This window comes from Lampris incognitus, chromosome 4 (genome assembly GCF_029633865.1).
Source record: "Lampris incognitus isolate fLamInc1 chromosome 4, fLamInc1.hap2, whole genome shotgun sequence".
Classification (NCBI taxonomy): domain Eukaryota; kingdom Metazoa; phylum Chordata; class Actinopteri; order Lampriformes; family Lampridae; genus Lampris; species Lampris incognitus.
The window spans coordinates 66,332,162-66,476,340 of NC_079214.1; the positions used below are offsets into that span (position 1 = coordinate 66,332,162).

A 144,179-nucleotide genomic window follows, 5' to 3' on the forward strand; every position below is an offset into this window, starting at 1 on the left:
GTTCAATGGGAGACAGGTCTGGACTGCAGGCAGGCCAGTCCAGTACCCGGACTCTTTTACTATGAAGCCCCGCTGGTGCAACACGTGCAGAACGTGGCTTGGCATTGTCTTGCTGAAATAAGCAGGGACGTCCCTGAAAAGGACGTCGCTTGGATGGCAGCATATGTTGCTCCAAAACCCGTATGGACCTTCCAGCATTAATGGTGCCTTCACAAATGTGCAAGTTACCCATGATGCCATGGGCACTAACACCCCCCATACCATCACAGATGCTGGCTTTTGGACTCTGTGCTGATAACAATCTGGATGGTCCTCTTCCTCTTTAGACCGGAGGACACGACGTCCATGATTTCCAAAAACAATGTGAAATGTGGACTCGTCAGACCACAGCACACTTGTCCACTTTGCGTCAGTCCATCTCAGATGAGCTCGGGCCCAGAGAAGCCGGCGGCGTTTCTGGGTGGTGTGGATATCTGGCTTTCGCTTTGCATGGTAGAGTTTGGATGACCAAGGGGCCCCCTCCTGCGAGGCGACCGCACCAACGACCGCGCCACCCAGTTCTCATCAAAGATGTCCATTTGAGATCTTAGTTTAAATGTAATTCTCTCCATTGTGACTATCTTGTAAACTAAGTCAATCCACTCATTTATGGTTGGTGCGTCTTTCCTCGAAGAAAGGCTGGCTAGCTGAAGGTCCTGTGGACGCGCATTGGCAAACCACTTTCACATTTTCTGGACTTGTCCCTCTGTGGCTCCATTTTGGAGAAATATCCACGATGTCCTGGAGGCAGTTTTTAAGATGAAGATCTATTTTAATTTTAAAACCATGTACCTTGGTGATCTGGAAGAGCTCCACTGTACAGAGTGATAGATACTTGTTGGGGTGTTGTTAGATACTTGTTGAGGTGTTGTTAGATACTTGCTGAGGTGTTGTTAGATACTTGTTAATGTGTTGTTAGATACTTGTTGAGGTGTTGTTAGATACTTGTTGAGGTGTTGTTAGATACTTGTTGAGGTGTTGTTAGATACTTGTTGAGGTGTTGTTAGATACTTGTTGAGGTGTTGTTAGATACTTGTTGGGGTGTTGTTAGATACTTGTTGAGGTGTTGTTAGATACTTGCTGAGGTGTTGTTAGATACTTGTTAATGTGTTATTAGATACTTGTTGAGGTGTTGTTAGATACTTGTTGAGGTGTTGTTAGATACTTGTTAATGTGTTGTTAGATACTTGTTGAGGTGTTGTTAGATACTTGTTGAGGTGTTGTTAGATACTTGTTGAGGTGTTGTTAGATACTTGTTGAGGTGTTGTTAGATACTTGTTGAGGTGTTGTTAGATACTTGTTAAGGTGTTGTTAGATACTTGTTAAGGTGTTGTTAGATACTTGTTGAGGTGTTGTTAGATACTTGTTGAGGTGTTGTTAGATACTTGTTGAGGTGTTGTTAGATACTTGTTAAGGTGTTGTTAGATACTTGTTGAGGTGTTGTTAGATACTTGTTGAGGTGTTGTTAGATACTTGTTGAGGTGTTGTTAGATACTTGTTAATGTGTTGTTAGATACTTGTTGAGGTGTTGTTAGATACTTGTTGAGGTGTTGTTAGATACTTGTTGAGGTGTTGTTAGATACTTGTTGAGGTGTTGTTAGATACTTGTTGAGGTGTTGTTAGATACTTGTTGAGGTGTTGTTAGATACTTGTCGGGGTGTTGTTAGATACTTGTTGAGGTGTTGTTAGATACTTGTTAAGGTGTTGTTAGATAATGGTCGAGGTGTTGTTAGATACTTGTTGAGGTGTTGTTAGATACTTGTAAATGTGTTGTTAGATACTTGTTGAGGTGTTGTTAGATACTTGTTGAGGTTTTGTTAGATACTTGTTGAGGTGTTGTTAGATACCTACTGAGGTGTTGTTAGATACTTACTGAGGTGTTATTACATACGAGTTGAGGTGTTGTTAGATACTTGTTGAGGTGTTAGATACTTGTCGAGGTGTTGTTAGATACTTGTTGAGGTGTTGTTAGATACTTGTTGAGGTGTTGTTAGATACTTGTTGAGGTGTTGTTAGATACTTGTTGAGGTGTTGTTAGATACTTGTTGAGGTGTTGTTAGATACTTGTTGAGGTGTTGTTAGATACTTGTTGAGGTGTTGTTAGATACTTGTTGAGGTGTTGTTAGATACTTGTCGGGGTGTTGTTAGATACTTGTTGAGGTGTTGTTAGATACTTGTTAAGGTGTTGTTAGATAATGGTCGAGGTGTTGTTAGATACTTGTTGAGGTGTTGTTAGATACTTGTAAATGTGTTGTTAGATACTTGTTGAGGTGTTGTTAGATACTTGTTGAGGTTTTGTTAGATACTTGTTGAGGTGTTGTTAGATACCTACTGAGGTGTTGTTAGATACTTACTGAGGTGTTATTACATACGAGTTGAGGTGTTGTTAGATACTTGTTGAGGTGTTAGATACTTGTCGAGGTGTTGTTAGATACTTGTTGAGGTGTTGTTAGATACTTGTTGAGGTGTTGTTAGATACTTGTCGAGGTGTTGTTAGAAACTTGTCGAGGTGTTGTTAGATACTTGTTGAGGTGTTGTTAGTGGCTTGCAAAAAGGCCACGACTGAGGAAAGACACTATTTCTATAATGGGAGAAAAACTGTACTTGAGTTGTTTGGCAATTAGGTTTACTTTTAAATCTGGCCCACTTCTCGCGAGATCTGGACAGGGTTCTATGCCTCTTCATGAACCAAAACGTGAACACAATGTAGTTAATCTAAGCCTAGTGTCAGTGATGACTAACTAAAGCCGCACCTTAGTCAAATATTCTAACGCCCAATGTGGGGCTCGAACCCACGACCCTGAGATTAAGAGTCTCATGCTCTACCGACTGAGCTAACCGGGCTTATGTAACATGCTAAAAATGTGAAATCTGAACATTTTACAATTAATATAAAAGAAAGAAAATGGCACAAGATGAGAGGTGAAGATACGTCACTGCTGATTTGGATAAAAGAAGCTGAACAACAATAAAGCTACACAAAACTATACAAATAACCCTGGTGGTTTCTTGTTCTCCAACAAAAAGGAAAACACGAGAAAAAAAACAAGAAAATATTTTTTTTAAAAAGACAGTGAGAAAACAAAAAAGACAACACAAAAGTATTTAGTTCAAATCACAAAATTTTTAAGAAAAAACTATTAAGAAAACACAAAAAACTGAGAAAGCAAATCCATTGAGAAAACTCAAAAAACACAAATAAACTCAATATAATAAAATGAAAAACGCAAAAACATCGACAACAAAACTTTCATGAGTTACTCTGCTGTCTGTTTCTGCAGTACTATGCTGTCTGTCTCTACAGTACTCTGCTGTCTGTCTCTGCAGTACTATGCTGTCTGTCAATACAGTACTCTGCTGTCTGTCTCTGCAGTACTATGCTGTCTGTCACTACAGTACTCTGCTGTCTGTCTCTGCAGTACTATGCTGTCTGTCAATACAGTACTCTGCTGTCTGTCTCTGCAGTACTATGCTGTCTGTCACTACAGTACTCTGCTGTCTGTCTCTGCAGTACTATGCTGTCTGTCATTACAGTACTCTGCTGTCTGTCTCTGCAGTACTATGCTGTCTGTCACTACAGTACTCTGCTGCCTGTCTCTGCAGTACTATGCTGTCTGTCTCTGCAGTACTATGCTGTCTGTCATTACAGTACTCTGCTGTCTGTCTCTGCAGTACTCTGCTGTCTGTCTCTGCAGTACTATGCTGTCTGTCACTACAGTACTCTGCTGTCTGTCTCTACTGTACTATGCTGTCTGTCTCTACAGTACTCTGCTGTCTGTCTCTGCAGTACTATGCTGTCTGTCTCTACAGTACTCTGCTGTCTGTCTCTACTGTACTTTGCTGTCTGTCTCTACAGTACTCTGCTGTCTGTCTCTGCAGTACTCTGCTGTCTGTCTCTACTGTACTATGCTGTCTGTCACTACAGTACTCTGCTGTCTGTCTCTACTGTACTATGCTGTCTGTCTCTACTGTACTATGCTGTCTTTCATTACAGTACTCTGCTGTCTGTCTCTACAGTACTATGCTGTCTGTCTCTACAGTACTATGCTGTTTATCTCTACAGTACTCTGCTGTCTGTCTCTACAGTACTATGGTGTCTGTCACTACAGTATTATGCTGTCTGTCTCTACAATACTCTGCTGTCTATCTCTACAGTACTATGCTGTCTGTCTCTACAGTACTCTGTTATCTTTCTCTACAGTACTCTGCTGTCTGTCTCTACAGTATTATGCTGTCTGTCTCTACAGTATTATGCTGTCTGTCTCTACAGTACTTTGCTGTCTGTCTCTACAGTACTATGCTGTCTGTCTCCACAGTACTCTGCTGTCTGTCTCTACAGTACTCTGCTGTCTGTCTCTACAGTACTATGCTGTCTGTCTCTACAGTACTTTGCTGTCTGTCTCTACAGTACTCTGCTGTCTGTCTCTACAATACGATGCTGTCTGTCTCTACAGTACTATGCTGTCTGTCTCTACAGCACTATGCTGTCTGTCTCTACAGTACTATGCTGTTTATCTCTACAGTACTATGCTGTCTGTCTCTACAGTAAAGTCGGATCCTCTTGATGTGGACCAGTACAACCTTATCTATGAAAATTTGAATAGAAAACTTAGTGAACCGAGAAAGTCCCTCTAATATACTCGTTCCTAATCCTGTCCTCCTTCGTCACTCCCAGTGAAAATATTAACATCTTCAGCTCTGCCATCTCCAGCTCCACCTCCTGTCTTTTCATCACTGCCACCGTCTCCAAACCATGTAACACCGCCAGACCTCCCTCGGTGTGATTGGAACTGCTGGTCTCCATGGACCGCCCCTGGTGTTACCTCCTCGGTCGCAGCTCCAGGCAGGGCCGTGGTCCCTGGGCCCACAAGATGCAGCAGACCAAGCTCTCCCAGCCAATCCAGCGCCAGCTCCCTCAGCCATCAAACGAAGACAAAACTTAAATGTAGACGTGGACAAAGGCACTGCATGGAAAGTACTGCGTGAGGCCGCCGCAAACGTGAATTCGCGCTGCCATCTTCCCACACCAGAAGCGGAAAAGGTAGTATGCTGTTTGTGCGCTTCTGACTTCCTAATACAATACCACACCTCCCCCCTGACCTCCTCTATATTTCTCCATCAACATTCTCAAAGCAAACATCACATCTGTGGTGCTCTTTCGTGGCATGAAACCATACTACTGCTCACTAATCATCACCTCTCCTCTTAACCTAGCTTCTATTACTCTTTCCCATATCTTCACGCTGTGGCTGATCAACTTTATACCTCTGTAGTTGTTACAGTTCTGCACATCGCCCTTGTTCCTGAAAATCGGTACCAGTATGCTTCTTCTCCACTCCTCAGGCATCCTCTCACTTCCCAAGATTGTGTTAATTAATCTAGTTAAAAACTCCACTGCCATCTCTCCTAAACACCTCCATGCCTCCACACGTATGTCATCAGGACCAACTGCCTTTCCACTCTTCATCCTCTTCATAGCTGCCCTCACTTCCTCCTTCCTCCTGATCTACTGCACTTCCTGAGTCAATAACCCACGTCACCCAACCCTGTCCCTCTCTCTCTTGTTTTCTTCATTCATCTGCCCCTCAAAGTATTCGTTCCACCTTCTCAGCACACTCTCCTCGCTTGTCAGCACATTTCCATCTCTATCCGTCATCACCCTAACCTGCTGCACATCCTTCCCAGCTTGGCCCCTGTCTAGCCAATCGGTACAAGTCCCTTTCTCCTTCCTAAGTGTCCAACCTCATACAACTCACCACACACCTTTTCACTTTCCTTCGTCACCCTTCTCTTCACTTTACGCTGCATCTCCTTGTACTCTTGTCTACTTTCTTCATCTTTCTGACTATCCCACTTCTCCTTTGACAACCTCTTCCTCTGTATAATTTGCTGTACTTCCTCATTCCACCACCAAGTCTCCTTGTCTTCCTTCCTCTGTCCTGATGACACACCAAGTACCTTCCTTGATGTCTACCTCACTATTTCTGCAGTGGTTGTCCAGCCATCTGGCAACTCTTCACTACCACCCAGTGCCTGTCTTACCTCCTTCCTGAAATCCACACAACAGTCTTCCTTCTTTAACTTCCAACATTTGATCCTTGGCTCTGCCTTCACTCTCTTCTTCATCTTGGTCTCAAAGTCATCCTATAGACCACCATCCGATGCTGTCTAGCTACGTTCTCTCTTGTCACCACCTTGCAGTGTCCAATCCTTTTCAGATAGCGCCTTCTACATAAGATATAGTCCACCTGTGTGCACTTTCGTCCACTCTTATACATCACCCTGTGTTCCTCGCTCTTCTTGAAATATGTAAACTGTTCTCTTCTCTCATGTCTTCCCTCTCTCTTCCTGAATGATGTCTTCTCCTTTCTCCTCTTCTGTGTATGTGAATGGTGTGATGTGAGTCTCCCCTATGTGTACGTGTAGTCTGTCCTTCTCTGATTGTGGTCGCCAACTGGACACTGCTTGGCATCTTTCTCATCATTAAATATACATCATAAATCCGTATCCTGTTTAAAAGTTATATTCTTCTCTCACTCCGTTTTGTGAATAATGTTTTTTTCTTGTCTTCTCCCATGTATGTGAATGGTATGATGTGAGTCTCCCCTGTGGCTCAGGTCCTAGACGGTTCCGGTGGCATCCAGGCACTGCTTGGCATCCTCCTCATCATATTCTTCACACATTTTATAATTCCATTGTGATTCATTATCCTGTTTTGGTGTTGTATTCTGTAAATTGCTTTTTATTCTGTACACACAACATCCATTGCACGCTTGTCCATCTTGGGAGAGAGAACCCTCCTCTGTTGCTCTCCCTGGGGTTTCGTCCTTTTTTCCCTTCCTGTTATAGGGTTTTTCAGGGACTTGTCCCTTATCCAACATGAGGGTCTAAGGACAGGATGTTGTGCTGCTGTAAAGCACACTGAGGCAAATTTGTGATTTGTGTTATTGAGCTATACAAATAAAATTGATTTGACAGCTCAGCTCAATAGCCAGGCATAGGAAGCCAGCCCAGCAGCAGCAGCGGTAGCGGTAGTGGTAGGTACTGCAGCAGCAGCAGCAGCAGCAGCAGCATGCGTTCGATGAGACAAACTTAATTTTCTACATCAACTCTGTTAAACACATTCAGTTCAGATTACAATTGTTTTGCTAGGAAGTCACAATTTGAAAAAAGATGAATTTAGAATTTCCGCCACAAAGTAGCACTCACAATCTAAGAAGGCTAGGCCCAAAGTAGCACTCACAATCTAAGAAGGCTAGGCCATCAGTACATGCTACATGCTAGCGCACTCACAGCAGATGAGAATCAAGTGAGTCTTGTAAAAGCTTTTTAAAATCCGATTTAAATATATCCATCCATCATCCAAACCGCTTATCCTGCTCTCAGGGTCGCGGGGATGCTGGAGCCTATCCCAGCAGTCACTGAGTGGCAGGCGGGGAGACACCCTGGACAGGCCGCCAGGCCATATGGCACAGGGCCTCTTAAGTCAAGTCAAGTCAATTGTAGTATAGCATAATATCACAAATTACAAGTCTGCCTCAGGGGGCTTTACAGCAACACAACAACCTGTCCTTAGACCCTTGCCTCAGATACAAACAAACAAACAAAAAGAACCTTTAACAGGGAGAAAAAATAGGAAAAACCTCAAGTTTCATCTACTCCTCAGGACAAAACTCAGCAGTCTATCTACACCTAAAGGAGAAGACACACTCCTTCGAGGACAGCAACGTACACATTTTGGACAGGGAAGATAGATGGTTTGAAAGAGGGGTGAAGGAAGCCATCTATGCGAAACTGGAAAAACCATCCCTCAACAGAGGAGGAGGTCTGCGACACCACCTACCTCCCACTTACAATGCCGTCCTTTCATCTCTACCCAGGAGACTCAAGAAGCCTAGCCTCCAAGAACAACAGTCGCTCACTAACGGCTCCAACGACTCTCATGACCACTGAATGGAGCACTAATGAAGTTGAAACTAACACCCCCAACGACCGTCGCTGCTTAACATCGGAACGCAAAGAGCCATGCACATCAATAGCTCTGATAACGACGGGCGTTGCTAAAAATCGGAACACAAAAGAGCCACGCATATCAATACTTTTGGAGAGGACAATTACATGAAATTTTCTCAAGCGCAATTCCTGCGGGGGGCACCGAAAGTAGTGCTGTAACACATAGCCTACGTTGTAGTATGTTAAATGTATATTGAGGAACCATAATTACTACTACTGGATAATTGATAGGTAGTTAACTAAAGGGTTGTCCCAACTTGTTCGAAGGTTCCAATGAGAAAATTACATTTTTGTGATTAAATGTGCAGACATTGCCATAAATATTATTTGTAAGTCATAATTTTACCTTCATTATTCACAGTGTCATTTATAAAAATAATGCCTTTATCAAACATATTTTCCCAAAAAGACAAGCTTTATATATATCAATATATTAGAGTTTAACCATATGATTTGATGTAATTGTAACCGGTTATTTTCTTGCCCGGTGCGGGATTCGATACGGGGTGTACTGCACCACAGGGCGACATCACTAGCCGCTCGGCTAAAGGATCAGACCCGTTAGCTAGGGACTAATGAGTCTTATTAGTAGTTTACAGTCGTCACCCTCCCCGGAAGTGTGCCCTCGCGCTTTGCTATTCCCGCGCTCCGAAGAGACTTCTGAGGATCTGCACACTTCCGGATCCCACCGCTGCCACCAATGAAACCGGTTATTTTCTTGCCCGATGCGGGATTCGATACGAGGTGTATTGCACCACAAGGCGACATCACTAACCGCTCGGCTAAAGGATCAGACCCGTTAGCTAGGGACTAACGTGTATTATTAGTAGTTTACACTACTGTAACTTAGCTAAGTTAGCTAGTTAGCCACTAGCTAACATAAAGACTTACCTGTAATTCAGTGCAGCGGAAATGAAGACTGGTCAGATTATACATGTGTTTTATTGTACTGAGTGGTAGAAGTAAAGAAATGTCTAACATATCATTTGTTTGAACTACTTACTGGACTGGAGGCTAACGTTAGCCACCAACGAAAGACTGTCAGAGTTCCCACACGCACTGTAGTACTCGGCAGGAGGGGGAGGGGCAGTGGCAGTGGATCAAACCATTGTGATGTAAAGGGCGGGGGATCGCGATCTTTTGAAACTTAAATATGCACTGTTAAGTGTCTATAATCAGCACAGATGCTTTAGATGTGTATTATTCGTGTTTTTGAAATTACATAGTTATGTTTATAGTGATATATTGGGGGGACATATCATATTTTTCCCAGGATGGGGGGTCGTGTCCCCCCAGGATTTCCGCCTATGAACAACCACAACCAAAACCACAGAAAGCACAGGCTGCATTATTGTGGCTAAGTCCTAATTCTACCACAGTGTTAACTAACGCTAGCTGAGCCTGTGACTGTTCTACCCAGTTTGCCCTCCATCTGAATATCATAGTCCAATCAGTGTCAAGTCGGGTTCCGTGGAGTACTGCCCCTTTGGGGTGATTTCAGTCTGGTTGAAAGTCGCCCGAAGGTACGGTGGCCCAGTGGTTAGCGTGGTCGCTTCACAGCAAGAAGGTTCTGGGTTCGAGCCCCGGAGTAGTCCAACGTTGGGGGTCGTCCCGGATCGTCCTCTGTGGGGAGTTCGCATGTTGTCTGCGTGGGTTTCCGCTGGGGGCTCCGGTTTCCTCCCACAGTCCAAAGACATGTAGGTCAGGTGACTCGGCCGTACTACACTGCTCAAAAAAATAAAGGGAACACCTAAAAACACAATATAGACCTCGATGAATGAAATATTTCAGCTGAAAATCTTTATTTATTAGACAGAGGAATGTGTTTAGAGCAAAATAACCTAAGAATGATCAATGGAAATCAAAATCATTAGCCCATTAAGGTCTGGATTCAGAATCATACTCAAAATCAAAGTGGAAAATGAGAACATAGGCTGATCCAACTTCTGTGGAAATTCTTCAAGACGATTCAAAATGAGGCTCAGTAGTGTGTGTGGCCTCCACGTGCCTGTATGCACTCTCTACAACGTCTGGGCATGCTCCTGATGAGACGACGGATGGTCTCCTGAGGGATCTCCTCCCAGACCTGGATCAGGGCATCGGTCAACTCCTGGACAGTCTGTGGTGCGACATCGCGTTGGCGGATGGTACGAGACATGATGTCCCAGAGGTGCTCGATTGGATTCAGGTCTGGGGAACGTGCAGGCCAGTCCATAGCATCAATGCCCTCGACATACAGGAACTGCTGACACACTCTGGCCACATGAGGACGAGCATTGTCATGCATGAGCAGGAACCCAGGGCCCACTGCACCAGCATATGGTCTGACAATGGGTCTGAGGATCTCATCCCGGTACCTAATGGCAGTCATGGTACCTCTGGCTAGCACGTAGAGGTCTGTGCGGCCCTCCAAGGATATGTCTCCCCAGACCATCACTGACCCACCGCCAAACCGGTCATGCTGGAGGATGTTGCAGGCAGCAGAACGTTCTCCACAGCGTCTCCAGACTCTCTCACGTCTGTCACATGTGTTCAATGTGAACCTGCTCTCATCTGTGAAGAGCACAGGGCGCCAATGGCGAATCTGCCAACCAAGATGTTCTCTGGCAAAGGTCAATCGGGCTGCACGGTGTTGGGCTGTGAGCACAGGCCCCAATTGTGGACGTCAGGTCCTCATACCATCCTCATGCATTCTGTTTCTCACTGTTTGAGCAGAAACCTGCACATTAGTGGCCTGTTGAAGGTCGTTTTGTAGGGCTCCGGCAGTGCTCCTCCTGTTCCTCCTTGCACAAAGGACCAGATAGCGGTCCTGCTGCGGGGTTGTTGTCCTCCTGCGGCCCCCTCCACGTCTCCTGGTGTACTGGCCTGTCTCCTGGTACCTCCTCCATGCTCTGGACACTGTGCTGGGAGACACATCAAATCTTCTTGCCACAGCACGCATTGATGTGCCATCCTGGATGAGCTGCACTACCTGAGCAACTTCTGTAGGTTGCAGATACCGCCTCATGCCACCTCTAGTGGTGAGGGCACTAGCAAAATGAAAAACTAACCAAAGATCGGCCAGAAAAGATGAGGACAGGCAAATGGTCTGTGGCCACCACCTGCAAATCCGTTCCTTTTATAGGGGTTGTCTTGCAAATTGTCTAATTTCCACCTGGTGGAAATTAGACAATTTACCAACAGGTGAAATTGATTCACAAATCAGTGTTGCTTCCTAACTGGACAGGTTGATATATCAAAAGTGTGATTGACTTGGAGCTACATTGCATTGCTTATGTGTTCCCTTTATTTTTTTGAGCAGTGTACATTGTCCCTAGATGCGAAGCTGTGAGCTCTGTGATGGTCTGGCGGCCTGTCCGGGGTGTCTCCCCGCCTGCCGCCCAGTGACTGCTGGGATAGGCTCCAACATCTCGCGACCCTACATGGGATAAGCGGCTTGGATAACGGATGGACGGTCTAGTACCTCATTCACATAGCAACTCCGTTCTAACGTGTCAGCGTGCAGGAGGTGTCCACATGTATTGTGGTTTTTCAGGTTTGACATCCTTTTTAAAAGAGAATCACCCTCTAAACTCCCCGGGCAGATATTGTTGAAGAATTAGCGCCTATATAAACAAAGCTATGTGGAAACTTACTCTGGTAACGCAAGTCCTACTTGTATTAGAAGATGTTCAAACAGTCATAATTGGGGAGTAAATATTGATTCCTAAAAAAAAAAACACAATTTGCTTTTTGTGCTGTAACTGCCACCGTTCATTTGTCCGCGGGCAGTTGTGTGATGCTGATGGTAAGGCAAACATGGAACCACGTTTAAAGGGTGTGGGTGGAGCAGGCAATGCTCTACCCACAACTCTACCAGCAACACCTCCCTGCTCATACACTGACTCTGGCTCTGCTGCAGCGTCGCTGATGCCTTGCTCAGGGGCACCTTGCATAATGGCAGGGTAACCATGATCCACCCTCCTGTCGGTCAGTGTGCCTGACAAGGCGCGAAGAACCACTGACCGAATACATTTTCAATCAGTCAGCAATCAGACGACAGCTCAGCGACCGACAGGACTAGAAACACCTCCTGGCCTGGGACCCAGCCGGGCGACGCGCGTGCAGGTGGACAGCTGAAGGGTAGAACTAAGAGACTTCCAATGGACACAAAGTGAAGACCCTTCCTTCCTGTTTGCTGACAGACAGCAGCCGTGGGTTCTGCCGAGCCCAGCGTCAGTTCTCCCCACCGTCGAGAGGTGAGGTCTCCTTCATGTCAGCTCCTTCAAGTAGTTTCCCGTCGTTTAAACCGTCTCGTTCGGAGCAGCTCCGCTGGACCTTGCAGGAGGTAAGTCAGCACCTTTTTTACAGTTTGCTGCAGAACATCGTTGCTGTGCCTCATTTATTCCGATCAAGTAGTGACTGAAAAGCCCACTCGTCTGTTCGCCACTCCCATGTCTGGCGCGCGCGCCCGGTGGTGGCGGCGCTGGAGGTTTCAAGACCCATACTTGCAAAAGACCAGGATTTCACTCCTGCCTACAACGACCGCCGGGTTTAAACTCTTTATTGTCTTAAGATAAACACCCAGTAGAGTTATTAATGCATCACACATGCTAGTGTGTCTGTTATGAAACTAACTGACGCCACAATTAACAACTGTAACACTATTTCTAAACTATGTAAACTTCAGAGAGACATGGTCCAACTGGAGCAGCAAAACTGGAAAGGTGCAAATATTACCTGACAAGCAAAACGGAAAACACATGTTGCTCATCTAACAAACTCAGCAACGCCTATAAAACCTGACATTTAAACAAAAGGGTAACACTTTAGTATGGGGAACGTAGTCACCATTAATTAGGTGCTTATTAGCATGCAAATTAGCAACATATTGGCTCTTAATTGGTCTTTATTACGTACTCATTAATGCCTTATTCTGCATGGCCTTATTGTACAACCAGTAAGCCATTAACTATGAGTTTTCCCTCTATAACCTCAGAAGTATTGCTTATTAGTAGTACCATCTCAATATGCTTTGCTTAGTATGGCCTTTATAAGGTGGTAGTACCACAAGAAGAGTTATTCTCCCTTACTAACACTTAATGAATATGCTCTGTTCTTACATAACACACAAAACTACAAGTGTTCATAGTGTTAAATTACTGTAAATTAAGTTTTTGTTACTTAGAATATGTTCCCCATACTAAAGTGTTACCAAAAAAAGAACTGAAAATTAATATTGAGACAGGCCCCAAACAACGACCGGAACTGGGAAAAAACCACGACTAGGACCATGGCGGAAACGGTTTTTAAACTCTATATTCTGTCAAGATCAGTGTTGTAGTCGAGTCACTAAACCTGGAGTCCGCGTCGAGTCTCGAGTCCCCGGTGTTCGAGTCCGAGTCCCCAAAGAAGAGCCCTAGTCGAGTCCGAGTCAAGTCCCCATTACCTGAGTCCGAGTCAAGGTTGAGTCCGAGTCGAGCTCCAAGATGGGCTCCAGTGCTCCACTCCGGCACCGTAAAAAAGCTATTGATCACCACGGTGATCAATGTTACGGTATTAATACAGCTATCGATATCGTATGCCAAATTATTGGTGCCGATTACAATAAAACTAACAAAAAAGCCTTTATCAATCAACAAGTCCGAGTCCTCATCTCCACATTCCGAGTCCGAATGCAGTCAATGCTGGAGTCCGAGTCCAAGTCCGAGTCATCAGTGCTCAAGTCAAAGTCGAGTCACGAGTCCTGAAAATCAGGACACGAGTCGGATTCGAGTCCCGAGTCCTGGACTCGAGTACTACAACACTAGTCAAGATAAATACCCAATTGAGATATTGATTCATTACATAGTATGTTGGTATGTCTGTTATGAAACTAACTGACACCAAAATTAACATTTTAACAACTTTTAATTTTTCAAACAATTTAAGATGGCGGCCGTCCAACGCCTGCAAACACTGCAGCGCCTCGGTGGTAGTCATGGTGCGTCTGTAACCAGACACGTTGGACATAATCACACACCAAGTTTAGACTATTTCTCTCCACTGGAGGGCGCTAGCGTGTTTCTAGGACAGAGCAACGAACTTCACGAAGGAAATTACGCCACCAAATACTGACATGACGCACACCATCACGCGCAAAGTACAAAGAGGTCATATTGACCGCTCATGGTCGTTTATATATATCTTATAACTTTTTGTGCAATTGATTAAAACTGATTTTAAATGCAAATATATACAATTTTAGGGGAATTCAGGGAGCGGCGGGTCTGTATCTTTTTTCCTCCACAAAGTTATTAAACTCTGAAAACCCAAAACGGTCATACTGGCCGTCTTGGTCGTTCTGGTGTTCCCTCCGTTATTTGGCAGACCCACACACTCCATGCTGAAACCACCCTGCACTGTTTCTCTCCATCACCAACAGACTGAATGATCCCCACTGACCAGATGCTCTCGACCTGCGGTTGGTAAACTGGTCAGCTCTGACTGATCACCGGTCAGAGGTCATTTCCCACGTGCCTGCCGAAACAGGGAGGACAGCTGATGAAACTCGGGTTTCCTGTCTTGAACACAAGTCAAAATGAAGACCATCTCTCCAGATGAGAAGAACAGCATTCGAGGAATCTCCTTTGTAAGTAGGGGCCGAAGTGAGCCTCCACCAGAACTTTCTTCTCCTCCTTTCATGCTCTTCTCCCAACCTCGCCTCGTCTCCTGCTTCCTGTTCCCTTTGCTGCTGTTTGGGGGCCAGGTTTAATGACTGTGTGTGGGATGGAAAAGGGGAAAGCTACAAACAAAGATTACGTTCTCTTTCATTAACCCCCCATATAAGCATCATCCACCCATCCACCCATCCGTCCGTCTGTCTCTCTACATATTTGGTGACTGCACTCTTATTTTTTTCCTCATTTTTATTTTGTCTGTCTCCATCCAGCTCTCATTCTCCCTCCTCTCCTTTTTTTGTTGTGTTGGATCCCCCCCCCCTTTTCCTTCCCAATTGTATCCGGCCAATTACCCCACTCTTCCGAGCCGTCCCGGTCGCTGCTCCACCCCCTCTCCTGATCCGGGGAGGGCTGCAGACTACCACATGCCTCCTCCCATACATGTGGAGTCACCAGCCGCTCCTTTTCACCTGACAGTGAGGAGTTTCACCAGGGGGACGTAGCGCGTGGGAGGATCACGCTATTCTCCCCTCAAACAGGCGCCCCGACCGACCAGAGGAGGCGCTAGTGCAGCGACCAGGGCACATACCCACATCCGGCTTCCCACCCGCGGACACGGCCAACTGTGTCTGTAAAGACGCCCGACCAAGCCGGAGGTAACACGGGGATTCGAACCGGCGATGCCCGTGTTGGTAGGCAACGGAATAGACCGCTACGCTACCTGGACGCCTCTCTCCTCTCCTTGACTGTCTTTTTCTCTCTCTCAGATGAAGCTAGAGGGCAGATTCAGATGGAAGCGTGGGTCCATTGTCAACGATCCAGAAGCTCTCCCAGAATTAGATGACATAGAAGACCAACCCTCACCTGCAACCAGCATACCTCACCAGAACCAGCAGGACCTCGAACCCTCACAGTCAGTCACATTCATAGATCCTTCCTTTTATATTGTCATATTGGGCCCAACAGAACTATCATTGCCAGAGGCACAGTACCAGTACCATTCTGTGCCTGTACTAGGCCCGTCTCTGGGTTCTAGAAAGTGACTTATTGTATTTGTTGGAGTTGATGTTCAACATGAAAACTATTGTGACGGGCGTGAGCGACAGACCGATCTTTCTGTTGTGTCACTGTGGGGGTGTTCATGCTTCCTTCTGTTTCGCTGGGTCATGTTTGCATGTCTAGGTCCAATCCTCTGGATGATGCAGGATTCTTGTCCTTCAGCACGTTTTGCTGGATGTTGCCCATCATGTGGGGCCTGTTTAGGAACAAGCTGGACATGGGCTCGCTCACCATATCTCCCCTCGACGAGGCCGGAACCAATGGACAAAGGTCTGAGACACTTGCTGGCTGACAGGGCTCCTGCTCTGGGGGGAGAGGCTGAGCTCTGCAAAATAAAAACAAATTCCAGGTTATGAAAAATTCGGGAATTGGATTAAAATATAGTTGTGAAAATTGTGGTCATTTAGCCTTCACAGACATATAATGATTTGTTTTACACTGCTTTAGACACTTTCACTCACATGGCATTTGTAGAATTATGCTCAGCTATAGAGTGATAGGGTCTAGTTGTCCGCCGTATTGTCCAGTCACAGTCTGCATACTGTAACGATCACAGATGTGTAGACCCGCTTGCCCTTGGCTAACGGGTCAGACCCTTTATTCGACTGGTTAACGTAGTCGCCCGTGGCGCGGGTTATCTGGGTTCGTGTCCCGGCTGCGGCGGTTTCCGGCTGCCCCCCGAATTCGCTACATTGGCGTCAGAAGTGGGACGGCGAGGCCGTGAGGCCCTCGGAAGTGCGTGCGCCCAGAGGCGTGAGGGAGCTGGTATGCTGAAGCGTGGGGCCACGCATCCCGAAGGAGGGGGGGTAGTGTAACGTCCACAGATGCGTAGACTCGCTAGCCCTTGGCTAATGGGTCAGACCTTGTAGTCGCAGGCGACCCGGGTTCCCGTCCCGGCTGCTCCCTGAATTCGCTACAATACATTGTATTGAAAGTCAGCCAAAATCTTAAATCTTCAGTCTTGAATTCTGAAAACTAGCAGGAAGAAGACATTACTGTGTCACTTTTGGCGAGCCACCCTGTGTGGATAGTCTTTCCACGTCTCAGGTGTTTTTTACTGTGGTGTTTCAGTGATGGTTTAATGGGGCAAAACCTTCTGGCTTAAACCAATTAGAATGTCAACATGATTGCGTTTTGATTTGAATGTCTCAAATGTCTTGTGAAGGTTACAGAGTCTATGGGATGAGGAGGTGGAGAAGGTCGGGCTGGAGAAAGCTTCTTTCCTCCGAGTAGCTCTTCGCTTCCAGGGAACCACACTGGTGCCGTCTTGCTTTGTTGGTCTTCTTTTGATGTTCACTTCATTCTTGGGGCCGGTAAGTAATTTTATTTTCCTAACTACCCATATAGTTAGCAGTGGTATTTGTTCTTTATTGTTCACTCAAAGCCCGCTGGTCTTGACCCCGACTCTTCTGTACCGACCATGGCCATTTTTGAAGATGTTTGTTGCCATTTGCAGTAAGGATGCGCGATGTTGACACTTTGCTTGTATGTGCGGTGGCGCAGTGGTTAGCACGGTCGCCTCACAGCAAGAAGGTCCTGGATTCGAGCCCCGGGGTAGTCCAACATTGGGGGTCGTCCCGGGTCGTCCTCTGTGTGTAGGTTGCATGTTCTCCCCGTGTCTGTGTGGGTTTCCTCCGGGGGCTCTGGTTTCCTCCCACAGTCCAAAGACATGTAGGTCAGGTGACTCGGCCGTACTGAATTGTCCCTAGTGTGTGTGTGTGTGGGCCCTGTGATGGCCTGGTGGCCTGTCCAGGGCGTCTCCCCGCCTGCCGCCCAGTGACTGCTGGGATAGGCTGCTGAGAGCAGGATAAGCGGTTTGGATAATGGATGGATGGATGCTTATATATAATATAATATAATATAACATAATATAATATAATAAGCAGTGGTTTCAGCCGATACAGTACTGACACTGATGTATTTTGTTTCAGTCTGTGCCTTAGCTTTCACCAGTGAAGATGACCTTTTATCACACTGTAACTGTGGTACTTGGTGCAGATGTAGACTCCTAAACCCCCCCGGTAGCGTTATCATAAACCCTGCCCTGATTTATCCCTGGACACCGCTGCTTCCAAATGTTTGACTTTACTGAGACGAGACGAGACGAGACGAGATGAGCACAAACTCCTCCAACTGAAGGAGAACACATGTACAACTCACTCGGGCAACACGTTGTCTCACGTCTCCGCTCTGCATCTGTTCCGCCACACATCTTCACAGCTGCTCTCTAACTGACGACTGAATTCGTCACACGGGTGTCAGAAGTGGGATGGCGAGGCCGTGAGGCCAGCAGAAGCACGTGCGCCCAGAGGCGTGAGGGAGCTGGTATGCTGAAGTGCGGGGACGCGCTTCCTGAAGGAGGGGGGTAGTGTAACGACTTCGCATGAGTAGACTCGCTAGCCCTTGGCTAACGGGTCGGACCCTTCAGTCGACTGGTTAACGTAGTCGTCTGTGGTGCAGGCGACCAGGGTTCACGTCCCGGCTGCCCCCCGAAGTCACTACATCGGTGTCAGAAGGGGGATTCGAACCCACTATCCAAACTAAATACATATATACAAATTAAATACATATATCCAAACTAAGCAACAAAAAATCACAGTCCAAGAGGACGAATGCCAGCCAGGATGATTGTCGGAACTGCCGGTCTGCCGTGGTACTTGGACCCACCGGACACAGCACACCAGGCTCCCTCAGCCAATCCAACGCCAGCTGTCCCAGCCAGACACCCTTGACACACCTCTCCGCATGCCACACGAGGACACCAAAAACACAGCAAATGCTAGGCAAGGCCGCCGCCAGGCCGTCCTCGGAGTTATCGGAACTGCTGGTCTGCATCGGCTAGGGCTAGCAGTTAGCTTAGCCTTCCCCGCTTCCACGTCCTGTAAGACCACCTTTGGTGTTTCCTCTTTGGGCGCAGCGCCGGGTACGGCCCTGGGCCCACAGGACGCATCAGACCAAGCTCTCCCAGCCGATCCAGCACCAGCTCTCCCAGCCATCAAATGAAGACAAACTTAGATGTCTAAGTTTGCCGTCATCTTCCCACACCGGGGGCAGAACTGTGTTGCCAGATATTGGGCATAATTTTCACATCTGTCACAATAGTGATGACACATTTTTAAACAATTACCAGTAAGCTGATATATTGTGCACTCCTAATCTCTAGCCTTTATTTGACGGGACAGTAGAGACAGACAAGGAACACAGGGTGAAGAGAGAAGGGAACGACTTGCAGCAAAGGTTCTGTGGCCGGAATTAAAGCCGAAACCCTATGAACACGTGTGCCTATGTGGTACAGCATGGATGCTAAACCACAGGTTGCTTTTGGGATTTAAATAATCACTTCTGGGCAATAAAATTCTCAGAGTTGCAACTTGTGAATCAGCGCCAAGGTGGAAACTAACCTCAGCAGCACTGAAGATGTAGATACAACCAAACAGTCACTGCTACCACAGTAACCTGAGACACAGCTGTACTTTCATGAATGGTCATGAAGATTCATCATCAAAAATAGAGATATGCTATCTTCATGATCACAGGTCACAGCAGGTGTGTTAGCATGTATCTTTGAAGATGTGCTAATACTACGCTCGTAGCTACTCCTTGGCAACAGTCTGGTATTGAGCGGAAATATATTTCTTCCATTTACTGTCAAATGTTATACTGTCATTTGAACATTTATGTCAGTGATAAGAGTAACCTATGAGATATATATTAAGACTAATCAATGATCCTCCTCACTTCCTTGCTAGCTAAGTGATTAAAGTTCATTGGCTATTTGAGGCCTCATATTTTGGTAACGGTAAACAGGCTCATCTGTGTTTCCTTACAGGCAGTCCTGGTCCATGAGATCTTGACATATGTAGAACAGCCAGGGAGCTCAACTTTGATCTACGGAGTGGGTATGTGTGTTGCACTGTTCACCTCAGAGTTCTGCAAGAGCTTCTTCTTTTCTCTCTTGTGGGCGTTGAACCTGCGGACAGCTGTCAGGGTGAAGGGAGCCTTCTCCATGGTGGCGTTCCACAAGATTGTCTCTCTCCGCAGGAGCCGCTACATCTCTACAGGAGAGGTCAGGCTGCTTTGAATCCTCACTATCAAAACATGTAACACTTCTTTCTAGATAGCTGAACCTCGATTTTGTCACGAGAAGTTTATTGAACACCAGGCTTTTTTTTAAACCCTTGGTGCAAAAGGGTAAAACATTCATTTTACTATCACATGCTGCTGTTACAAGATGTATTTGCTTTTAGACAATCTGTCAGTGTACATGTTTAAGTTGATCATTTTTAAGAGGGCTCAGTGGATTGGCTCCAAGGCTTCAATGAAGGACCGAGGCCCTAGTGGACTTCAGTAGAAGACTTTTTTTTTTTTACCGAGCAACTCCCAAATATGAAAATGTGGAATAAGGGGCATCCGGATAGCATAGCGGTCTATTCCGTTGCCTACCAACGCGGGGATTGCCGGTTCGAATCCCTGTGTTACCTCCGGGTTGGTCGGGCGTCCCTACAAACACATTTGGCCGTGTCTGCAGGTGGGAAGCCCGATGTGGGTATGTGTCCTGATGGCTGCACTAGCGCCTCCTCTGGTCGGTCGGTCGGAGCGCCTGTTCAGGGGGCGGAGGGGGGAACTGGGGAGAATAGCGTGATCCTACCATGCGCTACATCCCGCTGGTGAAACTCCTCACTGTCAGGTGAAAAGAAGCAGCTGGCAACTCCACATGTATCGGAGGAGGCATGTGGTGGTCTGCAGCCCTCCCCAGATTGGCAGAGGGGATGGAGCAGCGACCGGGGCGGCTCGGAAGAGTGGGGTAATTGGCCAAGTACAATTGGGGAGGAAAATGGGGGGGGAAATTAATACGTCAGATGCTGATTTGTCTTCTTTCTACAGTAAACACATACCACTGCTGGATTATCTTCTCAATGCACTCCTACTGCTACAGTGCACAGCCAAGCACACCTGCAAGCGTCAGAAACCGTGACTGGCACGTGTATGCGTTCTTTAGGATCCTGTTCATTTCTAAAGAAAATGAATTTGCAGCATGAAAGTTAACTTTTGTGACCATCGGGCGTCATCAAATTCACCAAAACTAAAGAAAATAAGGCTAAATACTTTAAGGCAGGGCAGGAAAGGCTTTCAGTACACATGTGTGATGACTTTTAGCAGCTCCACGTTCATACACAAGAACACAACAAATCGACATTTGTCTGTCTTGTCCCTCTGTCCAGATGATCAATATTCTGGTCAGTGACGGCTACAGGCTGTTTGAGGCTTTCATCTTTTCAAGCCTCCTGGTGACGATGCCTATGATGCTAATAATTTGCATAATCTATTCCTGCTACATCCTTGGAGCCACCAGCCTCATAGGATTTGTGGTCTACTTCATCTCCATCCCCATACAGGTCTTTATTTTTTTTTCTCCCCAATCCTTTCATTTCTTATTTTAGAGATGTGACACATAACAGTATATCAGTGGTTGTTGGGATATAGCTTGAAGGGCAAAAGGAGGGAGGGCGGGAAGGGCAAAAGCATGGGTGGTAAAACTGTTTGACAGTACAAAAATAAAAGGTTGAAAATGGGTACAAGATATCAGAAATTGGTAAGTGGGGTGGTTGGGGGCATTGAGAAGTAGGTATGGGGGATGTTTGAGATGGGCTTGGTAAATATATGGACACAGGGAGAGTGTGTGGGATTTACATTTCATCATTTGAACAGGACTAGGAATTAGGACTGGAGAGGAGAGAGAGATAGCAATAGGCGTGGTGGTTGTTGAGGGCATGGGAGAGAGAAGACTAGAGAAGGAGATGGATGAGATTTGTAAGAGAATGAATAAAGAGATAAAGACATTAAACAAATAAACAGCATTGTAATGTACATACATACATACACTATATGGCCAAATGTATATGGACATCCCTTCTAATTGGTCGGTTTGGCTGTTTGAGTCACACCTACTGCTAACAGGTGCATCAAATCAAGCATACAGCCATGAAAACTGCTACAGACAAACACTGGCAGTAAAATGTGCCAAACTGAATTACGCAATTTTCCCTCAGGGATGAATAAAGTATTCTGATTCTGATTCTGAAGAGCTCAGTGACTTTCACCACGGTATTGTCATAGGATGCCAACTTCCAACAAGTCAGGTCACCAAATTTCTGCCCTGCTAGATCTGTCCTGGTCAACCGTGAGTCTGTTATTGCGAGGCATAAACGTATCAGAGCAACAACAGCTAAGCCATGTAGCGGTAGAACACACAACTTCACAGAACAGGACCGCCAAGGGATGAAGCGGGTAAAAATCGTTGGTCTTTAGTTCAGCCCCTCGCTTGCGAGCTCCAAACTACTTCTGGGAGCAACGTCAGCACAAGAGCTGTTCATCAGGAGCTTCATGAAATGGGTTTCCATTGCCAAGCAGTCGCACAAAAGCCTATCACCATGCACAATGCCAAGCATCGGCTGGAGTGGTGTAAAGCACAACACCGTTGGACTCTGAAGTTGTGGAAACACGTTCTCTGGAGTCACGAATCACACTTCACTATCTGGCAGTCTGACTAACCAATCTGGGTTTGGCGGATGTCAGCAAATGCTACCTGCCCGAATGCATAGTGTGAACAGTAAAGTTTGGCGGAGGAGGAATAATGGTCTAGGCCTATTTTTCATGGTTTGGGTTTGGCCCCTTAGGTCTGGTGAAGGGAACACTTAATACTACAGCATACAATGACATTCTAGAGAATTGTGTGCTTCTATTTGTGGCAACAGTTTGGGGAAGGCCCTTTCCTGTTTCAGCATGACAATGCCGCTGTGCACAAAGCAAGTCCATAAAGACATGGTTTGCCAAGTTTAGTGTGGAAGAACTTGACTGGCCCGCACAGAGCCCTGACCCCAACGCCATCCAACACCTTTGGGATGAATTGAATGCTGACTGTGAGCCGGGCCTTCTCTCCAAAATCAGTGCCCAGCCTCGCTAATGCTCTTGTAGCTGAATGGGAGTGAACCCCTGCAGCCATATTTCAAAAATCTAGTAGAAAGCCTTCCCAGAAGAGCGGAGGCTGTTAAGGCAGCAAAGGGGACCAACACCATTTATGCCCATGGTTTTGGAATGAGATGTTCAACAAGCGCATATGAATGTTCATGTCTCCACATACTTTTGGCCATGTAGAATACATACATACAATATACCATACCATATACATATAATGCAATATACAACAAACATAGACATGCAACGCAATATACAGCACATATAAAAATACACAGATATACTTAAAGACCATGTAAAACAATAATAAATATGCATACACACACACACAGACACACACAAAATGCACAACTGGTTCTGCCCCATTGAAACAATTATAATTGTCTACGCTAAAATACTGTCCTGATTTACAGCATCCTAAACTACAGCATATTTACTAAAGGTGATCTTTCTGCTATCAGCTGGCTGTGGCCAAGCTGATTTCTGTGTTCAGGCAGAGAACCATACTAGTAACAGACAGACGTGTCTGTATCATGAATGAGGTGCTCACCTGCATTAAACTAATCAAGATGTATGCCTGGGAGGACGCCTTTGAGAGGATGATTACAGGTATGAAGCTAGATGGAAATTTTCAATGTTTCTTATTATTTTATCAGAATATTGTACCAATCATGACTGAGTAGACTCACTAGCCGGTTGCCTAACGAGTCGGACCCTTTAGTCGGCTGGTTAGCGTAGTCACCCGTCGTGCGGGACAACTGGGTTCGCGTCCCGGCTGCGGCAGTTCCCAACTCCCAGTGGCCACTAGTAGGAAACTGTGTAACACTTTAGTAGGGGGAACATAAAAAAACTTAATTACTAGTGAATTAGTAATGATCAAGATGTCACTTAAGTATGGGGAACATTTTCTAAGTAACAAAAACTTAATTTACAGTAATTTAACACTATGAACACTTGTAGTTTTGTGTGTTGTTATGTAAGAACAGACCATATTCATTAAGTGCCAGTAAGGGAGAATAACTCTTCTTGTGGTACTCCCACCTTATAAAGGCCATACTAAGCAAAGCATATCGAGATGGTACTACTAATAAGCAATACTTCTGAGGTTATAGAGGGAAAACTCATAGTTCATGGCTTACTGGTTGTATAATAAGGCAATGCAGAATAAGGCATTCATGAGTATGTAATAATGACCAATTAAGAGCCAATACGTTGCTAATTTGCATGCTAATAAGCACCTAATTAACAGTGACTACGTTCCCCATACTAAAGTGTTACTGAAAAGTGGGGTTGTACTGAGCATACGAATGTGTGCGTCTGTGCGAATACACGGGACAAGACAAACGGTTTTATGTGAAGTCAAATTTCCCTGAAGAAATAAAGGATCAAAACAAACTTTTTCCTCAACTCAGAGATCAGGAAAATCGAGGGCAACCTGTTGGAGAAAGTCAGCTACATCCAGAATGCCAACCTTTCCCTTTCCCTCGTCCTCCCCGTCCTCGCAACCACCGTCACCTTCATAACCCACACCTTACTGGGTTTACCACTCAGCTCCACTGCGGTGAGTACCAACACACTCTGGCCACAAAGCCACATTTGTACTTTTTTAAAATCAGAAGATCTGGGCCTTCATTCAAATTCCCTGGAGCTGTCTGTCCTCTGTCACAACATCACAACGAAATCTGGCAAAGGAATATTGATATTTTTTCTGCACTTGGCTGATTCATCAAGCTCTGAACTGGTGAAAGCTCCTTACCAAACTTGACAGGTAGGAACAGATCCCTCGCAAGAACTGGACCACAAAGCTTTATTTGGACAGTAGATGGAGTTGGTCCAGAAAGTTGGATTTAAAAATTGCAGCCCTGGTATTCCCTTTGACCCAGAGCCACCAAACTTGGTGTAGAGAATTTTTTTTTTTACACTAAAGGAATTTTTTTTTTCAAGAACCTATAACTGCCATGATGGATTTTCCACCATCTTGGATTTTGTGTAAAACACAAAATAAAAAAACCTCAGGAAGTTATTGAAAGATCGACAGTAAAACTGACATGCAGGCAATATGGGCCAAGCTCTTTAAAACTTTAATTTTTGGTACTAAAAAAAGATGGCTGCTGCGTACCAACACGGGGATCGCCGGTTCGAATCCCCGTGTTACCTCGGGCGTAACTACGGCACAATTGGCCGTGTCTGCGGGTGGAAAGCCGGATGTGGGTGTGTGTCCTGGTCGCTGCACTAGCGCCTCCTCTGGTCGGTCGGGACGCCTGTTCGGGGGGGGGGAACTGGGGGGAATAGCGTGATCTCCCACGCGCTACGTCCCCCTGGCGAAACTCCTCACTGTCGGGTGAAAAGAAGTGGCTGGCGACTCCACATGTATCAGAGGAGACATGTGGTAGTCTGCAGCCCTCCCCGGAACAGCATAGGGGCTGGAGCAGCGACAGGGACCGCTCTAGTGGGGTACACTAGCCTGATACAACTGGGGAGAAAAATGGGGGAAAATCCCCCCGAAAAAAAAAAGGCTGCTGTCAAACGATGAACTTGATTGTGGTGGTGGTTTCTGTATCTGAAAGAGGCTTACAACTTTTGACCGGTAAAAGTAAATTTACCAATTTTGGGGGGATATGCAGATATGGGTCAAAAGTAAGCCCGTGCAATATTTTGCTGAGGGGGTGCAAAGTGGCGCTGGTACAGCCAGTTGAATTCAAAGGCCAGCAATTCAAAAGGCCTTCTAAACTTATTTTTTTTGGGGGGGGGGGGTGGATTTTGGACGTCTTAAAAAAACGTGACCACAACTTGATTGGGAATGTGGTGTCCTGCATTCATAATTCAGAGGCTTATTGCATTTCATTTGTAAAAGGCAATGAAAACTGGCAAATTTTTCATATATGTTTACAAATCATGAGAGGAGAGAACTGGTAAAACATATCTAATGTGCCTGATGAATTAATCTTATCGAAAAATATTGCATCTTAAAATAACTTGCAACACATTTCACTACACACCTAAGGATCAGCCCATTGCTCATTAATCTATCCTGGTAGTTAACGGTGCTGGTGTGTAACAATGAATATGAAAAAAGGATCACAATACAACAAATACACTGATCATTCTAATAATCGAAATGACAGCACTGATTCTCAATCATCTCAACGAGAGACCGAGGGAGAGAGAAGCAGACAGACAGACCAGGCATGCAACAGGCGGGCTTATATGCTTATGGCAGTCATGAAGATATACAGACAGACAGAAATGGAAGAGTTCAGATGACATCCAATTTTGACTGCAGACAAGCGTGCCTCAAATTTTCTAAATTGGCAGTTATTATGACTTTAAAACTACCGAATGTCGTCCGTGTAGCAGTGATGGTTAATTCTAAAAATGTGGATTTTATGGTCAAAGAGGTGAGATATATACAAAAAAAGCAAAAGACCAAGAACTGAGCTCAGGGGTACACCAAAGTTCAACGCAGAACATCCCGATGTAGCATTTCCCTAACAATAGGCTCAAATAGGTGCCAACACACAATGCGTAGGTGAAGAACCACCCTCCAAGATCCTCTTGCAGAAGTTATGGAGCAAAAACACCTTTTCAGGCTTAGATCTTTTCATTGCCATTTACAAATTTCATTATACCTTGTTTAACTACTGTGTATGACATAGGCTATATTGTTTGCTGGAAAACCATTCTTAATAATAACAATAATAACTTATTATGTTGAACATGTGTGCTCTTATCATATGAATGGTATATAATATAGAAGCTGTTAGCTAAAGGAGTTGAATCAAGTGCAACTGGACTTGGTATACATCTGTGAAGACGTTTCGCCTCTCATCCAAGAGGCTTTCTCAGTTCATGCCTTTCTGACTAGACCTGTCACGTATCTGGAAAGACCTAAAAGCAGACAGGACAACCAGGTAAGGAAGAAATCAAGTCTTTATAGAAGTGGCAGGTCCCAGGAGTAGAGCAGGAGTTGGCTCAGTGGCAGGCTGAAGTCCCGGAGAGCAAAAAATCAGACAGGCAGGCAAAAATGCAAAAACTATGAACATCAGAGAATGCAGGCTAGGACTGGACATGGAATAACCTTTAGGCAACAACCCATGAATGGCTACGGTCCAGCAAAGGCTGGTCCACAGTGGAGGCTTCTTAAAGGTGAGGGTGATTGCTTGATGGCCAGCAGGTGTGTTGATTGAAACCATGGAGAGGTGTGCCAGAGTGAAGGAGGAGGAGTGAGCAGGCGTCAAGGGAGAAGGGTTGTGACAGTACTCCCTCTCCGAGGGGTGCCACCGGGCGACCCACCAGGCCTGTCAGGGTGTGTCCTGTGGAAGTCCCGGACGAGGGTTGCATCCAGGACAAGGCGACGAGGGACCCAACACCTTTCCTCCGGGCCATATCCCTCCCAGTCAACGAGATACTTGCTTAGACGAACAGTCTAAGCAAGATGATCGTCGATCATGCGATGAGGTGGGGGCCGGAGGAAGTAGAGGGCTGGTAGAGACAGGTCACATGGAAGGAAGGATGAACCCGGAGAGTGCAGGGCAGCTTCAGATGGACCACAGAGGGGTTAATGACTTTGACAATGGAAAAGGGACCAATATACCTGGAGGACAGTTTTTTAGCATCCGATTTCAAAGGTAGGTCCTTGGTAGAGAGCCATACCTGGTCACCGGGGGAGTAGTCCAGAGCAGGGGTGCGATGACGATCAGCCAAGCGCTGGTAACGGCCGGAGGCCCTGAGCAGTGCAGCAAGGGCTCGCCACCAGGTCCTACGGCACCGACGGACATGGGCCTGGACAGATGGAACCGGAATGTCCTCCTCCAGAGAAGGAAAAAGGGGAGGCTGATAGCTGTAAAGGCATTCAAAAGGGGACAACCCAGTAACAGACGATGGCAAGGTGTTATGGGCGTATTCTACCCAGGGAAGTTGAGAGGACCAAGAGGATGGGTTGGCAGACACCAGTCTCTAATACCTGGTTGGCCCTCTCGGCCTGGCCATTGGTCTGAGGATGGAACCCCGATGACAGACTGACGGTGGCACCGATGGCAGAGCAGAAAGCAGAAGTGAACTGGGGACCACGGTTAGACACTATATCACAGGGAAGACCGTGGACCCGGAAAACCTCCCTGACCAGCAGATCCGCAGTCTCTCGGGCCAAAGGCAGTTTAGACAAGGGCAAAAAAATGAACAAATTTACTGAAGCGATCAACAAGTCAGTACAACGGTATTACCATCGGAGGCGGGCAGACCAGAGACGAAATCCAAGGCCAGATGCGACCAGGGACGGTGTGGAACAGGCAGGGGGCACAGCAGACTGGCACTGACCCGAGTGGAGGGCTTATTCTGGGCACAAACAGGACAGGCAGACACAAAAGACCTAGTATCCTCCTTCATGGAAGGCCACCAGAACCGCCTATACGGAGGAAGGCTAGGGTACGGGTTACTCCAGGATGGCAAGTAAGTTTGGAAGAGTGAGCCCACTGCAACACACTAGATTTAACCGCATCTGGAACAAACAAGCGCCCAGGGGGACCGTTACCTGGGTCGAGCTGAGTCTGTTGTGCTGCTATGACCTCCCCTTAAATGTTCCAGGTGACAGCCGCAGCAGGTAGAGGGAACGATGGTGTCAGGTTGGAGCTTGGGCTCAGACTCCTTCCCATGCACACGAGACAGAGCACCGGGCTTGGCATTCCTGGAGCCAGGTCTGTAAGTCAAAGAAAAATTAAAACAACCAAAAAAGAGCCCCCACCTGGCTTGGCGTGCATTGCTGACTGGATGTATTCCAGGTTCTTATGGTCAGTCCACACTATAAAAGGAAGCTCAGACCCCTCCAGAAAATGTCGCCATTCCTCTAGTGCCAATTTCACTGCCAGGAGCTCATGATTCCCCACATCGTAGTGCCTTTCAGCTGGGGAGAGACAGGAAGGCACAGGGGTGTGTCTTGCCATCCTCATTGGATCGCTGAGAAAGGCCCGCCCCCACCCCAATCTCAGAGGCGTCCACTTCCACAACGAACTGCTTGGTTGGGTCTGGCTGTATGAGGATAGGAGCTGTGGTGAAGCGGTGCTTGAGGGCTTGGAACGCTGCCTCTGCTACAGGGGTCCACAGGAACTGTCTGGAGGTAAGAGCAGTTAGTGGGGCCGCAACACGGCTGTAATTGGGGATGAACCGTCTGTAGAAGTTGGCAAAACCGAGAAACCTCTGAAGCTGCTTACGGCTGGTCGGGCTTGGCCACTCAAGAACCGCTCTTACCTTGGCGGGGTCCATTCTCACCTGCCCATCGACTACGATGTAGCCCAGAAAGGTGACTGAAGGAGCATGGAATTCGCACTTCTCTGCTTTTACGAAAAGGCGGTTCTCCAGAAGACGTTGAAGGACGTGCATGACATGCTCGGACAGGTCTCTGGAAAAAAAAAAACAGGATATCATCCAGGTAAACAAAACGATCCAACATGTCACGTAGGATGTCGTTGACCAGACTCTGGAAGACAGCTGGGGCATTAGTGAGACCAAACGGCATCACCAGATATTCAAAATGCCCCAAGGGGGTGTTGAAGGCAGTCTTCCATTCATTTCCGTCTCGAACCCAGACCAGGTGGTAAGCATTGCGGAGGTCTAGTTTAGTGAACATTGTTGCTCCCTGGAGAGAATCAAAAGCAGAAGTCATGAGGGGCAGAAGGTACTTATTTTTGACGGTGATGTTATTGAGGCCTCTATAGTCAATACATGGCCGGGGGGTCTTGTCTTTCTTGGCCACAAAAATGAACCCCGCACCAAGGGGTGACGATGAAGGGCGAATAAGACCAGCAGCCAAGGAGTCCTTGATGTACTTCTCCGTGGACTCCTGCTCAGGCTTGGAGAGGCTATATAGGCGGCTGCTGGGGAGGGGAGTGCCCGGCAGCAGGTCAATAGCGCAATCATAGGGGCGATGAGGAGGCAGGGAGAGAGCTTGCTGCTTGTTGAACACGGCTTGGAGGTCATGGTACTCAGGAGGCACCAGTGACAGGTCAGAGGTCTCAGGGCTTGACACCTGACAGGGGACAGACTGAGGCAGAGCAGACTGGAGGCATGTGGCATGACAGACGGGACTCCAACTTGAAATTCTGGCCGATGACTAATCAATATGGGGACTATGCTTAACAAGCCAGGGATGACCAAGTATAATGGGAACAAATGGAGAATTGATAACCAAAAAAACGTAACTCCTCTTGATGGTTTCCCGACAGCAGGAGGCGCACAGGCTTAGTCTTAGAGGTTATCCGGGCCAGGAGACGTCCACCCAGGGCATTAGCTTCAAGAGGCTGGTCCAGATTCACAGTGGCAAGACCTAACTGCTTCACAACCATGCATCCAAAAAAACTTTCATCAGCTCCAGAGTCAATTAAAGCCAAAAGTTTAGTGGACTGACCTTTAAAACTGATGGTAGCTTGCAATTGGGTATGTGGACGAGGAGACAGAGGGCAGACAGTTGGGCTCGCGAGGATCCTCCCCCTCCCTCGTGAGCCTGCTAGTATTGACGGACGGTGAGGGCAGGAGGCGAGAAAGTGACCAGGCTGACCACAATATAAGCAGCTGTTCTTGGTGATGCGATGTTGACACTCCTCCGGGTCGAGCCGGAAGCGGCCGAGTTGCATCGGCTCCGAAGCTGGGGAAGAATCACGCCTCGGGCTTTCTTGGAGGACGTCAGCCTCAGTCGAGCGAGCTCGGCCCCCAGCATTTGGAGGTGTGGCCCGTGGAAAGTTGTTGTGACCAGGAAAGCGGCGCGTCCTCTCTCTCCTCCACACGAATGGCCAGGGTAACCAATTCCTCCGACCCTCCAGGCTCGGGGTAGGAAACCAATTCGTCCTTTATGGATTCGCTTAGACCGTTGGCAAACCCGGCCTGGAGGGACTCGTTGTTCCATCCGCTCTCCGCTGATAGCGTACGGAACTCAACTGAGTAGTCAGCGACGCTGCGGGAACCCTGGCAGAGAGAGATCAGTCTTTTTGAAGCATCCTTTCCCCGCACGGGATGATCAAAAACCTGGCGAAAAGCAGTGGTGAACTCAGCGTAGGATGAGGAAGTGGAGGCCCGCATCTCCCACACCGCTGTAGCCCAAGCCAGAGCGCTTCCCCGGAGAAGACCCATGATGTAAGCGACTTTGGCTCCATCCGTGGAATATGACTGGGGCTGCTGGTTAAACACAATCTCACACTGCATCAAAAAAGGGCGACAAAGTCCAAAATCTCCATCATACTTATCGGGCGGGGCAACCCATGGTTCCTTAGCCGAAGTTGATGGCGCTGAGGGTGGCGGAGCTGGAGGGGTGGGACCCGGGCGAGCGGAGGCACCAAGCTGGGTCTGGATTCTGGAGATCCTTGAGCTGAGCTCACGGAGGGCGTCAATCATCCCCTGTAGCCCCTGGCTGTGCTGGCTGAGGACCGATTCCTGGTTGGCTACAGCCTGGCAGACCGTGGCCAGGTCTGTGGTGGAATGGTCTGCTGGGTCTATAGTGGCTGGAACGTACCGTCACGTATCTGGAAAGACCCAAAAGCAGACGGGACAACCAGGTAAGGAAGAAATCAAGTCTTTATAGAAGTGGCAGATCCCAGGAGAAGAGCAGGAGTTGGCTCAGTGGCCGGGAGACTGGCAGGCTGAAGTCCCGGAGAGCAAAGAGCAAAAAATCAGACAGCCAGGCAAAAATGCAAAAACTATGAACATCAGAGAATGCAGGCTAGGACTGGACGTGCAATAACCTTTAAGCAACAACCCATGAATGGCTCCGTTCCAGCAAAGACTGGTCCACATTGGAGGCTTCTTAAAGGTGAGGGTGATTGCTTGATGACCAGCAGGTGTGTTGATTGAAACCATGGACAGGTGTGCTAGAGTGAAGGAGGAGGACGAGTGAGCAGGCGTCAAGGGAGAGGGGTTGTGACAAGACCAAGCTAGTCTGACTGGCTGGTGATGAGACTCAGAATTAGTCCTCTAGGAGTCGTTGTCAGAGCTATAGATGTCCATGGCTCTTTGTGATCCGATGTTTACCAACGCCCGTCGCTAACAGAGCCATAGATATGCGTGGCTCTTTTGTGTACCGATGTTTGATCGCGCCCGTCGTTATCGGAGCTATTGATATGCGTGGCTCTCCTGTGCTCCGATGTCCAGCCGCGCCCGTCGCCATCGGAGCTATTGATTTGCATTTGTTTAGCAGCGACGGTCGTTGGGGGTGTTAGTTTCGACTTCATTATTCAGTGGTCATGAGAGTTGTTGGAGCCGTTAGGGACCGACTGTTGTTCTTGGAGGCAAGGCTTCTCGAGTCTCGTGGGTAGAGATGAAAGGACGTCATTGTAAGTGGGAGATAGGTGGTGTCACGGACCTCCTCCTCTGTTGAGGGATGGTTTTTCCAGTTTCACATAGATGGCTTCCTTCACCCCTCTTTCAAACCATCTATCTTCTCAGTCCAAAATGTGTACGTTGCTGTCCTCGAAGGAGTGTGTCTTCTCCTTTAGGTGTAGATAGACTGCTGAGTCTTGTCCTGAGGAGTTTGGCCTTCTGTGTTGGGCCATCCGTTTGTGTAGTGGTTGTTTGGTTTCTCCTATGTATATGTCAGTGCAATCCTCATTGCATTGTACAGCATAGACCAGATTGCTTTTTTGGGTGTGTGGTACATGGTCTTTGGGATGAACCAGTCTTTGTCGGAGTGTGTTGCTGGGTTTGAAGTATACCGGGATGCGGTGTTTCTTGAAAATTCTCCTGAGTTTGTCGGAGACCCCAGAAACATACGGGATGACTGTGCTATTCCTTCTGTTCCTTTTCTCCTTGTTGCTCACCTAGTTGGTCTTTTTGGAACGTGTTGCAGTTTTCACAAAGGTCCAACTGGGGTAGCTGCAGGTTTTTAAAGCTCCCCTCAGGTGTTTGTGTTCTTCCCGTTGGGCCTGAGTGCTGCTGGGCACATTATCAGCTCTGTGTTGCAGAGTTCTGACGACGCTCAGTTTGTGTTCCAGAGGGTGGTGTGAGTCGAAAAGTAGATATTGGTCTGTGTGTGTAGGTTTCCTGTAAACCCCAATGTGGAGGCTCCTGTCTTTCCCAATGTGGATGTCGCAGTCCAAGAAGGGCAAACTGTTTTTCTTTACGTCTTCCCTTGTGAACTTAATGTTCTTGTCCACTGAGTTGATGTGTTTGGTAAACGCTTGCACCTCTTGTGTTTGGATTTTGACCCATGTGTCATCCACATACCTGAACCAGTGGCTCGGAGGTGTTCCTCTGAAGGAGTTCAGGGCCCTGTGTTCAACCTCTTCCATATATAAGTTGGCCACAATGGGAGATTCTGGTGAGCCCATAGCACTGCTGTGTTTCTGTCTGTAAGACTGGCCCCTGAATTGGAAATATGTAGTGTTCAGAAAAAGGTCCAGTAGTTGGCAAATCTGGTCTGGACTGAGGTTGGTCCTATTGTGGAGGGTGTCGTCCCATAGCAAACGTTGCCTCACAGTTTCCAAAGCCTCCATGGTTGGGATGCAGGTGAGGTCACATTGTAGGATACCATGGTTTCATCCGGTTCCAGTTTTACGCCTTGGACCTTGTCCACGAAGTCAATGGAGTTTTGGATATGTTGAGGTGTTTCGTCCACTACAGGGGTCAAGATGTTATCTATATGTTTGGCAATGTTGTACGTGACCGAGTTTATGCTGCCGACGATGGGCCTGAGGGGGGTTCCATCTTTATGGATCTTAGGGAGTCCATATATGCATGGAATGTTATCTTGTGGGTAGAGGCGGTGGTATTGTATCCGATCAATGGCTCCTCCTTTCTGTAGTTTCTGTAGGTATTCTATTATTCTCCTCTTGTAACCACTAGTAGGATCGCATCTCAGAGGTTCATAGGTGTCGGTGTCGCTGAGTAATGACGTGATCTTGGCGTGGTAGTCTGTTGTGTTGAGGATAACCGTGCATCTCCCCTTATCTGTTGGAAGGATAGTGATGGTTTCATCCTTACTCAGGGCTGTCATGGCTTTCCTTTCCTCCATGGTTAGGTTGGAAGGAGGGAGTTTCGCATTGGACAGAGCATTGGACAGAGGTTAAAGGTATCAGCAGCTCTTGGAGACTTTGGAAACTGTGACGCAACATTTGCTACGGGACGACACCATCCACAATAGGACCAACCTCAGCCCAGACCAGATTTGCCAACTACTGGACCTTTGCCTGAACACTACATATTTCAAATTCAGGGGCCAGTTTTACAGACAGAAACACTGCTGTGCAATGGGCTCACCAGTATCGCCCATTGTGGCCAACTTATATACATTGCATCTGGAAAGTATTCACACCCCTTCACTTTCCCCACATTTTGTTATGTTACAGCCTTATTCCAAAATGGATTAAATTCCTTTTTTTTCCTCATCAATCTATACACAATACACCATAATGACAAGGTGAAAAAGGTTTTGTAGAAATTTTTGCAAATTTATTAAAAATAAAAAACTGAAATATTGCATGTACATAAGTATTCACACCCTTTGCTATCACACTCAAAATTGAGCTCAGGTTCATCGTGTTTCCACTGATCATCCTTGAGATGTTTCTACATCTTGATTGGAGTCCACCTGTAGTAAATTCAATGGATTGGACATGATTTGGAAAGGCACACACCTGTCTATATAAGGTCTCACTGTTGACAGTGCATGTCAGAGCAGAAAACAAGCCATGAAGTCAAAGGAATTGTCTGTGGACCTCCGAGACAGGATTGTGTCGAGGCACAGATCTGGGGAAGGGTACAAAAAAAATCTACAGCTTTGAAGGTCCCGAAGAGCACAGTGGTCTCCATCATTCGTCAATGGAAGAAGTTTGGATCCACCAGGACTCTTCCTAGAGCTGGCCACCCAGCCAAACTGAGCAATCGGGGGAGAAGGGCCTTGGTCAGGGAGGTGACCAAGAACCCAATGGTCACTCTGACAGAGTGTACTTGTACTTATGTACATGCAATATTTCAGTTTTTTATTTTTAACAAATTTGCAAAAATGTCTACAAAACCTTTTTCGCTTTGTCATTATGGGGTATTGTATGTAGATTGATGAGAAAAAAAGGAATTTAATCCATTTTGGAATGGAATAAATGTGGGGAAAGTGAAGGGGTGTGAATACTTTCCGGATGCACTGTATGGAAGAGGTAGAACACAGGGCCTTGAACTCCTTCAGAGGAACACCTCCGAGCCGCTGGTTCAGATATGTGGACGACACATGGGTCAAAATCCAAACACAAGAGGTGCAAGCGTTTACCAAACACATCAACTCAGTGGACAAGAACATTAAGTTCACAAGGGAAGACGTAAAGAAAAACAGTTTGCCCTTCTTGGACTGCGACATCCACATTGGGAAAGACAGGAGCCTCCACATTGGGGTTTACAGGAAACCTACACACACAGACCAATATCTACTTTTCGACTCACACCACCCTCTGGAACACAAACTGAGCGTCGTCAGAACTCTGCAACACAGAGCTGATAATGTGCCCAGCAGCACTCAGGCCCAACGAGAAGAACACAAACACCTGAGGGGAGCCTTAAAAACCTGTGGCTACCCCAGTTGGACCTTTGTGAAAACTGCAACACGTTCCAGAAAGACCAACCAGGTGAGCAACGAGGAGAAAAGGAACAGAAGGAATAGCACAGTCATCCCGTATGTTTCTGGGGTCTCCGACAAACTCAGGAGAATTTTCAAGAAACACCGCACCCCGGTGTACTTCAAACCCAGCAACACACTCCGACAACGACTGGTTCATCCCAAAGACCGTGTACCACACACCCAAAAAAGCAATCTGGTGTATGCTGTACAATGCAATGAGGATTGCACTGACCTATACATAGGAGAAACCAAACAACCACTACACAAACGGATGGCTCAACACAGAAGGCCAAACTCCTCAGGACAAGACTCAGCAGTCTATCTACACCTAAAGGAGAAGACACACTCCTTCGAGGACAGCAGCGTACACATTTTGGACTGAGAAGATAGATGCTTTGAAGGAGGTGTGAAGGAAGCCATCTATGCAAAACTGGAAAAACCATCCCTCAACAGAGGAGGAGGTCCGTGACACCACCTATCTCCCACTTACAATGACGTCCTTTCATCTCTACCCAGGAGTCTCAAGAAGCCTAGCCTCCAAGAACAACAGTCGGTCACTAACGGCTCCAACGACTCTCATGACCACTGAACGATGAAGTCGAAACTAACACCCCCAACGACCGTCGCTGCTAAATAAATGCAAATCAACAGCTCCGATGGCGAAAGGCGCGGCTGGACATCGGAGCACAGGAGAGCCACTCATATCTATGGCTCTGTTAGCGACGGGCGTTGGTAAACATCGGATCACAAAGAGCCACGCATATTAATAGCTCTGACAACGACTCCTAGAGGATAAATTCTGAGTCTCATCACCAGCCAGTCAGACTAGCTTGGTCTAGTCAGAAAGGCACGAACTGAGGAACCCTCTTGGATGAGAGGCGAAACGTCTTTATGGATATATACCAAGTCCAGTTGCACTTGATTCAACTCCTTTCGATAACCACGACCTGGATGAATGAGAACATTCACAGAAATAGAAGCTGTTATTTTCCAGTGAGTGTGGATTCTGCTTATTACATTTTCTGATGTCACTTCAGAGCAGAGCATCTGCTATGCTCTGCTATTAGCTATTGCTATAGCTAATAATACCATACAATATAATACAATAGCTATAGCATAGCTATATGCTATGCTATTAGCACCAGATAACACCTACCAGTGATAGCTGGTATTAAAAGTATGGCAAATGTTATCGAAATACATGCATGGGGCAGTAGCGTTTGATATTGAGCCTGTAAAAAAAAGTGTCAAGACATGTGTGACCATTTATGAGAAAGTTGTGGCTGTTATGGTTGTTCTAATGTCATGAGGAGGTAACATGCAGTCTGACGGGAGAGCCATATGTGTCATCACATACACTGAATGCTGAGAATCCATTGGTGTCACTCGTCAGCACAGACACAAAATTAGTAAGCCAAAATCAACCCGAGTGACTGGGAAGGCAGCAAGTAGGATTTAAACTAATAGAGTTCTTCAGTGCAGGAAAACGGTGTAAAAAGTAATTGATTTAATGACCTACAATCCCAGTGCTTCAAGTCTTGTGCTGAGCCGACCTAATGTCAGATCATTTACAAAAGTGGTGCAAGAGATTTCTCTGAGCGGTTAAAAAATTCACTTGAGGCATTCATGATATTGTCCATGACCATGTAATTCTGCTTAAAACATAGTTTCAGAGACAGAGGTCTCTCTTAGTTTTATTAGCTCTTTATTTTCAATCCTTCACATGAATGGTTAATTTATATAATAATCTGTTTTCCTACCTGTATTTTTTTTTACCATGGGTTTACTTTTCCTTTAACTGTCTTACTCTGTGTTATACTTTCAGGCCTTTACCTACGTTGCCATCTGTAATTCCACGAGGTTCGTTTTGGCGATATTGCCCATCGCTGTAAAGACCACTGCTGAGGCTTTTGTGGCTCTGGCCCGAATGAAGGTAATTAAAAGGCCCTCTCATACAGGTACCATCTACAGGTACAGGTTTTGTGCTCTTCCAGGTAGTTCATTATATTCACCTGTTCAAGTTATTCCAGCCTCCAATAAGGGAGGATATATATGTGCAACAACAGGTGAATGTAATGAACTACCTGGTAGGACAGAAAACTAGTAGTCCCCAAGGACTGGTTTTTAAACCAGTCCTTAGCAGTCCTTCGGAATTCAGTTGGCTAAATTGTGAATTGAATTCAGTTGGATAAATTGTTGGATAAATTGTGCCAGACAACGACTTACCGTATCAGATAATGGAGATACCATCTTGCTTTTGATTGTTTCATTTGAAAAACTTGGATAACGTGGTTATTTCAGAAAATAATGGTGATTCAAAGTCCAGATCCATACCTGCTCCACCAGTCGGACAGCAATTCAGCCATAGTGATGGACAACGCTACTCTGTTTTGGACCAAACCAGCCAGCATGGCTAATGGCTTGTCAGGAGATAACGTGGACCTGGTACCCCCGCATGAGAGACTTGAAGACCAGCCAACACTGAAAAACATCTCCTTCACCTTGCCAAAGGTGGTTCTGAATGAATTCTTGAGTGTTAAGAGATACTAGAGTAACTGGGCTGGGTTTGGGACATACTGGTGACCCCTGTTTGTTCTTACCTGTAGGGGAAACTGTTGGGAGTCTGTGGTAATGTTCGAAGTGGGAAGACAGCGCTGATATCCAGCATTTTAGAACAGGTTGGTCTGTTGTATCATTCTAATAGGCACATGGACTTTGAAACACCCTTACTTCGAGGCAAACACTAGCACAATCACTAGAATCTTGTCAGTCACTTCTAAAGACATATTCCTAATGATAACGTTTTACATTTCTGTTCCGCAGTTATATGTCATTTATCTTGCCATTTTCTAAATGTTTTACTAATTGTTGAGAACTTCACAACATTGTTTGAAAACTGTTCTACAGATGATAGTAATTTTTATGTTTTATTTCTAAGGGCAGCTAAATTGAGCAAAATGTAAGAATTAGCTGGTTTTGTATGACTGTCAGTTTAACTAGTAACTGATGGCTTTTTTTTTTTAATCTTAGATGCACCTTCAGCAGGGCTCCGTCACAGTTGATGGGACATTTGCCTACGTTTCCCAGCAGGCCTGGGTATTCCACGGAACTGTGCAAGACAATATTCTGATGGGAGAACAAATGGATAAGGCCAGGTAGACACTTTAATAAACTCTCCAAAACAAAAACTCTTACTCTGAATATACTAGAGGTAACAGCAGACAAGTTCCCATCAGCAAAATGCTCAAATTCGATTAAAAAAAACACAACAATGAATGATTCAGGCATCTGTCAACTAAGGGAAGACTGTGTGTGATCTTGTTGCGTTATTACCACCCATGAAGAAGCTTTATTCGTTATTAATGCAGTTCTCAAAGGAGATTAAAACCCAGTAATTCAGCCATACACCTTAGACTGAGCAGATCTGCTGGGTCCATGTTAGGTTGGGTGTTAGTCATGGGGAGAGCAGGAACAAGCAGGAACTGACGAACTCGGTAGATAACAAGGGTAAAGTTTCTCTTATAACCCGACAATGAGCCAGGGCAACCGGGGGGGGGGGGGTATATATACACTGACAAAAGGGGGGAACTGAGGTTGTACAATTTACAAAAATGCATTTCGTATATGTAACCCCTTTTTCACTGGCGGGCAATGCCAAGCACATTCAAACAAGACAAAAGCCTAATGCTACCCGTTACTAAAGTGTTACAATACAATCCAATGGCGCAACAGGATCCTGAATTCTCAGTGGTGGAATGGTGAGCTGGCTGAACCTCCTGTGTACTAGTAGGCTAGTGCCCCTAATGACAATATTAGTGATAATTTATAATAGAAATAATTAACTAAGATAATAATCAATTTAGTAGCGCGGTGCTACGATGCCCAGGCGACGAGATAAAAGTGTGTGTGTGTGTCAGTATAAATTAAATTTTCGGGTTACTCACAACCCATCGCTCCTTCGACCGGGAGGCTGTGTGCAGTCCAGAGGATGGAAGGAGTAGTGCTAGCCTAGCAGCTGGCAGGTGTCAGCTCCCCGGTAGCGGCCTCCACCCGCGAGATGGCCACAGGTTGCAATGTTCAGACAACCCTGGCGAAGATGGTGGTCATCCGGTGGGCCCAGCGCCGGAGAGCAGATGAAGCGAGTCCTTTTTGGACAGCAGATAGGTCCCAGGAATGGAGCAGAGCGGCTCCCCTAGTTAGATCACCGTCCAGCGCAGCCCGACGACTTTTGGCTAGCCTCCACAACTCTAGTCAGCTAACACACTAGCACTGGATGCTAAATCCACTTAGCTAGCTAGCGGCGACACTGGCTATGGGGCATAAACAAAATAATCGGCATACTAAGACAAACCCCACCAGCAAGCATACGACCGCGGGCCAATCGCAACACTCCTGAACTCAAATGCGGGCCTAGTACACGAGCTGTGTATAAAGTCTCCGCGAAACTGGTACTTGAGACGGAGCAGCAAAAAATGGACGTCTCTCCTCGGAGTACTGGCTTGGACTCCCAAACTCCTCCCTCTCCGTGAGGAGATTGAACGTTGACAACCTCGCGATTTCGCGGGCATTATAACTTTACACCATATCACTGGCTAATAACAAAATTCAAATAAAAATACAAAGAGCAAATACATTCCATTGGTTTACATGTTTAGAAACTTATAAGAACATAGGAAATGCTTAAGACACAAAGCATGCTGGTAAATGAAGTACCACAAAGTATGTACAGTAGATTTTAGAGGTCCTTACATATATATGACACGATTCATAAATAAACATAGATGAATTCATTCGTAAACATAAATAAATTATTTTTAGAAAACATAACTTTAATAAGTGCAACAGATGTACATGATTTTTAAAAAAATGTAAAGCCAACAGACTTTTTTTTTCTTCAGAAGCTTGCCCATCTTGATTGCAACTGTGGCCACGGTCAGTTCCATTCTTGGTATGGTTGGATACTTCAAGGGCGCGATCCTTGCCTTCGCCATCATCAGGGTGGATTGAGCTTCAGCAATTGCATAGTGCAGTTTGTATTGTTGTTCTGTAGGCATTTTCACTCGTGTCAGCGAAGTGATGTAGCTGTGCAAAGACTGGTGCGCCAAACTGCTTTGTCTTGACGCATCTGTCAACTCCAAAATTCTCAAACTGTTGCAGACCTGAGATCCACCTTTTCCAGCTGTTAACGAGATTGTCTGGCAGGTCCTCATCCTACCTATACTTCTGCGGGCATAAATCTTGCAGGATTCTTTTGGCAGGCAGTACTACTAGAGCGAGAAAGCCAAACGGGTCAAAGATGAAACTAATGAGGGAAAGCAGGCCTCTTCTAGTGTGTGGTCCATCTTTGAGGTTGATTTTGAACTTGAACTGATCTGATTTGGCACACCACTGGATTCCCAATGCTCTATCCATTGACAACTTGTCTTCATCCAAGTCCAGATCTTGAAACTCTTGCACTCTTTCCTCTTCGGGAATCGAGTTGAGTGAATTCCGGCTGTTGCTCAACCATTCTGTTAGTCGAAATCCACCTTTCGCCAACATGCTCCTCAAGTCAGCCTAAAGGGCGATTGCTGTGTCTTCATCAGTAGTTGACTTAAAACAGTGGTCTACACAATTTCTTTTTTGACTGTTTTGGCAGCTTCTTGACCAAATTCATCCTCAAAATCTGTTGCACATCTCTGACGTGCAAAGATTGCAACACTTGATGATGAAGTTGCCCTGAAGACGTGGATGAACATCTTGTGTTCAACAAGCTCCTGCTCGTAGTTCCCATCAGGCCACCAGAGAAACCTGAAGAGATCCATGTCCTCATTGATGACTCTGACCTGGTGGAACATGGCCTCCATGTAGGCCATAACCGTCACGGTCTCTTGTCAGGACGTCATGAGGACTCCCACTAGCGAGCTTGTTAGGTCCAGTCCTTGCAGGAGCTGTTGGTTCAGCGATGTTCCTCGAAAGCTTGCTCCGCAGTCAAAGACAACATGCAGTTTTTGCTTGACTGGACGTCTGACTCCATGATGAGGCAGGTACCATGTTTGCCCCCAGTTGGCTCACATTCAGTACTGTTGAGCTTCACCGTGTAGCCTTTATTGAGGATGTCATCCATAAATACAGCATATTCTGTATAAAACTTGACATTGCTAGAGAATCTTTTCCGTAGGTTCAGCGCACGTTGCTTGGCGACTGATCTGTTGTTTGTCATACACAATGACTTGTTCCTCACCGCACGGCAAACACTGTAATGACCATCTTCAAGTTTTGAGGATTGGGACACCATGTTAATAAACTGGTGATCATCCTTGGACATTTCGATGTCCTCGTTTGGTCCAGCATCCGGAAAGTCCTGCTTGAACTGCAGTTGCCAGAACTCTTCTAGCTTTACTACGGAGAGTCGATTTGCAGTGATTTCTGTCCATTTGTTTGTCTTCATTATATCGCTTCCACCTCTGAGTGGTCCACTTATCGTCCAGCCTATTGTTCTCATGGCATATGACCCACCGTCCCCACTGTCATAACCACTTGTTATGGCTCCATTGCCTTGCGAACATTTGCTTCTATGAGTAATCCAACCTCTGCTAGGATAGTGGGAAGTTTCACCTCCTTTAGGCGAGGCAAACTATTAACATCTTCTTGGCGGAGAATATTATATTTGGTTACAGGGATTGTTTTCTGTGAAAACACATCTGAAAGTTTGATAAATTGGTTTCGATCCAGGCTACTGATTTCCAGTCCAGTCACAATGCAAGGGTTCACGACTGATTCATTTCCCATTGTTCGCACCAAAACGCTTTGTATTGCGTCCATTCACGCTAAATTGGTTTATCAGTGACTCTGTAGCAATCCAAAAATGCATACGTCGTCACTACCTTGGTTCCCGTTTGTGCCTTGACACGCACTGGAATGACTGAAAGAGCACACTCTTCCTTACCGGACCCAGTGATGCCACAAGTTTCCGTCATTTGTTTCCACGCCAGTAATGCGAGACGACATCAATGAATCACACAACGCAGATGGTAACGTGCGGCAGCGGCCATTTAGTTGAAACAGGAAGAACAACCGAGACTGCAACGCAGGCAGACCGGAAGGGAGGCTTGGTAACTATAGCAACCACAACCAATACTGGCGTCGTCTTCCATTAATTGCTCCATTTGCTTTACCATGCTAGTTAGCTGGGATAGCTTGTACCTGCGTGCCTGGACCTGTCTAGACTTGCGGTCTTCTGCAGAGCTTCTCGGTCCTTTTTACTATCCGCATTTCACTGTCCTGTTCATCCACGACCAGCGACATCTTCCACACTTGATTAGTAAAAACGTCGGAGCACCGTAGGATGAGCTTCACACGCAACATGCGCTGCACTTCTTCCTTCAGCCGAACAACGTCGCGGCACACGCACCCACCGCCCCGTCGTCCTCGTAGGCTAGCTTCAGTCAGCGACCCGTGGCAGAGCAAGGAAAGGACTTACCGTTTGTCGTCTTCTTTTCCCAAAACCACCAAGATGTCCGGGCCAAGTTTCCTTCTTCCGTAGTCCATTTCGACTCGGGCCGTTCCATTAGTCCGCGCAGAGCACGTTTTTGGACTAAGACTGTGGGTTTCCAAAGAATGAAGCCTTAAGCCCAATTTATGCTCCAAATGTCTCCCGGCAGACAAAAAAGTGTCTCTCGAGTTGTCGCATTTATGCTTGTCGCCATGTCGCCGACTGTCTCCTGGTATCTATGGAAACGTTTCGCGTCACGCGCTGTGTTGTAAACAGTAGCGAGTGTTCTTTTTTATGAATGAGCGCGCGTCGTGTAAACAACGCTCTCAAGCAAAACCATGGCAACGCTCGAACGCCTCGTCCCTTCGATCCGACTATCCAATCACAGCTAAGCGACATAATGCGCGCGAGTCTGCGACATAAGAAAATGTGTCGCGTACACGACGGCCCCGGGAGACACCAAAAGTGTCTCTCATGACGTCAAAATTGTCGGGAGACATCTGTCTGCTAGCCCAGTGTTTCTCAACCGGGGGTCCGCGGACCCCTAGTGGTCCGTGGTGTAATTGCAAGGGGTCCGTGAAAATAAAATATCTTTAAAAAAAGATCCTATGACGTTTATAGAAATAGGATTATTTTACTCAAATGTGACTGAGACCTTTATCTACCTAAACTATAAAGGGTAACAGGACTTTTTTTTCTCTAATTACATCTGTTTCACAAGTGTAATTTATTGTATTTTAATAAGAGATCTCGCTCCCGTTTGCATTGTTAAAAGTTACTCCATAAAAATTCTGTTGTTACATATATCTGAAAGTTACTGAATACATATTCTGTTTTGTTACATATATCTGAAAGTTACTGCATAAGAATTCTGTTTTGTTAACTATATCTAAGTTACAACTGAAAGCTCTTATTTTTGCCCCAAAGAGTGAATAAATGCTATAATGCAATTTAAAATGCAGTTTCTACTGTTTCTACAAATTGCAACCCCCCTCCCCCAAGATCAGGTGGAGGGGTCCTCAGGGTAGATCAAAAATACGCAGGGGGTCCAGGACCCCAAAAAGGTTGAGAACCACTGAGCTAGCCGACATTTGGAGTATAAATTGGGCTAAGCTTGACGCTCTAACGACCGACTCCCCTCGTCCGTCTCCACATCAGAAACAAAACAATATCCACGGGGCCCCTCTGTAAATAACTGTTTACTTCAACACAAGAAGTGTTGGGGACAGAACGACTGTCCATTAGAGAAAACAGGTTAAGAAAAGGAGACTGGGGTCAAAAAACTGCGTGGCTCCACTCGCCGCGAGCCTAAACCCCCCCCCATCCTTCTACAACTCTCGCGAGAGTATCAAAAGACAATTACAGGCGCATGCAGTTACTAGGAAGCAACAATTATAGTCACCTATTCCTACAAATGTAACATCAATGAGATCTTATCAATTTTAAATTGCTCACACAGCTTTTAAGTGCAAGGAATCAAACAATTAAATTATTGCATTACTGTAAATATGAACTGTAAATCACTGCATGCCAATTAGTCAAACATTCATATTTTATCAACAAACTGCATTTAGGCCCCTACAACACATGTTAAATTATATTAACAGTCATATATTATAATTAATTATATTCTATAATCATAACAATCGATTTTATTTTTAAAATTATTATTATGTTTTTTAGCATTTTTTTCCTCACATTCCCTCCAATTTGCTGAGTCCCCCTGGCAGCCCACACTTTGAAAACCACTGGCCCATACTAGACAGTCCGAGTGGCCTGCGATGGCACACAGGAGAATTTAGAAAGTGGTTTCCTTTCTTTCTGGTTTTTCTTCCCACCCGTATTCCAAGTCCTGCCCTTGATGCCTCCATCTGTTCCTTCTCCTTACCTTATCACCTTAGGAGAGACACCTTATCTTAACCTCCTCACGAAAGATATCTAAACATAGCAATATCAGGAAGATACCGAAATTCTTTGTTGACTGGCTGTAGCCAATATTTACTGACCGTGAGAGAACTTTTTCCCATTCCTACATGTTTAACTGGGTTGGGATGCTGGTTTTCAGGTATGACAGAGTTCTTGATGTGTGTAGCCTCAGAGCTGACCTGGAGATCCTTCCCAATGGTGACCAAACTGAGGTAGGATTCTGTCTTCAACTCAGTAAAAACACTTTATTTTAATACACCGTAGCAGTCGTGTTTGAAAAATGGCACTTTCATTGAGGTAAAATAGCTGACTTCACTTTTTCAGTGCCTGCACATTGAAATTTATTTCTTACCAAATGTTTGCATCGCACGTATTTTCCTGAAGGAAAACTTCCTTTTGAATGCAGAGACTAGCTTTCTCTCCCAAGGTGGGTGATGACCATTATCCACCAGCCACATGTTCTTAAACTAAAAATCTATTCTAGCAAACACTTCAACAGATACTCCACCATCATTTGGACGTTCTGTTGTTTACATGTAGTTCACTGGTAAACTAGTGACAGTGGCAGGTGGCTAGTGAACTCAGTAGTTGGCTTCCTCCTGTGTTTGGGGCAGATTGGGGAGCGGGGACTGAATCTGTCAGGAGGGCAAAAGCAGAGGATCAGCCTGGCTAGAGCAGTCTACTCTGATAAGGACATCTTTCTCCTAGATGACCCCCTGTCTGCTGTAGACATCCACGTTGGGAAACACATCTTTGAGGAATGTATTAAGAAGGAACTCCAAGAGAAATCCATCATCCTGGTCACCCACCAGTTGCAGGTGTGTGTTTGTGTTTGGGGGTGGGCAGTTCAGGGAGGAGGGATGTCATTTCCAACAAGTTTTTTTTTTTCAATTTTTGCACATTTTTATCTTAATCACTATAAGCATTCTTTATAAACTAGTCCTTGCTCATTTAAAGGGGCTCAAGTCTGTCTGATAGACCTTCTGTCTAGAAGCCTAATGTAAGAGATTTCCTGTGCCGTTTCGGTGTTGGTCAATGGGAGTTGACCAACCCTTGACAACCCTTTGGATTTGCCGTATTCAATTTGTGACGTGTTTTCTGGTCTCTTGGTTGTTATGGCAGGAGAAGTGGTTTCGGCGAATAAAGAAATGGTCAAGGAGTGTTGCTCTGTCTGGGCGTCCTTGTTTTATTGAAGTCTCCGTCAAACGAACCCACGGACACTCGGTCACATTGGTGGCAGGAGTGTATGACCTCGCACCAGACAGCGTGTGCGTATTTATACCATGCACCTTTGCATCGTAGCCGCTGTGTGTTTTGCAGTTAGCTTCATTGTATAGTTAGTGGAGGTGCATCTATGGCAATGTAGAAAGGAGAGGACGATGCTTTCGTGTGTTTTGCAGTGGCGTGGGGACAGTCTGCTCCCCGCAAAAGAGTGGAGTTGCTGCCCTTCTTCTCTGGAGATGGAAAGAAGTGCTTCCTCGGTTGGGGGGGGCAGTTTGAGCTGGCGATCAGGGCACACATATCAGAAACAGTGCTAACTGTTACGGAGAGCTGGTGAGGATCCTCCCCCATCCGCTTGGATAAAGTGGTGTTCTTATTGTGGGACAGTCTTCCCGCCAATGTCCAGTTGGACTATGGAGTGACGAAGGAGAGACTAAACGAGGTGCTTGGACAGACACATTTCATGCAGCGGTTTAAAGCTAATCATGCCACCCGTCTTCACGGTCCACGTGGAGGCGTACGTCGTGGACATGAGAAGGCTAGTGCAGGAAGCCTTCCCGCAGTATGGCGAGATAGCAGAGGGCAGAGAAGTTCCACTGCTTCCTCGTTGGCCTCTACCCAGCACTGAGAGCTAAGTGTCAAGAGCAGGGAGCTAGTTCCACTTCTGGAGCAGTGTGGGAAGATGGCGGCGCGAATTCACGTTTGCGGCGGCCTCACCCAGTACCGTCCATGCAGTGTCTTTGTCCACGTATATGTCTAAGTTTGTTTTCGTTTGATGGCTGGGAGAGCTGGCAATGGATCAGCTGGGAGAGCTTGGTCTGCTGCATGCTGTGGGCCCAGGGACCACGGCCCTGCCTGGAGCTGTGCCTGAAGAGGTAACACTGAGAGTGTTCTGACAGGATGCAGTAGTGGGGCAGGCTAAGTTAACTGCTAGCCCATGCAGACCGGCAGTTCCGATAACACTGGAGACAGTCTGGTGGCGGCCTCGCCTAGCCTTGACTGTATTTTTGCTGTTGTGTTGTGGAGTGCGGGTAGGTGTGTCGAAGGTGTCTGGCTGGGAGAGCTGGCGTTGGATCGGCTGAGGGAGCCTGGTCTGTTGTAACCTATGGGCCCAAGGACCACAGCCCTGACTGGAGCTGTGCCTGAAGCGGAAATACCGAGGACGGTCTGACAGGATGTGGAAGCAGGGCAGGCTAAGCTAATTGCTAGCCCTAGACTCCTGGGCTGTGATTTTTTTTTTGTTTTTTTTTTGGGATATATGTGTTAGTCCAGATATATCTTGTAGTTTTGGGTGTGTTTTTGTCTTTGTGTTGCACTGCTGTGGGCTGGGGGAAATGACGGTTCGTTTCATTTCACGTGTGCAAGTGCATGAAACGAAATGACAGTGTTTCTGATTCTGAGATAGTGTATATATCTTTTCTGTTGCACTGCTGTGGGCTGGGAGAAACAGCATTTCATGTTTTTTATGTTCGCAGGTATATAATGGAAATGAAAATAAATGAAATCTTCAATCTTGAATCTCTAATCTTAAATGTTGGATGCGTTAGGCACCGTATCCCTCACATTCCGCCCGGGTTCTGCATGCTGGAGACATGTCTTCCATGTCGTTAGAGATTTCAACCAGGCCGTCATACTTGGTGTGGACTTTCTATCTAAAAACCATGCCGTAATAGACTTGTATGGCATTAGTATACCCTTGCTGAGGAGTAGAGACTTGGTCCCTCGGTGCTCTAATGTGTGTTTGGCCTGTGAAACCACCATTCCCTCCCTGAATAAGTCCCTGATATCAGTCAATGTATGCTACCCTAAACACTGTTAACAGCCCCTTGATGGACTTTCATAGATATTTAGAGCCCAGTGCTCCGAAGTTGACAGGACTAGCCATCGTGCACACAGTGGCTAGTGTAAAGGATGGTGTCACAGTCACATGTGTCCTTAATCCTACGAAGCACATTACAACGGAGCAAGGGATACATTTGGGGGAGTTCTATCACTTGGAGGAGACTGACATTAAGACTCTCCCTCAACCAGTTGATGTGACTTTGGTAGCCCCGCCCACCCCCACATGTGACCCTGGACAAGTCAAGTTCCTCAGTAGGTTTCGGGTACACCATCTTGTTTCGTGTTAGAGCGACTTATGTTCTGACCTTAAGAGTCCAATGTGTTCAGCTACATCAAATTGTTGTGGATGAAGAAATTAGTTTCCATATGCTGCTTTACTTTCCAAAAAGGAAAAAAAAAAGTAAAATATTGTTTTGTGGCATGTTGGACACTTGAGAAACGGGGATATTTCTATTTCTTTTTTTTTTCGGGGGGGGGGCGTATCTAAGAGATTTTCAATGCCGTTTTGGTGTTGGTCAATGAGAGCTCATTTGTCCCTTTGGATTTGCCATATTCAATTTGTGACGTGTTGTCCGGTCTCTTGGATGTTATGGCAGGAGAAGTCTTTTTTTGCGGATAAAGAAATGGTCACGGAACTTCTGGTCAAGTGATGAGCGGGTAGGCGGAAGATTTTAGCGCCCCCTGCCAAAACAACGGTGCTTTTATATCTATATCACCCATTTTGTTCAGTTGGGAACAAATAACACTGGACAACAAAGATTTTGCTTCCTGAACAGTTGTGGGTGTATTTATGGATTTTGGGCTGCTGATGATGAAAATCACCTTAAAATTTTCCTATTACATACCGTTTTGTAGCTGTAACCTTTTTGGGATTTCCGGTCATATTTTAAGTCTACTAGTATATTGCCCACAAAACAAGCTGTTTTTGGTCCATCCAAGCATGCCTGAGCATGCACTCACTGTAGGTGCTATGCAAATGTTGTCTTAGGCATGCTGGGCATGCTTAGTCAGCTTAGATGCTTGGTTAGATGCTTGTTAGAGCTTGGCTCAGAGGTACCCGGAAGTCAGTGCCATTTGCGGTCCCAATGATATGAAGAGAACAGAAGGAGCACGTGACAGACTGTTACTTCTGTCTGACCAATGCATCTGGCTTCTCTACTAAAAATAAGAACTCTATTGAATACCCCAATCTAGCTTCAGCCATGAGACCAGTGCCAAAAGATGAGTTTGCCAGTATTGAAGCCACCAGAGACATGGAGCATAAGGTAGATGAAGATGCCACAACGAATGAACCAGATGTGGAAAAGGACACTGATCCAGATGTTGAACCCTTTATGCCTGATTATCCTCATCTGATAACAAAACCAGAATTAAATGAACTGGTCAGGGGTTTAGATTTGTCAAAAGCTAAAGCAGAACTACTTGGTTCAAAATTCTAAGGATGGGGTTTACTGTCACCAGGTACAAAAACTTCTATCTTTTGGAACTGTCAAGAACATTTGACAAACTTCTTCACGCAGGTTGACAACCTATATTAAAATGGAACTGTTGTTGAAACACACACAGTACAACAAGTATGAGTGGAACATCTGTGGTGATCTAAAAGTATTGGAACTGCTACTAGGAATGCAGCTCTGAGCTGCATTCCTAGAAAGTACTACAAAGTACTGTTGTTTCCTTTGTGAATAGGACAGCCATGCTAAAGAGTCACATTACATTAGAAAGAACTGGCCGCTCCGTAAGCATTTCATTCCAGGGCAGAAAAGTGTGGTACATAAACCACTTGTCCACCCCACAAAGACATTTCTGCCTCCTCTTCGTATAAAACTCGGATTGATGAAGCATTTCGTGAAAGCAATGAATAAAGAAGGGGATGGATTTCGCTATTTGAGACGTTTCCAAGAATAACTGATGCCAAGATTAAGGAAGGCATTTTTGTTGGCCCACAAATCAGACAGTTCATCAATGACAGGGAGTTAGAAGATCTGCATGTGGGGCCAGAGAAAATAGCATGGAAGGCATTTAAGGATGTTGTTGAGAATTTTCTTGGCAACTACAGAGCACTAAACTAAACTGAGCTGCTTGACAACATGCTTAAAGCACAAAACCATGAAGTGCAACATGTCAATGAAAATTCATTCACACTTGGACTTCTTCCCCGCTGATCTTGTAGCAGACAGTGACGAACATGGTGAAAGGAAGGAACCAATTGGAACCATGCAAAAAAATTGAGTTTCGAAAAGCAATAAAAATGATTAAATCAAGACTTAGAATAGCATCATTGTCCCATAAATATGTGTGCATGCTATGCTCTGGCTGGTGTCCCCATAAAGATGTGTTATATCTTTGGCTGTCTCTGTCCTCTTGTCTGGTGTTATGCTGAGCCAACGTTCTTTGCCTATCAGTACCTGGAGTTCTGTGATGAGGTGCTGGTTCTGGAGGATGGGGAGATCCAGGAGATGGGGAACCACATAATCTTGAGGAAGTCCAATGGACACTACGCTCAGATGATTACCAACTACCTGATGGAACAGTCCAAAGTAAGGTCACAACACAACCTATTCTTGTAGTCAAGACCACTTAAGATGAGACCAAATCTTTAGGGGGGTGAGTCCGAGTCGGGCCCGAGACCAAAGCTTATCAAGTCTTAGTCAAGTCCAAGACTTTTAGGTGGTGTGTCTAAGTCAAGACCAGTAGAGCCAAAACTTCTGTAAAGACTGACACCAGAACAGTGCAAGTCCAACTAAAGAACAGAATAGAATAGAATAGAATACACTTTATTAGTAATTTTGTATGTACATACAAACGACATTTACTCTGCATTTAACCTATCCTAGCTATGTAGCTAGGAGCAGTGGGCAGCTGCCGTGCAGCACCCGGGGACCAACTCCAGTTATTTCTTCCTATTGCCTTGGTCAGGGGCACAGACAGGAGTAACATACCCTAACATACATGTCTTTTTGATGGTGGGAGGAAACCCATGCAGACACGGGGAGAACATGCAAATTCCACACAGAACAGATGAGTGATGAAACGTTTCTCTCTCAATAAACAATGCGTCCAGATGAACTCATTCAACTTTCTGGGATTTTCTTACTTGGATTATTGAGCATGCATAAAGACGTTGTACTTTATTATCTCCTCAAGGGAAGTTGGATATTCATATATATAAAAAAAAAGTAAGTCTTCGACTGGTGTTCAAAAATTATCATGAGTCCGCATTGTCTTCAAATTCACAAATTCAAGTCAGAGTCATTGTGCTGTGAAGTTCATGATGAGATGGAGACCTTCGAAATATGGACTTGAGACTGAGTCCATACATGGGTACTACAACTCTGACCCAAACACAAACATATCTGGCACTCTCATCGTTTAAAAAACAAACAAAACTTTTTCCACTTTGTGTAATGAGTGAAGAGCACCTCGTCTGGCTTTCAGCTCAAAATCCATCCACCTCAATTCTGAGATTTCTTAGGCTCACATTGTTGCACCTCCAGAGTGAGCTGGACAACATTTCTAACTATTCTGCTCATTACAATGAGACAAGAAGGTGCCAGGCTTAAAACTGCACAGAACCTTCTAGTCTCAAATGAGACCAGTAACTTTTTGCTGCTTCTTTCTGTTTACAGGCTGATGAAGAGGAAAAGGTCTCCCCACCAGGTCTCCTTATGAAGGATCCCGAGTTTAAAGAACACACAACGAATGGAACTGTGAATGCTGGTGAGAGTGGATGTAAAATCAGCAGATGAACTAAGAACAAAGTAATATATTGGATTATAGCCCACCTCTAGACCAATTGCATTTTTAGTCTCTAACCTGGAAAGGTATTAAATGAGTTTTGTATGCAGAGAGAAAGGTGTGTCCAATTTTCATGCTTTATTGTATGAAATACATGCCCAGCTCTGGAGGACGGGCTTCAGTGATAGCTGATTACTGCTAATTGTCTGCGTTTCCTTCCAGCATTTGATATGTCAGATGAGATGGACCATGGAACACCCTCTGAAGCACAAAGTATGTCTAAAAAAAAAACCTCAAACGAAATCTAATCTAACAGAGTACTATTGTTCTGAAGAGTTTCATGTTAGCAAATGCCCTCTCCTGTTTCCATACGAGTACTCTGCTCATGGAGACACAGACTAAGTAAATATCATCGCGTCCAGTTGAAGCCAGGCTCATTTAAACATGTGAGTACTCCTGCCACGTGAAGAACTAATAGATAGATGTCTATGACCCATTTCAGATTACAACCTATAGTTTCTGAAACTCTGCATTAGAATATTGTTCCAGATGTTTTGATACAGGGACTAGCTTGTTCGTCATCATTTTATAATTGAGGTAGCATTAAAACTGTTATAAGACTATACAAAGCTTTACATTTGGGAATACCATGAGGCGGTACTTGATAGAGATGTGTATGTTTGCACAATATTGATGTTAAATTGGGCGGCACGGTGGCACAGTGGTTAGCACGGTCGCCTCAAGGCAAGAAGGCCCTGGGTTCGAGCCCCGGGGTAGTCCAACCTTGGGGGTCGTCCCGGGTCATCCTCTGTGTGGAGTTTGCATGTTCTCCCTGTGTCTGCGTGGGTTTCCTCCAGGGACTCCTGTTTCCTCCCAGAGTCCAAAGACATGTAGGTCAGGTGAATTGGCCATACTAAACTGTCCCTAGGTACGAATGTGTGCGTGTGCGTGTGTGTGCGTACGCGTGCGGGTGTGCGTGCATGTGTGTGATGGCCTGGCGGCTTGTTCAAGGTGTCTCCCTGCCTGCTGCCCAATGACTGCTGGAATAGGCTCCAGCATCCCCGTGACCCTGAGAGCAGGATAAGTGGTTAAGATAATGGATGGATGGATGGATGGTTTGTTAGCTAATGTTACTTGTAACGTTAATTGTGGAGCAGGAGACAGAGGGCTGTATTGGTACCCGCTCATGACGTGACTGTGCTAGTTAACGTTACCTGGCTAGTTAACTAGCTAGTTAGCTGGCTAACGTTATTAATAGATACCTCTAGTTTCTGATCACACAAATGCACAGCTAGCTAGCTGCAGTAGATCATTAGTTTCTCGATTATTTCTTGTATCATTAGCAAATAGAATGTCTATGATAATGTTAGGCACACGCGACACTAGCAGCATTAGCTAGCTAGCTAATGCGGTTCTGGAAGTTTCTGAACATTCTCTGACAAGTAACATTAGCATAACTTTATACCAACGTCAAAACAGCATCAGCTAGCTAGATAGTGTTAACTAGCTAGTTTAGAGCAAAAAACAAACAAAAACAAAACAAAAACAAAACATTGACTAAGATCACAACTCTGTTCATTCATAGTTAACTTTGCAGCAGTATCGGGGAGAAATAATTATTTTCACAATATGTAATATCAATACTTACTTAAACTATTTACCAGAGCTTCTTTCACAATTCACATGTTTTGTTAGCTAACTTTAGTCGTTACCTGTAATTGTGGAGCGGGAGACAGAGCAGAGGGCTGTATCTGTACCCGCTCATGACGTGACTGTGCTAGAGGATTCTGATTGGTCAGCATTTGCGGTCCAGAGAGCCCGATCTGACTGTGACCATGCAGGCAGAACAGAGGCACTGGTACAACATAAAGACAGGCATGGTTCAGAGATTTACTGCTACATGCCAAATAAGAACCGCTAAAATATGCCCCAAAAATAATTAATAATTTATTGTATTATTATTCTTATTACAACCATAATACTATGGGGGACCCCCCCCCCAAGCTTAAATTTTCCTTTCTTAAGGGAGGTCCCTTGTTCATTATGGGAGGTCCAGCCCCCCCCCCCCCCAATTCGAACCCTGCCATTGATGGACTGGCAGGCTGTCCAGGGTGTCTCCCCACCTGCTGCCCAATAACTGCTGGGATAGGCTCCAGCACCCCCGCGACCCTGAGAGCAGGATAAGCAGTCTGGATAATGGATGATGGATGATGTTAAATTTACTCAACAAATAGTGCCCCAGTTGGCCGGACGGTGGTGCTATAATTAAAGGTCAAACTGTAACACGTTCGAAAGGTCAGAACACCAACACTGTGTTTTCATTTGACTCAAAACTTGCTCCTCATATGAAATTACACGTGTTGTAAAAACTTGCGATTGTATGCAAAGTATTCTTGCACCACAAGCTTCCATGTGGTCCAAGTCTGACATGCTATTGCCCTACGGTTTGTTTGGAGTGACCCCTTGGAGAATGTCATTTTTATTTTAATTTAATCTCATGGTTTTTATATCCTTATGTTGATCTTATGGTTAGTTCGGCAGAAAGAAACTCCCGCACACTGTCCTCAATGGAAGAGAGTGTGCGTGAGTCTCTTTCTGCCTTGTTGACCCCGGATTTTCTCCTACGCACCCGCCGATCTACAGGTGTGCAAAAGGTCTGTTCTTTGTTCTCACGGTAAGTTACCATCATACTGATATATTGACTGAATTCAGTACCAGCATAGCAAGCAGAGGAAAGCCTAGCATAACATAATGACCCTGGCTGTGTTTGCATATTGTGCATATCCGTATGCTGTTGTTTTATCGAGTCTCTGGGTTACTCCTTGTGTTACTTTGGTTGAGATTTGTCTTATGTCCCTCTTTCCTATGTTTTTTTTATTTCCCCCTTTTTCTCCCCATTTGTATCTGACCAATCACCCCACTCTTCCGACCCGTCCCGGTCGCTGCTCCACCACCTCTGCTGATCCAGGGAGGGCTGAAGATTACCACATGCCTCCTCCGATACATGTGGAGTCACCAGCCACTTCTTTTCACCTGACAGTGAAGAGTTTCACCAGGGGGACGTAGCGTGTGGGAGGATCACGCTATTTCCCCCTCCCCCCTGAACAGGCGCCCCGACCCACACCCGGCTTCCCACACGCAGACATGGCCAATTGTCCCTGTAGGGACGCCCGACCAAGCCGGAGGTAACATGGGGATTCGAACCGGCGATCTCCGTGTTGGTAGGCAACGGAATAGACCGCTATGCTACCCGGATGCCCCATGTCCCTCTTTCCCATTGTAGTTGTAATGAAATTTCTCCTGCTGCTGCGAAATTCAGTTCCCCTGTAGCGGCCATCAAAGCCTCATCCAGTCTAATTCTTATAATATGACAAAGAGATTTGGAGTCTTTCGAGGCTGGAGCGAAACTGCACAGTGTAGAGCAGGAAGAATTCTTCAAGAGAAAACCCACAGTCTTACATATCTAATTATTTTTGGAGCAGACAATTGGTTCTTCTTACGAGTAACAGAACAGGTTAGTAAAATCCTTTTCCTTCTTTGGAGTAGTGGTGGAGTCGAAGGAGCAGCTGGTCTTGAAAGAGCACTCTGGGGAGGGCTCAGTCTCATGGAGAACCTACCATTTCTACTGCAAGGCAGCTGGAGGTCAGATAGACTCTTATTCATACACACAAATATGTGTATGCGCACGCACACACACATACCTTCACAGTCACCCAGTTTTCCCTGCATACTGGCAGGTGTGGTGTTAATATGTGCTCTGTTTCTTCAGGCTATATCATTGCTTCCATCACAATCCTCCTCATCGTCCTACTTGTTGGCAGCACAGTAACTAGCAACATGTGGCTCAGTCACTGGTTGGAGCAAGGCGATGGGGTGAGAACAATATCGCACACAATTATATAGATAAGATCGAATGACGCTCAACATTAATGTGTACTTTTTCAAGTATTTTCTACTTCTATCAAGTGTTTTAATGTAAGTTGTACAACAGGCATCCACACAGCATGGTGGCCCAGTGGTTAGCACTGTTGCCTCATAGCAAAAACCCAAGGCCATCTCAGGCTCTTTCTGTGTGGAGTTTGCATGTTAAATCTCCTGTTTGTGTCTCTGTCCGAGGCATGGCACAAAAAAAACTGGAGTTTGTTCCCAGGTGCTGCATGGTGGCTGCCCATTGCTTCCAGTGTGTGTTGGGATTGGTTAAAAGCAGAGGATGAATTTCCCCATAAGGATTCATAATGTACAGCTTATTTTATAGAAAAACATTGGCAGTAGAATAGGTCGTACTGAAGAGCTCAGTGACTTTCATCATGGCACTGTCATTGATGCCACCTTTACAACAAGTCAGTGTGTCAAACTTCTGTGCTGCTAGAACTGCCCTGGTTTCCTTCCACCATCAAAGACATGTACAGGTATGTTAGGGCTAATACTCCTGTCTTTGCCCCTGACTAAGGCAATAGGAAAGAAGAACTGTAGTTGGTTCCGGGGTAGGGGGTGAATTTCCCCACATGGATTGATAAAATATACATCTTATGTTGTAAGGCATCTTTTTAAATCCAATCCAATCCAATCCAACCATCAATGATGATGAAATCAATGTGTCCCCTCCTGTAAATACTGCTGTAAAAGTGCCCTTGAGTAGGGTGTTTCATCCCAAGTAGCTTCAGCTGAGCTGCTGAGTGACGATCAGTAGAGAACTGGGGTTGTACTGGGGAATCTTATCATCTAGAAGCAGAGGACTGGTTGTAGTTCTTGAGTGTGATGGGGATGTATGAATGTGAATCAGGGTGGGCTGAAATAAAGGACTGTTGCCTAGTAAACCTTTTCTGGAGAAATGAAGAAAATGTGAAGACTATCTAAAGCCATGGAGGTTGTCCCTGTCTAGGCAGAACCTCAGATGTCTTCTCTCTGTCCTACCTCAGACGTTCAACGTGACAGATGCTGACAAGGACAACATCACTCTGAACCCAGACCTCCCCTTCTATCAGATGGTTTATGGCCTAATAGTGGTTGTTACAGTAGTACTCTGCATCTTCAAAAGCTTCGCATTCACCAAGGTCACCCTGCGCGCTGCCTCAACACTCCATGACACCATGTACAAAAAGGTAAGATGGCTGAACCTCAGCAGAACGGGAGTTTATTGGAAACATACCTTAACTTATATTTTTCAAGCTGTGACTATGTTTGGGTGCCTATGATATGGTGGAACTTACCAATCCTGGATAGAAGACATCATATCTTTCAGCCCCTGCTCGAACCAAAGGCATAGGAAGATCTTTATGGATTTATGGCTCACTCATCGGCGTTTTACAGCTAATATCTTATGCATCTGCAGTACGGTAGCACAGTGGTTAATCTGGTCGCCTCACAGTAAGAAGGTCCTGGGTTAAAACCCCGGGGTTGTCCAACTTTGGGGGTCATCCCAGGGCATCCTCTGTGAAGTTTGCATGTTCTCCCCGTGTCTGTGTGGGTTTCCTCCGGGTGCTCCGGTTTCCTCCCACAGTCCAAAGATGTGTAGGTCAGGTGAATCGACCGTACTAAATTGTCCTTAGGTGTGAATGTGTCGGCCCGTCCAGGATGTCTCCCACCTGCTGCCCAATGACTGCTGGGATAGGCTCCATGATCCCCCTGACCCTGGTTGGGATAAGCATCTTGGATAATGGATGGATAGATCTCATGCATCCAGTAATGTATGGTTGTTAAAGAACTGTATGACATTTCATTTTTTTCTATACTGTAACATAACAATCATGTTCTTGGCCTTTAAAGGCTTGTGTTTATAAAATTCTAAAAAAATTACATTGGCGAGAAACCAGCTGTTCCAGCCAATACATGTTTGGTAGCTGCTAAAAAGTGTGTTGACTTGATGGAATTCAGTCATTTGATAAGAGGAGAGTAGAATCCATTCCAAACACTCCAGACAGTTGACTGACAATGACTGAAAAGATATAATTTCCGCGTTATCCATTTAAACACACCCACCTACGAGCAATTTAGAGTCTTCAGTTCACCTACACGTATGTGCTTGAACTGTGGGCTGAAAACCGGAGTACACAGAGCAAACTCATGCTAACAAGGGGAGCACGTCCAAACTCCACAATGATGGGTTGGAACTAAACCGGTACTAATCTGATATAGAGTTAGCAGTGATGTATTTTTTTGTCTCTGAAATGTCAGATTCACCGGAAAAAAAAACGTATACCCTTTGCATATATTAGTAACAAATCAGCAGTAATTCTGCACTGTCAAACAGTGCCGTCCTCTGGGGCTCTGGGACTAAATGGAACACTTTTTGGTGAACAAGGTCCTGATTATCACAGATCTTATGCCTTAAAAATCAAATATTCCACATGTGCTCCGATGATAGAATTATGAGCAAGGGAGTTATATCTTCCAATTTTAGATGAAACAGATAGTATCTAAAATCCCAACGTTGTTACATTTTCAAGATACAATAAAGATAGGTGATCTAATCTACTACTACTACTTTCGACTGCTCCCGTTAGGGGGCGCCACAGCAGATCATCCGTTTCCATCTCTTCCTGTCCTCTGCATCTTCCTCTGTCACACCAGCCCCCTGCATGTCCTCCCTCACCACATCAATAATCTTCCTCTTTGGCCTTCCTCTTCTCCTCTTCCCTGGCAGCTCCATATTCAGCATCCTTCTCCCAACATACCCAGCATCTCTCCTCCACACATGTCCAAACCATCTCAATCTTGCCTCTCTTGCTTTGCCTCCAAACCGTCCAACCTGAGCTGTCCTTCTAATATACTCATTCCTAATTCTGTCCTTCTTCGCCACTCCCAATGAAATAGGAGATCTAAACTATCCAGTCATTTTTCCTATTTGATTTGAAGATGAAAGGGTGCTCCTCATAACCAGAATACATACATTCCTCCTTCCTCGATCTCTTGACTGGACTTCGTTGTAGCATCCCCTGAAATCAAAATGGGCTCCATTGGAAATTGATTTTGTGAATGTGTACTATCTCTGAATGTATCCAAATTCCAAAACTGGAAATTGGTTTCACTGGTTTTCAGATTGCAATAAGTCACATGAAATCTTTCTTTACTCCCAGTGGCATTTTGAGTTCATAGATTCATGTCCATCTCTTTCAGGTCATGGCGAGCCCCATGAGTTTCTTTGACACCAATCCTGTAGGTCGTGTTCTGAACCGCTTCTCCAAAGACCAGGATGAGTTGGACGCCATGATTCCCATCTTTACAGAGTCCTTCTTCCAGTTCACTCTGTTAGTTATATACTCCATCATCACCATCTCAGCAATTGTCCCTGTGTTATTAGCAGCTGTGGCTGTCCTTGGAGCTGTTGTCATCCTCATTGTCTTGTAAGTTCTCACCAGTAAACTCTGAAACAACCAAAAAAAAACCCAGCGAGTTCCACAGAGAGGCGTTATCTCTTCGTTGTGGATCACAGTAACATTAGGATGACTTGTAATCAGGCTGAAAGGCTAACTGCTAGTAAGTTATGAGAGGTCGGTAAGTGAAACTACAAGTCACCCCTACACATAAGACAGACTTAGATAACCATAGCTGTGACAGTCAGCTGATTTCAATGCAAGCTTTCTGCTTTGTGCTCAGGAGCCGACATCAGGGAACAAAACCCTTTGTGCTTCGCAGCTTCACAGAAGCTGCAATAACCTTGGTTTTCTTCAGCCAAACCTGATTCTTGGTATAGGGAGGAAACCCCAAAGAAAGATTTATTGCCTGACAAAGAGGCTAGTAGAGAGCATTAAGAAACCAGAAACCAATTCCACAAGTTGTGCAATTTCGTAGTCTTACAGGACAATGTTTTTTTTTCTGTGCACAAAACCAATCAGAAATCCGCGATAACTATCTGAAGCTCACGAAACTCAGTTCTTGTAGCTTTTTTTCTACCATCAGATCACATGTCTGGACTGCAGTTGAAAGGTGGAGTCTAATTAAACGTATCCAGCCAGCGTGGACAAGTTTGAGCACAATCAGCTGTGTTTTTCTTGCAGTGTGTTCCAGAGAGGTATCCGTCAAATGAAGAGAGTGGAGAACACCAGCCGGTCTCCCTGGATCTCCCTTGCTACCTCTACCATGCAAGGACTCGACATCATCGATGCCTACAACAAGAGAGACAACTACATGGAAATGTAAGACTGTTCTCCTCTCAAGTCCTTCCTTTTGGCCAGGGATTGCTCCATTTCAGACGGGGACACCTCAGTGCAAGCTATTTCCTTGTCTATTCATAACGCCCTTAAGATGATTACTAACGTGGTCATGTGTTAATAAGACTAGATAAGTACTAATAATAGCATCATAAACATGTTTATTGTTAGATTACAAGACACTAAGAGTACATCTGTTGCCATCTTTTTTTTCAATCCCTTTTTCTTCCCAGTTGTAGCCGGCCAGTTACCCCACTCTTCCGAGCTGCCCTGGTTGCTGCTCCACCCCCTCTGCCAATCTGGGGAGGGCAGCAGACTACCACATGCCTCCTCCGATACATGTGGAGTCACCAGCCACTTCTTTTCACCTGACAGTGAGGAGTTTCACCAGGGGGACGTAGTGCTTGGGAGGATCATGCTATTCCCCCAGTTCCCCCTCCCCCCTGAGCAGGCGTCCCGACCGACCAGAGGAGGTGCTAGTGCAGCAACCAGAACACATTCCCACATCCGGCTTCCAACCCGCAGACACGGCCAATTGTGTCTGTAGGTACGCCCAACCAAGCCGGAGGTAACACAGGGATTCGAACCAGCGATCCCCGTGCTGGTACGCAACGGAATAGACCGCCACGCTACCCGGACGCCCCTGTCACCATCTTCCTATGCTGTGATTGCAATTATTCCCCAATCCTCTGTGAACAGTACACATGGCCATTGTAACTCTAGTTAATGGTCACAGTAATTTGCATATGAAACCGATCGTTGTTTTCGGTCGTTATGCCACTATATTGTTTGTAAGGGTGGGGATACCTGCAGCCAGTTGAGACTTAAGAAGTTACTTAGATAAGTGATGAAATGGTTCTCCCAATAAACGTTATGTCCAGATGAACTGATTCAACTTTCTGTGATCATAAGAATGGGATTCAAAAATCACACTATTCATTGCCACGGTGTGCATCTAGTAGCAATGCACCCTGAACATATATGTGTCTTAGCTTTATGTTCTTAGGAACCCTGCCACTGAGGATGCACAAGCCAGTGCATTCTTAGTGCCGGGCCAAAGCCCGGATAAATGGGCAGGGTTGCGTCAGGAACGGCATCCAACCTAAAACCTCACTTCATCCTTGCTAATCCACTGCACTTCCGGATTCACTTTACCCACATCATCCAACCTTCTCTCTCATACTTTCTTCTTTCATCATCCCCTAAAAGTACTCCTCCCATCTTCTCAACACACCCTCCTCGCTTGTTAGCATATGTCCATCTCTGTCCTTTATCACCCTAACCCACTGTAAATCCTTGCCGGCTTGCTCCCTGTCTAGCCAATTGGTACAAGTCCTTTCCTTCTTCCTTGGTGTCCAACCTGTCATACAACTCACTATACACCATTTTCGTTTGCCTTCACCACCTCTCTCTTTGCCTAATGCCGCATCCTCTTGTACTCCTGTCTACTTTCTTCATCTCTCTGACTGTCCCACTTCCTATTTGACACCCTCTTCTTCTGTATATGTTCCTGTACTTCCTCATTCCACCACCTAGTCTCTTTGTCTTCCTTCCTCTGTCCAGATGACACACCAAGTACCCTCCTAGCTGTCTCCCTCACTATTTCTGCAGTAGTTGCCCAGCCATCCAGCAACCCTTCACTACCACCCAGTGCCCGCCTTAACTCCTCCCTGAACTCACAAAACGGTCTTCCTTCTTCAACTTCCACCATTTGATTCTTGGCTCTGCCTTCACTCACTTCCTCTTCTTGATCTCCACAGTCATCCTACACACCACCATCTGATGCTGCCTAGCTACGTTCTCCCCTGTCACCACCTTGCAGTCTCCAGTCTCAGAGTGAACCTCCTGCATAAGCTATAGTCCACCTGTGTGCACTTGCCTCCACTCCTATACGTCACCCTGTGTTCCTCCCTCTTCTTGAAATATGTATTCACCACAGCCATTTCCATCCTTTTTGCAAAACCCACCACCATCTGTCCTTTCACATTCCTCTCCTTGACACCATATCTACCCATCACCTCCCCCTCACCTCCGTTCCCTCCAACTCCATGCCCACTCTGTCCCCCTTGAGTACATTCTCCAACACTTCACCCAACTCACTGCAGAATTCTCCCTTCCCTTCCATCTCACACCCAACATGCGGGCATATGTACTGATAACCTTCATCATCACCCCTTCGATTTCCAGCTTCATACTCATCACCCTGTCCGACATTCTCTTCCCCTCCAGCACACTCTTGATAAAAGCATTTAAAGCATTCTGCACCCACCAGTTTCACCTCATCCACGGGCTCACCATCCCGTTCATCGGGCCCCGCCAGGTGCAATTTTCCCCATGTTTCATTCAGTTGAAGCTTGAAAACCTGTTCCACTCGCTGTCAACTCCAATGACTTCTTCTCTTTCACCACGGCCACCAGGTACAATCTCAGTGCCTTCCCCCATGCAAATATCAGAGCAGGTAATAAATCACTCGACTCACCTGCACTCAGCTCATTAATGATCGGCCATAAACTCAGATCAAAGCTTTAAATTTACAAAGCCAACCCTGAAACCGAGTGACCTGAGATTTTAATTGTTGGAGACTATCATCAGATTCATAAAGCTTACTGGTGAAATTACATACCGTCTCTCAGGAGGAAAGAAAGCTGATTTTATAGAACTCCAGCTTTCCTCGACATTCAACCCTCTATCTACACTGTGATAGTGCACACTGGCACTAATGAAGTCATGTCCAGGCAAAACATTAAGCTGCATTATGAACTTGAGTCTCTAGACTCCACAGGTGAAAGCCTGGGGAAGGAGATATGTCCTTTCTGATCCCACTCACACTATGACCAAGAGCTCTGAACGTTTTAGTAGTCTTCTTAGTCTGTACCTGCGGATGCAAAATTTTACTACTGCCACTGGACTTGGTTTTATTAGTCATTTCGATTTCTTCTGGACCAAGTGGGACCTGTTTATATATGATGGGTTGCATCCTAACAGGAAAGGAACAGGGAAATTGATTTATAATTTTGTTAACTGTATTGCTTTTAGCCTTAATTGGAGGTTTCCCGAGAAAGATCCTGCCCAAGATCCTGGCCCTGTATTTCATAGCACTGGCCCAAACTGCGGATCCTGCTGGTTCTGGTTTTGTTTTTGTTTCCCTCACTAATCCAATCATTCTTGTTTGGATCACTGAAAGGTAGTGTGCAATACCCAACTCTACTGACAGTCCACAAAGAAACAGTCTCATCACAGTTAAAACCATTTTTTCAATCCCTGCTGTTGAATCAGCTCAATTCTGTTTACTCAGTGTAAGATCCTTTGCCAATATGTTTTATATGCAAGGATTTTGTCAAGTCCAACAATATCCAGAGGGGTACCACAAGGGTCAGTGCTCGGTCCCCTCCTCTTCTCAATATACACGTCCTCACTTGGTGCAATCATCCGCTCCTACTAGTGGTTACAAGAGGAGAATAATAGAATCTCTACCCACAAGATAACATTCCATGCATATATGGACTCCCTAAGATCCATAAAGATGGAACCCCCCTCAGACCCATCGTCAGCAGCATAAACTCGGTCACGTACAACATTGCCAAACATATAGCCAACATCTTGACCCCTTTAGTGGGCGAAATACCTCACCATATCCAAAACTCCATTGACTTTGTGGACAAGGTCCAAGGCGTAAAACTGGATCCGGATGAAACCATGGTATCCTACGACGTGACCTCATTATTCACCTGCATCCCAACCATGGAGGCTTTGGAAACTGTGAGGCAACGTTTGCTACGGGACGACACTCTCCACAATAGGACCAACCTCAGCCCAGACCAGATTTGCCAACTACTGGACCTTTGCCTGAACACTACATATTGCCAATTCAGGGGCCAGTTTTACAGACAGAAACACGGCTGTGCTATGGGCTCACCAGTATCGCCCATTGTGGCCAACTTGTATATGGAAGAGGTAGAACACAGGGCCCTGAACTCCTTCAGAGGAACACCTCCGAGCCACTGGTTCAGATATGTGGATGACACATGGGTCAAAATCCAAACACAAGAGGTGCAAGCGTTTACCAAACACATCAACTCAGTGGACAAGAACATTAAGTTCACAAGGGAAGACGTAAAGAACAACAGTTTGCCCTTCTTGGACTGTGACATCCACATTGGGGAAGGCAGGAGCCTCCACATTGGGGTTTACAGGAAACCTACACACACAGACCAATATCTACTTTCGATTCACACCACCCGCTGGAACACAAACTGAGCGTCATCAGAACTCTGCAACACAGAGCTGACAATGTGCCCAGCAGCACTCAGGCCCAGCGAGAAGAACACAAACACCTGAGGGGAGCCTTAAAAACCTGCGGCTACCCCAGTTGGACCTTTGTGAAAACTGCAACACGTTCCAAAAAGACCAACGAGGAGAAAAGGAACAGAAGGAATAACATAGTCATCCTGTATGTTTCTGGGGTCTCTGAGAAACTCAGGAGAATATTCAACCAACACCGCATCCCGGTATACTTCAAACCCAGGAACACACTCCGACAAAGACTGGTTCATCCCAAAGACCGTGTACCACACATCCGGAAAAGCAATCTGGTGTATGCTGTACAATGCAATGAGGATTGCACTGACCTATACATAGGAGAAACCAAACAACCACTACACAAACGGATGGCCCAACACAGAAGGCCAAACTCCTCAGGACAAGACTCAGCAGTCTATCTACACCTAAAGGAGAAGACACACTCCTTCGAGGACAGCAACGTACACATTTTGGACAGAGAAGATAGATGGTTTGAAAGAGGGGTGAAGGAAGCCATCTATGTGAAACTGGAAAAACCATCCCTCAACAGAGGAGGAGGTCTGCGACACCACCTATCTCCCACTTACAATGCCGTCCTTTCATCTCTACCCAGGAGACTCAAGAAGCCTAGCCTCCAAGAGCAACAGTCGGTCACTAATGGCTCCAACCACTCTTATGACCACTGAACAATGAAGTCGAAACTAACACCCCCCCCCAAAAAAGAAGCCGTCGCGGCTAAACAAATGCAAATCAATAGCTCCGATGGCGACGGGCGCGGCCATAACATCGGTACACAAAAGAGCCACGCATATCAATAGCTCTGACAACGACTCCTTGAGGATAAATTCTGAGTCTCATCACCAGCCAGTCAGACTAGCTTGGTCTAGTCAGAAAGGCACGAACTGAGGAAGCCTCTTGGATGAGAGGCGAAACGTCTTCACGGATATATACAAAGTCCAGTTGCACTTGATTCAACTCCTTTGGATAACCATGACGACCTGGATGAATGAGAACATTCACAGACAGCCCAGAATAGAAAACAATAATAAAATGAGACATGTAGAAAATATGACAAAATGGATAACAAGAACAGTAAGCATGTATTGTAAATTTAGTGAGTACAATATGAATATAAATGGATACAAATGGGCAGCACGGTGGCCCATTGGTTAGCGCTGTTGCCTCACAGCAAGAAGGTTTCTCCATCTATTTAGAGCAGGATTAAAATGGAAACATTTAAAATACCAGTGAGGAACTTGCATTAATGTCATTATTCGGCTGTGCGAGTTGTGATGGCAGCTTTTTCTGGGTTTTTGTTCTTGCTTTTTCTACCTCTTCTTCCGAGGACAAGGGGCAGCCTGAGCTCGGCAATACAACACTGGTAAATAAAATATCCAAAAGTTTTTGCATCATCCATGATCGAAGTTTTCTTTTCCCCACACTTGGTCTTAATTCACTAAAAACGCCTGGTGAACTTTCTGGTTTGTATGATTTTGAAATAAAGTAAACGCCATCCGACAGCAAGAAGTTTAACTTCAGTCCTGCGTTGTTTGAAGACTTGTGTAGCTCCCTTTCACTGGCTAGTGTGGCTTTGCATTGTGATAACAAATGTTGACCCAATCTTGTGTCATGCTGCAGGTTCAAGTCCCTGATTGACATCAACACCAACCACTTTTTTCTGTTTAACTGTGGGATTCGCTGGATGTTCTTCTGGTTGGATTTTATTTGTTCTGTTTATATCCTGTTGGTGGCGATAACCGTAGTGTTAAGCCCTAATGACGTCATCGGCCCCCCCATTAAAGGCCTGGTACTCTCCTATGCTTTACAGGTAAACTGCATAAATACACGTCAGTTTTAACATGAGCAAATATAACCAACCTGTCACAAATAACTATGTTGTGTGTGCGTGTGTGTGTGTGTGTGTGTGTGTGTGTGTGTGTGTTGTCTAGCTGACAGGTGTGTTGCAGCACATGGTGAGGGTGTCGACAGAAGTGGGAGCCAGATTCAGCTCTGTGGAAAGAATCCAGGAGTACATAACGGTCAGACACTAGCCTTCCCTCGCTGCTAAACGAGCAAGTTAGCATGACAACAAAATCTGGCTAAACAATCTATTAGCTACCAATCTCTTTATATTACTGTTTGCATTATGTATTGGTGTTATGATGGACAACACTTACCTACCTACCTACCTACCTACCTACCTACCTACCTACCTACCTATCTATCTATCTATCTATCTATCTATCTATCTATCTATCTATCTATCTATCTATCTATCTATCTATCTATCTATCTATCTATCTATCTATCTATCTATCTATCTATCTATCTATCGATCTAATCTGGTCCAAACTAGGTGTACATTGTTTGTTCTGTGCAGGACTGTGTGTCTGAGGCTCCCAGGAAGGCCGGAGAGGTCCCTGAGGACTGGCCTCCTGAGGGAGCCATCACCTTCAATGAATACACGATGAAGTACAGGAAGAACACCCCCATAGTCCTTAACAGGCTCCAGCTCCACATCAGAGCTGGCGAGAAAATTGGCATCGTGGGAAGGACAGCCTCTGGTGAGAATCATCATCACCCTTCGACCGCAGTCGAGCAGAGAAAGGGCTGGTGAGAAAGGGCCTCCTGAAATGTCTAAAACAGACCTAGGCCCAATAGTGGTTATGTTAACTAGTACTTTTTGTCTTCCGGGTGGGGTTTTACTGAATAACTGAAATTCTGAAGACTTAAGACTTTTATAGATAATTAAAAAAAGATAGTCAGAAAGGTTGGAAGAGGAGACAAATGCTTGGATCAACTTGCAGCTATGTCATGGTACATTCACATGTTTGCATGTTTCGAAGCCGGGAGGAGCGCGTATCTCCAAGTATTGGCCACTTGATGGACATGCCCATGAAATAAAGTAGGCTGCAAGTTAAAACAACATCAACAAAATTATGTTACCTAGACACCTCCCATGCAAATAATTCTTGCACCTCATTGGACGAACGTGCCACTTGCTTGCTCTGGGTTTGCCTCCGGTTTTTAAATATGGCTGCTTTTTGGAAACATCAAATTACACCTAAGCTAGCCATAAATTAATTTTATATAATGCCTAGTTTAAATATCACTATGTTCTGAAGTTTAAGCAAGGTGGCGGATATCCATGATTTGCATAAAGGTGAGCAGTCTACTTCATGCAGCTGTGGGGAGCCAAGGCAACATGCTGGTTCTAGAAACTCATCACACCGTAAGCAGCATGTATTGCACGCCACCTACACAGAAAATGAATGGGAAGCGTGGAAATGATGCATACATGTGAATGTACTGTCACTGTCAAGAGTTGAACAATAGCGCTAAAGCAAAGCCTTATTCTGGTTTGAATTTTCTGTAGGAAAGTCATCTCTAGGTGTGGCTCTCTTCAGGCTTGTAGAGCCAGCAGCAGGAACCATCCTGATAGATGGATTGGACATCACAAACATTGGCCTGCAAGACCTCCGCAGCAAACTGTCCATCATCCCCCAGGACCCTGTCCTCTTCATCGGCACCATCAGGTACCCTCAGTCATTTCAGAGCCACAGTTCCCTCCCATAATTCCCTGGGAAAGAGGTGTGGCTGAACTTTTGGCTGCTGGGAAGTCAGAGTTACAGGTTCGTCAGCCAATCACAAGCCAGTTCTGTAAATAAGAGGGCTGTTGAGCTTGTGTTTGATTGGCTTTGAACTCACATGAGTCCTACAAGTGATTGGCCAAGAACTGACAGCCAGGTTTTGGGAACAGGCAGTCAGATCTGAAAAGTTGATCTTCCAACAGTTTGGGAGGATGTTGACGACCTTATTTCCTCCAAAGCTTATTCTCTTCCAGACAACTGTTTTTGTGCTGTATATCAATCCAATGGATAGCTGTTGTTTAACACAAGGACTTGACAGCTTAGAAAGCAACTGGATGTCAGGTTTTGTTTTTGTGTTGTAGGTATAACCTGGACCCCTTTAGTTACTACGATGATGAAGAGATCTGGTTGGCCTTGGAGAAGACTTACCTGAAAGATTCAGTATGTTACCCCACATCGTTTGGAATACCCTACATGGCCAAAAGCATGTGGACACCCCTGGCTATTTCAGCCACACAGGTGTATAAAATCAAGCACACAGCCATGCAATCTCCATAGACAAGAGGCAGCACAGTGGCCCAGTGGTTAGCACTGTTGGCTCACAGCAAGACGGTCCTGGGTTCGAACCCCAGGCTATCTCAGGGCCTTTTGCATGCTCCGGTTTACTCCCCACATCAAAAGTATATGTTTGATAGGGTTAAAACTCCTGTCTGTGCCCCTGGCTGAAGCAGTGCAAGAAGAACTGGCGTCGGTCCCCGGGCGCTGCATGGCGGCTGCCCACTGCTCTTAGCTACATGGCTGCCCACTGCTTCCAGTGTGTGTGCTGGGGTGGAGTAAAAGCAGAGGATGGATTTCTCCACAGGGATTAATAAACTAAATTGTATCTTATAAAAAAATCATTGGCAGTAGAATGGGTCGCACTGAAGAGCTCAGTGACTTTCGACATGGCACTGTCATTGATGCTACCTTGCCACCTGCCACCAAATCAGTTCGTCAAATTTCTGCCCTGCTAGATCCGCCCCAGTCAACTGCAAGTCTGTTATTGTGAAGTGGAAACGTCTTGGAGCAACAACAGCTCAGCCGTGAAGTGGTAGGCCACACAAGACCACAGAACGGGACCGCCGAGTGCTGAAGCGTGAACTGCCTCTGGAGGCAGCATTAGCACAAGAACTGCTCATGAAGAGCTTCATGAAATGGGTGTCCATGGTGGAGCTGCCGCACACAAGCCTAAGTTCACCATGTGCAATGCCAAGCTTCACCTGTATTAGTGTGAAGCAGACCACCTTTGGACTCTGGAGCAGTGGAAATGCTTTCTTTGGAGTGATGACTCACTTGCTTCACTATCATTGCTTCACTATCTGGCAGTCTGATGGTCGAATCTGGGTTTGGTGGATGCCAGGAGAACGCTTCCTGCCCAAATGCATAGTGCCATCTGTAAAGTTTGGTGGAGGTTTCAGTGCTACAGCATACAATGACATTCTTGAGAATTTTGTGCTTCCAACACTGTGGAAACAGTTTGGGGAAGGCCCTTCCCTATTAGAGCATTGCAGTTCTTACGTGCACAAAGTGCGTTTGCCAGGTTTGGTGTGGAAGAACCTGACTGGCCTGCACAGAGCCCTGACCTCTACCCCATCCAACACTGTTAGGATGAATTGGAGCATGATTGGGCCTTCTCAACCAAGATCAGTTCCTGACCTCATTAATGCACTTGTGGCTGAATGGGAGCGAATCCCCACAGCCATGTTCCAAAATCTATTGGAAAGCCTTCCATCGGAAGAGTGGAGGCTGTTATAGCAGCAAGGGGGGGGGCAACTTCATATTAATTTCCATGACTTTGGAATGAGATGTTCATCGAGCACTTATAGGTGTGATGTTCATGTGTCCACATACTTTTGGCCATTTAGTGTAACAGACCTATAGGGTTATTAGTAGTCTATTAATAGTGCTCATAGTACTACAGTTCTGTTCTTTGTTTCTCGGCAGATCTCCAGGCTGCCTAGGACACTTCAGACAGAGGTTTTAGAAAATGGAGCAAACTTCTCCGTGGGAGAGAGACAACTTATGTGTATGGCCAGAGCACTGCTCCGAAACTCCAAGGTCTGTCTGTTTGTCTCTGTCTCTTGAACTCTGTTCCTAAAGTCTCTATTTGTATTTACACCATGGTTAGGTTTATCTCTGTACAATCATTGTTTTATTTCAAATCCTTATCCTACAGTGCTTTACCTTCATCACCCTGACCATTAGGTGTCAAATTCAGTGTCTCAGTGACAACCCTATTGTGCTAATTAACTATCACACTTTACGGAAAATGAAGATAAATCACATCCATTCTTTATTTTGAATGAATATGAAAAACACAGAAAGGAAAACGGTATATATGTTGATGTTATTGGCATATTTAAGACAGCAGCTGATGCACAAATATTAAAATCATAAATGCTTTTGTAAGGACTCATTTCAATGGTTACTGTCTGATAAGACTTTCTCAGTTGTACAGTGCATAGTCTTTTATTTGATCAGAATGGCAGCCAAAACCAAATTTGAAAGAGGAAGGTATGTGAAAAATCAAGTAATTTTTTTTCATTAATTTGAGAGAAAAAGACTAGAATATAAAGGATAATCTAAGTGGAAGCTAGGTGATACAAGCAATATAGAGCTTTAAATTTAGCCCTCCATTCTCGTCTTAAATTGTGGATTTCTCCGTTTATCCAGGATGATCTTTGTTTTGATAAGGATAGTGGTACCCTGTTCATGCTAGAATCTGAATAGCCTAGACAATACTAATCAAAGTATTAAAAGAGCTTACTATTTATGCGGTAAATCTGAGGGACAGCAATTGTTTGAGACATGGCCTCAAAAAGGTGCTGGAAACCTTCTACAGGGATCGAGGGTCATAATGAATAGATAGCGTCACACAGTTTATGCTGATTTTTGGGTTACAAGTTCTTGTGAATGTCCTATTCTACATCATCCGAGAGGTGCCATATTGGGTTGAGATCTTGATACTGTGCAGACCATTGGAGTAGTGAGGTGATATGAGCTTCATGATATGGCCTATTTTCCTGCTGGATGTATACATGAAAAAGAGTAGACTTTATCCATAAAAGTATGGATGCATTTGGTCAGCAACGACAGGTATCAGAATCAGAATCAGAATCCTCTTTATATGGCCATGTATGTTCACACATACATGGAATTTGACTCCGGTTTAGTGGCTCTCAATGCACTTACACAGAATAATAACATAATTTAGCATGCAACCTTGGTGTGATCCTTGATCCCACCCTCTCTCTTGAGCCACATATCTGCCAAATGGTCGAATCCTCCTTCTACCACCTTCACAACATTGCGAAAATAAGACCCTCTCTCACATGCCCTGCTGCTGAGATACTGATCCATGCCTTCATCTCCTCCCGCCTTGATTACTGCAACTCACTCCTCTATGGCATCAGTGCTAGCTCTATCAAGAGACTCCAACTGGTCCAGAACGCATCTGCCTGACTTTTAACTTTCACCAAATCACATCATCCCAGTCCTAAAAGACCTCCACTGGCTAACCATCTCCCACCAGATCAATTACAAAATCCTGGTTCTTACTTATAAAGCCCTTTACAAACTGGCTCCCCCATACCTCACTGACCTCCTCTCCCCCTACCAACCCTCTCGGTCCCTCAGATTCAACTCAGCCTCCCTTCTCTCAAAGGTCCAACCTCCGCAGCTTTGGTGACCGAGCCTTCTCCAGGGCAGCTCCTAAGCTCTGGAACTCACTCTCCCAAATCACCTGAGACTCAGAATCCCTCCCAATCTTCCAATCCCGTCTCAAGACACACCTCTTCTCCATTGCCTTCTTGTGCCCCCCCCATCCACCCCTGAGGCAGACTAAGGACCAAGCACTCGACCTGCTGCCCCCTCCTCTTGAACCTCCCCAAGCACATAAGACACTGCTGCGATCTGCCCACATTCAAGTCATTAAACAGGACTCACCTCTTCAGACTTCATCTGGGATTTATGTGATTTATGATGTTTGTTTTTCTTCCCTTTTTGTATGTGTTTAAGTGGGAGAGTACTGCTGGCGTCGTGTGTGGCTGCCGCTTCTCCTTCTCGTAGCCCCCCTTCCCATCCACCTCTGTATGTCTGTGTTATGTTTATCTGTTGTCTTGTTTCACCCCGTTTAATGCAAAGCGACTTTGAGTGTTAGAAAAGCACTATATAAGATTGATTTATTATTATTATTATTATTATTATTAGAATCTTCAGGAATATACACAAGGAATGACTATATACAGGTGAAACAGGAAGGCAATAGTGCAATGGTGCAGGATGCAAAGATGAAATAAATATATTAGCAGCTTACTTATATACATGAGGTAGGTGGACATGATATAATATGCACGTATATGTACAATATACAGTATATACAGCGTGCTTAGATTTATAATGGCAAAGCTGAATGTTCATCAGGGTGACAGCTTGAGGAAAGAAACTGTTGTTGTGTCTGGTAGTTTTGGTGTACAGTGCTCTGTAGCACCTACCAGAGGTGGGGAGTTGGAACAGGTTGTGACCAGGGTGTGATGGATCTAGAGTGATGTTGCCTGCCTGTTTCTTGACTCTGGAGACGTATAAGTCATGAATGGAGAGCAGGTTGGCAACAATGATTTTCTCTGCAGTCCTGACTGTCCATTGTAGTCTGTTCCTGTCCTGTTTGGGGGCCGATCCAAACCAGACAGTGATGGATGTGCAGAGAACCGACTGGATTATTGCAGCGTAGAACTGAATCAGCAGTTCATGAGTCAGCTTTTAACGTCTGTGGTCACGAAATCCTTTGAGAGACTGGTGTTGGCCCACCTGAAGGAAATCAAAGGCCCCTTGCTCGACCCCCTTCAGTTTGCCTACCGAACAAACAAGTCAGTGTATGATGCAGTCAACATGGGATTGCACTACATCTTCCAACATCCCGACTCCCCAGGGACATACACAAGGGTCCTGTTTGTGGACTCAGCGTTCAACACCATGGTCTCCGATATCTTCCACTCCAAACTCACCCAGCCCACTTTACCAGCCCCCATCTGCCAGTGGATTAAAAACCTCCTGACAGACAGCAGGCAGCTGGTGAGGTTGGAGAAAATCACATCCAGCACCCAGACAATCAGCACTGGCACCACCCAGGGATGTGTGCTCTCCCCTCTGCTCTTCTCCCGCTACACAAATGACTGCACCTCAGGTGACCCGTATGTTAAACTCCTGAAGTTTGCGGATGACACAACCATCCTTGGACTTATCCAGGATGGTGATGAGTCTGCATATAGATGGGAGGTTGATCAGCTGGCACTCTGGTGCGGCCATAACAACTTGGAGCTGAACACGCTCAAAACAGTGGAATTGACAGTGAACTTCAGGAGGAGGCCCCCAACACTGCTCCCCCTCACCATACTCAACAGCATGGCATCTACGGTGAAAACCTACAGATTTTTGAGTTCCACAATTTCCCAGGACCTAAGGTGGGCATCCGACATAGACACAATCATTGAAAAGGCCCAGCAGAGGATGTACTTTATCCACCAGCTCAAGAAATTCAACCCGCTTCAGGAACTGCTGATTCAGCTCTACTCTACAATAATCCAGTCTGTCCTCTGCACATCCATCACTGTCTGGTTTGGATTGGCCACCAAACAGGACAGGGACAGACTACAACAGACAGTTAGGTCTGCAGAGAAAATCATTGGTGCCAACCTGCCATCCAGTCAGGATTTATACATCTCCAGACTCAGAAGACAGAGAGGCAAAATCACTGCAGACCCATCACACCCTGGTCACAACCTGTTCCAACTCCTCCCCTCTGGCAGGCGCTACACAGCACTGTACCCCAAAACAACCAGATATAAAAACAGTTTCTTCCATGGGTTGTCATTCAAATGAACACTTAACACTGTAAAATAAATCCAACCCTTTTGTATATACTGTACATGTTGTATATACTGTACTGTACGTGGTACGTATACTGGTATGCTCTGTCATGTGCATCTACCCCAGGCACGTATGTAAGTAACCTGCTAACATCTATTTCAGCATCTGTGATATATTCTCTGCACTTATCACCTATTTCGCCTGCATAAATCAATCCTTGTGTATTTCTCTGAAGATTGTTGTGTTGTTGTGTTGTTATTCTATGTTAAGTACACTGAGAGTGCCACAAAACCGGAGTCAAATTTCATGTATGTGCAAACCTACATGGCCAGTAAACATGATTCTGATTCTGATTCTGTGGTTCAGCGTCCTGAGCTGACGGAGAAAGTACATCCTCTGCAGGGCTTTTTTGATGATTGTGTCTGTGTTGGACACCCACCTTAGGTCCTGGGAGATTGTGGATCCCAGAAAACTGAAGGTATCCAGAGCAGACACAGTGCTATTGAGTATGGTGGGGGAAGGGCATGTCAGGGGGCCTCTCTTGAAGTCCACTGTCATCTCCACAGTTTGGAGCGTGTTTAGCTCCAGGTTGTTATGACTGCACCAGAGGGCCAGCTGTTCAACCTCCCATCTGTATGCAGACTCGTCACCATCCCGGATAAGGCTGATGATTTTTGTGTCATCTGCAAATGTCAGCAGTTTAACAGATGGGTCTCCTGAGGTGCAGTCATTTATGTAGTGGGAGAAGAGCAGAGGGGAGCGCACACACCCCTGGGGGGCAACAATGCAGATTGCCAGGGTGCTGAATGATTTTCCCCAGCCTCACCTGCTGCCTCCTGTATGTCAGGGAATTGGGGTTTTTTTTATCCATTGACAGGTGGGGCCTGGTACAGTTAGCTGGGTGAGTTTGGAGTGGAGGATGTCTGGCACGATGGTGTTGAACGCTGAGGTGAAGTCCACAAACAGGACCCTAGTGAATGTCCCTGGGAGTCGAGGTGTTGGAAGATGTAGTGCAGTCCCATGTTGGCTGCATCATCCACTGACCTGTTTGCCCGGTAGGCAAACTGCAGGCGGTCCAGCAGGTTGCATGCGATGTCCCTCAGGTGTGCCAACACCAGTCTCTCAAACAATTTCATGACCACAGACTTCAGGACGACGGGCCTATAGTCATTTAATCCTGAGATAAAGGGTTTCTTGGGGATTGGGATGATAGCGGAGCTTCTGAAGCAGGAGGGGACGTCACACAGTTCCAGTGATCTGTTGAAGATAAGTATGAAGCTGGGGGCCAGCTGGTCAGCACAGACTTTCAGGAAGGAGGGCGACACACTGTCTGGCCCTGGTGCCTTCCTTGTCTTCTGTCTCTGGAAGAGCTGACGCCCTTCCTCAACACAGATCCTGAGTGCAGGTGAGCGGTCAGTGGGGAGGGGTGAGGGGCTGGCAGGGAGTGCAGTTGGTTGTGTGATATGGCCGGAGAGGGTGAGGGGTGTGAGAGTGGGCTTATCAAACCTGCAGTAAAACATATTCTGGTCGTCAGCCAGTTGATGGTCCTCTGTAGTGTGGGGGGAGGGTTTCCATTGGTGATGTCTTACAGGCCTCGCCTAACAGACGCAGGATCGTTCGCTGAAAACCTGTTTTTCAGCTTTTCAGTCAAGCCCCTTTAGGCTACTCTGATGACTTTGTCAGTGTGTCCGGTATGTACTGGGTCTACCTGTTGAACATTCTGAGAGCATGACTTTTCCCACTCATACTGCCCACACCCACTCGCTGTTATTGTACTGCTCACGCTGCCTGCTACGGTGGTGCAGTCGCTCATTCATTGGAAGCAGGACAACCAATGAATGAGCAGGAATCATTGTCTCGAACAAAGACGTGAATGAGTAACTTGAGTTGAGACAGCCTGGCAGCTATTCACTGAATGAGATCAAATGAACCGTTCTCTCAAACTGGGACATATGAGTGAATGAGAAGTGACTGAATCGGACTTGAGTCAAGACAGACAGCAGGTCAAACTGAGCGAGATTGAACGAATTACTCTCTCGAACTATGATGTCTGCTACGTGCCCCTCAAAAAGAACGACAGATCGTTCTTTGGTCAGTGACATCTCTGTAACAAGATACTGAGCCTACATAGTCTACCTACATACAAGTGGGATGCTGAATCAATGCATTAAAGTAGAGTTCAAATAAATTGCTTTGGGATACATTTATATTTCATGCATTTCTGCATATTTTTTGCTCTTTTAATAAGAAGTGCTGTGTGGTTTACTACAGCCTCTTTTAGCCTTACACATAATACCAACAACAACAACAACAACAATAACGATAACAACAAGAAACAACAATAATAATAATAATAAGACAAAAACAGATGACCCACTCCTCCGAATAGTAAAACATCAGATCTACTCCATCAATAAAGAAGCTGCACAATTCAAGAAAAAGCTTGATGTCCCAGAAACCCCACCAACAGAAAATGAGCCAACTATCATCTACGCCAAATGAGTGAAGCAGAATTTAAAACACCTTGGCCACCTGCAATTGCAAAAAACCTGGGAGGACAAAGCAATGCATGGGAAGTACCCAAAAAGAATGACAGACGCAGACGTGGACCAACAAAAGACACACCAGTGGCTGAGGAGCACTGGGCTGAAAACAGAGACGGAGGGCCTGATAATCGCTGCACAAGACCAGAGCCTGGCAACCAGATCCTATCACCATTGCATCATTAAATATGGAACAGACCCAAAATGCAGAATCTGTGGAATGTACGAAGAAACCATCAACCACATTGTCTCAGGCTGCCCGGAACTGGCAAAGACCGAGTACATGTACAGGCACAGCAAGGCAGCAACATACCTGCACTGGAAGATCTGCAGGAGTTACAAGATCAAGACGACTGAGAAGTGGTATGAACATCAGCCAAGAACGGTCACTGAGAACAATGATGTCACCATCCTCTGGGACATGCCCACCCACACTGACAGAGAGATAAAAGCCAACAAGCCCGACATCGTTATCAAGGACAGGAAGGAAAAGAGGTGCATGCTCATCGACATGGCAATACCATCCGAAAAAACACCTCAGTGAAAGTCACAGAGAAGCTGACCAAGTATAGAGGTATGAAGACTGAAACAACACCAGTGGTCATCGGAGCTCTGGGACTCACGAAGAAGGGAATGGAAAAGTTCAACAACAGTATCCCAGGCAACATCAACATCCATGCAGTCCAGAAGATTGCCCTACTCGGAACAGCCCACATATTACAATGAGTACTGTCAGTCAAGTGACATCTGCCCTATAGTGCTTCAGGTCCATAGTTTGGACCCTGCTCTACAGGATGTAAAACAGGAAACACGAAAGAAATAATAACAATAGAGCTCTTGCATTGGTATTGGTATCGGAATCGGACTGGAACTTAAAAAAAGTGGATCGGTGCATCACTATTAGGGACAGGATAAGAATATGAGGGCAGGTCACAGAATTTGATGGCTCACCAAATACGGTGCAACACCGGCTTAATGGCAAAACAACAATGCCCCCCGTTCTGTTTCCATACCACTTATATCGTTACAGAATGATGAGGTGGAATAACGGCGCAACATCCCCGCCTTGAACAGGCAGGAGCTAGCTAGAAAATGGTGTCTCACCCGACACACTATTAATGGGAACCCCAATGAGGAACGAACTAACAAAGTCTGAATATTTAAATTCTCAAAAAGAAATATAATTGCCCACTAACATTACATGCCTATTAAACCCAAATGCAAAGTTACTGAGATAATTACAGTATGTTTTACATGTAGTAATGAGGACCTACATAATGAGGACCTGGTCGACTACTCTTTCTTTTTGAACATCTCATTTGTTAACTGTTTTGCACCTTCACCTTGACCTAATAAATTGCATCTAATGAAGTTACTCCCTACTTGAGTAACTTTTTGAAACACTTTTTACTCTTACTCAGTTACTTTGTGAGTACTTTTACTTGAGTAAACATTATAAAGTAACTATACATTTACTTGAGTACCGTTTTTGTTTACTCTACCCACCACTGGTGGAGGATGGTTTTTAACCAGCCTGTTTATGCATCTGAGGTGCCTCCCTCTTCTTGTTATAAACTCCTCCCCTCATGCTAATGCATCTCCCTGTGATTGGTCAGATCATCATCCTGGATGAAGCCACCGCGTCTATCGATGTGGAGACGGAAGTCCTGATCCAACATACCATCAGAAAATCCTTCCAGAAATGTACTGTGCTCACCATCGCTCACCGCATCCACACGGTACTGCAGGCAGACCGAATCCTGGTCATGAAGCATGGAGAGGTAACACACACACACACACACACACACACACACACACACACACACACACACACACACACACACACACACACACACACACACACACACACACACACACACACATACAATTACACAATTCATAATCCTTGTTTTCATCATTGATTGTAACATATTCGTATGATGTATGTGTTTCTGTGTGTCAGGTGGTTGAATTCGACCATCCCGATGTGTTGAAGCAGAGACCAGAATCTGTGTTTGCCTCTCTGCTGGCTGCAACAAACACTGTCAACATCGGAGGCTCCTAAACAATTCTCCAAAAACACAACACTCCAACAACATTTTATTACACCAAAAAACTGCTGCAGTACACTACACTACAACACTGCAATACACAACACTGAATTCCAACACTAAAAACTACACTATACTTACTCTTAAAGATTACTACACTACACTAATAATACTACACTACACTACACTAATAATACTACACTACACTACAATACACAACACTGAATTCCAACTCTAAAAACAGCACTTTACTTACTTTTAAAGATGACTACACTACACTAATAATACTACACTACACTAATAATACTACACTACACTACCCTACACTACACTACAATACACAACACTGAATTCCAACTCTAAAAACAGCACTTTACTTACTCTTAAAGATTACTACACTACACTACAATAATAATATTACACTACACTATACTACAATAATAATACTACACTACACTACACTACACTGTTGAGTCATTTTGACTTCATTCCCTGTCAATACATAGGATAATTATATTTCATGTTAAGTTCACATTCTGTACCCCAAGAATAATCACTAATAAACTTTTTGGGCGGCACAGTGGCCCAGTGGTTAGCGCTGTCGCCTCACAGCAAGAAGGTCCTGGGTTCGAACCCTGGGGTTGCCCAACCTTGGGGGTCATCCCAGGTCGTCCTCTATGTGGAGTTTGTATGTTCTCCTCGTATCTGCGGCGGGTTTTCTCCATGTGCTCCGGTTTCCCCCACCACCAGAAAGACATGCATGTTAGGGTTAATACTCCTGTCTGTGCCCCTGAGCAAGGTAATGGGAGAAGAACTGGAGTTGGTCCCCGGGCACAGCATGAAGGTGGCAGCACACTGCTCCTAGCTCCACAGATCACAGCTAGGATGGGTTAATTTGCAGTAAATGAATTTACCCAAGGGGATTAATAAAGGAAACTTAATTAACTTAATAAAAACACTGGCCATCATGAGAAGCTCTCTATCAACTGATTCAATCCCCTTCTGCCATCTACCAGTCCAACCACTTCTCGGGGGGGGACAAAACAATCTGGGTCCTTATACTCTTAGTAATTTTAGATCAGGTTCCAAGCTTCTATTGTTATTAAAGATTTTAGAGAAAGTTATGACACCGCATCCGGTGTCATAACAGGACGCGGAAGCTGGGTGGGCTAAGCTAACTCCTAGCACATGCAGACTGGCAGTTCCGATAACACGGTGGGTGGTCTTGGCGACAGCTTCACCTAGCCTTGACTGTGTTTTTGGTGTCGTCGTTTGGAGTGTGGGGAAGTGTGCTGAAGGTGTCTGGCTGGGAGAGCTAGAGTTGGATCGGCTGAGGGAGCCTGGTTTGCGCGTCCTGTGGGCCCAAGGACCACGGCCCTGACTCGAGCTGCGCCCGAAGAGGCAACACCGAGGGCGGTCTGACAGGACACAGAAGCGGGGCAGGCTAAGCTAACTGTTAGCCCATGCAGACCGGCAGTTCTGACAGTCATCCTGGCTGACATTCATTCTTCTGGACAGTAATTTTTTTTTTTTAGTTTAGAAATATGTGTTAGTTTGGATAAAAGTGTTCTTGTAGTTCTTGTAGTTTTGGATATGTGTTTTTGTCTTCCCACTGCTGTGGGAAACAACATTTCGTTTCATTTCATTTCATTTGCTGAAGTGTGTCGCCGTCATTAATTTTGCTTTTTGTAAACGCTTTTGTGCTTGTGTTATTCCTTCAAAATTTATTCAAAGAAAGTGTAAATATGAATTTGTTTATTATTGTATATTGTGTATTATTGTTTGTTATGGATTGCGTTGATTTCTGGTGTGATAGAACCTTGGTGTGCACCTTTGCACACGGCCCCTGCTTGTCATTTGGGACACGTGATGTGGGATGGGAGTAGTTGGGACACGTGATGTGGGACGGGAGTAGTTGGGACACCTGATGTGGGATGCGAGTTGTGGGGACAGGTGATGTGGGACGGGAGTAGTGTGGACAGGTGATGTGGGACGGGAGTAGTTGGGACACCTGATGTGGGATGCGAGTTGTGGGGACAGGTGATGTGGGACGGGAGTAGTGTGGACAGGTGATGTGGGACGGGAGTAGTTGGGACACGTGATGTGGGACGGGAGTAGTTGGGACACGTGATGTGAGACGGGAGTAGTTGGGACACGTGATGTGGGACGGGAGTAGTGGGGACACGTGATGTGGGACGGGAGTAGTTGGGACACGTGATGTGAGACGGGAGTAGTTGGGACACGTGATGTGGGATGGGAGTAGTGGGGGCAGATGATGTGGGATGGGAGTAGTTGGGACACGTGATGTGGGACGGGAGTAGTGGGGACAGGTGATGTGGGATGGGAGTAGTTGGGACACGTGATGTGGGACGGGAGTAGTTGGGACACGTGATGTGGGACGGGAGTAGTTGGGACAGGTGATGTGGGACGGGAGTAGTTGGGACACGTGATGTGGGATGGGAGTAGTTAGGACACTACATGTAGGGTGATGTGCATCAAATGAAATGACAAAGTGTTTCTGATTCTGACCAAGAAGCTTTTAACATTTACCAACAGCAAAAATGTACTTTATAATGTGTGTCTGGTTGTACAGCACAGAAACTGCTTTACTTGACTCATGTAATAACGGTAATGTTGTGGTCAGATTAAGATCCCTACAAACGATGCACCCTTATACTAGCGAAGAGGACTGGGCCAGAAGGTTACGCTAGAGGGAGATGAAAGAGGTGAAATGATATAAGGTATTGATCATTTGTTCGATTTTTCTTTTCCATATGTTTTCAATACAAAGTACATGTGTTCTGTATTTATTTAAAATATGTTAATGCAGTCAATATAAATTACTTTGTTTTAAAGCTCATTTGTTAAGCATCTTGAATGCAACATCGCTTGTTGCAGGTTGGTATGGGCACATGTGCGGTTCCCCCTCAGCTCGGGCTTGGGACTGAGAGAGACAGATAAAGCCATTATGTGAGAGTGCATTGATGTTCATCACCCTTGTCCTATTGTATACTGTGACTGCAGATCAATCAGTAAAGCACTGAAGGAGAGTTGTGGGACCTGTGGGTCCTTTATCACATCACCACAGCATGGGTGGCAATACAGACACTGGTGATTACTCCATTTTTTTTTTATTGGATCTCAGTACAGTATTTTACATGATTGCCATTGTACTCCAGAGTCAAACTGGGTTGGCATCACTGACACCACACTTAACTGGCTTAAATGAACAAATGAACAGTGAACAGAAACGTTCCAGTTGTGGTAAAGAATGCTTCATTCTTACCTGCTCATGTTTTACCTGGTGTCCCTCAGGAATCAGTCCTTGGACCTTTCCTATTCTTGTTATATATGCATCTACAAGGCCATATCATCCAAGACCACAAAACTTCATTTAAATCCAATGACAGCAGCAGTGTAAGCCACCCTTTCACATCAAATATTGGGTGTCCCAGAAGTTTATGCAATTTAATGAAGACAAATCTGAAGTTATGTTTAGTCAACAGAGTTTCATCAATCATATTAAAGGAAGCCTTGGTAACCAATCAACACTTACAAAAACCAGTAGTGAGAAACCTGGAGCTTAACTTTACATTCACAGAAAGTTGAATCAGTTCATCTGGACAGAACGTTTATCAGGAGAAACGTTTCATCACTCATCTAAGTGACCTCTTCAGCCTCAACTGACTCCAGGTATCCCCATCCTTATAAACAATACAGTTGCATAACGACCAAAACCAACGATTGGTCTCATATGCTAAATTGACGTCAGCATTAAGTAGAGTTTCAATGGCCATGTGTACTATTGACAGAGGATTGGGGAATAGTTGCAATCACAGCATTGTAAGACCGCGACAGATGTACTCTTAATCCCCTGGTTCAGGGACGGTCGTTCCCTCTTCACATAGATGGCCTCTTTGACTCCCCACTCAAGACTCCCCACTTGAAGACTGGACTCACCTGCAGTGTTTTGGTCACCGGCTGCATCTAGCCATTGGTAAGTTAATGAACACATTCAATATATATTATTTTATCAAAAAATATATTCTGAACCAAACCATGTTTGGAGTTAAATGTTTACATTGTGTTATTCTACTATTGTAATGTTGTTCTATTTTTATGTTAATTAACTACATTCTAAAGTTGAACTAATGAACCCTCTAGTTTCTTCAGGCCTCAGTCAGCAGGATACTCTTCAAACTGGAAGCATTATCAAATCATATATCGTGATGCATTTTGCTATCGATCAATACTGTAACGTGCACGGATAAATAGACTGGCTAGCCCTTGGCTAACGAATCGGATCCTTTAGTCGACTGGTTAACGTTGTCGCCCGCGGTGCGGGAGACACGGGTTCGCGCTGCGGCGGTTCCCGGGCTGCCCCTCCCCCCCGAATTCGCTACAACATGAAAAAAACAAAACGTGATATTTCTCGCCATATCGCCCAGCCCTACTACAAACCGATCAAACCGAACGGCTTCAATGTCAACAAATTAGCGAAATGCACCTTTAATGCGTCACCATGCCATCTGCTGATCACGAGTTAACGGCTAGCTTGGCGATTAGCACTAGTTTAGCGATTAGCGATAGTGTTAGCACATAAATATAACGACACACACTAAGCCATCAAAGTACACTGAAACATCAGACAACATTCTCATAAGCCCGACCGGTTTTTGTGGAAAGTATCTGAACATGAACACCAAGTACAGTGTAGTATTTCTTCACGGTGGCTAGCGTTTAACGTTAGCCGTTAGCGTACCTGCTAGCAAACAACATGCGCTTCACTCACCGGGGTTTCAAACACTTGACAGAAACCGCCTCCCTTCGCCTCCACAGCTGGGATTCTAATAGACGAGCCGCTCATCAGCGCCTCCATATGGAAATATTCAAGATTTCAGGGCTGTTTTGTGGCGTCTCATACCAGGGAAGGTTTAGTCCGCGGCAACACAGGAAGAGACCTCCAGTAGAAAGGAAATGGCGCGGGCCCGCAGCACAAATGCCCTTAAGATGCGCGGCCAGCGTCCCTCTGCTGGGAACAACATGTAACTACATCTGTCAATGGGTTTTTAGTATGGCCTGTCGGCCTGTCGGCCTGTCCAGGGTGTCTCCCCGCCTGCCGACCAGTGGCTGCTGGGATAGGCTCACGTTTCAAGCTCCTTCTCATCTCTGATGACCAGCACTGTTGCCTCCTCTGGAGATGCTTTCAGCTTTATGAGGATTTTACAGTTTGCAGTCCGTGTGTCTTGTGTCTTTCCCGTTTGTTTGTTTTTTTAGATGTCGAGCTTTTCTGGTATTGTAGCATTTCCCAGATAGCAGACACATTTGGGCGTAATCTGGGGCACTTTTGATACTTATGGCTCAGTTATGGTACTGGCAACTGCTGTGTGGGTCAGACATGGCCCAAATGTAATGAACCGGGCCTGACTTGGGTTACAGCACATACTATGTGGGCCAGATGTGCCCAGATTTAAAGAGCCAGGCTTGCCTTTAGTTAAGGCACATGCTGTGTGGGCCAGAAGCGGCCCAAATGTCATGACCTGTGGCTGAGTTGAGGCAGCCACACTCACCCTGAGTCAACGCCGTCATTCAAGGCCAGATGTGGGCCGTAAGATCACTGCAGATGCGGGCCACATTTGGGCCAAAGATTCTTTGTCAGATGCTTGTTTAAGAAAACATCTGTGCTTTTCAGCAGTCTTCTTTGTTTGAGTAGCGCAACCTTGTGTTTTGTGTTTGCAAATGTGATTATTATGGCTTGTTTATCCTGTTTTAACTTTAGATATTTTAATTATTTTTTTCTTATTTTAATTTTAGATAGATTTTCCAGACAAGATTTTTGGCCATCATCTGCTGCTGAACAGCCTCCATGCCGCGGCGTCTGTGGATGGGTTTAACAGGCCTGGACCAGCGTAAAATGGCCTGTTGTGATCGGTCCACACTTCGCCCACGATAGTAGCCAGTGGTGATACAGGGTTGAGGGTAGAGCCACCAGGGGCTGCTGCTCCTTTAAGGCAGACGCTCAGAGTGCTGACGTAGGCACTGTTTGGGGTTTCCGGGGCGGAGCCATGTTGGCAGCAGCCTAGCGGTTGGTCAGCTGGTTGCCAGGAGAGATTGTGCTGTATCGGCGTTGTTTTGTGTGGCGAGTAAACGGGATTGAATCGATTTTGATCGCCTTAATGCAGTGTTTCTCAACCGGGGGTCCGCGGACCCCTGGTGGTCCGTGGTGTAATTGCAAGGGGTCCGTGAAAATAAAATATCTTTAAAAAAAGATCCTATGACATTTATAGAAATAGGATTATTTTACTCAAATGTGACTGAGACCTTTATCCACCTAAACTATAAAGGGTAACAGGAATTTTTTCTCTAATCACATCTGTTTCACAAGTGTCATTTATTGTATTTTAATAAGAGATCTACTATACTTGAAATCTTTAAAACTAATGACCGATACAAAAGCTCTGAAGATTTATGAGGTGTTAAGACATTTTCCCACTGAATCAGAAGACTGATATCCTTATTAATTCCCCCCTGTATGATGGACTATGTTTTATTATTTTCAATTAGTGTGTGTCATGTATTTAATTTATTATTGTTCGTACCCTCTTTTCATAATACATCACCGTATATTTGTCATGTGACATTCAACCTCTATGCACTTCCTGATATACTGTATAGAAATGTTTACATACTGTTCCCTTTGGCACTTTGGATATCTCTATGTATTTTTGGATGGAATGTATATTTGCCATGTTTGTTTTGTAATGAACTTCCTCAAGAATCTGTACACGAATATGAACAATGTTTAATAAAAAAATATATTAAAAAAAAACCGGGATTGACTCGACTCGATCTCTCCGTCTCCTCATCCCTGCAAATGTTGTCTTTTACGTTTTTAGAGGGAAATAAATAAATAAATAAATAAATATATCTATATATCTATATATATATATATATAGATATATATGTAATTTTTTTTAACTTTATTTATTTTATTTTTTGGGGGGGCGGGGCTTTTCTCCCCGATTGTACCTGGCCAATCACCCCACTCCTCCGAGCCGTCCCGGCCGCTGCTCCGCCCCCTCTGCCGACCCGGGGAGGGCTGCAGACTACCACATGCCTCCTCCTCTCATACATGTGGAGTCGCCAGCCGCTTCTTTTCACCTGACAGTGAGGGGGACGTAGCGCGTGGGAGGATCACACTACCACCCCCCCCCCTCCCTGAGTCAAAATGTCTTGGTATTTCTTGATGATATCCTTATTTTTTCCCCCGACGAAGAGTCTCACGTCCGGATGGTACGGGGAGTTTTGAAAAGGCTGTTAAAAAAAATGAACTGTTTGCCAAAGCAGAAAAGTGTGAATTCCACAGGAACCAAGTGACTTCCCTGGGGTACGTGATCTCCCACGATCACTTGGAAATGGGCCCGGAAAAGGTCCAGGCTGTTGCAGAGTGGCCGACCCCCACCTCCCGAAAGGAGGTACAACGTTTTCTTGGCTTCGCAAACTTCTATCGTACGTTCATTAGAAACTTTAGCTCAGTGGCCGCCCCCTTTTAAGTGCCCTAACCTCTCCCAAGGTTTCGTTTCAGTGGTCTCAATCCTCCGAGGATGCGTTCCAGCGCCTGAAGAAGCTCTTCACCGCAGCTCCGGTCCTCACCCTGCCCTCAGCCGATCAACAGTTCGTCGCGGAAGTGGACGCCTCCAGCTCTGGAGTGGGGGCCGTCTTGTCCCAGAGATTAGGTGCGGATAATAAGATCCACCCCTTTGCTTTTCTTTCCCGGAGATTATCTCAGGCGGAGAGAAACTACTCTGTGGGGGACCGGGAGCTGTTGGCTGTAAAAGTGGCGCTGGAAGAGTGGAGGCACTGGCTAGAGAGGTAGCCCAACAATTCCTTGTGTGGACAGACCACCGGAATCTGGAATACCTCAAGGGTGCCAAGAGGCTCAGTGCCCGCCAAGCCAGGTGGGGACTTTTCTTTTCCCGGTTTAATTTCACTCTGTCATATCGTCCAGGAAACAAGAACACGAAGCCAGACGCCTTGTCACGCATTTATGCACCCGAAACAGACTCCTCAGATCCAGAACCCATCCTCCCTGAAACCTGCATCGTGGGAGCCTTCACCTAGAGTGTGGAAGGCAAGGTAATAGAGGCTGTCAGGGCAATTCCATCACCCCCTGAGACCCCCGTGACCAGGTTGTTTGTTCCCCCTTCCCTCCGGGGGGGAGGTTATTAAGTGGGCTCATGAAAACAAGCTCTCCTGTCATCCTGGCATCCGCCGAACCCTCTTCAGAGTGTTGGAGCAGTTCTGGTGGGCTAACGCCAAGGATGACGTGTCAGAGTATGTCGCTGCCTGTGCTGTCTGTTCCCAGCAGAAAAGCTCCAATGGCCCACCAGCTGGCCTCCTTCACCCTCTGCCTGTGCCACAGCGCCCCTGGTCAGACCTCTCAGTGGACTTTGTCAGTGGCCTCCCTCCATCCGAAGGTAACACAGTCATCCTCACTGTCGTTGACAGATTTTCCAAAATGGTTAAATTCATCCCCACACCCATCTGCCAAACAAACCGCCGAACTCTTGCTCCAGGACATTTTCAGAACCTTTGGATTTCCCAGGAACATTCTGTCTGACCGGGGGCCGCAGTTCGTGGCTCAGTTCTGGGAGGCCTTCTGCCAGCTGGTGGGGGCCACTAGAAGCCTCTCCTCTGGATACCATCCCCAGACCAATGACCAGACGGAGAGGCTGAACCAAGATTTGGAGACCGGTCTTCGCTGTCTCTCCTCAAATAACTCCTCATCGTGGTCCAGGATGCTGCTGTGGGTCGAATACGCCCACAACACCCTTCCCTCTGCCTTGACCGGTCTCATTCCCTTCCAGGTTGTGTTCGGCTATCAGCCTCCCCTCTTCGCAGCCCTGGAAAAAGAGGTCAAAGTCCCCGCTGCTGCTGTTATGGTCCGCCGGTGTCGAGGCATGTGGTCTCGCGCCCGCCGGACTCTTCTCCAGACCTCCGCCGCCTACAAGAAAGTGGCTGACCGCCGTCGCCGCCCAGCCCCAGCATACCGCCCCAGACAAAGAGTGTGGCTCTCCACCAACGATCTGCCCATCCACCATCCATCCCGCAAGTTGGCACCTAGGTACGTTGGCCCATATCCAATCTCAAAAATCATTAATGACTCTGTTTTCAAATTGACGCTTCCCAGGACCACCCGCATACACTCCACCTGCCACGTCAGCCGGATCAAACCAGTCAAGGAGAGCCCACTCCTCCCCGCTGCCAAGCCACCACCGCCCCCCCGTCTCATTGATGGGGAGACTGTCTACACTGTCAGGAAACTGCTGGATGTTCGGCGGCGGGGCCGGGGCCTGCAGTACCTGGTGGACTGGGAGGGCTACGGGCCAGAGGAACGCTCATGGGTCCCCTCCCGGGACATCATGTACCCTCGCCTCATGCCGAGTTCCACCGCCGCAATCCTCAGGGTCCTGGGCCGCCAGGAGTCGGGGGGGGGGGTACTGTCAGGGTCTGTCATGTGTCAGTTTCCCGTTTTATTTTGATAGTCATGTGTTCACGTCCTGTTCCCCATGTGATTACCTGTCCCCGCCCTTATGTGTTTCACCTGTGCCTCCTTATCCCTTCCCTCCTGTGTGTATTTAACCAGTGCGTCACTGCCACAGATTGTCTTGTCTCCTAGACCTAGAGCAGCATCCCAGCGTTTCATGTAAGAGAGTTTCCCCGTGTCTGACTGTTTCGTTCCTGGTTTCCGAGTCTCCGTCTCCTGTTTTGGTACCGTCGCCTGTTTGTTGGTCCGCCTGGTTCTTGACGTCTTCTGCCTGCCGATTTTGTACCTCTGCCTGTCTGATTGCCTTTCTGGATTTTGACCCTTGGACCGAATGAAAGACCCTGAGAACTGGTTACTGTCTGCCTGCCTGCATTTGTGTCCGCCAGTCTCTGTGTCCCTGACGCTGGGATGCGTGTGTAGCTGCTGTACTCTGTTGTTTGCACATCTCACTATTTTTAAACAATTTAAACTTCAGAGAGACATGGTCGAATTAATTTATCCTACTTATTGATCTAAAACTCATTATAATGCAAATATATGCAATTTTAGGAGCATTCAGGGTGCTGGAGGTCTGTATCATTCTTCTTTTTCTTCACAAAGTTATTAAACTCTGAAAAGCCAAAAAGGTCAAAATGACCACCTTGGTTGTTCTAGCAATATCAAAAAAAAATTAACTGATGTTCTGGATTAAGGTGGGCACTTTAATGATGAATAAAAACAATAATACTAATGTAAACTACTAATAAGACACGTTAGCCCCTAACTAACGGGTCTGACCCTTTAGCCGAGCGGTTAGTGATGTCGCCTTGTGGCGCAGTACACCCCGTATCGAATCCCGCACAGGGCAACAAAATAACCGGTTACACTAATAATAATTTGAAAACGGAAGTCTTATAAAATTCCTGTAAAACGGAAGTCCTATAAAAAGAACGTATTGTATATCCAAGGTGTTGAGAGAGCTGCGTTGTGTGGCAGATGGGTATTAGTGGTGGGGGGGGGGTAGTTCATGCAGAACAGGACGAAAACATGTTTCTTACCACGTGAATTTGCCACAAAGATCAACAAGATGAAATGCGATTCACTTCCTCAAACAGCTTCACCAGAGAAGAGCAGGTAAATCCGTCACCATCCACTTTTCCAAGTCAACGCAGGGGGCAGCAGTGAGACGTGTCTTCAGACGTCTGTCTCGATCTGATTTCTGATTTCACTTCATTTCAAATCTTAAACATGGACCACGATGTCCTTTTGGAACTGACAGAAATCCCCAAAATAAACACCACGACTCTCTTCTGGTTACATGAAATACTGCTTTTACAGCAGAGGTGGCGCTGTCCAACCCCCCTTTCATTTTCAAAATGACACAGTGATGGAGCACATTTCACCAGACCCGTTGCTGTTTGTCAGCTTTTGAAATGGAACAAGATCCTAAATCAATCAAGACCCATGGGTGGGTCCATGCTAAAAAGAGGTATACAACACAGGACAACAACACAAAGATACAGCGAACAGCAGCTCACAAGTCCACAACGATTTAAACCCTACACAGGCATCTGTTCCAATGTTTCCAGAAACAAGAGGAGTGCCTGGTGTCCCTTTGTGTCGGCTCCGTTAACAGCATCATAATTACATTCTTCCAATCAATTAATCGACACATAGATTTGTAGATAAAATTCCTCAACACAGCATGAAAAGTGGGAACATTACCAGTCACAAACATACGACTTGCACATGTCCATCTTGGAAGCTTGAGCAAGATTCTGAATGCATCATTATATGCTACCTGCAGCTTTTTCATGTTTGCCTGGCTATAACTGCGCCACAAGTGGGCAGTATAGAGTGGAGTACAGCAGGCCCTTAAAGAGCAGTTTTAGCCTCATCTGTACACACATGACATTTGGGTGCCAGCACATTGGCTTGTGCATACAGTTTGCAACACTGGCGCTGCACATCATCATCATCATCATCATCATCATCATCATCATCACCATCATCCCTACCACATAGATCATTCCTGATGATGTGACCCAGAGATCGTACTGTGTTCAGCACATTTAGTGCTGGGACTGCCAAGAAGAATGAAGGAACATGTTGCTTCTTATCCTCCTTGCTTTTAGCAATCATGACAACACTCTTTCACAGTTACATGTGATGTCATGCTGCACACCATAACTTGAGCAGACTCTGAGCAGCTGCTGTAGGCCAGCACTATAAGGGGACAGGAGGACTAAGTCATCAGCGCACATCAGATGGTTAATAAGACTATCCCCCCCCCCACCATACAGACAGTGTTACACTCTTTCAACTTTTTAGAGAGCTCATCCATATGCATATAGAAGAGAACAGGTGACAGTGTTCCACCTTGTCTGACCCCACTGGTCAGGAAGGGTTGCAGGGCGCATCGGTCGGGAAGGGTGCAGATTTACTCTTACCCCTAAAATTATGCTCATGACAAAAATTGCAGGCTGAAGACTTCAACTGCCTCGGCCGCCCAATAGCACCCTGACATGGTTAAAGAGCTTATATTGACATTGATAATATGAGGCATATTCCAATAAACATATGATGCATATTCTCATTTGCATCCTGTGACTGTAGGAACTGTGTTGTGCTTTTGCTGTGGGTCTGAAATCAGCTCATTTTATGTCTACTTGATAAATTTCCTCTAGATGGCGCTGTGTCTCTGCCACCAGGGTGTCTGAGCAGATTGCAGTTGGATTGCGTCAGAAGAGGAGCTGCGTGACTTAACAGTGGGGGGGCAGAAAGACCTGCAGACCAGCCTCCATGACTGACAGGTGTACACTCCAGTCTAAGTTACACACACACACACACACACACACACACACACACACACACACACACAGCAGATGAAAATGGACTGTGGTGAAGTCCGTCAGCATTTCATGTCCAGGTAAAGAAATGCACTACACAATACTGAGTGATGTGCGTCGTGCCAGTGAGTTGTTAGGAGGCAGGCTTGGCTGTGAGGGTAATGAAGGCGTTTTGTGTAACGGTGACGCTGACACAACAGAGCATCACTGTTTCTTGCCCCCACATCCAGCTGTTCTGGAAGCAGCTTATGGAATGGTGAAGTAGGAAAACCACAACAGCACATCTTACAACTCATAATAGTTTCATTTCTGGTGTCATTAGAAGATAAAACATTGGACCTGCTGATCAATGTTTTATTTATTTTAGCCAAATTTTTTTATTCGTAAGGCTAAATCTGTTAAGACCCCGCCCATCTTCACGTGCAGCTATAATGAAACCCAACTCTATATGAAGACCCTGACCTGTGCCAAGGACCTCTGGATTACCAGAAAACCATCTGACCAACGTGATATCTTAAAACTAACAACCGTTTAGTCATCCTTATTTACCACTTAGTTATGGGTATTTTATGTTTTATTCTGCTTAACTAATTTATTCTATGCCCTTTCTGTATGGTTTGTGTACATGTTTTACATCTCTTGCTCATTGTTTTCTAGAGGATGACACGTTTTCAGTTGTAATGTTTGACTTATTGTTGTAAATTTGTCGGTTGAATTAAATAAAAACCCATCCCAGTGTAAACAGACATACTTCCAGGTGGTTCCTGGTGATTCCTGGTGGTTCCTGAGAAGGCAGCCCAACTCCCCCCTCATATTTCACAGGAAAGTGTGTCATCATTTTATCATCACTGAGGTTAATGCAGAAGAAGAACACCATGGCCCTCTCTGACTTGATAGCGGAACCCAGAACCTGCAGAGAACCCCTAGGACCCCGCCCCCTTTCACTGACGTATTTAATCTTGTTTACTTCATTTCCTTTGCTTTTATCCCCCCTCCCCCTTTCTTTTGTTTTATGTGTTGTACGTAATTAAAAAAATACAACTTCCTGCTTCAACTTCCTGTGTCATGACACCTGGAAGTGTGCGCAGACTGCATTACTAGAATCCACCATTAGGTGGCAGAAAAGTACTAAATGTTACGACTGTAAGCACACACACACGTACGCACGCACACGCACACGCACACGCAGCAAGTCACCCAGGGTGGGGTTGACACCAGGCAGCTGCTCCGCATCACTCTGACCTGCAGCGGCGTCGGGACGGCGACGTGTAGTGCACGGTCGTGTGACTCGTCCCGGACAGCAGCTGATGGTGTCGTCCATGACACGGCACCGCAGCGCCCTGGCTCGTGCGTTGCTGATGAAGCAGCGGCGGCGGCAGCTCGCTGGCTCGTTTATACCCCCCCCCCCCCAAACTATCCAAGCCAAAGAGATTTAGAAAAGGAAATTGGCCATAAACCTCCTCGTCGTGGACATGATATTGGGCGTGTGTTTCACCAGCATGCGCCAATCGTCTCACAGTTTCCCCCAGAAGCCGCCCTGCCGGCCAATACAAATGTGGGATTTAGCGCAGCCTGCTGGCGCTACCGCATCCCTCCGGATCAGAACCACTAACTCGCATTTCATAAAGCTCCCTTTGCTTCCATTCATTCAGCGCTTTGACAGAGCAGTAATTCTCTGTCTAATGCGCGCGCGCGCGCGCGCGTGTGTGAGTGAACAGGGACAGCTTCAGAGCCCAGCTGGCCGGGGGAGTTTTGTCCTGGCTTCTGGTTCTGGTGGAGTCTTGAGGAAGGCCGCCCTCGTTCCCGCGCTTGCTGACTAATGATGAATTCTCTTTATGGCGTCAGTTCATCACCCTGACACAAAAACCCCCAGCTCCAGGAGAGACGACAGGGCTCTGACTGCACCGCCTCATTCTGACACCCCGCCGGAGGTGTAAAGTGGCTCTCTATACCGCCGCTGGAATATAGCAGGAAACTGGTCAGTAGTTAGACGTTGGAGGTGTGGATTTATTTGTCTTTTCTTTAGAAAATTAGTGTGCAGTTTCAGTCATGGTGGATAGGCAATAGAAACCGGAATCAGAAACATTGTTTCCCCCAGCCCACAGCAGTGCAACACAAAGACAACAACACACATCCGAAACTACAACGACGCACATATATCCAAACTAACACATATATCTAAACTAAACAAAACAAAATCACTGTCCAGGAGAACGAACGCCAGCCAGGATGACTGTCGGAACTGCCGGTCTGCATGGGCTAGCAGTTAGCTTAGCCTGCCCCGCTTCCCCGTCCTGTCAGACCGCCCTCTGTGTTTCCTGTTCAGGCACAGCTCCAGTCAGGGCCGTGGTCCTTGGGCCTACAGGATGCAGCAGACGAAGCTCCCCCAGCCGATCCAACGCCAGCTCTCCCAGCCAGACACCTTCAGCACACCTCCCCGCACTCCACACGACGACTCTAAAAACACAGCCAAGGCCAGGCGAGGCCGCCACCAGACCCCCCTCGGTGTTATCGGGTGTTATGGGCTAGCAGTGAGCTTAGCCTGTCCCGCTTCCGCGTCCTGTCAGACCACCCTCGGTGTTTCCTCTGTGGGCACGGCTCCAGGCAGGGCCGTGGTCCCTGGGCCCACAGGATGAAGCAGACCAAGCTCTCCCAGCCGATCCAGCGCCAGCTCTCCCAGCCATCAAACAAAGACAAACTTGGACAAAGACACTGCATGGACGGTACTGGGTGAGGCCGCCACAAACGTGAATTTGCGCCGCCATCTTCCCACACCAGAATAGAAATAAATAGAAATAGAAAAAAAAAACAATAGTGGAAAAGGCAGCAGTAAAATGCCTAAATCTGTTACCTATTACCTATGCAATACATGTCCGTCTGTCCAGGAAGACGGATCCCTCGTCTGTCTGATGCCATCCCGAGGTTTCTCACACCTGAGTCTAGGGTATAAGGATAGACGGTGTCTCTGCCACCACGTGTTTACCGTATCTGCCGGCTTGTCGTTGTGTGATTGTAAAACCCTGTGAGACTGGAACTGTGACGTAGAGCAATATGAAGAAAGCTATAATAAAGCTGGACTTGCCTCGAGATGATGTACTGAAGTTTCAGTGTGCCACGGACGTTTGACCACGTGTTTCAAAATGATGTGAAAGCCGAGTGGATGATTAATGTCAATGTAATCAATCAACTCAATATAATTGATTAATTGATTGATTATGTTGCCAAGACAAAGAGCAGCTTGACGGTGAACACTGTTACTGGATAGGAGACCCCTCCCGGTTACAGATGTAATTATAGCTAATGTTTGAAGCGGTTTTCTATTCAGCTAGCTTCTCCTCCACTACTAGAAGCTGTCAACTGACCTTTCGCAAAGCCCCGCCCCCCTTAGTTACTGTTGCTATGCCCGTCAAGCGTTTCAGAACTATCCAGGAAGTAGCCGGAAAACACCAAAACATGAAGGAAGAAATCAGCGCATTGTGTGGGTAAAAGTAGCAGTAATGATACGTTAGCTGTATTAGCTATCAATGATAGCTAGTAGCAAGCTTAGCTAGGAGCAGACAGGTATTTGTGGTGATTCTGGATGGATTAAGCTGGCCATGGGGTCTGCTATACTGCCAAATCTATTGCCCACATTGCGCTTCTTGCGTTCTGGGTTTCGGGAAGGGAAAGAAAATGACACCCCCTCCAAACCTTTCACATATCTAGTATCCGATTTGCAGACCCCATAGGCACACCGTTTCAGCATCTTGCTGTGTTTGAAAGCTTGATGGACCGTTGCTAAGGTAGGATTGGACAGGCACCGTTCTGGGGCGGTACTTTGCGAAAGGTCAATAGACTCTTATATTACTAACTGATTCTATTCTGGTCCCTGAACGGACTGCTTCCAACCAGGGATTCAAAGGAGTAACCTTCTACTCACAAGCCATCCTATCTAACCTTTGACCTCCCCAGTTAGAACAGCGGCTAATTAGAATGCAGAGTTCTGTGTGGAGGATGGTGTGTTTGTTAAGCAGCCCTCTCTGTTGTTCCATCAGTCAAGCTTGTGAGCCTATTCTCATCCCCGGACTCAATGCTATTGCCGAAATGTCGACATATGACATGTAAGGTACCCTTCGACCTCTGTATGAGACATGGTGGGTAACACTATTTAAACTTAACCTTACCCCTAAGCCTAACCACTGCCTAACCTACAGGTCATTAAAATTCATAAATTATACCAAGTTTCATACTGGAGCCTATGGAACACCTGCTGCTTCTCAGTCAATATATGACACCATCTATCTATAAGAATACCTTGATGCATCAGAGGCCCCACCCCCTTCCTGTTATAGCCGCCCCCCCATACAATTGTCCCCTCCGTAATGGGCCCGATCATCCTATTGGATATGGCTCCGGTGTCTATCAATGTATCGTCGTCGTCATCGTCGTGGTGTTCTTCTTCTTTTGGCTGCTCCTGTTAGGCGTCGCCACAGCGGATCATCTGTTCCTGTCCTCTGCATCTTCCTCTGTCACACCGACAATTTGCATGTCCTCCCTCACCACATCTATAAACCTCCACTTTGTCTTTCCTCTTCTCCTCTTTCCTGGCAGCTCCATATTCAGCATCCTTCTCCTAATATAGCCAGCATCTCTCCTCCACACATGTCCAAACCATCTCAATCTGAGCTGTCCCTCTAATATACTCGTTTCTAATCCTGTCCTTCTTCATCACTCCCAATGAAAATCTTCAACTCTGCCACCTCCAGCTCCACCTCCTGTCTTTTTGTCAGTTCCACTGTCTCCAAACTATACAACATAGCTGGTCTCACTTTCATCTTGTAAACCTTCCCTTTAACTCTTGCTGGTACCCTTCTGTCACAAATCACTCCTGACGCTCTTCTCCACCCACTCCACCCTGCCTGCACTCTCTTCTTCACCTCTCTTCCACACTCCCCATCACTTTGTACAATTGATTCCAAGTATTTAAACTCATCCACCTTCACCATCTCTACTCCTTGCATCCTCACCATTCCACTGTCCTCCTTCTCATTCACGCATATGTGTTCCATTTTGCTCCTACTGACTTTCATCCCTCTTCTCTCCAGTGCATACCTCCAGCTCTCCAGGCTCTCCTCAACCTGCTCCCCACCTTCACTACAGATCACAATGTCATCTGCTGCCATCATAGTACTCAAAGACTCCTGCCTGATCTCGTCCATCAACCTCTCTATCACCATTTGCAAACATGAATGGGCTCAGAGCCAATCTTGGATGACCTTGAGACCATCTGTCATTCCTACCGCACACCTCACCACTGTCACACTTCCCTCACACATATGCTGCACCACTCCTACATACTTCTCTGTCACACCCGACTTCCTCATACAATAACACACCTCCTCTCTCAGCACCCTGTCATACACTTTCTCTAAATCCAAAAAGACACAATGGCTAGCCCGTCGGTACAAGTACTTTTCTCTTTCCTTAGAGTCCAACCGGTCATACAGCTCACCATAGGCCTTTTCCTTTTAGTTTGCCACCTCTCTCTTTGCCTTACACTTCATTTCCTTTTACTCCTGTCTAATTTGTTCATCTTTCTAAGTATCCCACGTCTTCTTCACTAACCTTTTCCTCTGTAATGCTGTCCTGTACTTCCTCATTCCACCACCAAGTCTCCTTGTCTTTCTTCCTCTTTCCAGATGACACACCAAATACCTTCCTCGCTGTCTCCCTCACTATTTCTGCAGTGGTTGTCCAGCCATCCAGCAACTCTTCACGACCACCCAGTGCCTGTCTTAATTCCTCCCTGACTTCCACACAACAGTCTTCCTTCTTAAACTTCCACCATTTGATCCTTGGCTCCGCCTTCACTCTCTTCCTCGTCTTGAGCTCCAATGTCATCCTACAGACCACCATCCGATGCTGCCTAGCTACGTTCTCCCCTGTCACCACCTTGCAGTCTCTAATCCCTTTCAGATCGTGCCTCCTACATAAGCTATAGCCCACCTGTGTGCACTTTCCTCCACTCTTGTACATCATCGTGTTCCTCCCTCTTCTTGAAATATGTATATCGGGATCAGACTGAATATGCCAGTTTGAAAAGGTGCATTTTGAGATGGGAGATGGCGGTGGAAAGAGAGTCAATATTGCAAATGTCTTGTGGGAGAGAGTTCCATGGGCAGGGGGCAGAAAGGCTAAAGATGCTAGACCCCATGGTAGTCAAGCTGATGGATGGTGTAGTGAGTTGGATGGCAGAAGATGATCTGAAGGTAGGCGAGGGTGTGTGGCTATGAAGAAGTTCAGAAAGATATGAAAGTACTAGGTTATTAAGGGCCTTAAAGGTCAGAAGCAGAATCTTGAAGTCGATATGGTATTTAACCGGGGGCAGAACAGGGGTGATACAAACTATGGAAGGACAGAGGAACATACAGAGGACAGGAAGAGATGGAAATGGATGATCTGCTGTGGTGACCCCTAATGGGAGCAGCCGAAAGTAGTAGTAGACGATATTTGATTTGGCAAAGGTTTTATGCCAGATGCCCTTCCTGATTCAACCCTCTCCATTTATCGGTGCTTGGGACCGCCACTAAGAATGCACTGGCTTGTGCATCCACAACAGCTATATATATATATATATATGTGTGTGTGTGTGTGTGTGTGTGTGTGTGTGTGTTTGTATGTGTGTGTATATATAAGTATTAATGTTTGGCCCTGTGATGGCCTGGTGACCTGTCCAGGGTGTCTCCCCGCCTGCCGCCCAGTGACTGCTGGGATAGGCTCCAGCATCCCCACGACCCCGAGAGTAGGATAAGTGGTTTGGATAATAGATGGATGGATGGAAGTAAAAATGTTTACATTTCAACTTCAGGCTTTCAGAACAAACAGAAGATGCAGGCATTAGTCAGTAAAATGAGAGAGGTCAGTGGGTTAAATCATTGTAACATGACGTGTAGAGTTCAGCGGAGGAGATGATAGAGTTCAATAGAAGGATTCATAGTAACATCATGACAGAGCTCAATGGATGAAATCGTAGTAACATGGTGACAGGGTTTAACGGATGTTGTTGAGGTCATGTGGTGTTAGTCTGTCATGAGGTTGTATACATATTTTTAACCCTGGAAGATTTGGGTCATGCCTCTTTGTATCAGTCACACTGTGCTGAGTCACTAGAAGACGTGCTGTAAGACTCTGTAGTCATTGAAGGTTTATGGTCAATCAGACCAGCTGTCTAATTCGTTTTCTAGTCACCCACAAGCCGCCATTCTACACAAGTTCCTCCAGTCTCAGGTATTGTTCACCTTCAGTCCTGCTGAAGCCAAAGATACAAATCAGACTCGGTCTAAATGTTGCTGTGAAATATGATTTTATCAGTCAGGATGTGAATACCGAATTTTTCTAGTCACCACTATTCTCTCAGGTATTAGTCATGTGTACCAGGACACACACACACACACACACACACACACACACACACACACACACACACACACACACACTCAATATCACGTACGGATGTGTACGGGTGTCAATACAGGCGTATGTACTAGCTTTATGTACAGGTGTGTTTATGTATACGTAAGTGTTAATGCACAACTTACGAGACTCCAGCTCCATATGGGTTGACAGTATGGTTCTGTCGTGTGCTGTGATCTGATTTCTTCCTTGGTCTGGTGTTGACTCTAGTTTGTAACAATGGGCTGGTGTAGGTGGAGAGAGTTAGCGGCATGTGGCTAGTGTAACCCAGCATATATTCCGCCCGCTGCTGGATTCGAGCCACAGTTGTACTGCACCACGATGCGACATCGCTAACCGCTCAACTGAAGGAGGCCGACCCCCGGCCAGCGAGTCTTTAGTAGTTTGCAGTAGTCACCCTCTCCCGGAATATTCCCGCGCTCCGAAGAGACTTACAGGATCCAAAGGAGTTGAACCAAGTGCAACTGGATTTGGTATATATCCGTGGAGACGTTTCACCTCTAATCCAAGAGGCTTCAACAGTTCGTGCCTTTCTGACTAGACCAAGCTAGTCTGACTGGCTGCTGGTGAGACTCAGATATTTATCCTCTTTGGAGTCGTTGACAGAGCTATTGATGTCCATGGCACTTTGTAATCCGATGTTTAGCAGCGACGGTCGTTGGGGGTGTTAGTTTCGACTTCGTTAGTGCTCCATTCAGTGGTCATGAGAGTGGTTGGAGCCGTTAGTGAGCGACCGTTGTTCTTGGAGGCTAGGCTTCTTGAGTCTCCTGGGTAGAGATGAAAGGACGGCATTGTAAGTGGGAGGTAGGTGGTGTAGCAGACCTCCTCCTCTGTTGAGGGAGGGTTTTTCCAGTTTCGCATAGATGGCTTCCTTCACCCCTCTTTCAAACCATCTATCTTCTCTGTCCAAAATGTGTGCGTTGCTGTCCTCAAAGGAGTGTGTCTTCTCCTTTAGGTGTAGATAGACTGCTGAGTCTTGTCCTGAGGAGTTTGGCCTTCTGTGTTGGGCCATCTGTTTGTGTAGTGGTTGTTTGGTTTCTCCTATGTATAGGTCAGTACAATCCTCATTGCATTGTACGGCGTACACCAGATTGCTTTTCCGGGTGTGTGGTTCACGGTCTTTGGGATGAACCAGTCTTTGTCGGAGTGTGTTGCTGGGTTTGTTGAAAATTCTCCTGAGTTTGTCGGAGACCCCAGAAACATACGGGATGACTGTGCTCTTCCTTCTGTTCCTCTTCTCCTCCTCGCTCCCCTGGTTGGTCTTTTTGGAACGTGTTGCAGTTTTCACAAAGGTCCAACTGGGGTAGCCGCAGGTTTTTTAAAGCTCCCCTCAGGTGTTTGGGTTCTTCTTGTTGGGCCTGAGTGCTGCTGGGCACATTGTCAGCTCTGTGTTGCAGAGTTCTGATGACGCCCAGTTTGGGTTCCAGAGGGTGGTGTGAGTCGAAAGTAGATATTGGTCTGTGTGTGTAGGTTTCCTGTAAACCCCAATATGGAGGCTCCTGTCTTCCCCAATGTGGACGTCACAGTCCAAGAAGGGCAAACTGTCTTTCTTTACGTCTTCCCTTGTGAACTTAATGTTCTTGTCCACTGAGTTGGTGTGTTTGGTGAACGCTTGCACCTCTTGTGTTTGGATTTTGACCCATGTGTCATCCACATATCTGAACCAGTGGCTCGGAGGTGTTCCTCTGAAGGAGTTCAGGGCCCTGTGTTCTACCTCTTCCCTATATAAGTTGGCCACAATGGGAGATACTGGTGAGTCCATTGAACAGCCGTGTTTTTGTCTGTAAAACTGGCCCCTGAATTGGAAATATGTAGTGTTCAGGCAAAGGTCCAGTTGTTGGCAAATCTGGTCTGGGCTGAGGTTGGTCCTATTGTGGAGGGTGTCGTCCCGTAGCAAACGTTGCCTCACAGTTTCCAAAGCCTCCATGGTTGGGATGCAGGTGAATAACACACACACACACACACACACACCCCTAGGGATAGTTAAGTACGGTTGATTCACCTGACCTACATGTCTTTGGACTGTGGGAGGAAACCAGAGCACCCGGAGGAAACCCACGCAGACACGGGGACAACATGCAACCTCCACACAGAGGACGACCCGGGACGACCCCCAAAGGTTGGACTACCCTGGGGCTTGAACCCAGGACCTTCTTGCTGTGACGGGACCACGCTAACCACTGCACCACTGTGCCGCCCTGTTACAAGTTGTTGGTATAATATTCAACTGATCCAGTGCCGCAGGGTCCATATCACTCCCAGTCTGTGTTGCAGTGGGTGGTTAGAATTGAAAAGGAGGCAGTGGTCTGTACCGGTGGGTTTTCTGCATACTCAAATGTCCAGTTTACACCCGTTTGCTGACTCGTATCTCCTTCTTTAAAATAATAATAATAATTTTAAAAAAAACTGTGTTGGTGTATGCAATAAAAGCCCAACCTCACTTACTTCTTCAATATACATCAGTATCTGGAGGAGAACCTACCATCACCCCAAACCTCCTCAGCAGCGAGGCTCTGTGGAGGCCTGTATTGCTGTATTACTAAACTTTGTCCTACATGAGCCCTGTTTAATCTTGACCCTTGGCCCACATCAAAGTCCTACATTACAGAGATATGTCTGCTAAACCAACAGAGGCTGTCTGTCTATCTGGCTCTTATCTCTGCTGGGGTAATGAAGCGTTTGGGCTGGCGTCCAGGTGATTCAGCTTCAGGCCGGGTGACCTGCCGCACAGGGACACTCTGACTAAGAGACTTACTAAAAAAAGCTGTTGGTTTAAAGAATCCACTCGGGTCAATCAATCTCTCTCTCTCTCTCTCTCTCTCTCTCTCTCTCTCTCTCTCTCTCTCTCTCTCTCTCTCTCTCTCTCTCTCTCTCTCTCTCTCGCTCTCTCTCTCTATCTAATTTTCTTACCAGTTCATTATAGTTTCTCCAAGTGAAATGTTGAACACGTGAGCACCGTACAGGGGTAGTATTGCCATATAAAAATGCGTATTTACGACCGTCAGCTCTTCCTTTGCTGCTCTAAGGCACAATCTAAGGTACAAAGATACTTTTATTTTGACAATGATAAACGTTCTTCATATTTTTCTACTTACAAGGATTGACTCCATGTCCTCGTTTTCTTTTTTAAAAAAAAATCTTATTGTGTTGTGCGTAGACTGTCTTGGCTGGCAATAAAGTTGAACTTTGACCTTGTAAAGTATGTGTCCTCGGGACATTAGGGCAGGGTAAAAGTAAAGCTGGGTTTGTGAATAACGTTGGCACCGTGGCCACAACCTGACTGGACCAAGTAGAGGCCCCGGTACAACATAACAATTTCTTCAGACTTTTCAAGGAATAGAGTTTAGGTTTGAGGACCCCAGCTGAGCTGTCTGGATGGATTCCATGACCGTCTGGTGCGACTTGATTCTGAGATAGCATCTGTCGTTGTGTCTGGGACAATGTCAGTCAGTTTCCACCACGTCCCGAACTGGTTTGCGGCACATCCAGAGTTCAGATCAGCATTTCCTCCCATTTGAACCCACTAGGAGAGGTCTTCACAGCCCTTATGAATAAGCGTCCCTCCACCATGCCATCTATGAGGCATGTGATGACGTCACAGCCAGCGGTGGGATCAGGCGCTGAAAAAGATTTGATTAATGCTGCCTTACGAATGAAGACATCAGATGTGATTTGGACAAAACTCACAGCAGAATACCTGGGTCCCTAGAGAGTTGAATCAGAATCTGGACACGACGTGTATTGAGAGAAACGTTTCATCGCTCATCTAGGTGTCCTTTTCAGTCTCAACTGACTGCAGGTATCCCGCCCTTATAAACAATACAATGGCGTAACGACCCAAACCAACAACCGGTTTCATATGCAAATTGTCATGACCCTTAACTAGAGTTTCAATGGCCATGTGTACTATTCAGAGAATTGGGGAATAGTTGCAATCACAGCATTGTAAGATGGCGACAGACGTACTCTTAGCCCCCCCCCCCCCACATGGGCTCTGATGTCCTATCCAGGGACACCACCTAGCCATTGGTTCAGATGTGTTGATGACACCTGCATTAAAATTAAATCTCAGGATGTAGCATCACATTACCTCTGTGGACAACCACATCAACTTCACCCGGCAGGAGGTGAAAAATGACAGCTTAGCCTTCTTACACTGGGAAATTGAAATTGGTGATGGGGGACATTTGATTGTTGATGTTTACCATAAACCAACACATACTGATCAGTACTTAAGGTTTGACTCTCATCATCCACTGGAGCACCAACTAGGAGTCATCAGGACGCTGTACCACCGAACTGACAACGTCCCCACCGACACAGCGGCCGGGGAAGGGGAGAAACCCCACATTAAACAGGCCCTGGTTAAGTGTGGTTATCCTAACTGGGCGTTTGTCAAAGGCAGGAAGACGGCCAAACAGTGCACCAGCTGATCGGAGAGAGGAGGAGGACAACAGCTGTCTAAGCGTAAACCAGTGATGATTCCCTATGTGGCGGGAGTGTCGGAACAGTTGAGACATGTATTTTCCAAACACTGTGTCTCAGTTGCTTTCAAACTCCATAAACATGCTGTGCCAGAAACTGGTCCAGCCCAACGATCAGGTCTCTCAGTGCTGTTAAGTGCCGGGAGGACTGCCGTGACTTGTACTTTGGGGGAACTAAACAGACGCTGGCCAAGAGGATGGCACAACACAGAAGAACCAACACGTCAGGCCAGGACTCCACAGTCTACACCCATCTACAGGCCAGTGGCCACTCCTTCACAGATGAGGATGTGCACATCCTTGATGGGGAGAAACGCTGATTTGAGCAGAGTCAAAAAGGCCATGTATGTGAAGAGGGAACGACCATCCCTGAACCGGGGGGGGGGGGCGAACGTTTTGAGTGTAGCCCCTAATATAATTTTAAAAGCCTATGTGAAGCGTAAAAAAACGTGACGCGTGTGAATGTCTGATAGTCTTCGTAACATCACAGCCTGTCAAAGTAAATGCACGTCTCTAAACTAACTCCGTGTGCGTGTGTGTGTGCTGCGCATGTGTGGGAGGGTCTGATGATCGGCGCTGAGTCACGTGACACAAGTTAAAGCGGGAAGAGACGAGTAGAGGTGAAATGGCGGGGGAAAACAACTCAGTCTTTTTGGGTTTTTCCAAAAGAAAAGGAAGGGTAAGAAGTTAGCCTATGTAGTGTAAACTACTAATAAGACCCGTTAGTCCCTAGCTAACGGGTCTGACCCTTTAGCCGAGCGGTTAGTGATGTCGCCTTGTGGTGCAGTACACTCCGTGTCGAATCCCGCACCGGGCAAGAAAATAACCGGTTACATTGGTGGCAGCGGCGGGATCCGGAAGTGTGCAGATCCTTAGAAGTCTCGTCGGAGCGCGGGAATAACAAAGCGCGAGGGCGCGCTTCCGGGGGGGGGGGGTGACTGTTCCGTTCCAGTCTCCTGCAGGTCCGCTTAAGAGCACAAGTCTCATTGTTAAACCAGGGTGTAGGCCTCTTTAGTCGCCTAGCTCTGGTGGTGAGAGATGCAACTGAATCGAGGAGACTACACAGGGCCACATGTAAGTCACTAGTGACATTTTCAGCAGAGTCATTCACTACAGTGAAAGGAGCCAAGACTTCAGGTAGCTGCTGGCCAAATGCAGCTACAGCGGTGGGACCAATGTGGTGAGTGGCAATTACATCTGTGCTGAAATTAACCGGACAGGCCAATAATGCTTCAAATTTGATGAGAAAATGATCTCACACAGCAGATGTGGTTGGCAAGACATTCAGATCAGAAACAGCTATTCCTTTAGATAAAACCAAATCAATAGTGTTACCACTGCAATGAGTCGACTCTTGAACAAATTAGCAAACCCAAAAGTATCAACTAGTGCCAGATAGAGCATCAGCAGCCTTACTCAGATGAATGTCGAAATCACCAAGAATTAGAATCTCATCAGAGTGAGTAACAAGGCCTGAGACAAATTCTCCAAATTCTTCAAGAAATAACGAGTAACAGCCAGGAAGCCGAGAGTATCACAATTTGGACTGAGCTGAGTCTATTCATGGCTGAGGGAGATGGACCAAAAACAAGAGCCTCAAAAGAGTGGAATTTAGATTCAAGTCTAGAAGTCAGATTGAAAATAGATTTATATATTAAGGCAACAACCCGACCTTGTTTATTTGCCCGAGCTACATGGGCACAAGTATAGTCGGGCGGGGAAGCTTAATTTAAGGGAAGGAAAACATTTGGTTTCAGCCATGTTTCACATAACCCAATCATATCAAAACTATGTTCAAGAATTGGATCATTTTTTGGTAAGCCTTTGGTAGACAGTGATCTGATATTTATGAAACCAACTTTAAGCATCTTGTGGAAGTGATCAGTAGTAGGCAGAACTTCAGGCAGAGCTTCAGAGTTACCATAGGGGAAATATTAATTGGAATTAGACACCTTGTTGACAATTTTGACGACCAATGCTTTGAACAATAGAGAAGTCATAGACGTTACATTACATTACAGTCATTTAGCCGACGCTTTTATCCAAAGCGACTTACAATAATAAGTGCATCATTTAACGTAGGAAATCAGGAGAACTACTAGTCATCAGAGGTCATAAGTGCATCTAAACAAGCATCTAAGAGCAAAACCAGTGCTAAAGTAAAAGTGCAAGGAAGAGATTTTTTTTAATGAGTGAATACAATAAGTGCTAAGAACAATAACAGGGTAGTAGTTCTTAAAGAGGTGAGTTTTCAACCTGCGCCAAAAGATGGCCAGCGACTCCGCTGTCCTGACATCAGTGAGGAGTTCATTCCGCCACTGTGGGGCCAGGACAGAAAAGAGCCATGACCGGGTCAATCGGCAGCAAGGGCCTCTGAGCGACGGGGCAACCAGGCGTCTCGAGGCGGCAGAGCGAAGTGGTCGGGCGGGGGTGTAGGGCTTGACCATGGCCTGGAGATAGGAAGTAACTGTTCCTTTCACTGCCCTGTAGGCTAGCACCAGAGTCTTAAACTGGATGCAAGCAGCTACTGGGAGCCAGTGTAGGGACATGAGAAGGGGAGTTGTGTGGGAGAACTTAGGGCGGTTGAACACCAGACGAGCTTCAGCTTTCTGAACAAGCTCCAGAGGTCTGATGGCCGATGCCGGGGTGCCAGCAAGGAGGAAGTTGCCGTAGTCAAGCCGGGAGATAACCAGAGCCTGGATGAGCACCTGTGCCATCTCGTCAGTGAGGAATGGGCGAATCCTCCTGATGTTATAGAGGAGAAATCTGCAGGAGCGAGCAACCGATGCAACGTTTTCAGCAAACAACAGTTGGTCGTCCAGGATCACACCCAGATTCCTCACAGTCCGAGTTGGCGTCACCACGGTGTTGTCAATGGTGATGGCCAGGTTTCGGTGTGGGCAACCTTTCCCCGGGAGGAACATCAGCTCTGTTTTGCCCAGATTGAGCTTCAGGTGGTGTGTCACCATCCACTCTGAGATGTCAGTCAAGCATGCAGCAATGCGTGTCTCTACTTGTGTGTCAGAGGGAGAGAAGGACAAGATCAGCTGGGTGTCACTGGCATAACAATGGTAAGACAATGGACAATGGACAATCATGGACACAGTCTAAGGCACTAGGGTTTTGTGTTGTTTTGTGTTGCTGTTCAATTTAATTCAATTCAACTTTTATTCCAGACTCATCTTAGCAGAGGTCCATATCAGAAAGAAAAGCAAATAAACAGCAAGACAAGGACATATACATAGAACATAATAATATTACAGGAGCAAAAACATTTGTCCATTTTAACAGTTTAATATGGAGATTCTTGCGCTAATGTCTCCACATATTTGATGAGAAACAAGTATAACTCTTCACAGGATTAGTTAAAATCACAATAACATTATTCTCCAACCTGTCTAGATGGCACATAAATTTATACATAATGTTTCTTAACAGTTGTTGACAGGTAGGTATACCAATATTAAAAAAAAACATCTGGCTAGCACTGTGATATCTTGGTACATGAAGCATAGCATCATTATATGAAATATTATGTTATATATATCATGTGTGGAAAGATGGCGGCATGAATTCATGTTTTTAGCGGCCTCACCCAGCACTGGTGTGAGAAGGTGGTGGCGCGAACTCACATTTGTGGGGCCCTCACCCAGTACCGTCCATGCAGTGTCTTTGTTCATGTCTGCGTCTAAGTTTGTCTTCATTTTATGGCTGGGAGAGCCGGCGCTGGATCAGCTGGGAGAGCTTGGTCTGCTGCATCCTGTGGGCCCAGGGACCCCGGCCCTGCCTGGAGCTGCACTTGAAGTGGTGTGTCGAGGTGTGTCGAAGGTGTCTTGCTTGGAGAGCTAGCGTTGGATCAGCCGGGGGAGCCTGGTCTGGTGTGTCCGGTGGGCCCAGGGACCACAGGGTTGCCTGGAGCTGCGCCCGAGGAGGAAACACCGAGGGTGGTCTGACAGGACATGGAAGCGGGGCAGGCTAAGCTAACTGCTAGTCCATGCAGACCAGCAGTTCTGACAGTCATCCTGGCGTTCACTCTCTAGGACAGAGAATTTTTGTATTTTTTATGTTTTTTTGGATATATGTGTTTTTGTAGTTTTTATTTTAAGTTTGGACATATGTGTTCTTGTAGTTTGGATATGTGTTTTGTCTTTGTGTTGCACTGCTGTGGGCTGGGAGAAACGATATTTCATTTCATTTCATGTGTGCAAGTGCATGAAATGAAATGACAAATAAAGTGTTCCTTATTCCTGATATGCAACTTCAAGTCGCTGCATACTTTTTCTGTAACTACTCCATAAGTGAGCGGAGGTGTACAAAAAGCTATGCACAGTGAGGCTTTAACATCGACAGCACACATATGGACACTTACGTAGCAACATGTTAGCCTGAGCATACAATTTGCAACATTGTCTATGGATATCTCTGTCATCAGTTAGATCTTCTGTAATATAGTGACCAAAGTATTTAATCTCATTACACACATTAAGAGCATTATTGCCCTGGTAAAAATCAGGAAAAACTAACTTTCTATCCTCTTTACAGCTTACAATCATAATATTACTATTTCTGCTATTATATTGGACGTCAAATTCGGCACCACACTGGGAACATAACTGTCGTAACCCTGCACTATATGGAGAGAAAACAACCAAATCATCTGCCTACGTAAGATGGTTAACGTCAGCATTTCCAAAAACACAGCCAGTGTTACACCCATTCAGCTGCTTCGACAAGCCATCCATGTACACATTGAACAGGAAAAGAGATAAAATCCCACCCTGTCTGACTCCGTTGCTAAACCAAAAAAGAGCAGACACAGAGTTGCCCCATTTAACCTGCATAGTCTGACGAGCATACCAGAAATGTAAAATTCTGAGTATAACCTTAGGTTACACCTCCTTGGCACATTCTATTAAATCATTTCTCATAATTATTTCTATCAAATGCCTTAGAGCCAGCTATAAAACACATAAACACACTAGAGGTTTGGCTTTTGTATTTAGCTACTATTTCCTGTAGGGCAAAAAATACACAAATCTGTGCCATGCTTACACTTAAAACCAAACTGATTATCATTGGCAAGAATACACATTTCTAGCCTGTTCAACAAAGTTCTCTCCAACACATTACTAAGGATGCCTCCTAGAGCAATAGGTCTATAATTACCCTTGCTATTTATTTTACCAGCTTTATCTTTGCTAACTGGCACAAAGAACACTGATAGCTTGGAAACAGGTAACACACCATGAATGAAAAATCCAGTAAGAGATAGAGCAAGAAGGGGAACAAGGTTTCGACTGCCATCTTTTAGGTGTTCAGTGGTGATATAATCCAGACCACATGGCTTATTGTCATCTAACTTCATGATAGCATGGTGTAATTCCTCCAGCCTAACTACCATGTGCTCAGTCAAGGGTCAAGGTCAAGGTAATCTTTATGATCCCCGAGGAGCAATTCGTTGCACAGCCAGCAGTAAAAACAATCAACATCAATGATCAACACACACCCGTCAATACACAAACAATTCACACAAAGAAACAGAATTACACAATGTTATTCAAAAAGCATACAGCAGCACGGATTGGTCCTGCATCTTGGCAGATTATATCCGCGACCAGACGGAAGCAACCTGAACTGTAGTGGATATTGCATCATCAGCATCCTGACAAAATCGACCCACTGATGATGCAATAGCCACTCCACTCCATACAGCCCTCACCCACCTGGAGGAAAGGAACTCCTATGTGAGAATGCGGTTTGTAGACTGCAGCTCAGCATTCAAAACCATAGTCCCCTCCAGATTCCACACCAAGCTCAGGGACTCCGGACTCAACCCCAGCCTGTGCAGCTGGATCCTGAACTTCCTGTCGAGCCAACACCAGGTGGTGAGGATGGGCTCCAACACCTCTGCCCCTCAACACAGGAGCCCCCCAGGGCTGTGTCCTGAGTCCCCTCCTCTACTCCCTTTACACCCATGACTGCATGGCCACACATAGCTCCAACTTGGGGATAAAAGTTTGCTGACGACACAACGGTGATGGGCCTGATCACCGACGATGACGAGAAGGCATACAGGAGAGAGGTCAACAATCTAACAAAGTGGTGCCAGCAGAGTAACCTCTCTCTCAACATCGACACAACCAAGGAGCTGATGTGGACTACAGGAAGAGAGGGGGGAGGCTGGACCCCACCGTCATCAACGGGACTGCTGTAGAGGGTCATGAGCTTCAAGTTCCTCGGTGTCCACATTACCAAGGACCTCACCTGGGATGAACACTCCAGCCATGTGGTGAAAAATGCCTAGCAATGCCGCTTTCACCTCAGGCGACTGAAGAAGTTCGGCATGGGGCCCAAGATTCTACAGGCCTTCTACAGAGGCACAACTGAGAGCATCCTGACTGGATGCATCACCACCTGGCATGGGAACTGTACTGCCCACAACCGTAAAACACTGCAGAGGGTTGTGTGGACAGCCCAGGACATCAGTGGATGCGAGCTTCCTACCATCCAGGACATATACCATGGACGTTGTGTCAGCAAAGCCCGTAGGATTATCAAGTTACCCCAGCCACCTAGCTGCTACTGTCAGGCAAGTGGTGCCGCACCCTTAAAGCCCGGACCAGTAGGCTCCAGAACAGCTTTTTCCACCAAGTAACCAGGCTTTTGAATAAAGAACATTAAAGACACTAAGCCTGGTGCCAGACTGACTGGTACTGACATATGGTCTTCAGCGGATCATCAGTTTACAACACACACACACACACACACACACACACACACACACACACACACACACACACACACACACACATACAGCACCTTACATACGCCGCACACTATTTATTATTATTAGTGCTTTTTTTTGTTCTGTTTCGTTGTTATTTTATTACTATTGTTGCTGCAGTGTTGAGGAGCCAAAACACAAGAATTTTACTCTCCTGTACTTGTATAATGAGACGTAACAAATAAGAAATCTTGAATCTTGAATCTTAAACTCGGTGAACAAAGGGTCACTCAGGCCATCAAGAATTGACTGGGCCTTCTTTGTGGCTCTGACTTTGTACACATGGGAGAGGTCATTTAGATTTTTGCCTGCAATTTTCCTACACATCTTAACAATTCCTTCTAACCTGTTCCAATTTTTCAATGCAAGTGACCCAAACCGGCAGAAAAAAGTGAAGGCTCAGTAAAACAAGAATAACAAATGTGGTGTCAACATTAAAAATTCTTACCAGAACGTTGAATCAGTTCATCTGGACACAATATTTATTGGGAGAAACGTTTCAACACTCATCTAAGTGACCCCCCTCAGTCTCAACTGACTGCAGGTATCCCCACCCTTATAAACAATACAGCTGCCATTCGATCAGCTGGTGCACTGTTTGGGGGACTTCTTGGCTTTGATAAACGGTAATTTGCATGTGAAACTGATCGTTGGCTGTGGTCATCCAACTGTGCTGTTTAAAAGGATGGGGATACCTGCAGTCACTTGAGACTTAAGAGGTCACTTGGATGAGTGATGAAACGTTTCTCCCAATAAATGTGTCCAGATGAACTAATTTAACTTCCTGGTATTTCCTTACCTGGATTATTGAGCATGCATCAAGTCATTAAAAATTCGTAGCTTCCGATAAGAATATCAATGTTAATGGGTCTTTGCACAAACAACGTCAGCATTAGGTCCAAAGGATAACTTATCAATTATTTTCCCCAGATACTTATACTGTTGGAGAACTTCAACACCCTGGCCATGAATAACAGCAGGGAGAATAGGGAAATGCTTCCTAAAGTCAGTTACCACTTCCTTTGTTTTGGACACATTTATGTCCAAGAAGGAGCATTTACACCAGTCACAAAAACCAGTTATCACTGAACCGTGGTCAGTCTCATCATTACTCAGCAGGGACACAACAATGGAATCATCTGTGAACTTGATAATGTGTCTGACCTTATTATGACACTGTAACTCATTTGTGTATGAAACAAATAAAAGTTCTTAAAGGACACACCCCTGGGGAGAACCGGTGGAAGATAAAAGGGCATCAGATAAAACATCATTGACTTTCACCTTTGAGGCCTGTCAGTTAAAAAGTCAACCAGCCAACATATTAATCCACCGTCAATGTTGTGCATGCTGGTAAAGTCCAGCTGCTAAAATGTGAGGTTGTATGCAGTTAAAAGCTGAGGAGAATTAAATAAAAAGCAATCTCCGGGGTCGGGTCACGGTGGCAGCAAGCTCAGTAGGGCACTCCAGACGTTCCTCTCCCCAGCAACGCCCTCCAGGTCCTCCTGGGGGATCCCAAGACATTCCCAGGGCAGATTGGACATGTAGTCCCTCCAGTGAGTTCTGGGTCTACCCCGGGGTCTCCTCCCAGTTGGACGTGCCCAGAAAACCTCCAAAGCAAGGCGCCCAAGAGGCATCCTAATCAGATGCCCGAACCACCTCAACTGGCTCCTTTCGATGCGAAGGAGCAGCGGCTCTACTCTGAGCTCCCTCCAGATATCCGAGCTCCTCACCCTATCTCTAAGGCTAAGCCCAGGCAGGGAGGACCAATTTTTAGCTAAGTTAGTACATAAGTGAAAAAAGGCAGTCTTGCTGATTTTTTATTTTTATAATGTGCTTATCAAAGGAAAGGCTGGAATTAAACGTAACAGCAAGATTTTTGGCTGCCACACTGTAAAAATCACAGAGTTGTCGATTGTTATGGTTACTTGATCAAATTAGTATCTGTGTCTAGCAGGGTCAATGTGTTATCTGAATTTAAAAGCAGGAAATTTAGTGACATCCAATTTTTCACAGCAGCCAAGCAGGCCTCTAAATTAGTCATTTGAGTATGATCATCAGCACTCATAGGCATATACAGCTGAGTATCATCCACATAGCCATAGAAATTTATTCCGTGACTGCGTATAATTTGGCCAAGAGGTGAAATATAAAGACATAAAAGTAGAGGGCCAAGAACAGAGCCCTGAGGTACGCCATAGTTAATGCCAGAGAATATTGATGTAATGTCATCATATCAGACACACTGTGTTCTTCCAGATGAGTAGGACTTAAACCAGAGACGCCAAAATTACAATTTATTCTAATAGTATAAAGTTATCAATAGTGTCAAAGGGTGCACTGAGGTCCAACAGTAGAAGCACAGAGGTAGAATCAGAGTCCATAGCTAGTAGAAGATTGTTCACCCCTCTGTTCAGAACATTTTCAGTGGAGTGACAGGCCCTGAAAGCGGATTGAAACAGTTCATACAGATAGTTTTCTTCTATATGGGTCGGAAGGTGTTGATACACAACTCTCTCTAGTACTTTAGAAAACAATGGAAGATTAGAGACTGTTTGATAGTTATTTAAGAGAGCCTGGATAGAGGTGCGGTTTCTTAAGTAGATGTTTGACCACAGGTGTCTTAAAACTGCTGGAAACAGTGCTGATAGTAAGTGATAAATTAACAATTTCCAGCTTGTGGGTCCCAGGAAAGGCCAGAGGTTTTTAAAAAGTTTTGCTGGTAAAGGGTCAAGTAGGCTAGTTTAGAAGCTGACATTAGCTTATTCAGTGTATCAAGAGAGATGGACTCAAAAACTGTAATAACAGGGTCTTTCAGTGATTCATTATTTAGATATGAGTTTGGTAAGACAGCCCTCAGCCCTCATTGTCCCCTCGTTGCTTTTAATGAAGCGAAGAGCGTATTTAAATCTTGCATTGGTACGTTTTTTTGGTGTTCAAACAAGGGCCCCTGTCTCATCCTTCCTGACTCTGCCCATATTTTAAAGGGTTCTCTAGCTGCAGCATGTAGCTCAGCCACATATCCATTTCAGCTAGGTTTAATATTACACTCCTTATTCTTTGATTTATAGGCGGATTATCTGCTGTGGCGACCCCTAACGAGAGCAGCCGAAAGTAGTAGTAGTAGATTCTTTGATTTATAGAAAAGGCTTACAGGCAACTGACAGATTCAACAATAGTATCATAAATCATACCATGTTGTTAAATTTTTACAGTTCATGTCATAGCACAACTTTGTATCTCTTTGCAAGTCAAGTGAAGTCAAGTGAAGTCCAGTAGAGCCAAGACAATTTTATTTGTATAGCCCAATATCACAAATTACAATTTTGCCTCTGAGGACTTTACAGCAAGACAACACTAGCAGTTTGTAAATTTGAGCGGTATAATTGTTCATATCATTCTTAGTTAAACTGGACTACCCGACCCAGTTTCTAGGTGGGAGGCAAAATTAGTGGCAAATACACTCACCAACTTAGTATTGACTACTTGGACGTTAGAGCACACTATACCTGCTCCATTATACCCGCTTTCTTCCTCTCTTGTTTCAATGGCGATTTTGAATTTAAATTTGGATATCCTGAGGTGTTGGTTGACCAGGTTCAGGTTGGTTCTAGAAGTTGACCTTCTGTACAGGTAGTGTGAGAAGAATCTTGGTTTATCATCCCAGCATTCATTCAACCACTTCAAGCATATTTTTATGTTGTTAATGTCCTATTTTTATGCTGGTAATGTTGTTGAAAGCGCAGGTTTGAAGTGGTTGTCCTTAATTTCCTCAATAGTTCGTTCCCACACCACAAATCTCAAAGGTTCCATGTTCCATTTGTGATCTTGAACGCACAGAAAGCGTTCACATGCAGGTGACGATTTTCAACAGTCGCAGATTTGGTGCAAGATCATCAAGATGATCCAGCGGTGGTGTTTGTATTTTGAAGAAAGAAGACTGATCAACAATGTCATCCAACACGGTAATATCGAGCTACATATCCATCCATATCAACCATTTAATTAGACCTGATTAAACGCTCAATGATATTTAGCTTTCTAGTTATGCACCTATCGCTTACTCTCCCACATTGGTGACTGAGTGACCAATAAGAAAAATACCATATAAGGAGCAATTATGAAGTAAGAATGCTAATACACTGGGTGACTATTGCTCTAAAAATGCCTGCCGTAAAAGGTATCAATTATGGATTATTTTTTTTATTCCCCCCCCCTTTTTCTCCCCAATTATACCCGGCCAATTACCCCAGTCTTCCGAGCCATCCTGGTCGCTGCTCCACCCCCTCTGCTGATCCGGGAAGGGCTGCAGACAACCACATGTGGAGTCACCAGCCGCTTCTTTTCACCTGACAGTGAGGAGTTTCGCCAGGGGGGACATAGCATGTGGGAGGATCACACTATTCCCCCCAGTTCCTCCTCCCCCCCAAACAGGCGCCCCGATCGACCAGAGGCGGTGCTAGTGCAGCGACCAGGACCACCCACAGACACGGCCAATTGTGTCTGTAGGGACGCCAGGCCAAGTTGGCGGTAACATGGAGATTCGAACCGGCGATCCTCATGTTGGTAGGCAACGGAACAGACCGCTACGGCACCCGGAGGCCCCAAATTATTGCATTTTTAACATAATGGAATTACAGGTAACAGCTCTGTGATGGCCTGGCGGCCTGTCCAGGGTGTCTCCCCGCCTGCCGCCCAATGGCTGCTGGGATAGGCTCCAGCATCCCCCCCGCCACCCTGACAGCAGGATAAGCGGCTCGGCAAATGGATGGGTGGAACTTGAAGGCTCATTGACAGTGACCCTGTAAGACGCCGTTGTAAATCTGTGTCCAGCGGTGGCCCTATCCCAAAATCTCCAGAATGAAGCCGGTGATTTAAAGGACATCATAGCCAACAAGCTGGCAAAAACTACAGAAGTACGACCCCAATTAATCCCCCCCCCTTCGGCTCCCACCCCCAGAATTATCCTTTAAGTTTTAAATGCGTATCTGTCCATTTCTCAGAGGCAGTAACCTCTGATATCACCCTGCTGAGCCAGCAGTATCAAACCAGCCAGCTGGCACGAGACGCCAGCCAGTCATTTCACAACACACACACACACACACACACACACACACACACACACACACACACACACACACGTGTGTATCAGATTGACCTGGCGGGGGCGGAGCCTCAGAGAGTGGTTTGGGAGGGTAATGGCTGTCTGGCGTGATGGAGCGAGTTATGCAAGCTCTCCTGGGTGCCGTGCTTTGTGGGGAGGACAGCAGGGTGATGGACTGGCTGTAAACTTTGGATGCCCCTCCAGGGGGGCTGGGGGCCACTCCCCTATCCAGCACCACGCTGACATCAGCTGAACAGGTGAGACCATACAGCGCAACACAACACAACACAACACAGCACAGCACAACACAACACAACACAGCACAACACAACACAGCACAGCACAGTACAACACAACACAACACAGCACAGCACAGCACAACACAACACAACACAGCACAGCACACACTTGAACAAAGCAATACCAAAATCTGTGAAATCAGGGCAAAGTTGCTGCTCTTACCCTGTTCAACTGTTTTCAGTCCATCTAGAGTAGAAACAAAAAAGTAAAGTTTGCACCACCTTACATAAACTAAAATCACTCTAAAAACAGCATGAGTGTCATCTTAGTCAAATTCAGGACATCTTGCTACTACTACTACTACTACTACTACTACTACTACTGCTACTACTACTACTGCTACTTTCGGCTGCTCCCGTTAGGGGGCGCCACAGTGGATCATCCGTTTCCATCTCTTCCTGTCCTCTGCATCTTCCTCTGTCACACCAGCCACCTGCATGTCCTCCCTCACCACATCCATAAACCTCCTCTTGGGCCTTCCTCTTCTCCTCTTCCCTGGCAGCTCCATATTCAGCATCCTTCTCCCAATATACCCAGCATCTCTCCTCCACACATGTCCAAACCATCTCCATCTTGTCTCCAAACAGTCCAACCTGAGCTGTCCCTCTAATACACTCGTTCCTAATCCTGTCCTCCTTCATCACTCCCAATGAAAATCTCAGCATTTTCAACTCTGCCACCTCCAACTCCACCTCCTGTCTTTTCGGACATCCACTCAATCAGGAATTCAATTCGACTCAGGACATCGTAATCAAACCTATAAAGCATTTTGGGTTTTTTGAGTCGTTGAGCTCCGGGTATATTTGGTACCACGAGCCATCTGACTTGAGCAGCATGTTCACTCACCCTCCACAGAGAGCTCACACCAGTGTTCACGTGTGAAGACTAATGTCCTATGCTAGCATTTCTGGCATCTGATCCCGTATGGTTTCTGATAATTTGACATTTGTTTTTTTTTTTATAAATTAGATAATAAAATTAATAAATAATCATAAATGTATAATAATAACAAGAGGGCCTGATCATCGCTGCACAAGACCAGAGCCTGGCAACCCGATCCTATCACCATCGCATCATCAAAGATGGAAGAGACCCAAGTTGCAGAATCTGTGGAATGTAGGAAGAAACCATGGACCACATCGTCTCAGGCTGCCCGGAACCGGCAAAGACCGAGTACATGTACAGACACAGCAAGGCAGCAGCATACCTGCACTGGGAGATCTGCAGGAGTTACGAGATCAAGACCACTGAGAAGTGGTACGAACATCAGCCAAGAACGGGCACTGAGAACAATGACGTCACCATCCTCTAGGACACGCCCATCCGCACTGACAGAGAGATAAAAGCCAACAAGCCTGACATCCTTATCAAGGACAGGAAGGAAGAAAACACCTCAGTGAAAGTCACAGAGAAGCTGACCAAGTACAAAGACCTGGAGACTGAAACCACCAGGATGTGGGGAATGAAGACCCAGACAACACCAGAGGTCATCGGAGCTCTAGGACTCATGAAGAAGGGAATAGAAAAGTTCACCAACCATATCCCAGGAAACATCAACATCCATGCAGTCCAGAAGATCGCCCTACTCGGAACAGCCCACATATTACGACGAGTGCTGTCAATCAAGTGACATCTGCCCTATAGTGCCTCAGGTCCATAGTCTGGACCCGGCTCTACAGGATGTAAAACAGGAAACGTGAAAGAAATAATAATAATAAAAATATATAATATATAATAAATAATAAATAAAAATTAATTATAAAAAATAATTTAAAAAAAAGGATTGATGGATAATAAAACCAATAATGACATTAAGCTGTATGCTCTTAAGAAACGGTATTAGTAGTAGTCAGTTATAGCAAGGATGTGGAGGAGCAGGGCTGGGCTGGGCTGGGCTGGGCTGGGCATGCCCACCCACCATGACACACCTGAACTTGAGGTCACTATATACCAGGACTGAGATGGCAGGATCGACACACGTAGATGAAGGTAGCAAACTCAACAGTCCTCTTCCAGCAGCGAGTTGCCATCATGCCAGAGTGGGGTAAAAACAGAAAAGGTTGCTGAAAGTAGTGGGGGAGCAACCCTGACCTGAAAACTTGGAGGTTTGAGTTCCCTGAGTAGATGTTCTCCCTCAATAAATACATCCATCCATCCATTATCCAAACCATCCATCCATCCATCCATCCATCCATCCATTATCCAAACCATCCATCCATCCATCCATCCATCCATCCATCCATCCATCCATCCATCCATCCATCCATCCATCCATCCTAATCAGGGTCGTGGGGATGCTGGAGCCTATCCCAGCAGTCATTGGGTGGCAGGTTGGGAGCCACCCTGGACAGACCACCAGGCCATCACAGGCCCAGGCCCCCCCCACCACACCACACCACACCACACCACACCACACCACACCACACCACACACATTCATACCTAGGGACAATGAAGTACGGCCGAGTCACCTGACCTACATGTCTTTGGACTGTGGGAGGAAACCGGAGCACCCGGAGGAAACCCACACAGACACAGGGAGAACATACAAACTCCGCACAGAGGACGACCCGGGATGACCCCAAGGTTGGACGACCCCAAGGTTGGACTCGAACCCAGGACCTTCTTGCTGTGAGGCCACCGCACTAACCCCTGCGCCACCGTGCCATAGATTATAAATAATATGAGACATAAATGACCTTGTTTTGTATTGTATTTGTCCATTGATTTGTGTAACCGACTCCAGCTGATCCATTTAACCCGTCCGAGCTGTGCGACTAGGAGCAGTGGGCAGCCGGGTACAAGACCCCCTCAATAAATGTCCCCCAGGAACGAAGATTCTCTCAAAAGAAGTTTTGTTAAGAAAGAAAGAGTTTTGTATGCCCAGCCACTTGACTTGTAACTGTATTGTTGAATTATTCATTCATATGAAAGGGGAATGTTGTGTGACTTTGTTGTGGCTTGCAGCGTGCATGTGTGTGTCTGTGGCGCAGGCAGAAATCCCAGTGTGGGTGGACACGGAGAAAACCAGGTGGGACCAGCCCGTCCAAGACCAGTCACACTGAAAAGGCCGTGAGTCGGTCATGACAACAGTACCTGCCTGAGTGCACCACATTTTAACCATACAAGGCTTACACACATGACAAGTCACGCTACACACCAAGACAAACCGTAACAGCATCGTAGAGCCCGGCATGCCACACACACACACACACACACACACACACACACACACCAGCATAAAATCCAACTGTACACCCAGCAAAACCTATACCCAAAAAACAACAATGAAATAGGCAACAGACTACGCCAGTCCACCTGTACCCTGGTGGAGGCTATTACACCCCAACATGGTGAGTGGCCGTACCCTGGATGACTTGGACAGGATGGGGCTCGGTGTTGAACACTGACATTATTTCATTATAGTCCTGTGCCCCCCGTCCATGGGGTTGGTGGTTATGTCCCACAGGAAATAACCAGCAACCCTGTGGACGGGGGCACGGGTAACACGCTGGACGCCATCCCAGTACCCATGGACTTGCACCCACACCTGTCGCCAGGTCAGAGAAAGACATTTTACACGAAAAACGACTATTTCGTAACATCTCTTTTGATGAACGTGTGACTGTAGCAGCTGAACCCCCCCCCACCCCCCCACCCCCAATTCATTTCTCTGTAGCCTGGTTTGTTTGTCTTGATGCGTGCTCAGTAATCCAGGTACGACAATCAAAGAGGGTTGAATCAGTTCATCCGGATACAATGTTTATTGACAGATACATTGTGTCACTCATCTAAGTGACCTCTTCACTCTGGACTGACTGCAGGTACCTCCACCCTTATAAACAACACAGTGCCTAACGACCGAACCCAACCACAGCATTGTAAGATGGTGACAGATGTACTCTTAGACCCCCCCCCCCCAGTTCAGGGATGGTCATTCCCTCTTCACATAGATGGCCTCTGCGACTCCCAATTTAAACTCCCTATTCTCCCCATCAAGGATGTGCATATCCTCATCCCTGAAGGAGTGGCCACTGACCTGTAGGTGGTGTAGACTGTGGAGTCCTGGCCTGTAGGTGGTGTAGACTGTGGAGTCCTGGCCTGACGTGTTAGCTCTCCTGTGTTGTGCCATCCTCTTGGCCAGCGGCTGTTTGATTTCCCTGATGTACAAGTCACGGCAATCCTCCTGGCACTTAACAGCGTACACTATACTGCTCTGTTTGTGCCGGGGGACCCGATCCTTGGGGTGCACCAACTTCTGGCGCAGCGTGTTTTGGGGTTTGAAAGCAACTGAGACGCAGTGTTTGGGAAATACGTGTCTCAACTGTTCCGACACTCCCGCCACATAGGGAATCACCACTGGTTTACACTTAGACAGCCGTTGTCCTCCTCCTCTCTTCGATCAACTGGTGCACTGTTTGGGCGTCTTCCTGGCTTTGACAAACGCCCAGTTAGGATAACCACACTTAACCAGGCCTGTTTAATGTGGGGTTTCCCCCCTTCCCCGGCCGCTGTGTCAGTGGGGACGTTGTCAGCTCAGTGGTCCAGCATCCTGATGACTCCTAGTTGGTGCTCCAGTGGATGATGAGAGTCAAACCTTAAGTACTGATCAGTATGTGTTGGTTTACAGTAAACATCAACAATCAAATGTTCCTCATCATCAATTACAATTTCCCACTGTAAGAATGCTAACTTGTCATTTTTCACCTCCTCCCTGGTGAACTTGATGTGGTGTCCACAGAGTTAACGTGGTCGGTGAAATGTGCTACATCCTGAGATTTTATTTTAACCCAGGTGTCATCCACAAATCTGAACCAATGGCTAGCTGGTGTCCCTGGATAGGACATCCGAGCCTCTTTTCCACTTCCTCCATATACAAATTGGCCACTACAGGTGAGACTGGGGAACCCAAAGCATACCCATGCTTCTGCCTATGGTACTGCCCCCTGTATGTGAAACTTCAACTTCGACTTAGGCTACTTTTATTGTCATCGCCTCATATGCATGTCTCATACATACAAGGGAATGGAATTATGTTTCACAAGGACCATGGTGTCACATAAAAACAAATAACACACAATAAATATTAAAAACAAAAGGTGCATTAAAAGCGAAAAGACCTAAGCATCACATGCACACCTGACACGGACAGTGAGAAAGATGGTCAAACATTTTGTGGAAGATCTAAGTGTTCAGGCTGTTGAGGAACCTCACAGCCTGAGGAACGAAACTATTGCATAGTCTGGTGGAGGCAGCACAGATGCTCCGGTACCTCCTGCCAGAGGGTAGGAGGGTGAAGTGGATGTGGGAAGGGTGGGTGGAGTCCTTCACGATGCTAAGAGCTTTCCGGGTGCATCATAGATGGCCTGGATGGATGGGAGAACAGTTCCTATGATCTTTCCAGCTGTCTTCACTATCCGCTGTAGGGATATGCGGTTAGAGGCCTTGTAGGTCCCATGCCAGACAGAGATCCAGCTGGTCACAATGCTCTCTATGGTGCCTCTGTAGACTGTGATGAGGATGGGTGGGGGGAGACTCGCCTTCTTCAGACGCCACAGGAAGTGAAGATGCTGCTGGGCCTTCTTGCGGAGCGCAGTGACATGTGAGGACCAGGAGAGGTCCTCTGTTATGTGAACTCCCATGAACTTAACACTGCTGACTCTCTCCAAGTCCATACCATTGATGGTCAGAGGGGTATGGTTGGCACTGGTCTTTCGAAAGTACATAATGACCTCCTTAGTTTTTCCTATGTTTAGGAAGAGGTTGTTATTTTTGCACCTCATCACCAGTTGATCCACCTCCGCTCTGGGTGATGATTCATCATTGTTGCTGATGAGACCTACCACTGTGGTGTCCTCAGCAAACTTTATAATGAGGTTGGAGGTGGATGATGCTGTGCAGTCATGAGTCAGCAGGGTGAACAAGACCGGACTGAGCACACAACCCTGTGGAGCACCGGTGCTCAGTGTGATGGTCCTGGAGGAGATCTTGCCAATTTGTACTGACTGTGGCCTCCCCGGGAAGAAGTCCAGCAATCAGATGCAGAGGGAGGTGTTAAGGCCCAGCTGGCTCAGCTTTTCGATCAGTTGCTGTGGTATGATTGTGTTAAAAGCTGAGCTGAAGTCAATGAACAACATCCTCACATAGCTGTTCTATCTCTCCAGGTGGGACAGGGCTGGATGAAGAGCAGAGGTGCTGGCATCGTCTGTGGAGCGATTAGCGCACTATGCAAACTGGAGAGGGTCCAGAGTGGAGGGGAGGCTGGACTTGATATGCTTCATGACCAGTCTCTCAAAGCACTTCATGATGACGGGAGTCAGTGCAATGGGGCGGTAGTCATTGTGGCAGGACACAGGGGACTTCTTTGGCACTGGTATGATGGTGGTAGACTTGAAACACATGGGGATGACTGCCTGGCACAGCGAGATGTTGAAGATGTCAGCAAGGACACCTGCCAGCCGCTCAGCACAGTCTCTGATGGCTCGGCCTGGGATTCTGTCTGGACCCGCAGCTTTGTGAGGGTTGACTCTGGAAAGGGTCTTTCGCACGTCATCTGCAGTCACCTGCAGAACCGGGTCATCCATCAGGGATGTAGTCTTCACCACCGGCACGTTGTTCAGTCTCTCATACCGTGCGTAGAAGTCATTCAGTGCATCTGGGAGGGTGGGGGCACCGCCACAGCTCTGAGAGGGGGGGCTTGTAGCTAGTGAGGGCCTGGATGCCCTTCCACATGTGCCGTTGGTCACTGGTTTCAGTCATTATGCCACTGTATTGTTTATAAGGGTGGGGATACCTGCGGTCATGAAGAGGTCACCTAGTTGAGTGATGAAACGTATCTGTCAATAAACGTTGTGTCCAGATTAACTGATTCAGCCTTCTCTGACTGGTTTGGTTGTGTTCTGTCCACTCAGCTCAGTCTATTCATCCATCCATCCATTATCCAAACCGCTTATCCAGCCCTCAGGGTCACGGGGATGCTGGAGCCTATCCCGGCAGTCATTGGGCGGCAGGTGGGGAGACACCCTGGACAGGCCGCCAGGCCATCACAGAGTCACCTGACCTACATGTCTTTTGGACTGTGGGAGGAAACCGGGGCACCCGGAGGAAACCCACGCAGACACGGGGAGAACATGCGAACTCCACACAGAGGACGACCTCAATGGGTTGGACTACCCCAGGGCTCGAACCCAGGACCTTCTTGCCGTGAGGCGACCGCGCTAACCACTGCGCCACCGTGACGCCAGTCTCTTCATATAGAGAAGAAAAACAAGTCACACTATTTACTCAATGACGTCGACACCTGATCACAATCAAGTATGGAAACAACAAAATACACCAACCCCGTCTGGTCTCTGGTGTCTGGGTGGTGGTGCTGGTTGACAGTGATCCCACCAGAAAAAAAAAATCATGATTGTTGAAAGCTTACTCAAATGATTTGCAATAATACTCAGCAAATGTAATGTGAAAACATAGCAAGTTTATGATGTAATAAGATATATTATTTGCAACTTTCATTAAAAATTAACTAAGCCAATCTGGCAGCACTAAATGATTTTGTTAAAAAAATCTTTTCAAAAGGAGTTTATCATTTATTTTTCTACATTTTCTTCTGTATTTTGTGAGACACAGGAAAACATGTTTTCTAGACCAAACCACCGAAGGTTAGGAGTCTGATAAAGAAATTCATGTCTTCGCCATTTGCCAAAAATATAATATTCTCTGATTTGCTGGACTGTTTACTGTGAGTTCAGTTCTCAACTCATGACAGCAGTACCTCTAACAGGCTAACATAGTACCACAGTATTACATCCTGATACACATGGTACACAGACAGCAGTACCTCTAACAGACTAACATAGTACCACAGTATTACATCCTGATACACATGGTACACAGACAGCAGTACCTCTAACAGGCTAACATAGTACCACAGTATTACATCCTGATACACATGCTACACAGACAACAGTACCTCTAACAGACTAACATAGTACCACAGTATTACATCCTGATACACATGGTACGCAGACAGCAGTACCTCTAACAGACTAACATAGTACCACAGTACATACTGATACACATGGTACACAGACAACAGTACCTCTAACGGACTAACATAGTACCACAGTATTACATCCTGATACACATGGTACACAGACAGCAGTACCTCTAACAGGCTAACATAGTACCACAGTATTACATCCTGATACACATAGTACGCAGACAGCAGTACCTCTAACAGGCTAACATAGTACCACAGTATTACATCCTGATACATGTGGTACACAGACAGCAGTACCTCTAACAGAGTAACATAGTACCACAGTATTACATCCTGATACACATGGTACACAGACAGCAGTACCTCTAACAGACTAACATAGTACCACAGTATTACATCCTCATACATGTGGTACGCAGACAGCAGTACCTCTAACAGACTAAAATAGTACCACAGTATTACATCCTGATACATGTGGTACGCAGACAGCAGTACCTCTAACAGACTAACATAGTACCACAGTATTACATCCTGATACACATGGTACACAGACAGCAGTACCTCTAACAGGCTAACATAGTACCACATTATTACATCCTGATACACATGGTACACGGACAGCAGTACCTCTAACAGATTAACATGGTACCACAGTACATACTGATACATGTGGTACGCAGACAGCAGTACGTCTAACAGACTAACATAGTACCACAGTATTACATCCTGATACACATGGTACACAGACAACAGTACCTCTAACAGACTAACATAGTACCACAGTAATACATACTGATACACATGGTACACAGACAGCAGTACCTCTAACAGACTAACATAGTACCACAGTATTACATCCTGATACATGTGGTACGCAGACAGCAGTACCTCTAACAGACTAACATAGTACCACAGTATTACATCCTGATACACATGCTACACAGACAGCAGTACCTCTAACAGACTAACATAGTACCACAGTATTACATCCTGATACATGTGGTACGCAGACAGCAGTACCTCTAACAGAGTAACATAGTACCACAGTACATCCTGATACACATGGTACGCAGACAGCAGTACCTCCAACAGACTAACATAGTACCACAGTACATACTGATACACATGGTACACAGGCAGCAGTACCTCTAACAGACTAACATAGTACCACAGTATTACATCCTGATACATGTGGTACGCAGACAGCAGTACCTCTAACAGACTAACATAGTACCACAGTATTACATCCTGATACACATGCTACACAGACAGCAGTACCTCTAACAGACTAACATAGTACCACAGTATTACATCCTGATACATGTGGTACGCAGACAGCAGTACCTCTAACAGGCTAACATGGTACCACAGTATTACATCCTGATACACATGGTACACAGACAGCAGTACCTCTAACAGGCTAACATAGTACCACAGTATTACATCCTGATACACATGGTACACAGACAGCAGTACCTCTAACAGGCTAACATAGTACCACAGTATTACATCCTGATACATGTGGTACACAGACAGAGTACCTCTAACAGAGTAACATAGTACCACAGTATTACATCCTGATACACATGGTACACAGACAGCAGTACCTCTAACAGACTAACATAGTACCACAGTATTACATCCTGATACATGTGGTACGCAGACAGCAGTACCTCTAACAGACTAGCATAGTACCACAGTATTACATCCTGATACATGTGGTACGCAGACAGCAGTACCTCTAACAGACTAACATAGTACCACAGTATTACATCCTGATACACATGCTACACAGACAGCAGTACCTCTAACAGACTAACATAGTACCACAGTATTACATCCTGATACACATGGTACACAGACAGCAGTACCTCTAACAGATTAACATAGTACCACAGTACATACTGATACATGTGGTACGCAGACAGCAGTACGTCTAACAGGCTAACATAGTACCACAGTATTACATCCTGATACACATGGTACACAGACAACAGTACCTCTAACAGACTAACATAGTACCACAGTAATACATACTGATACACATGGTACACAGACAGCAGTACCTCTAACAGAGTAACATAGTACCACAGTATTACATCCTGATACACATGGTACACAGACAGCAGTACCTCTAACAGACTAACATAGTACCACAGTATTACATCCTCATACATGTGGTACGCAGACAGCAGTACCTCTAACAGACTAAAATAGTACCACAGTATTACATCCTGATACATGTGGTACGCAGACAGCAGTACCTCTAACAGACTAACATAGTACCACAGTATTACATCCTGATACACATGGTACACAGACAGCAGTACCTCTAACAGACTAACATAGTACCACATTATTACATCCTGATACACATGGTACACAGACAGCAGTACCTCTAACAGACTAACATAGTACCACAGTATTACATCCTGATACATGTGGTACGCAGACAGCAGTACCTCTAACAGACTAACATAGTACCACAGTATTACATCCTGATACACATGCTACACAGACAGCAGTACCTCTAACAGACTAACATAGTACCACAGTATTACATCCTGATACACATGGTACACAGACAGCAGTACCTCTAACAGATTAACATAGTACCACAGTACATACTGATACATGTGGTACGCAGACAACAGTACGTCTAACAGGCTAACATAGTACCACAGTATTACATCCTGATACACATGGTACACAGACAACAGTACCTCTAACAGACTAACATAGTACCACAGTAATACATACTGATACACATGGTACACAGACAGCAGTACCTCTAACAGACTAACATAGTACCACAGTATTACATCCTGATACACATGGTACACAGACAGCAGTACCTCTAACAGAGTAACATAGTACCACAGTACATCCTGATACACATGGTACGCAGACAGCAGTACCTCTAACAGGCTAACATGGTACCACAGTATTACATCCTGATACACGTGGTACACAGACAGCAGTACCTCTAACAGACTAACATAGTACCACAGTATTACATCCTGATACATGTGGTACGCAGACAGCAGTACCTCTAACAGACTAACATAGTACCACAGTATTACATCCTGATACACATGGTACACAGACAGCAGTACCTGTAACAGAGTAACATAGTACCACAGTATTACATCCTGATACACATGGTACACAGACAGCAGTACCTCTAACAGGCTAACATAGTACCACAGTACAAACAGTACCTCTAACAGGCTAACATAGTACCACAGTATTACATACTGATACACATGGTACACAGACAACAGTACCTCTAACAGACTAACATAGTACCACAGTAATACATACTGATACACATGGTACACAGACAGCAGTACCTCTAACAGACTAACATAGTACCACAGTATTACATCCTGATACACATGGTACACAGACAGCAGTACCTCTAACAGAGTAACATAGTACCACAGTACATCCTGATACACATGGTACGCAGACAGCAGTACCTCTAACAGGCTAACATGGTACCACAGTATTACATCCTGATACACGTGGTACACAGACAGCAGTACCTCTAACAGACTAACATAGTACCACAGTATTACATCCTGATACATGTGGTACGCAGACAGCAGTACCTCTAACAGACTAACATAGTACCACAGTATTACATCCTGATACACATGGTACACAGACAGCAGTACCTCTAACAGAGTAACATAGTACCACAGTATTACATCCTGATACACATGGTACACAGACAGCAGTACCTCTAACAGGCTAACATAGTACCACAGTATTACATCCTGATACACATGGTACACAGACAGCAGTACCTCTAACAGGCTAACATTGTACCACAGTATTACATCCTGATACACATGGTACACAGACAGCAGTACTTCTAACAGACTAACATAGTACCACAGTATTACATCCTGATACATGTGGTACGCAGACAGCAGTACCTCTAACAGACTAACATAGTACCACAGTATTACATCCTGATACATGTGGTACGCAGACAGCAGTACCTCTAACAGACTAACATAGTACCACAGTATTACATCCTGATACACATAGTACGCAGACAGCAGTACCTCTAACAGGCTAACATAGTACCACAGTATTACATCCTGATACACATGCTACACAGACAGCAGTACCTCTAACAGACTAACATAGCACCACAGTATTACATCCTGATACACATGGTACACAGACAACAGTACCTCTAACAGACTAACATAGTACCACAGTATTACATCCTGATACACATGGTACACAGACAGCAGTACCTCTAACAGGCTAACATAGTACCACAGTATTACATCCTGATACACATGGTACGCAGACAGCAGTACCTCTAACAGGCTAACATAGTACCACAGTATTACATCCTGATACATGTGGTACGCAGACAGCAGTACCTCTAACAGGCTAACATAGTACCACAGTATTACATCCTGATACACATGGTACACAGACAACAGTACCTCTAACAGACTAACATAGTACCACAGTATTACATCCTGATACACATGGTACACAGACAGCAGTACCTCTAACAGGCTAACATAGTACCACAGTATTACATCCTGATACACATGGTACACAGACAGCAGTACCTCTAACAGGCTAACATAGTACCACAGTATTACATCCTGATACACATGGTACACAAACAACACCTCTCTCTTCATCGCTAATCGCTCTTTTTCCGTCTCATACTCTGAATTCCCGGCATGTTTATGGAGGTGGGGAGGGAGGAGGGGGGTGATTGACATGGTGTTCAATAGGGAGTGATGCCTGCAGAGTTATTGTACCAGGAGAAGCCATTTTGGACTGTGGCAGAAAGTCTCTGTTTAGATTCATTGCAGGTTGGCCGACACCTGGTTCCCCACTGCCACGGTGGGAAGATCTGAAATCTAATGGACGGACGCCAGGAATGTCAGCACTGAATCGCTGGAGCCAGGCGGCGTTCTGCGAGCTGCCATTTTAAAGAAGCATCGTGGCATTTTTGGGCACAGTTTCTTTCGTTTTTTGATCTTATGTGGCAACTTCAAAACATGTTTGCGTGAATCAAATCACGCAGAACGCTCCATGAAACATGTCATTGCCTATTCCTTGTGCCCGACTCACTGTCCACAGTCAGACCAGTATGCAGACAGTAAAAAAGAAACAAGTGATGGTCAAATCAAGGAAAAGACCAACGTTAAATGTACAAATTGGCACATTAGATAGTTGCAAAATCAAGTTTTGGTCCTAAATCTATCCACATAGGACCTATTTACCGTAATGACACATGGCAAAAGGTCCAACAGAAGTGCAGATGGTTGGGCTTTTGGGAAGGATGTGTCCTCAGTCAGAGGTGAATTTTAACTTTCCATTTTCCTGTCAAACAAAGATTATTTTCATGCTTTTAGTAGCGAGTGATTGATCCTCACCAGGGAGCCACACTTCTATAAAGTGTTGATGATGTAGTGTTTCTCAATAAACCTGCCAGCCCCTTCTCGAAAAGCACAATCCTGCTTTTTTTTCCCTTCCTCCGAGAGTGAGCGAGGCTGGACCTTAGACAGCACATGGTTGGTATGGTTGACTGACACCAGGCTTAGGTTGGAGCGGGGCCAGTCCCCTGCAGACTTTCCACTCTTAAACAAGAGCAAGTGTCAGAACCAAGGCGAATATATCAGCGAGGCAGAGATAATACAGCTTGATTTATTTAATCAGATAACATAACCTCGCCGAGAGCTGGCGCTTTTGCAAGTTTTGCTGCAAGTAACAGCATGCCGGCAGCAAAACACCTGTGTCTTTAACACTGCTCTTCTTTTCATTTTGTATTCACCTCAGGGCAGATCTCCTCCAAGCCTGTGTCTGAGAGAAACTGCATTAATTTTGTTTGTATTGCCTCTATAAATAACTGACAGAGTCTAGTCCCTCTGGTTTACCTCCCAGGTAATTTGAGGACTTTCAGGAGGGTCACTTCCTAAGCAAGGACTCCAACTTCTCCTCTCCAGTGGGTCAACTCCTCGGTCCCTTTCCCATTAAGAATTTAACTGGACCCACGTAACATATCTGGAACCAGTTAACACATTCACTGGAACCAGTTAAAACATCAACTGGGACCAGTTAACACATCAACTGGGACCAGTTAACACACCAACTGGGACCAGTTAACACACCAACTGGAGCCAGTTAACACACCAACTGGAACCATATAACATATCTGGGACCAGTTAACACACCAACTGGAACCGGTTAACACACCAACTGGGACCAGTTAACACATCAACTGGGACCAGTTAACACACCAACTGGAGCCAGTTAACACACCAACTGGAACCATATAACATATCTGGGACCAGTTAACACATCAACTAGGACCAGTTAACACACCAACTGGAACCACATAACATATCTAGGACCAGTTAACACACCAACTGGGACCAGTTAACACACCAACTGGAACCACATAACATATCTAGGACCAGTTAACACACCAACTGGGACCAGTTAACACACCAACTGGAACCATATAACATATCTGGGACCAGTTAACACACCAACTGGGACCAGTTAACACATCAACTGGAACCAGTTAACGCACCAACTCAGACCATCACACATCAACCAAAGCCAGTTAACACACCAACTGGGACCAGTTAACATAACAACAACTGAGACCATTTCACACATCCACTGGAACCAGATAACACATTAACTGGAACCAGTTAACACACCAACTGGAACCAGTTAACACATCAACTGGAACCAGTTAACACACCAACTGAGACCATTTCACACATCCACTGGAACCAGATAACACATTAACTGGAACCAGTTAACACACCAACTGGAACCAGTTAACACACCAACTGGAACCAGTTAACACATCAACTGGAACTAGTCCACACACCAACTGAGACCAATTGACATAACAACAACTGAGACCATTTCACACATCAACTAGAGCCAGTTAAAACACCAAGTTAAACCAGTTAACTCACCAACTGGGACCAGTTAACTAATCAGCTTGGACTAGTTAACACACCAACTGGACCAGTTAACACACCAAATGGAACAGGTTGACACATCAACTGGAACAGTTGATTCAGATAACTGGGACCAGTTAACACGCCAACTGGAAAAATCTAAAATACTAACTGGGACCAGTTGAGACAACTGGGACTGGTTAATTCCTCAGCTGAGATCAGTTAATTCAGTTACCTGGAACCAGCTACCCCACGAACTGGAACCAGTTAAGACATGAACTGGGATCAGCTAAATCACCAACTGGGAACAGCTCACACACCAACTGGAACCAGTTATCACACAAACTGGGACCAGTCATCACATTAATTGGGACAAGCTAACACATCAACTGGGATAAAGGTAACAGCTGACTGGAGGCTCTGTTGCAGTGTTGCTTAACCCAGTGTGTCTGCCAGGCAACTGAACCAGACATCAGTTGACTAAACACTGAGTTTAATTCAGCTTTAATGACTGCGTCCCTCTGAGGCTGCCCTCCGTCTCCACAGACCTGCTGGAGTTACAAAACATTGATGCAATGTCCAGCAGACCGACTGCAGCCTGATGGCCCCGATACTCTATATGGGTGATTTATGAAAAGTCAGTGACAAAAGAGTGTGTCGATGTGCGTGTGTGTGTGTGCACGCGTGTGTGTGTGTGTGTGTGTGTGTGTGTCTGAGAGTCACGGCTGAGCTCCAATGATTACCGACTAGAGACAGATCAACTCTGAGCAGCATGATACCAGCATGGCCTGGCTCTCTCTCGCTCTCTCTGCCCTGCTCACTTTCCATGGATATTAATACTCTAATTTGAGCTGGCTCTATAGTCGGAGGGCGGCACGGTGGCCCAGTGGTTAGCGCAAGAAGGTCCTGGGTTTGAACCCCAGGGTTGGTCCAACCATGGGGGGGGGGGGGGGGGGGTCATCCCAGGTCGCCCTCTGTGTGGAGTTTGCACGTTCTCCTCATGTCTGCGTGGGTTTCCTCCAGGTGCCTCCCACAGTCCAAAGACATGGAGGTCAGGTGAAATGGCCGTACTAAATTGTCCCTAGGTGTGGATGTGTAAGCCCTGTGATGGACTGACGGCCTGTCCAGGGTGTCTCCCTGCCTTCCGCCCAGTGACTGCTGGGATAGGCTCCAGTATTCCATGACCCCAGTTGGGATAAGGCTGTATAGCTATCATTTTAGTTGACTAGAATACTGTATTTCTACCTATTAGGCCAGATTAATATTAATATCAATATTCCCCAGATTTCTAACCCCAAGTCACAGTCCTGAAGATCATTATTTCATTTTAACTGTCCATCTCCTACGTAGATGTCGGAAAGGCGAGCGATGTTTGAGCGCCCTTGTAAATGAATGAGTCAGTAGTGCCGGTGCGTCCGCCTTCCCCACCGCCCAACACAGAAACAGGGCTGAACCTGAGCTTTACTTACTGGTGTTGTGCTACGTGTTGGTAAAAGCCTCCTACCAGCTGGTTCTGTCATATCTGCTCGTTTAGAAGCGACAACTTCGCTTCTTCTTCACACTCAACATGACCTGTCCTCTTCTTCTTCAGTCTTATCAGACAGTAGCCACTCAAATGAACAGCTTCAGAAGACTTAAAAGGACAAAACATGAACTTTCCATGCCATTACATGGGATAGCTAACTGCTAGCCCATGTAGTCCGGCACTTCCCATAACACAGAGGGCGGCCTGACGGCGGCCTCGACCGGCGTGGACAGTGTTTTCGGGGAGGTGTGTGGAGCGCGTTTGGCTGGGGGGGCTGGCGTTGGGTCGGCTGGCAGGGCGTGGTCTGCTGCATCCGGTGGGCACAGGGGCCACGGCCCTGCGTGGAGCTGCGCCCGAGGAGGAAGCGCCGAGGGCGGCCTGACAGGACGTGGAAGCGGGGCAGGCTAAGCTAAGAGCTAGCCCACGCAGACCAGCAGTTCCCACAGTCCTCCTGGGTGGCGTTTGCTCTCTTGGACAGTGAGATTTTATTTATTTATTTATTTATTTTTGGATATATCAGTTTTTGTAGTTTTGTAGGTTTTCATAGTTTGGAAATATGCGTTCTTGTAGTTTTTGGGTGTGTGTTTCTGTCCTTGTGTTGCACTGCTGTGGGCTGGGGGACAACCATATTTCGTTTCATTTCATGTGCGCACACATGCATACAACGAGATGACAAATGAATGCTCCTTATTCCTGACGTCACGAAACACATGTGCCATGTTATATCTCGTGTACTTATATTGTCACACGCGGAGTACATGCTCTGAGTACACGAACACGAAAAACGTCTGTGCTGCACGTTAACTCCACCCATTAAAGCGTTGGAGATGTCAGGTAACTTCTATCTATTTCAAACTATCCCCTGTTCTCTCTTGCCATGACAGATACAGGCAAGGCAAGTGTACTTGTGGAGCACATTGTGCACACGCAGGGGAATCAAAGTGCCCTACACACGGCACAGAAACACACACTGAGACACACGTGAGCTAAAGCAGTGTTTCTCAACCGGGGGTCCGCGGACCCCTAGTGGTCCGCGGTGTAATTGCAAGGGGTCCGTGAAAATAAAACATCTTTAGAAAAACAGATCCTATGACATTTATAGAAATAGGATTATTTTACTGAAATGTGACTGAGACCTTTATCTACCTAAACTATAAAGGGTAACAGGACTTTTTCCTATAATTACATCTGTTTCACAAGTGTAATTTATTGTTTTTTAATAAGAGATCTCGCTCCCGTTTGCATTGTTAAAGGTTGCTGCATAAAAATTCTGTTGTTACATATATCTGAAAGTTACTGAATACATATTCTGTTTAGTTACATATATCTGCAAGTTACTGAGTACATATTCTGTTTTGTTACATATATCTGAAAGTTACTGAATACATATTCTGTTTTGTTACACATATCTGAAAGTTACTGAGTACATATTCTGTTTTGTTACATATATCTGAAAGTTACTGAATACATATTCTGTTTTGTTACATATATCTGAAAGTTACTGAATACATATTCTGTTTTGTTCCATATATCTGAAAGTTACTGAATACATATTCTGTTTTGTTACATATATCTGAAAGTTACTGCATAAGAATTCTGTTTTGTTAACTATATCTAAGTTACAACTGAAAGCTGTTATTTTTGCCCCAAAGAGTGAATAAATGCTATAATGCAATTTAAAATGCAGTTTCTACTGTTTCTACAAAATGCAACCCCCCTCCCCCAAGATCAGGTGGAGGGGTCCTCAGGGTAGATCAAAAATACGCAGGGGTCCAGGACCCCAAAAAGGTTGAGAACCACTGAGCTGTAGAGACATCTCCAAAGAGGACTGAAAAGAGCAAGACGTGGAGGTGTAGAACAGCCAGGGCTGGGTAAAGAATAAATTACGCCACGTCTTATGAGTTCTTCGTGATAAATCCACCGAGCGGAATTCCTCTGGCATTCTAACTCAGATATATTACCACTCTGATGTAAACATTTTCCGCTGCAGCCAGAAGAAGCCAGCCTTTGGGACGAGCTGTCGTGGGACGTGCTCACATTTTCAGAAAAGAAAGGCAATGAAACATGAATTATGGCGTTTGAGCGAGTTGCCGGGCTCGACAGCCGAGATGCGTTCTCTGTGTTGACTCCTGTGACAGATTTGAGAAAATTGCCCTCCTGTGTGACACAACTCAGCGGTTCTGGTTCCCCTCCCAAGCAGCCTGGCGCTGACACCTCCTCGTCCTGGAGTTATGGCAGCCCCCCCACACACACACACACACAGGCACGACTTTTTCCTCTCTCTGAATTTATCGAAACTCGTTTATTTATTTATTTATTTTCAGTTCGAGGCGGATCGTTTCGCTGTTATTGCAGTTGACATCTTACCCATTCTCTTATCTGAAGATATTTGTGGTGAGACAAAAAGCCAAGAGGTCAAAGGTCAAAACCACAGGCAGCCATTCAGATTCACTCCGCGAACAGCGAATGATAATATAAAGGAGATAAACGACAGCAGGGTGGCATATTATGTAGAGAGTGTATACATACCTCCTCTGCCGGAGTTTAAAACAAGGGGGGGGTGGATGCCGGTTCTGGTTGTGGCGTTGCCTCCTGCGCAGCCGGGTGCCACGGGGGCACACAGCTGTCCGTGTTTCTGGTTGGAGAGGCAACTGGGGTAGTTGTCTCACCATTTTAAATAGCGCCCCCTATATGTATCGCGGCGTCTGTCCAGCTGTGGGTGGATCTCGGGGACGCGGCGAGGTCCCCCTGGCAAAACCTCCAGGTGGACCGAAGTGAACGGGGCCTCCGTGTGGATTGGAGGGGACGGATGGGGGTCTATGCAATACATTCTCATCCCGTGGTGTCGCAGATTGACGTGGTGCTGCCAAACTGACACAGACGGTACCCTTCAGTGTGTGCACAGACCCGTGGCAGGTGGTCCGTAGACTCCAGTGGGTCGTTTCCATCCTGATTTCTGAATATTGTAATGACCACGAACGACTAGACTCCCTAGCTGCTTGGCTAGTTCACGTCCCGGCTGCCTCCTGGATTCGTTACACTGGTGTCAGGAGTGGGATGGTGAGACCATGAGGCCATTGGAAGTGCGTGCACCAAGAGGCGTGAGAGAGCTGGTATGCTGAAGCGTGGAGGGGGGTAGTGTAACGACCATCAATGAGTAGACTCGCTAGCCGGTTGGCTAATGGGTCGGACCCTTTAGCCAACTGGTTAACCTAGTTGTCCCTGGGGGTGGGAGACCCGGGTTGGCGTCCCGGCTGCGGCGGTTCCCGGATGCCCCCTGAATTCGCTACAATACAGCATACAGATTAGGCCGTGGTTATGTTTTGGGCGAAGGTTAGGTAGTTACACGTGTTAAAGTTAAAGGTATTCAAATTAGTGTCATTTTAAAGATTATGGTTTAACATGACAAGCTAACCTGCCCTCCTGCATTAGCAGTGATGCAGCGTCCTTATATACTACACTTTACTGAGGCGCGTTGTGGGTTGCTGTTGTTATTGTATTGTTGTTGTGGGTTATTGCTTTACAAAAGGTTAAGATTTCATCACACTTCCACATCAAATCACCTCAGAGATGACTTGAGCGCAGCCATGGCAACGCAGTCCCCTGCAGTGAGAAATTTCAAGTCGAGACTAATTTTAGTTTCGCTGAATTTATATTTAGCATGGGTCAGCAGAATGAATACACATCACCGAAGACTTGACTGTCAGTTGCTGTTTTTGAAATGAATATTGAACAACCGGTGGTATTTTTCCTCTCAGGAGCTGATGTCACATCGCTGCCGGGGCAGCTCCCACGAGCGAAGAGAGGCCGGAGCCGAAACAACCTCGAGAGACTTCCATGGAGAAATCAAGGTTTAAAAACCAAACACTCCTCAAAGGTTTACTCTAGGGTCACGACCCCATGTCGTCGTCCTCAAGACCCCACCATTTTCCCTCTGAAAGCAAATCCTTTGTCTTCGCTTATCTCAGTGCTCATGCTCCACTAATCTCTCAATCTGCACATCGACCGCTCACGCCCTTCAATTCCCCACTGCATCGCCCCGTTTACAAAAACCGTAAAAAGGCAATTACACAAATTATAGAAGTGAAGGATTTATGCCCCACTACGGCGAACTAACACCAACTCCAGCCAACAGCCTCGATCCATGTTTCACTGCTGCTAGAGGAACCACACTCTGAGATATAAACACAGTACCACAGTACATACTCATACACATGGTACACAGACAACAGTACCTCTAACAGGCTAACATAGTACCACAGTACATACTCATACACATGGTACACAGACAACAGTACCTCTAACAGGCTAACATAGTACCACAGTACATACTGATACACGTGGTACACAGATAACAGTACCTCTAACAGGCTAACATAGTACCACAGTACATACTGATACACGTGGTACACAGACAACAGTACCTCTAACAGGCTAGCATAGTACAGCAGTACATACTGATACACATGGTACACAGACAACAGTACCTCTAACAGGCTAACAAAGTACCACAGTACATACTCATACACGTGGTACACAGACAACCGTACCTCTAACAGGCTAACATAGTACCACAGTACATACTCATACACATGGTACACAGAAAACAGTACCTCTAACAGACTAACATAGTACCACAGTACATACTCATACACGTGGTACACAGACAACAGTACCTCTAACAGGCTAACATAGTACCACAGTACATACTGATACACGTGGTACACAGAAAACAGTACCTCTAACAGGCTAACATAGAACCACAGTACATACTGATACACGTGGTACACAGACAACAGTACCTCTAACAGGCTAACATAGTACCACAGTACATACTGATACACGTGGTACACAGACAACAGTAGCTCTAACAGGCTAACATAGAACCACAGTACATACTCATACATATGGTACACAGACAGCAGTACCTCTAACAGGCTAACATAGTACCACAGTACATATTCATACACATGGTACACAGACAACAGTACCTCTAACAGACTAACATAGAACCACAGTACATACTGATACACGTGGTACACAGACAACAGTACTTATAACAGGCTAGCATAGTACCGCAGTACATACTCATACGCGTGGTACACAGACAACAGTACCTCTAACAGGCTAACATAGTACCACAGTACATATTCATACACATGGTACACAGACAACAGTACCTCTAACAGGCTAACATAGAACCACAGTACATACTCATACACGTGGTACACAGAAAACAGTACCTCTAACAGGCTAACATAGTACCACAGTACATACTGATACACGTGGTACACAGACAACAGTACCTCTAACAGGCTAACATAGTACCACAGTACATACTGATACACGTGGTACACAGACAACAGTACCTCTAACAGACTAACATAGAACCACAGTACATACTGATACACGTGGTACACAGACAACAGTACCTCTAACAGGCTAACATAGAACCACAGTACATACTGATACACGTGGTACACAGACAACAGTACTTATAACAGACTAACAAAGTATCACAGTATATGCCGATACACATGGTACGCAGAAAACAGTCCCTCTAACAGACTAACATAGTACCACAGTACGACACACTGATACACATGGTACACAGATTGCAGACTAACAAAGTACCACAGTACATGGTTAGCACACTATAAGAAACTAAGACGCTGTAAAGAACTGTGGATTGACAATGTTGTAAAATCTGTGAATCCACCACAGCCATCTTGGTATTTGCTACTTCCAACGCTGCAGTAGCGGACACATGGCCTAAGTGGATCGTCATTGCCAACAACTTGTTTTCCGCTGTGTGAGCAGTTGTGCTGTTCACAATGTTGTCTACCACTCCAGACTGAAGACAACAGAAAACGTGGGAGCGGTAAGGGCAGCAGTGCCTCAGTTCCTGTCTGTGGTCCTGCTGTTCAGCGACGAAGCTTCCCCATCTAAAAGTAGCTCATGGCAGGCTCTGGTCAGAACAGGGTTTACGATGCGTCTTCAGAAAGAGTGCTTCTTGTTTCAGACTGCTGACATACTGTTCTCCCAACACATCCCCCAGGCGGCATCCATCCCCTTGTCACTTGTTTACATACCGACTACAACAGACAACATGTGCATGGCAGCACAAGCCCACGGGACGCCCTCCACCCTGGAGCTGTTTTATCAAAGATGGTGATTCCAACAAAGTCAGTTTAGACGAAGCTGTCTCGTCAAAACATTACCTGCTGCACAGGAGAATACAAGACAAGGTTAAGAAAAAACCACACATCTAAAAAAAGTCTTTATGATCCATCAAACCTAATTTACAGGGGGCGGTCAAATCAATGTTATTTGTATAGCCCGATATCACAAATTACAAATTTAGAATACATTGAATAAATTAAACTAGGTAACAACGCAGTGACGTCATCAGAACTGTGGCGTAAGCAGAATGCAGTGACGTCATCAGAACTGTGGCGTAAGCAGAATGCAGTGACGTCATCAGAAATGTGGCGTAAGCAGAGCACAGTGATGTCATCAGAACAGTGACGTAAGCAGAATGCAGTGACGTCATCAGAACTGTGGTGTAAGCAGAATGCAGTGATGTCATCAGAACTGTGACGCAAGCAGAATGCAGTGACGTCATTTGAACGATGTAACGTAGGTAGAACAGTTAACTCAAAATCAACGAGAAAGAAAACAATAACAAAACTGCAGGGGAAAAAAATTAGAGGAAACTAATTAGATTCAGCATTTCATAATGAAAACAAGGAATTAATTTCACAAGCCTCTACTCTGTCCAGTCCATTTGTTTGCGGTGCTTCAGTCAGATTCAGCCTGCATGTCTGCTAAGCTGTGGCTGCACTTCAGTTCAGCTGGGTTTCCCCCCACGCAGACATACTATATAGATATGGATAGAAAACACGTTTGCTTTGTGAAGATTTCTTTCACGGCCTACAGTCCTAGTTGCAGTTTCATTATATCCAGACGGACACGTTGTTGGACAAGGAGCAGGTGTCAGCCTCGTTAGCCCTGTTAGTCAGAGAGCTGTGATTAGTCACAGACTTAAATGGTCTGATATCAGTTAGCGCGTTTCTTTAAAGTCAGGACAAGAAACAAAGTAGCCATCAGAACGTTTTATGCTATTGATTCAATATGGCAGCTATTGTTCTACCTGTAACACAATCAGGCGCAGACATCTCTGAACGATACTCAGCTTTCCTCGGTGAGATTAGTATTCAAGTCATTGTTAAGGGCTAATTTTTGATAGGTTATATCGAAGTGATTCACAATATTAGAGTTCTGTAATTGCACCTCTATATGTTATTTTTCATTGGTGTCGACAGGCCCTTCCAAGTACTCCACCACCACCACACACAACACACCACACCGACTCCATGCCCCAGCCACTAAACCCCACCTTAATTATTTTGAGCTTCCAGTCAAGCTGGCACGTCAAATCCACCAGACCATAATCACACCTATTGGTCAAAAGCTGAATAACCAGTCCAGCTGAGCAGGTGTGCCAGTAAAGTTCAGTAGACCAAGTACTGCCATTTCACTCACAAACCACAAGACAAGGAAACGATGGATTAAATCATCCCAAGGCAGCGTACGACTCTAGACTATGTTCAAGGAAAACCATCCAAGCAGACAGCACACCAGTTATTACTGACAAAAAATAATGTGCCTGACCAGGAATAGGCTCACAACAATGCCACCCTAAGGTCATCACACAGCACAGCTGAATGCAGGTTTCAAAATAAGGCTCACAAAGTGAGTCATGCAACTTCCCCTATAACTGCAAAAACCAACATATAATGAACTTGACAAACTGACTCCAGTACAACATAGCAGCGTCACAACACAGTGATGCAACACACGTTATGCACATAAACTCATCCACAAACAGATAATACTGCTCAATGTACAGACAACACAATTGTAAACTACTAATAAGACCCGTTAACCCCTAGCTAACGGGTCTGACCCTTTAGCCGAGCGGTTAGTGATGTCGCCTTGTGGTGCAGTACACCTCGTATCGAATCCCGCACAGGGCAAGAAAATAACCGGCTACACAATCAAATGGTTCTTACTTTTAAAAGTTCTTCTTTCTCGACTTTTCCCTTACAAACTCCGTGATCAAGTCCTCAAAATCCCGCCAGTGCAAACGAGTTTGAAGCAACGTCACTTCTCACTGTCTGGTCATCCCCGTCTTTGTCCGTTTCCTCTCCCATTTTTCGTCGTTTTCCCTATCTGGTGCCCCTGGCAGGAATCAGGAAATCAGGAACAATTCCCTGACATTTCTTACATGTACTTGCATACACAAAGACAATACATTTCGTTTCTTCCAGCCCACAGCAGTGCAACGCAAAAAAAACCACATCCAAAAACTGCCCAAAAACGACACCACCCAAAACATACTGTAACGTGCATGGATAAGTAGACACGCTGGCCGCTAGCTCGCGCACCTGACCCTTTAGTCGAGCGGTTAGCGATGCCTCCTGCGGTGTGGGCGACACGGGTTCGCTTCCCGGCCGCGGCAGTTCCTGTGGTTGCGTTGTCCCCCGAATTCGCTACAATACAAAAAACAGAGAGGACAAAGCAAAAAAAAAACAACATACAAACAAAACCATGGGGAACATAAAAAACCTTAATTACTAGTGAATTAGTAATGATCAAGATGTCACTTTAGTATGGGGAACATATTCTAAGTAACAAAAACTTAATTTACAGTAATTTAACACTATGAACACTTGTAGTTTTGTGTGTTGTTATGTAAGAACAGAGCATATTCATTAAGTGTTAGTAAGGCAGAATAACTCTTCTTGTGGTACTACCACCTTATAAAGGCCATACTAAGCAAAGCATATTGAGGTGGTACTACTAATAAGCAATACTTCTGAGGTTATAGAGGGACAACTCATGGTTAATGGTTTGTTTCCGCTGCAAAGAAACAGTGATCAGAGCCTTGGCCGTGATCAAACAAACGAATCGATGATAACGGCCTACTGAGCCAATGAGGAGGGAGCGTAGGCCCATACTATCTCATATCTATGGTCTGATAACATTCGGAGCGGACCCTGGACAGGCCATCACAAGGCGCACACACACACACACACACACACACACACACACACACACACACACACACACACACACACACACACACACACACACACACACACACACACACACCTAGGGACAATGTAGTACGGCTGATCCACCTGACCCACATGTCTTTTGGACTGTGGGAGGAAACTGAGGCACCCGGAGGAAACCCACGTAGACATGGGGAGAACACACAAACTCCACACAGAGCACGACCCAGCACGACCCCCAAGGTTGGACTACCCCGGGGCTCGAACCCAGGACCTTTTGCTGTGAGGCGACCGCACTAACCACTGCCCTTTTACGCTTAGGGGTACCTGGGGTTGCCCATATGGTAGATCCGGCATAGAGAGCAAGCTAGAGATACTAAAACACAAAGCTGTACGTTATCCAGTCTTTCATTATGTTTAATTAAATGACTGATATGTCACCTGATATGTCACCTGATGTTAACGTATCGGATGACCTTGTTGCTAGGTCTTCTTTCTGCAACATGCGCATGCTGCTGCTGGATTATCTTCTCACTGTGGCCCTGCTGTCCCAGTGCACAGCCAAGCAAACCATGCAGTTAAACCAAACCTGCCACTGTTCAAAACTGTGACCTGCACATGAATACATGCCAGCTGAGGATCATAGCCATGTTGACTGGAACGGTGGGATTTCTGTTATGAAAACAAAGTATTGTGACCACCAGATGAGGACAAATCCACCTGTCCTGGCTGGTATCCTAAATGTAAGTGTGCGACAACATGACCCTGAAGTTTATATGTGCACTGGCAGAGTGGTGTGTGTGTGTGTGTAAACATACTGATCCAGCGCATCATTCGCTAAGCGGAGAAGGTGATCGGCTGCTACCTCCACTCTCCAGCACCTACATGACTCCAGGACCTTGAGGTGGGCAGGGAAGATCGTTGGCGACCCCTCCCACCCTGGACACCACCTTTTTGAGACTCTGCCCTCTGGCAAGAAATGGAGGTCGATCAGGACCCGAAACCTCATGCCACAAAACCAGTTTCTTTCCTGTTGCAGTCAGACTAATCAACACCCCCCCCCGCCCCTCAGCCAGATCCTCTACCACAGGCCAGGGAGTTTGGGGGTTCTGTGCAGTATCTTAGCCGTTCCTAGAACTGCACAGAGACCTCAGATGTTGTTCCTGGAATCTGTTGGAGCCGCTCTCCCAGTTTGGGGGTCACAACCCCTAGTGCTCCTATTACCACAGGGACTACTGTGGATTTCACCTTCCACATCTGATCTACAGTATTTCTTCCTTTGGCCCTTGGCATTTCTCTAGCTTCTCGTGCTCTTTCTTCCTGATGTTGCCGTCACTCAGGATTGCTACATCAATCACTGCTGCTGTCTTCTGTTTGACCACCACAACGTCTGGTTGGTTAGCCAGCACTTGCTTGTCAGTCTGGAACTTGAAGTCCCACAGGATCTTAACTCTGTCATTCTCAGCCACATTTGGCAGTGTCTCCCATTTGGGACTTGGGGCCTGACAGTCTGTATTCAGCACAGATATTCCTGTACACTATCCCAGCCACTTGATTATGCCTTTCAGTGTACACTTTCCCAGCTAGCATTTTACAACCTGCCACTAATTCCTGGACTGACTCAGGGGCATCTTTGCACAGCCTGCATCTTGGGTATTGTCAGGTCAAGTCAATCTTATTTGTTTAGCCCAATATCACAAATTACAAATTTGCCTCGGTGGGCTTTACAGCAAGGCAACATACTGTCCTTAGACCCTCTCATCGGATAAAGAACAACTCCCTAAAAAGAAAAAACCTTACCAGGGAGAAAAATAGGAAGAAACCCCAGGGAGAGCAACAGAGGAGGGATCTCTCTCCCAAGATGGACAACATGCAATGGACGGTGTGGTAGACCCCTGCCTCAACCGATCTGGTCCTGAGTACCTGTTCTTGTGCTGCTATGATCAGAGCCTCTGTGCTGTCCTTCAGTGCAGCCTTTTCTAGCCACTGGTAGGATTTCTCAATATCAGCCACATCTGTCGCCATCTTACATGCTGTGATTGCAACCGTTCCCCAGTTTTCTGTGATTAGTACACATGGCCATTGTAACTCTAGTTAATGATCACTGCAATTTGCATATGAAACCAATCTTTGGTTTGGGTGGTGATGCCGCTGTATTGTTTATAAGGGTGGGGACACCTGCAGTCAGTTGAGACTGAAGAGGTCACTTAGGTGAGCGATGAAACGTCTCTCTCAGTAAATGTTATGTCCAGATGAGCTGGTTCAACTCTCTGTGATTTTCTTACCCGGATTATTGGGCATGCATAAAGACACCTCCTTATCTCTGCACGTGTCTGAATTAATATGAATTAACTCTTTAACCATTTAGCTAGCAAGCCAATATTACTCAGCAGACAATTTCATCAACAATGACCTGGTATATTGGTAATATAATGGTAGTAATGACCTGGTATAATGGTATAGTCACATTAATATATCGACCGAATTGACTGAAATATTACTGTAATGTTTTAAGTGTATTCCTTCCATGTAACTAAACTACCATTTAATGACCATAGGTAGTTAAGTCTTTCTGGTCAAACTACATTTTGTCAGCTGTGCTTTGGTTATTTTATTTTGTTATTTTCTTTTTCATTTTATTTTATTGATGTCCTTCTGTAGTCATCTCATGACAACAGAATGAACCCAGCCATTGAGGATGCACAAGTCAGTGCATCCTTAGTGCCGGTCCCAAGCCCGGATAACTGGGGAGGGTTGCGTCAGGAAGGGCATCCAGCATAAAATCTTTGCCAAATTAAATATGCAGATCAAAAATCAGATTTCCATACCGGATCGGTCGAGGCCCGGGTTACCACCCACCGCCAACAGTACTGTTGGCCAGCAGGGTGCCGGTGGAAACAATGTTACTGTTGGGTGAAGCAGAAGGAGAGGGAGAAGGCATGTCCAGAGGCAGTGGGAGAGGAAGAAGGGTAGGAGTGTGGAGGTGAGAGTCAGAACTTTGAATGTTGGCACTATGACTGGTAAAGAGCTGGCTGACATGATGTAGACATGGAAAGCAGATACACTGTGTGTGTGCGAGACCAGGTGGAAGGGGAGTAAGGCCAGGAGCATCGGAGGTGGGTTCAAACTCTTCTACCATGGTGCGGATGGGAGGAGAAATGGGGTAGGGGTAATTCTGAAGGAAGAGTATGTCAAGAGCGTGCTGGAGGGGAAGAGAGTGTCAGACAGAGTGATGAGTATGAAGGTGGAGGTCGAAAGGGTAATGATGAATGTTATCAGCACATATGCCCCGCAAGTTGGGTGTGAGATGGAAGAGAAAGAAGAATTCTGGAGTGAGTTGGACGACATGGTGGAGAGGGTACCCAAGGAGGAGGGAGTGGCGATTGGAGTGGACTTCAATGGGCATGTTGGTGAAGGGAACAGAGGTGATGAGGAGGTGATGGGAAGGTATGGTGTCAAGGAGAGGAATGTGGAAGGACAGACGGTGATGGACTTTGTGATAAGGATGGAAATAGCTGTGGTGAATACATATTTCAAAAAGAGGGAGGAACACAGGGTGATGTACATGAGTGGAGGAAAGTGCACACAGGTGGACTATATCTTATGTAGAAGGCGCGAGCTGAAAAGGATTGGAGACTGCAAGATGGTGATGGGGGAGAACGTAGCTAGGCAGCATCAGATGGTGGTCTGTAGGATGACTTTGGAGATCAAGAAGAGGAAGAGGTTGAAGGCAGAGCCAAGGATCAAATAGTGGAAGTTGAAGAAGGAAGACTGTTGTGTGGAGTTCAGGGAAGAGTTAAGACAGGCACTGGGTGGTAGTGAAGAGTTGCCGGGCGGCTGGGCAACCACTGCAAAAACCAGGAAGGTATTTTGTGTGTCATTTGGACAGAGAAAGGAAGAAAATCAGACTTGGTGGTGGAATGAGGAAGTACAGAAAAGTATACAGAGGAAGAGGTTGGCAAAGAAGAAGTGGGATAGTCACGGGATGAAGAAAGTAGACAGTAGTACAAGGAGATGTGTAGTAAAGCGTAAAGAGAGAGGCGGCAAAGGCAAAGGAAAAG

At 45.9% G+C, this 144,179-nt stretch overlaps 1 protein-coding gene and 1 non-coding gene across 2 annotated transcripts; one reads left to right on the forward strand and one right to left on the reverse strand.

The window, feature by feature from the left end:
• Positions 1-2,810: 2,810 nt before the first annotated feature.
• Positions 2,811-2,883, reverse strand: trnak-cuu (transfer RNA lysine (anticodon CUU)). The gene has a single exon. It is a non-coding gene; the product is annotated as a tRNA-Lys (tRNA).
• An 11,728-nt stretch (positions 2,884-14,611) lies between these two features.
• abcc12 (ATP-binding cassette, sub-family C (CFTR/MRP), member 12) lies at positions 14,612-78,059 on the forward strand. Its single transcript, XM_056279408.1, has 30 exons — positions 14,612-14,662; positions 15,458-15,603; positions 15,873-16,019; positions 16,915-17,062; positions 19,579-19,815; positions 20,972-21,145; positions 23,186-23,333; positions 24,137-24,285; positions 37,133-37,240; positions 37,609-37,818; positions 37,914-37,985; positions 38,338-38,462; positions 44,847-44,919; positions 45,322-45,525; positions 50,176-50,310; positions 51,400-51,490; positions 51,731-51,781; positions 55,052-55,150; positions 55,278-55,381; positions 56,428-56,610; positions 58,625-58,851; positions 59,506-59,643; positions 65,596-65,785; positions 65,907-65,996; positions 66,338-66,521; positions 67,334-67,493; positions 67,910-67,988; positions 69,531-69,644; positions 77,611-77,775; positions 77,958-78,059. The coding sequence occupies exons 1-30, from the start codon at positions 14,612-14,614 to the stop codon at positions 78,057-78,059; spliced, it is 4,104 nt and encodes a 1,367-aa protein (XP_056135383.1).
• Positions 78,060-144,179: the final 66,120 nt, after the last annotated feature.

What these genes read in the sequence shown, in the direction of transcription:
- abcc12 (XM_056279408.1), top strand. Translation starts at nt 14,612, where the DNA reads ATGAAGACCATCTCTCCAGATGAGAAGAACAGCATTCGAGGAATCTCC. An exon ending in ACCTGATGGAACAGTCCAAA is followed by an intron (nt 50,311 to 51,399) that starts GTAAGGTCACAA and finishes TTCTGTTTACAG; the next exon opens with GCTGATGAAGAGGAAAAGGT. An exon ending in GAATCCAGGAGTACATAACG is followed by an intron (nt 65,997 to 66,337) that starts GTCAGACACTAG and finishes TGTTCTGTGCAG; the next exon opens with GACTGTGTGTCTGAGGCTCC.